Raw genomic sequence first — 144,179 nt, forward strand, 5'->3', positions numbered from 1 at the left:
ACTATTCATTTTAGCAGTTATTTTTAGTTTGAGCAAGGTTTACAAACTGAACTCTTGGACCCAATTCAGCCTACAGATGTGTTTTGTGTGGCATACGAAGTTATTTGTTTGTATGTAACAGTATTTTACAATTAGGACTTCATCCATAACAATGCTTTAAAACTATTTACCTTCCCTTGATCTACTGACATGCTTAACTTTCTTCACTAAACAAAAAATTTAAAAGCACTGACACATTTGACTCTCTATATTTGTTACTGTATTGTTAATTGATTACTCAATGAAATCCAGAGCAGAAATAATGTGAGAAAAGAAAGAGCAATGCTGTTTTTAAAAAATCTATGAACTCAATGAAACACAAAATGACATTGATAGTAAAAGAAAATACTTTCATGGAACTCTACTCAACGTTATGTGTCAGCCTGGATGGGAGCAGAGTTTGGGGATAATGGATACATGTTTATATGTGGCTGAGTCCCTTCCCTGTTCACCTGAATCTACTATAACATTGTTGATCGGCTATACCCGAATACCAGATAAAAAGTTTAAGCTTTGAGAAAAATGCTGAAAGGAAATAAATAAATACAAATACTAAATATGGAAAATGAAATCCATGCATTGAGATTGATGACATCTTTAATTGACAAAATATGCTCCCATTTTAATAACTATTTAAGAGAATAATACATTAACATTTTCTATGATCTTGTGGTAGATTGCCATATTAATGCCCCCTTGAATCCCTTGGGGATCCTTGTGGCTCCCCTTTGAAATCCACTCTGGATTTGGCCATGTGTCAGCACTGGCCCATGGGGACATCAGTAAACAAGACAGAAACAGATGCTTATATGTGTTTGTATACTGAGGCTTTTGATAACCAAATGGCCCAATTACCTTGAAATGTCACAAATATCTCTAACTGCCAAGTCAGGATAATAACAATAATCACTAAGAGAACCTGCATGTTTGTATCTAGATGTTTGGCTATAAGGAAAATTAGAAGTTTAGCAACACTTAATGGAGTATGTGTGTTCCAAGTTAACGTAGTTGACCAACCATGCCTGGGCATTCATGCTCTCAGACCTGGCCTTGCCACTTAGCATTCATAGAGTGCTACTGTGGTCACTTGAGGGGTCCCATTTAGTTTCCTTTAAGGTGAAAGACCACACATGAAGAGAAGCCAGCCACCTCAGCCTCTGAGCCCTGCGGACTCATAGACTGCACGTGTGAACCCAGAAACCAAAAGATTTCTTCTGTCTTCTTGTTCTCTCTCATTTGTAAGTTAACTAAGTTACATATAAGAAACAAACCTGCAAATTAAAGCATTCTTAATAAACTTACATGGAACAAACCTATAAATTAAAATATTCATATTAAACAAAACATTGCTGGATTCTGTATTCTAAAATATAAGCATGATTATATGTATTAAAATTGTTTGAATGCCCAGAGAGTGTGGAGAGTAAGGATAAAATAAATGAATAATGCTAAAGCCAAAATGTAGTCCATTACATCCAAGATTTTTTTTAAACAAGAAGCTAAACAGTGCTGATTCATGATAAAAGCAATTTTCAAATTGCAGGGTATGTTAATAGATTAAGAACCCAGAGTATGAAAGCTGGAACCTAAAAAAGAGATATATGAAGATGATTACACATGTTCTTTCTTTTTTAACTTAAAATCAATTTCTTTCAGATTTTTTAGATTTAAAGTTTCTAATCGATTTTACAAAATGGAAACAAACAACATCTACAAACATTATTTTGGTTAGATAAAACATATATATTTTGCATGTAAAAGATTCCACCACTATAAATACCAACAATATCTTTCTGCAGATTTGGAAAATATCAATTTCATGAAATATCATATATTGATACTTCGCTTTTGGTTTTCTTAAAAGACATTCTCTTAGAGAACAGGCTGAGGTCAAATGTTAGAGAAGTAAACTGACTTGCCCAAAATTGCAGTTGGGTAGTGGCTTAAATAAGATGAAAGTGAAATTTTCTAATCACTGGTCTAATACAGTCTTTCCATTTTACCAAATCTGCTATTTTCTTTTTTTCTGTTTATGAGTTAAAGCTTTATGCTATTTTCACAGGAGTTTAGGGTTTCAATCTTAGATGAAAAAAAATGAGGGATGACTGCTACCTAGTGCCAAAACGATAACCTTCATTTGTTCATTTGATAAATATTCAGTAGCCACTGTTCTAGGTTCTAGGAATATAGTAGTGAACAAATTGGGCAGTTATTCCTATTGTTGTGGAGAAGTTTAGAGGCAAACATGAAAAACTAAACAAGTAGAATCTACAGTATTTCAGGTGGTGATACTGTGGAGGAAAATGAAGCAGGGCAGGCAAATAGGCAGTGTGGGAGTTGGGGTGAGCCTTGGGCACTTGGTGACCCATTTAAAATACAATGTTCAGAAAAGGCAGTACCAAGAAAAGAACCACTGAAGAAAGAGTTAAAGGAAACGAGAGTCATAAATGCAAAGACTTGGTCAGCTCTGATTTCTCCTCGACCTGGAATCATGTGTTTCTTTTTTTTTTATTTTAAATATTTATTCATTTGGCTGTACCAGGTCTTAGTCGCAGCACGCAGGATCTTTTAGTTGATCATGCGGGCTTACCTGGTGTCTCAGAGGGTAAAGCGTCTGCCTGCAATACAGGCAATCTGGGTTCAATCCCTGGGTCGGGAAGATCCCCTAGAGAAGGAAATGGCAACCCACTCCAGTATTCTTGCCTGGAGAATCCCATGGATGGAGGAGCCTGGTAGGCTACAGTCCACAGGGTCGCAAAGAGTTGGACACAACTGAACGATTTCACTTTCTTTCTTTCTACGGGATCTTTCAGTTGAGGCATGTGGGATCTAGTTTCCTGACCAGAGACTGAACCCAGGCCCCCTGCATTGGGAGCTCTGAGTCTTAGCCACAGGACCACCAAGGAAGTTCTCTAGAATCACATATTTCTGTTTCAGTGGTGAATAATGCATGACCCAGAAACTGAGTTAACAGATGTGTTATCAAAAGTTTGTGAATTTCCTATAAACTGAGCATTCTGTGCTATCCCCATGCATGTATACTAAGTTGCTTCAGTTATGTCCAACTCTTTGCAACTCTATGGGCTGTAGTCTGTCCAACTCTTTGCAACTCTATGGACTGTAGTTCGCCAGGTTCCTCTGTCCAAGGGATTCTCCAGGCAAGAATACTGGAGTGGGTTGCCATGCCCTCCTCCAGAGGATATTCCCAACCCAGGGACTGAACCCAGGTCTCTTATATCTCCTGCATTGGCAGCCAGGTTCTTTGCCACTAGTGCCACCTGGGAAGCCAATCTTACCCCATAATAAACTTTTACTTACGGTTCATTTTATTTATTTATTTAAAGTAATAAAAGCAATACAAAAATTTTCCCCTAGAATGCTTGTGTGTGTGTGTGTGTGTGTGTGTGTGTACACATCTGTGTGTGGTGAGGGATGCATGTGTGTGTGTGAAAGAGAGATTGGGGGTTGGTGGCAGGTTGAAAGCAAACTCAAAAAATTCTGCAGTATATGCAGGTGCCTGCTGTGGTGCCAGCTGTGGGCAGAAACTGCCCACAGGGTGGAGTAGGTGGAAGCGCTGCTGTTGGGTTGGTACAGATGGTTCAGTCATCTGCCAGCTGAACCATGACTGAGGACAGAGGCCCTTGACAGACCCAAAGGAAAGTTGTGAGCTGAATTGTTTAGGTTGATTCCCATGTTATGTTAACAGTACACAGAAAGGGAAAACCACACACAGTATCCATTCACTAGGGATAAGTACTGTGAGTGATACCAAAGCCTGGAGAAGCTTTACTCAACTCTGGAAACTAATGGCTGTTTTCAGTGACAGAGATTGTGGAATCAGGAATGATCACTCCTTCAGAAGTGAAAAAACAACACCTGGGAAGCAAGAGCCAAGAGTTCTAGTCCTAGTTTTGTTATTTCCCGGATTTTAACCCAGGGCAAACCACCAAGCTGGTCTAGGCTTCAATCCTCTGCCTGCAAAATGAAGACAAAGAAATTGGGCAGCCTATTTTTAAAACTGGCATGAGGATTAAATGAAACCGTTTAAGTGAAATACCTTGGAAACTTGTAACATTATTTACAAATATAAAATATGATCATCTTTTGTTTCTCTTGCTATTTCCTTCAGGAAGTTAGGACAGATTGCTATTATTACTATTATTACACTTTGGTATAGGTTATTGATGTGATCATATAATAAGATGTATTTCTTTCCCAAACAACTACCCTTCAGAATTCTAAATTACCAGCTATTAAATACCTAAACTTTTAAATTCCTATTTCAGAGAATAAAAATCAATTTCATCAATTTCACTCACTAATATCAAGGTACTATGCTCTATTTCCCTCTTGAATTACTATTCCTCTTTCCATCTCCTTCCATCTTTAAAAGTCAGTTCAGCTCAGTTCATTCAGTTCAGTCGCTCAGTCGTGTCCAACTCTTTGCGACCCCATGGCCTGCAGCACGCCAGGCCTCCCTGTCCATCACCAACTCGGAGAGTTTACTCAAACTCATGTCCATTGAGTCGGTGATGCCATCCAACCATCTCATCCTTTGCCTTCCCCTTCTCCTCCCTCCTTCAATCTTTCCCAGCATCGGGGTCTTTTCAAATGAGTCAGCTCTTCGCATCAGGATTGGAGTTTCAGCTTCAACATCAGTTCTTCCAATGAATATTCAGGACTGATCTCTTTTAGGATGGACTGGTTGGATCTCCTTGCAGCCCAAGGGACTCTCAAGAGTCTTCGCCAACACCACAGTTCAAGATGATCTATTTTCTGTAAGATAACCTATGTCGTCAAAACCAACATTATCATTTGACCAACACCTGCTTTTTCTTCTTCCTGTCTCTCCTGCAGAGTTGATGCAAAAGGCACCACTTAGGATTCTCAGCCTGACTTTTGTTTAGAGAAATGGGCCCTTGCTCCTCCATTCTTCGGCCCTGAGGCATCTGTGGCAGGACCAGTCCTGCAACCTTTCCCTTAAAGAAGGGAGCGAGCCTCTGACAGCTGCTGTCGCCCTCCTGGATGACCATGGCGCAAGTGCCACCTGAATCAGACCAGCGGGGACACATGGTTGTGCAAGAGGCTGTGGGTGGGTAATTTATCCTCGCCCCAGAAGAGCACTTTGCCACCTCAGGGTGCTCCGAGTGAGTCATGTCCTTCCGAAGCTTTGAAATAAAAACCAACGATATGAAAACATTAGGACATTGTTCCTAACAAAATGATATGCATTCAATTGTGTAAGAAGAACTATATTAGAAATACATATTAGAATAAAATAGAATAAATATGTTTAATGAGAACAAAATACTGTATTAAAGTTTTTTCTTAACTGATCAAAAGTCTTGAGCTAGTTTATGTATTCAGATAAGTTAATTCAAGCCCCTCATGGAGATATAATTAGAAGATAATTTTAAATAGAATAAATAAATAAATTAGAAAAGACTTTAGCCATTGCATGTCTTATACTTAATCCTCAGAAATTATTTTAGGATTTCAGAATACTGCTCCCTTTAAAGTGTTGAATTTTGTCTTTATTCTTATTTTTATTTAAGACATATTGATATATTTTGCATATTTATACAGGAGAAAACAATGTGTTCATGTTTAGTTTCTTTCATTTTCACTTTCAATAATATTAACTTTTTTTATTAACTTTTAAAAAGTTTTTAAATTTTTATATTGGAGTATAGTTGGTTTACAATGTTGTGTTAGCTTTCAGGTGTACAGAAAAGTGATACAGAGTATGGTTTATTATGCTTATCATCTTGGCACAGTGTTATGAAGTTAATTGCCCATGTTTTAGTTAAATGTCTTCTAGGATTCATGTTGATGGTTTTTTTTGAAATTATTCATCCTAAATAGGTAACCAGTCCCTTAGCGTCTCCTTGCTTCAGAGGCAAGATGTGGCAAGACCCTGAGAGGAGCTGGCCTCTTTCTGAGGTCTCTTAGAAGCCTGTCTTTTCTGCACAGTTACTATCAGACCTGCTGACAATTCCAGGGCCCCGCACATGGACAAAAGCAGCAGAGCAAATGACTGATGAGAGGTGCCCTCCAGAATCTTAGTGATAATCAAGACACAAGGTTCAGTCTTGTGTGGGTGGGGCCCCAACTATTATTAATTTCTTTCCAGGCTTTAAGAAAGGCGCATGGCAAGAGGGAGGGGACATATGTGTATTTATAGCTGATTCACGATGTTGTAGGGCAGAAACCAACAAAACAGTGTAAAGCAATTATCCTTCAATTAAAAAAAAAAAAATATATATATATATATATAAACCATGAGGAAAAAAAAGACAGGCGTGTGGAGTTGGATTTCAAGTGATTTAGAGATTACAAACAAATATAATTCTTGACTTTTAAATTTGTGACCTGGGCTTCTGCTAGTCCTTTGTTTTGACTTTTAACATACACATTCACAAACTGAACCAGGAATTGAAGAGAATTAGCTATGACTTCTTGGTTTGATCAAGAGATTATTGTGCTGACAATCTTAGCCTGTCAGGCTCTCAGATATATAATAGCAATCTTCAATTTTATTCATTATCTTCTCATTGTGAAAATAAAGTAAAAGGCTACATTTTATTTAGAAAAGTGTATAGTTGATTTACAATGCTGTGTTAATTTCTGCTGTATAGTAAGTGACTTAGTTAAACATATATATATATATTCTTTTTCATATTCTTTTCCATTATGGTTTATCACAGGCTATTGATTATCCTTCTCTGGGCTTTACAGTAGGACCTTGTTGTTTATCCATCCTGTGTATAATGGTTTGCATCAGCTAATCTCAAACTGCCAATTCTACCCTGCCCCCTTTGGAAACCACAAGTCAACTATTTTAATGCTGTGCATGTATATCCTTCCAGTCAATATACTTATATATTAACAACAAACCTGTGTGCCCAGTTTGAGGAGTAACATGGAAGAATTTCAGGCAGAATTGTTTAAAGTCAACTTCCTTCCTATGCAGCGACTGGCTTCTGTGTTCCCTCTGAAAGTGAAAGTGTTAGTCACTCAGTAGTGTCTGACTCTTTGCAAACCCATGGACTGTAGCCCACCATGCTCCTCTGTCCATGGGATTCTTAATACAAGAATACTGGAGTGGGTTGCCATTTCCTCCTCCACGGGATCTTCCCAAGCCAGGGATTGAACCTACATCTCCTGCAATGGCAGGGATTCTTTACCATCTGAGCCACCCTCTGTGTTCCCTCTGGTGGCCTTTAAATTCCTCTTGCTGACACCTCGTGGCTTCTGTTGCTGCTGGCTGGCTTTATTGGCAAGGATGTGGGAGGTGGCTTTATGTGACTGGAAGATTTGTCTCTGCTAAGTTGATTTGAAGATTTTCTTCTGCATCAGTGTAGAAAACCTGTGGGCAACAGAAGCAGACTCAGCCTGTGAGGGCCCGTCTGGGAATTGCAAGTCTATTTTCCTGGGGCCTGAAGAGCCTATGGGAAAGAGTGGGAGCTTGATCTCCGGCCTGGCCTGTAGGCATGCTTGTACATGCTAGTCGCTCAGTTGTGTCCAACTCTTGGTGACCCCATGCACTGTAGTCCGCCAGGCTCCTCTGTCCATGGGATTTTCCCAGGCAAGAATACTAGAGTGAGTTGCCATTTCCTCCTCCATGAGATCTTCCCAACTCAAGGACTGAACCTGTGTCTCCTGCACTGGCAGATGGATTCTTCGTCACTGTGCCACCTGGGAAGCCCCAGGACTGTAAGCATTTGGGGTAAATTATGAGATAGTCAGACATAAGTCAAATTGAAGTAGGGCTATAGAGTCTTCAGCAAGAGAAGTCATCAAAGAGCAGAAGGAGGGAAGCCTAATCATCAGAGGAGAAAGATCGTTAGTATGTATAGCTTTGTGACTGTTACAGCTGTTCCCAACCCAGTCCCCTAATTTATATCTGGGTCCAAGTGAAGGTTATAAGTAAAAGCTGAAAGATCATGTACTGAACACTTCATAAAACATAAGGTACACACACTCACACTGCATTGTTCTTGACCCTTCATATTGAAAGTTACAAAGGACAGACAGATAACCCTAATTTGCCACCGATCTCCAAGCTTTAGTGCTGCAAACTTTTAAGAGCCTCACAGAGCATGGCAAAGTCCTTTGTGCTCAGTGAAGTAACCACAGATTTGCTAAAGAACGAGGAGTTGGAGGCACAGGATCTTGGAGAGCAATGGGGACCCCTAATGGAGAAATGCAGTCCCCAGTGAGGCTAGATTTGTTCCTGATCACAAAGAAGGCCACCCCTGTGACTTTCAGAAACAACGAAGGGAACACCTCAGGGGCTGAGGACCAGCATTATACAGCTAGGGGTGATAAGTTCTGGAATCGGAGTCTTTTTTTTTCCCCCAAGACAAGTTTTATTTGGAAAGCGTTTCTAATTGTAAAAGTTGCAAGCAAGTTACTTTCACAGTTACAGTTCTATGGATCTAGTATTTTCAGAGATCCCAGTGTTCAAAAGTATATCTCAAAGTTAATAATAAAGCCACACCCACACCAAAAGGAAAGCGCTTTTAGACTGGTTTGAAATGTACAGCCATGGATTCCAACTGTTCTGAGAAATGGGCCCAGCACTTCCTTGGGAACCAGGTGGGATGAGGGCACCGCCTGCAGAGGTCAATGTTTCTAAGTAAGTTAGCTATGTGGACAAGATGACCCAGTCCTTGGGAAAAACAGAGGAAGCAGCAAGTCTCTGCCGGTGGGGTATGTGATACAGCTCACTTATCAGGGCACTCACGGGATCCCAGGGCCAGCAGCCGCTGGGACACGCTGCACATGGTGAAAGCTGTCAGGGAAGGGCGAGTACTGAAGGGCAGGGGAGGTCTCTCCCAGTACCACTCAGCCTTCAATTTACTACAGCAGAGGCCATGTTCTGGGGTATCTTCGGGAAAACACTTGAAACAGTTAAAGAGAGACGATCCAGGATGCAGCCACCTGCTGATGAGTTCCTTTGAGAGCTAGACACAGGCTCACATACCCACAGATGACAGATGCTGCTATAGAGAACTACTATCTGTTCCGAATGGTTTAGCCTCTGGTTTGTAATGGTGCCCCTGGACTTGTTATCCTCTTTCATTTTTATTCAGCACATATTTATTATGTGTACGTAATAAGTACATCCTCAATGTGTGAAGGTATAGTAGTGAGCAGGACATATTTTTTATTAATTTTTATTGGAGTCTGGTTGCTTTTCAATGTTGTTTTAGTGTACTCTGTACAGCAAAGTGAATCAGTTATATGTACACACATATCCTCATTTTTGGATTTCCTTCCCATGTAGGTCACCACAGAGAATTGAGTAGAGTTCCCTGTACTCAACAGTAGGGTAAGACTTATTTTGGTAAATTCTTAAAGACCTCATAGCCTGTCAAGCAAGAGGCATAAACAAGTTTATCCATTTATTCATTCAACAATTTCTAATAACTACCTACAATACACTAGATGCTGTTCAATGTTTTTGGCATAACACTGGATAAGAAAACAAGGAAGGATCTTAATCTCACGGTGCTTACTTGGTAGGAGAAGACAGATGATAAACACAAAGATAAATAATTGAACAAGATAACTACAGATAGTGATGAGTACTGTAAAAAGATAAAGCATGGTGATGGGATGGAGAAAAACCGCAAGGCCTCATTGAAGAGATAACTATTTGAACAGGAACCTGCAAGATGGACAGGAGCCAACCGCTGAAGAACTGTAGGTGTGTGTTCTAGGCAAAAGCAACAATACTAAATAGAGCCCTTACACAGGAAATAATTTGGTGTGTTCAAGAACTGAGAAGAAAGTACGCTAGAGCTTAGTGGGAGAGAAGAAAGAGTGAGATGAGATGCTCACAGAAAATCAGAAAGGGCCAACCCATGCAGGACCTTAGAGATGTTGGGAAGGGGCACCACTTCCCAAAGATCCTATAAAGCCAGGGATGTTATAAGTAGGGGATTGCTGTGATCTGAGAAGTTGCAATAACATGTATGAGATATTTCATTTCTACTTTCTAACAGCACTCTCCCCCAGTATCTAAGGAACTTAAACTCTTTTATGTTTATTCTTTGGCCACAACTCGTGTCATGTGGGATCTTAGTTTTCCAACCAGGGACTGAACCTGTGCTTCCTGCATGACAAGCACTGCGAAGAGTCTTAACCACTGGACCAGCAGGGAGTCTGCAAGAAACTTAAATTCTTTAGAGCTGGTTCTGGTGGGTCACTAGTAACCCTAATTCCACCAGAAAGCTCACTCTTTATCCTAACATGTGATGCCTCTGCTTTGACTCTTATCTCAGTTCCTATTCATGCCAGAGACCATAAGATGGGACACCCTGTAAGACACTGGTGGTGGAGGGCTTTGGTTTCCTCTTCTTTGCTGGAGATTTCCATGTCAAGACTATCTAGCAACTGCCTCTCCCAGGAGATTCATGAGTATTAAGACTTCTACTAGCCTTTCACATGAGAACAGCCCTATGTTGAGGAATTTGGCACACATACACATACAACCCCCAGTTTAATAGAGTCTCAGTAATAGTCACGCAACAGGGAAAAATGACAGAGATGTCTGCAAACCAAAGAGGACTGTGAGAAGGGTGGTTTAAACACACAAAGGAAGACAATTATATCCTATATAGTAGCTACATGTTCTTGTACATGAACACATCTGAAAAACTCAAGGGACTCTCAGAAATGTTGGCTGCTGCTGCTGCTAAGTCGCTTCAGTCGTGTCCAACCCCTTGTGACCCCATAGACAGCAGCCCACCAAGCTCCCCCGTCCCTGGGATTCTCCAGGCAAGAACACTGGAGTGGGTTGCCATTTCCTTCTCCAATGCATGAGACTGAAAAGTGAAAGTGAAGTTGCTCAGTCGTGTCCAACTCTTCTTGACTCCATGTACTGTAGCCTATCAGGCTCCTCTGTCCATGGAATTTCCCAGGCAAGAGTACTGGAGTGGGTTGCCATTTCCTTCTCCGATAAATGTTGGAGGAATGTGCATTTTTCAAAGAAATGGTAGGTTGTACTAGGCAGTTAGGGAAGAGTGAGTCACAAACAGGCTAAAATATGGAATAGCACATTCATCTTCAAGAGCCTCAAATATTTTTCATATATTTTCTAAATATTTGGGGCTTCTGGATAAGATGAATCATTTGGGTTTATTTTGTTTTTATCCATTCACCACCATTAAAGTTACTTTAATCATCACCCACATATATATATATACTTACATTGTTTTATATATATATAGTAATATAAATTATAAATAATTATAATATCTATGTATAACCATATTAGTCACTATGTATACTGGCATATATATCTGAGTCACTGTATATATATTACAATTATTATGGGCTGAATGTGTCTCCCCAAAATTCATATGTCCCCCCAATATGATGTGCTCTTATAAGAAGAGAAGAGGCATCCAGAGATCTTTCTCTCATTTTCCCCACCTGTGCACAGAGGAAGGACCATCTGAGGACTCACTGAGAAAGTGAGAAAGTGCCATCTGCAAGCCCAGGAGAGAGGCCTGCCCAGAAAACAAACCCCGCTGACACCTTGATCTCTGACTTCCAGCCTTCGGAACTGTGGGAAAATAAATTTCTGTTGTTTAAGTCACTCAGTTGATGGTATTTTGTTATGACAGCCCAAGAAGATTAATTCAGATTTTAGTACCATGAAGTAGGACGCTGATGAAGCAAATACCTAAAAATGCAGAAATGGCTTTGGTGGGTCAAGGCTAGAAGAGTTTTGTGGTACATGCTAGAAAAATCCCACATTGCCTGTTGGTAGAAATATGGATGGGGCTTCCTTGTTGGTGCAGTGGTGAAAAAAAACATAAACCAGCCAATGCAGGAGACAAGCGTTTGATCTCTAGGTTGAAAGGATCCCCTGGAGAAGGAAATGGCAACTCACTCCAGTATTCTTGCCTGGGAAATCCCATGGACAGACAAACCTGGTGGGCTACAGTCCACACGGTCACAGAGTCTGACACGACTAAGCAACTAAACAACAACAGAAATATGGATTTTATGGGAATTCCTTGATGGTCCAGTAGTTAGGGTTCCATGCTTTCATCGTTAAGGACCGGGATTCAATCCCCGGTCAGGAAACTGGGATCCCACAGGCTGTGCCACCTGACAAAAAATAAAAAGTAAAAGACAAACAAACAAACAAAAAAAAAAGAAATACGGATGTTAAAGGTGATTGTAGAGAGAGCTCAAAAAGCAAAGAGGAAACAAACAGACTGAAAGAGGTGAAGGTACAAACACCTTGGTTTGTTTTTTATTTTCCTTATTGCTTACAGTTAAATACAAGAGGAGATATGAACTGAAGGAACTATAATGGCTAGAGGAAGCTTTTATTATCACAAGGAACAGAATGTTGGTAGAAAAAAGAACATGAGAGGTGTTTCTGGTGAAATCTCAGACAGAAATGAGGAACATATGATTGGAAATTAAAGGGTAAATGATCCTTGTTATAAAATGATGAGGAACTTGGCTGAATTGTGTTCTAGTGCCTTGTGAAAGGTAGTACTTGCAAGGGATGGCGTTGGATACTTAGCAGAGGTTATTTCTACACAAATTTTGAAGGTGAAGATGCACCAGGGTTTCTCCTCATTGCTTATAATAAAATGCAAGAGGAGAGAGATACCTTGAAGGAATTGCTTGTGTTTTTTTTAAATTATTTTTTATTTAACCTTTGGGGATTTTTTTTTTATTCATCTGCTGCTTTTCATTTTTTCTTTCTTTGAAAATATTTTTTTAAATACATTTTAAATTCTTTTATATTCTACTTTTACTTTCCTGAGGGAATTGTTAAGAAATTCCATACTGCAAAAATGAGAAAGTGTGTCCTGAAGGAGTGCCAGTTCCTGTCCTGTATCTGGACAGGATCTCCATGTGAAGATTACTCACAGATTTAATCATCATGTCAGTTGAAGTCAGCAATAAGAATGAGATTATATCAATATTGTCAAAATGGCTATACTACCCAAAGCAATCTATAGATTCAGTGCAATCCCTATCAAGCTACCAACGGTATTTTTCACAGAACTAGAACAAATAATTTCACAATTTGTATGGAAATACAAAAAACCGAGAGTAGCCAAAGTAATCTTGAGAAAGAAGAATGGAACTGGAGCAATCAACCTGCCTGATTTCAGACTATACTACAAAGCCACAGTCATCAAGACTGTATGGTACTGGCACAAAGACAGAAATATAGATCAATGGAACAGAATAAAAAGCCCTGAGATAAATCCATGAACCTATGGACACCTTATCTTTGACAAAGGAGGCAAGGATATACAATGGAAAAAAGACAACCTCTTTAACAAGTGGTGTTGGGAAAACTGGTTAACCACTTGTAAAAGGATGAAGCTAGAACAATTTCTAACACCATACACAAAAATAAACTCAACTCAAAATGGATTAAAGATCTAAATGTAAGACCAGAAACTATAAAACTCCTAGAGGAGAACATAGGCAAAACACTCGCTCACATAAATCACAGCAGGATCCTCTATGACCCACCTCCCAGAATATTGGAAATAAAAGCAAAAATAAACAAATAGGACCTAATGAAACTTAAAAGCTTTTGCACAACAAAGGAAACTATAAGCAAGGTGAAAAGACAGCCCTCAGATTGGGAGAAAATAATAGCAAATGAAGGAACAAAGGATTAATCTCAAAAATATATAAGCAACTCCTGCAGCTCAATTCCAGAAAAATAAATGACCCAATCAAAAAATGAGCCAAAGAACTAAACAGACATTTCTCCAAAGAAGACATACAGATGGTTAACAAACACATGAAAAGATGCTCAACATCACTCATTATCAGAGAAATGCAAATCAAAACCACAATGAGGTACCATTACACGCCAGTCAGGATGGCTGCTATCCAAAAGTCTACAAGCAATAAATGCTGGAGAGGGTGTGGAGAAAAGGGAACCCTCTTACACTGTTGGTGGGAATGCATACTAGTACAGCCGCTATGGAGAACAGTGTGGAGATTTCTTAAAAAACTGGAATTAGAACTGCCATATGACCCAGCAATCCCACTTCTGGGCATACACACTGAGGAAACCAGATCTGAAAGAGACATGTGCACCCCAATGTTCATCGCAGCACTGTTTATAATAGCCAGGACATGGAAGCAACCTAGATGCCCATCAGCAGACGAATGGATAAGGAAGCTGTGGTACATATACACCATGGAATATTACTCAGCCATTAAAAAGAATTCATTTGAATCAGTTCTAATGAGATGGATGAAACTGGAGCCCATTATACAGAGTGAAGTAATCCAGAAAGATAAAGACCAATACAGTATACTAATGCATATATATGGAATTTAGAAAGATGGTAACGATAACCCTATATGCAAAACAGAAAAAGTGACACAGATGTACAGAACAGAATTTTGGACTCTGTGGGAGAAGGCGAGGGTGGGACGTTTCGAGAGAACAGCATCGAAACATGTATATTATCTAGGTTGAAACAGATCACCAGCCCAGGCTGGATGCATAAGACAAGTGCTCGGGCCTGGTGCACTGGGAAGACCCAGAGGAATTGGGTGGAGAGGGAGGTGGGAGGGGGGATCGGGATGGGGAATACATGTAAATCCATGGCTGATTCATGTCAATGTATGACAAAAGCCACTACAATATTGTAAAGTAATTAGACTCCAACTAATAAAAATAAATGGAAAAAAAAATGAGATTATACCAGCAGAAGCGCTGCCAACTGAAGCAGAGACAGAGAAAATGGGATAGAATGAAGGAAGACTGGCAGACTTCCACAGGACAGGTGTACTCACTTCTGACAAGTTCCCGCTCTGGATCCATATTTGAGAACATTTTCAAAATATATCTTAGATCAGTGGTCAAAGACCTAAATGATCAGAGAGCTCAATAACTGAAAACGCTTACATCTGTTTTCATAGACCTCTACCAAGTTAGGTCTTTCTAGTTCTGCACTTAGCAGTGTTGCCATGGTATATCATTTTACATTTTTTATTTTTATCCTACTTGTTTCTTCATATTTAAAGTCAGTTTATTGTAGGCTTTGCTTCTTTATTCAGTATGAAAATCTCTATCCTTTCCAGGGGGTGTTTGGATCATGTATTAGTTCAGTTCAGTTCAGTCGCTCAGTTGTATCTGACTCTTTGCGACCCCATGAACCGCAGCACGCCAGGCCTCCCTGTCCATCACCAACTCCTGGAGTTTACTCAAACTCATGTCCATTGAGTTGGTGATGCCATCCAACCATCTCATCCTCTATCATCCCCTTTTCCTCCTGCCTTCAATCTTTCCCAGCATCAGAGTATTTTCCAATGAGTCAGTTCTTCGCATCAGGTGGCCAAAGTATTGGAGTTTCAGATTCAGCATCAAGTATACCTAATCAAGCATAACTAATAAATCATGTATATACCTAATATGTACCTAATCTATAATAATAAATAATAATCTATTATAACCTATAATAATGATTATACCTAATCATGTACACCTAATACATGTATACCTAATATGATTATTGATAGAGTTGATTTAATTCTATTTTCTTTTTTTAGTCTTTTTTCCCTGAATTCTGCTTCATTTTTTATTAATTTAATATTTTGATTTTTCCTCTTCTGTTCACTGTTTAGCCATAAATTTTTTTATTTTACTTGTCTGCTTATTTAGTTTTACTTGGTTTTCAGTGTTTTACTGAATTCAGAGGTTTTTTTTCATACTGTTTTTACTGCTTTAGAGTTTTTAACAACACTATCTGAGATAAAATGTGAGCCACATATATAATTTATAATTTTTCTAATAGCTGTATTAAGCAGTTAAAAGGAACAGGTGAAATTAATTTTAATACTTTAAAAATCTAATTCAATATATTCAGATTATCATTTCAACCCATAATAGTATTAAACTATTAATGAGAAATTTTAAATTATTTTTTCCACTATGGTTTTGAAATCTGATGTGCATTTTACACTTGTAGGCTATTTCCTTTTAGATTAGTCACATTTCAAGTGGTCAAGAACTATTTGTAGCTAAAAGCTATAGTAGTAGTCTGTGGAGGTTTATAGAATGCATTCTTAACTTCTCACAAGTGACAGTATACCATTTGACATAAAGTAGAAAAACCTTAAACAAAAACACCTTCCCTCCCCCCGGCCTTAGCGCATTTAGTGTCATTTGTTTTCCTTTTGTATAAACCTAACAACATGTTGTTATTGTTATTATTTTTACGCTTTGTATACTTTAAAAAGATTTTTAAAGTAAGAAAAATGTCTTTTATATGTACTCATATTTACCATCTTCAGTGTTTTTGGGTTTTTATGTAGATTCAGAATTTTTTCGGTCTGAAGGACTTCTTTTAATAGCTCTTATACAAATCTACTGGTACTAATGCTTTCAACTTTCAGATGTCTGAAAACATCTTTATTTTTCCTTCACAGTGAAAAATATATTCGTAGCCTATACAGCTGTAGGTTGACAATCTTCTCTCGTCAGTACAGGCATACATTTTATAGTGCTTCACAGATACTGCTTTTTTTTTTTTTTTTAAAGCAAATTGAAGGTATGTGGCAACCCTGTATCGAGAAAGTCTATTGACACTATTTTTCCAATAGAATTTGCTTGCTTCAAACTTGTCTGTCACATTTTGATAATTCTTGCAATATTTTAAACTTTTTCATTACTGTGTGTTATGGTGATCTGTGATCAGTGATCTCTGATGTTACTATTGTACTAGTTTTGGGGTGCCATGAACCACATCTACATAAGATAGTAAAATTAATTGATAAATCTGTGTTCTGGCCACTCTCCCAACCAGCAGCTCCCCCATCTCTCTTGTGGGATCTCCATATTCCCTGAGACACAACGATATTGAAATTAGGACAATTAGTAACTCTACAGTGGCCTCTGAGTATTCAAGTGAAAGGACAAATTTCTTGGCTCTCACTTTAAATCAAAAGTGAGGAGTGGCTAAACTTAGTGAAAAGGGCATGTTAAAAGCAGAGATAGGCAACCAAAGCTAGGCCTCTGACACCAAGAGTTAGCCAAGTGTGAATACAAAGGAAAAGTTCTTGAAGGAAATTAAGTATGCTGCTCTAGTGAACATGAATGATAAGAAAGAAAAACAGTCTTACTGCTTTAAACAGTCTCACTGCTTTTTCTCTAAAGAGAAAGTGGTCTGGGTAGACTATCAAACCAGCCTCAACATTCCCTTAAGCCAAAGCCTAATCCAGAACAAGGCCCTAATTATTTCAAGTCTGTGAAGGTTGAGAGAAGTTAGGAACCTGTAGAAAAAAAAAAAAATTAAAGCTAGCAGAGGGGGGTTCATGAAGTTTAAGGAAAGACACTTGTCTCCATGATATCACAATACAAACTGAAGCAGCAAATGCTTATGTAGAAGCTGCAGCAAGTTATCCAGAAGATCTAGCTAAGATGATGAATAAAGGTGGCTACATTAAAAAAACAGATGTTCAATGTAAATGAAACAGCATGCTATTGGAAAAAGATGCCATAGGAATTTCATAGCTAGAAAGGAAAAGTCAATGTCTCTTCAATGCTTCAAAGCAAAGGCTGACTCTCCTGTTAGGGGCTGATGCAGCTGGTGACTCTAAATTGAAGCCAGTGCTTACTTGCCATTCTGAAAATCCTAGGGCTGTTAAGAATCATGCTAAATCTACTCTGCCTGTGCTCTGTATATGGAACAGCAAAGCCTGGATGATAGCACATCTGTTTATAACATGGTTTACTAAATATCTTTAACTTACTGTTGAGATCTACTGCTCAGAAAAAAAAAAAAAAGATTCTTTTCAAAATTTTACTGCTCATTGACAATGAACCTGGTCACCCAAGAGCTCTGACAGAGATGTGAAAATAGCTTACTGTTGTTTTCATGCCTGCTAACACAACATCCATTCTGCAGCCCGTGAATCAAGGAGTTATTTTGACTTTCAAATCTTATTTTCAGAAGTCTCAGGCACAGAAGGTCTGTGGGTAAGAAATACACTTCATAAGGCTGTAGTTGCCATAGAGAATGACTCCTCTGATGGATCTGGGCAAAGTAAATTGAAAACCTTCTGAAAAGGACTCATCATTGTAGATGCCATGAAGAACATTCATGATTCAGGAAAGAGGTCAGAATATTAACATTAACAGCAGTTTGGAAGTGATTCCAACTCTCATGGATGACTTTGACAGACTCATGGCTTCAGTGAAAGATATAACTATGGATGTGGTAGAAATAATAAGAGAACAAGAATTAGAAGTGGAGTATGAAGATGTGGCAGAATTGCTGCAATTTCAAGATAAAATTTGGGACAAAACTAGCTTCATAAGCATGAGTAAATAAAGTGGTTTCTTGAAATGGCATCTACTTCTGGTTAAGATGTTACTAAAGATGGTTGAAATGACAAGTGTTTATTTTTAAAAGAAGCCCCACACTCATTAGCACCCTATTTATTTATTTATTTAGCTGCACTGGATTGTAGTGGCAAGCAGGCTCTTTAGTTGCAGCTTGTGAACTCTTAGTTGCAGCATGTGGGATCCAGTTCCCTGATCAGGGATTGAACCTGGGCCCCCTGCATTGGGAGCATGGAGTCTTAGCCACTGGACCACCAGGGAAGTCCTGACAACAGTGTTACATCAGCTTATTTGAAACAGCAGTTGCAGGACTTGAGAAAACCGACCTCAATTTTCAAAGAAGTACTGTGGGTAAAATGTTAACAAACAGCATTGCATGCAGATAATGCAGAGAACAGAGAAACCATTCACTCAAGCGAGAGTCAATTGATTTAGCAAACTTCCCTCTCTTATTTTAATAAATTGCCATAGTCATCCCAATCTTCAGCAAACCCCTAAACAGCCAGCAGCCGCAACACCAAGGCCAGACCCTCAACCAGCAAAAAGGTTATGATTTTTTGAAGGCTCAGATGATTGTTAGTACTTTTAGCAATGAAGTATTTTAATTAAGGGATGTACATATTTTAGACATAATGTTATTCCACTTTTAATAGTTTATATGTGTTTTGTATGCACTGAGAATAAAAAAATTATGTGATTCACTTTATTGCAATATTTGCTTTATTGCAGCAGTGTGGAGTCAAATCTGCCATGTATCTCAGGTTTGTTTGAACTTAAAGATATTGCTCCATTGTCTCTGGGCTTATGTTGTTTTTGATAAGGAGTCTTCTGTTAGCTTTATCATTCTTCTTTTGTATGTGTCTTTTCTCTCTGGTTGTTTTTTAAGACTGCCACTAGTTTTGAGTAATTTAATCATGTGCCTACATGCAACTTTTATTAAGTTTCTTGTGCTTGGGATTTGTTGAGCTTCTTCGATCTGCTGGTTTATAGCCTTTACCATATTTGAACAATTTTGGGCCATAGTGCCTTCAAATATATTCTTAAGTTCTCCCTCCTTTCCTTTGAAAATTCCAAATGTTAAGAATTTTATTTTGGAGAAATTTTTGATTACACAGAAGTTGTAAAGGTAGTGCAGAGAATTGATGTACACGCCTCTCTCCATTTCTCTTTTAAGATCTTATATACTGTTGTACCTTTGTCAAAATTAAGAAACCAACGCTGGCACATTACTATTACCTAAACCTTAGTTACTTACTATTAACTAAACCTTAGTTACTTATTACTTGAATTCCATCAGTTTTTCCATTCATGTCCACTTTTGTTCCAGTATCCAATCCATAACACCACTTTGCTTTTATCTGGCAAATCTTCTTAGTGTCCTCTGGTCTGTGACTGGGGATATTAATTTTAACAATATATTTTAAGACAATATATCAAATTATCATTTCAAACTGTGATCAATATTTTTAAAATTATCTATTATTTTACATTATTTTTTCATACTAAATCTTCAAAATCTAGTGTGTATACTCAAAGCACAAATTAAACTCTCTTTGGAAGTACTTCATTTGAATTGAGAGCTCACAAAATTTATAGTTGAAAAAAAAAGTAGACTGACGTTCTCTGGTTGTTCCAATACACTTAAAATTCTTCTGATAATTGTACTATGTTTTTAAATTAAAATTAATTAATTAAGAAATTTAGTTCCTCAGTTCCAATAGCCATATTTCAAGGGCTCAATTGCCCTATGTGGCTAATGGCTACTATACTAAACAGTGCAGCTCTAGACCGTTGTAAGGACTTTTGACATTTATTCTGAGCTCTGAAGTGGAAGTGTTAGTCACCCAGTTGTGTCCGACTCTTTGCAATCCCATGGACTGTAGCCCACCAGGCTCCACTGTTCATGGAATTCTCCAGGCAAGAATAATGGAGTGGGTAGCCATGCTCTCCTCCAGGGGATCTTCCTGACCCACAGATCAAATCTGGGTGTCTGCATTGCAGACAGATTCTTTACCGTCTGAGCCACCGGGGAAGCCCAGCAAAGGAGTGACGTGATTTCACTGAAGTTGACTGTTCTGCAGGAGAACAAACTGAAGTGAGGGCAGAAGCAAGGAGACCAGCCAGGAAGCTACTACCATAACCAAGTGAGTGGTGAAGGTGCCTCAGACTAGGGCAATAGTAGTGGAGGTGGAGAAAAGTGGTAGGATTCCAACATTACGTTGTTAGACCTGACACAATCTGCTTATGGATTAGATGTGGGATTAGGAATGACACCAGTTTTGGGCTTAAAAAAAAAATTATGAATGTCTTTTACAGAGAAGATTTTGTAAGAAGCAGATTGAGAGTGGGAGATCAGGGGCTATTTTGAATATTTGAGTTTTAAAATATCTATAATATCTACTTTACATGGACATGTTAGGTAGGCAGTGGATATGAGCCTGGGGTTCAGGGGAGAGAGGTCTGCTGGAGCAATATATTTGGGAGTCATTAATGTGTAGATGGTATTTTAAAATGTAAGAGTGGAGGCTATCGCTGTAAAGTGTTAGCAGTAGTATTTTCAGAAAAATGCAAGTTTTGGGATTGCGCCCATCAGCTCAACAGAAATTCGTGGCTCAGTGGTAAAGAATCTCCCTGCCAAGCAGGAGGTAGGATGTCTGGGTTGGGAAGATTCCCCTGGAGAAGGAAACTGCAACCCACTCCATTATTCTTGCCTGGGAAATCCCATGGACAGAGGAGCCTTGCGGGCTACAGTCTGTGGGGTCGCAAAAGAATACGACACGACTTAGGGACTAAACAAGTTATCTTGTCTATGCTCACTCTGCTCGCTTTACAACAGGCCAATGAATTGCAGAGGAGGGGGATGAGACAAGGAATACAACTTTATTCTGAGAGCTGACTGACAGAGAAGATGGCATGCTAATGTCTCAAAATAACCGCTTGTTGGGGTTTGGATGCCAGGTTCTTTTATTGATCAGAGATGGGGGGGGGGGGGCGGTGAGGAAACAAAATACAAAGGCCATTAATCTTGCAGCTATCTCCTAAAATGGCAGGGTATATGTTCCTCCTTCCCGCCATCTAGAGGTGGACAGGTATCTGAACAAAGGCACTTTAACATGCAGAAGGGCACGATTCTCTGAGGTAAGCCATTATGTATGATTATAATAACAAAAGCAAGGAAAAGCAAGTCAAAGAAACCGTTCCAACAGACTGGCTTTTCCCTGCAACAGCAGCAGCAGCAAAAGCAGGTGCCGGACTCAACAATGCAAAGGCAGGCATGAGCCAACCATATACAGTAAATCATTTTGCTCTGATGAAACAAAAATACAGAGCCAGACGGTATTAAAAAACGTACTGGGTAAGGAAGGGCTTTCAGGCTGGCCGGGTGGCTAGTCAAGAGCTGGGAACGCGAGGGTTCAAAAGACAAGCTTTGGAGTTAACAAGGGACAGCTGCAGTTTCGTTTCCTACACGTACACAAAACCGACCACCTTCTACCACAGAGCATATGTCATTCTGCTGGTACAACAGGCGTCTCGTTTCCAAAGAGAGACAGCATAGCCTCCTACCGCAAAGACACTTAGCAGCCAAGCCAGCCCTCGCGGAGATGACAAGGGAGGTGGCCTTTCCCGGAGGGCACTTGAGCTCTAAAGTGGGACAGGCTTGGAGGGAGGAAGGGAGGCTGATAAGGCGAGTTCAAGCGTAGAATCTCGATGGGCGTGTGTGTTCTGCGCTGAATTCTGACAAAATGGGAGGACCTCCGCTTAAAGACAAGGCAAAGCGTCATTTAAGGACAGTGGAAGGTCTAAGGTTGGGGGAAACTCAAGGACAAAAAGCACTGAGACTTTTGAGCTGGCGGCAGGGCTGAAGGCACTGCAAACAACCCTCCCCTACCACATCCTCCGGCACCGAGGACCCTGAAGGGGCAATAAGTGAGGCGGCGGAGGGGGCGGAAAAAGGCCGACTCACCAGGCACCTTTAAGGTCCTGATGCTGAGAGCAACGTCGGCGCGCGCCTATCTCCCTCTCACCGGCTAACTTGGCCCGGGAGTGGCTCCTCTCGGAGAAAAACCTGCCCTGGTTTTTAAACCGGAAGGTGCCGGAAAGCTGGTCTATCGGTGCCTCGAACTTCCGGGTCGCGGAAACGGTGGAATCAGAACGGAAGACCCCCGCCGCGAGGGACGATCCGGTCGCAGAAAAAGGGGCGGTGCCGGCGAGCACCAACCAATCACAGCAGACGCTTCCACGTGGCCAGCACTGGCCAATAGGCGACCGCGTCGGTAGCGGCGGGGAAATTCAAACGTGTGTGCGGAGAGGGGCTGGAGTACCCATCTTTTCTTCTCAGCTCCGCTTTTTCGCGGAGAGTCCTGCCTTGGCGGCGAACGGAGGGGCGGAGGCGGCCGGGGTGTTTTGGCCCTTGAGCCGAGCCGCGCGGGCCGGTGAGCGGTGAGGACGAGGCGGGAGGTCCCCGAGCCTGGCAGAGGGCGTGGGGTGCGGCTCACAGGCCGGAGGGGGAGGGGCGGGCCCACTGCCCCCGCAGGCCCTCCTGTTAGTGCCGGGGGTTTATTTGTCGAGGACCCGGGAGGCGAGAGGTAGGTGTCTGGACTTGGCTGGGAGAAGGGGCCTGCCAGGGCCTCTGCGGGAGACTCCTCCTCTTCTGTGGTGTTTTAGAACCGGGAGAGGTGGCCGTGGTTCTGACAGTTACCTTTGGAACCTGGCTTCAAGGGGTGATACCAGGCACCCGCTTTGTCGCTCCTTTTCATTAACTATACTCGAGGTCGGGGGCGGCATTGATATCAGTGACCCTGGTTTATTGGATTGATGGGTGTGAGAATCATCACAAAGATGACATTGATGGGAAGAAAGACTGCGGACCCTTTGTGGACTAAACAAACATCAACACCGTGGAGAAGGAACAAGTACTCAGTACTGTACAAATACCGTAGATTCTTGGTATGGGAATGATTAAGGTAGCACATCGCCCTTCTGCCAGATATACAGAAGAATAAGCCTGCTGATATCCCATTTGTGAATAAAGGGCTGTGATGTATGTATTCTGCTTTGTAACCACTTGCAACGTGCAGGTTTACTGACATAAAGCAGGTGAATAAAGGAATGGTTTTTATCATTATCGAAAGGATTTTTTTATGCCAATGTGTTTCTACCAGAATCCAAGCAAATACACTTCACATTAAAAAAAAAAAGACTGAATTTGCAAATGGCCCAGAGAAAATTATAATTCTGGAACAAGAGTGAAAGGAAGGCATAGAAGAAAGTTTGAAAGGGGGCAGCAACTTCCCTTTTGTGCAATGCCTTTTTGAAGTTCTTGTGGAAAGAAGGAGTGTACTGAATACTTACCTGTCGGAAACCATGCTGGACAGATGACAAAGACATGCAATTGTTTTTGTGCACATAGCTTCACAAGTACCACCCTGATAATATCTGTCTTGAGATGTGTTCATATAACTAATGTTTTAGTCTCCTGGGTTCTAAAAGGCTAGTTGCAACATTTTTTTTTTTTCCTTTAATGCTAGTAAAAGGAGGAATTATGAATAGCTCGTTTTATTTTTTTTCTTAGAAATGGAGGCTGAGGAGTTAAGTGGCAGAGAGTTGACAATTGATTCCATAATGAACAAAGTGAGAGATATTAAAAATAAATTTAAAAATGAAGATCTTACTGACGAGCTAAGCTTGAATAAGGCCTCCACTGACACTACAGGTGAGTTGTGTTGTTTTGAGTGCCCTCTGAGGTAGAGGAAGGAAATGTTAACTGACTGATGCTCACCAGTGAGAGCACAAACATTTTATGTTTTAATCCTTTTGTGTGAAAATAGTTCCACAATTTTCCACTTTCTTAAAAAAGGAAACTTAATGCTATTACAGTGTGCTGAAAGGTGGTTTTCTTAACTTCCATTATTGGCAGCTGTCATTTCTGCTGATATGCTTGGTAGGTACTCCTCCCTCCCCCGCTCCGCCCCCCCCCCCCCCCCAAATTTTGTGCAATCTGAGAAAGCCTCACTAATCTTAATAAAACGGTGTATAAATTTAAGGCTAACCACACAATATATGATTTGAAGAACCTTTCTGTTACTCTCCCAGCCTTTCTTTTTTTTTTTTTTTTTTTTCCAGCCTTTCTTTCCTGTTCTTTGCTCATTCTGTTTCAGCCGTAGCAACTTCCCTGCTGTGTCTGCTGTGTGTCAGACCAACCCCTACCCCAGTATCTTTGTTCTTACTCTCTGCCCACTCATACCTTCTTCAGGTTTTTGCTCAAATGTCTTTTCAGCAGGGCCCTCTCTAATCCATTTATTTAATTAAACTTTTTATTTTGAATTGAGGTATAGCCGATTAACAATGTTGTGATAGTTTCAGGTGGACAGCAAACGGGCTTAGCCACACATATACATGTATCCATTCTCTCCCAAACTCCCCTCCCATCCAGGCTGCAGAATTGAGCAAAGAATTCCCTATGCTATACAGTAGGTCCTAACCTACCTATTTAAAATAGCAACCTGCTGTATTGTTTTTCTCCACGGCAGTAATCATCTCATATCTCCTTTGTTGTTGTTCGGTCACCAAGTCACGTTCAATTCTTCACTACCCTGTGGACTGCAGCATGCCAGGCTTGCCTGTCCCTCACCATCTCCTGGAGTTTGCCCAAGTTCATGTCATATCTCCTTTACTCAGGTGTTTGTTGTCTGTCTACTCCCCTAGGATGTGAGTTCCATGAGGGCATGGTTTTTATCTGTGGTGCTCTATCTACAGAACTAAGAATGGTTCCTGGCAAGTAGTGGGTACTTAAATATTTTTTGAATGATGAATGAATGAAAATACCCAGAGATTAATGTCCTAGTTTTATGAAAAGTATTAGCTCAGAAGCTGAACTCTTGTGGTTGTTGAAAAAGTTGCCTTTAGATAAGTTTTATCTATACTAACCATTCAATGGATGAGGGATTGGAAAGCAAAGGGAAGAATTTATCCATATAAATAGCCATGATGGCAGGTCATATTCCTTGAAACAACTAGAAACATCATTTTGGTGTTAAGCAAATTTTTTAATGGTGATAGAATAAACACATACTTTATTTTGTATATTTAAGTAGCACCAATGAAAGTTATGGCTTCCCTGGTGACTCAGTGGTAAAGAATCCACCTGTTCTGATAAAGATCAGAACAGATTATGGGTAAAAACAAAGTTCTGAATCTGTTATGTTTTAGTGAAAAGCAAAAGCAGTGATTTTGTTTGTAAAAGCAAATATTTAGCCCTTGTTGAAGGTAAGTGAAACTAATAGAAGGGATGATAGTTTCTCTTAAAAATCTAAATTTAATAATGTTTAGTAATGACTAAAGTAACCTGAACATGTTGTCAGGTTGTCATGTGGTCATTAAATTATGTTGTCTTTTAAAATCTATTAACACCAAAGAAAAAAATAAATTACAGTGTGAAAATTATGGAGAAATGTGGGTAACTTGGAGGGAGAAGAAAATGACCATATGAGTTGCTTATCTTTTATAAACTGGTTTTGTTTGATTGATTGAAAAGTAAATTGAGGAATATGGAGATAATATTGGATGGATAAAGTTGTAAAGAAGGTTATGTTAGGACTAGGACCATAGGTTTCTAAATGTTTAATAAGTCATGGATGAAGAATTTTCCAGGCAAGTTGGTACTGGTAGTGGTGGGAGAGGCTTAGATTTTCTTTGACTTGTTAGGATGCTAAAATAAAATTATGCTGCTATAGGATACAGTTTTCTTAGATTGCATATGGTATTTTAAAGCTACTCATAAACATTTCCAAATTCTCTTTTCTTCAAAATATGCAGCTTTTTACAGTAAAATATTCCCTCTTAAAAGATATATATGCAGTAAATAAATTGTTTATATTTACATGAATTGGTAAAGTTTTAAAAGATATTTTAAGGAGTTTGTGTGCATTTGTACTGAGAGTATAAATGATTACATGTAATTTGAAAGAAAAGTGTAATTTGGTATTTGTTTTATGACTTTCTTTTTTTTTTGCTATATTTTTCCCCTTATTCAGATAACTCAGGAACTGTTAACCAAATTATGATGATGGCAAACAACCCAGAGGACTGGTTGAATTTGTTGCTCAAACTGGAGAAAAACAGTGTCCCTTTAAATGATGCCCTTTTAAATAAATTGATTGGTCGTTACAACCAAGCAATTGAAGCACTTCCTCCAGATAAATATGGACAAAATGAGAGTTTTGCTAGGATTCAAGTGAGATTTGCTGAACTAAAAGCGTAAGTATTAGCATTTTAATTGTATTTAGCTAACTACATTACATAACACATAACTACATCACCAAAAGGTAAAATGAAAACATGTCAGAACTACTTGTAAGAAGTTTTTTTTTTTAACCAAGTCTTTTTGTTTATAATTAACAAGTGCATTTGTAAACTTTCTTTACAATGTACATATTTCCACAAAAATTACATACTCTAGACTCCACCTAAAAATTTTTTTAAATTAACTTATTCAATTTTACAGACAGAAAACAGTATTTTGTGTCTTCTGGAAAATAGAATGAGGAGTTATCAAACAGGCAACTGTGTTCTTTTTCTTAAAACTTGACTCTGAAATCTTTATTTCAGTATTCAAGAGCCAGATGATGCACGTGACTACTTCCAAATGGCCAGAGCAAACTGCAAGAAATTTGCTTTTGTGCATATATCTTTTGCACAGTTTGAACTATCACAAGGTAATCTGAAAATGTCAAGTCCAAATTTTAAGTAAAAGATAACTTCCTATTGTAACTTAAATCATGTGTGTGAAATAGAAATAATGAGGCAAAAGGCATGAAAGTTGATCAGATGAAAATTCAGGGAAGGATGCTACCTGAGTGTAAGTGTACGAAATATTTGTTATACCAGCCCTTTCACTTGCATATTACACAAGTTAAACTGTTTGATATTAATTGTTATCATAAGTGAGAAATTGCTTATTTGCTTATAAATAAAATGTGTGAGCCTTGGAATAAATATTTTTGCCTGAGACTTTAAAACTTTTTTCCTAGGTTCTGAAGTATATGCATCTGGGGAGTAAAGGTTGCTGCATTAAAATCACTGTTATTTTTTACTTTGTTAGGTAATTTCAAAAAAAGTAAGCAACTTCTTCATAAAGCTGTGGAATGTGGAGCAGTGCCACTAGAAATGTTGGAAATTGCCATTCGGAATTTAAACCTTCAGAAAAAGCAGCTGCTTTCAGAGGAGGAAAGGAAGAGCTTATCTGGTAAATATGTTTGTGTGTGCTAATACTTTTCTGTGGTGTTTAGTCCTGCAAAAAAGGGATTCAGGATAATATTTTATAGAAAAATATTGTTTATTTAGAATGATCAAAATCTAAGATTAAGTTTTAGATGCAAAGGCAGTGAAACTTGGAAAAGTAGCAAAGTCATTACTCTCTTCTTGGCATTTTTTTTTTTTTCCTAGTCAAACTCTAATTAGTAACACATTACACAACTCAGTAAAAACAGTAAGGTCCTGGGACTCCCCTGGTGGTCTGGAGATTGAGACTTCTGCTTCCACTGCAGGGATACAGGTTCAATTCCTGGTAGGGGATCTAGGATCCCATATGCCACAAAGCACGGCCAAAAAATAAATAAATAAAAATAAAATTGACATATACAAAAAAAAAATTACACTTTAATATAAAACAATATGGTCCCAATGTATAGCACAGGGAACTATATTCAATATCTGCAATAAACTGTAATGGAAAAGAACATGAAAAGGTATATACATATATATATATGTGTGTGTGTGTGTGTATGTGTATAATTGAATTACTTTGCTGTGCACCAGAAACTGACACAACATTGTAAATCAACTGTATTTCAATTAAAAAAACAAACAGGGACTCCCCTGGTGGTCCAGTGGTTAAAAATCTGCCCTGCATTGCAGGGGACCCAGGTTCCATCCCTGGTTAGGAAGTTAAGATCCACATACTGTGGGGCAATTAAGCCTGCAAGCAACAAGTACTCAGCCTTGTGCGCTCTGGAGCCCGCGCACCGCAAGGGAAGATCCTGCATGATGCAGTGAGGATCCTGCATGCCATAATGAAGACCCAAGGCAGCCAAATAAATAACAAACTAAGCAAACTTGAGCTAGGCAAGTGAATCACTTTTTGCTATTAGAAATGAGGAATGTGACTTTACTCTGGGTAAACGGTTCTGTAATTATGAAACAATTATGAAGTACAGTTGGAGAATTAGCATCACAACATCTTCATATCTGAATGTCTTATTTAGGGACAAATATTTACTATGAATTGACTTTTAAAGTATTATTTATGAGATTTTTTATGTGTGTGTATTCCTTATATCTTTACAAATTTAATTATAGTTTCAAAATGTTTACAGCATCTACAATATCAAGTGCACAAGAACCATTTCCCAATACACTTGGACATTTACAGAATAGGAACATTAGTTGTGATTCTAAAGGACAGACTACTAAAGCCCGGTTCTTATATGGGTAAGGAAACCAAATTCATTTTTTAAATATTCATCATACATTTATATTATTTATACATCTGCATATATGTTTTCATATTATAATAGTGTTTAGCAGTTGATGAAATGCTTGTATCAATATTATCCTTTTAAAAATCGGTTTTTCTTTCTTTCTCTTTAGAGAGAACATTCCCCCTCAAGATGCAGAGATAGGCTATCGAAATCCCTTGAAACAAACAAACAAGGCTAAACGGGTAAGTTATGTTTTACTTTGATTAAAGCAGTAGTGGTGAGGTCTATGCTTATTTCCTAGTTAGTTACTTAATCTTCTAAAACATTTTTAGTCATGCCCATTTGGAAGAGTCCCAGTTAACCTTCTAAGTAGCCCGGATTCCCATGAGAAGACGGATGTTTCAGTTGCACCACATTTTACTAAAAGGTATGTTTGAGTTTTAACTTTTGTTTTCAAAGCTTGAAGACTGATGGCAAAATGATCATAAAGTCTCTTACTACATAAAAGTGGTTATAAGTACATTTTTATTTAGAATGAGGAACGAGTAGGGAATACGACTTTATTTTGCTTTTTCTCTCATTAAAAATATTCATTAAAGCAATTGTTAAAAAGTTAGGAAACATAGAAGAAAAAGTATTAAGTTAATATGAAGCTTACAGGACTATGCACAGACTGAAGTGAAGTCGCTCAGTCGTGTCCGACTCTTTGTGACCCCGTGGACCCACCAGGCTCCTCCGTCCATGGGATTCTCCGGGCAAGAATACTGGAGTGGGTTGCCATTTCCTTCTCCAATGCACAGACTAGCCCAGTAGTAAAAACTCATGACGTTTGAATCGCTTATGGTAGCCTCTCTGGTGAGACACTCTAGTGTGTGTGTAAGTGTCCATTGTGGATGGGAAGTCTGAAAACAATTTTCTTTGAGGCTAGTTCAAGGAAAAAGCAGCTATTAGTAGGAAAAATGATTTAACTCACTCATTTGCTTCTGAATCTAGGGCTTCAAGAAGTGGGGCAGGGTAGGTAGAGATGAAATATTGTCCACCACATCTGAAGTGTTCTCCTTCCTTCACTTTGAAAAATGAGAATCTCGTAATCCAGTTTAGCTAAGGGTCTTCGTTTTTCTGGTGAATTTTAACTAACCACTGTTCATAACATTATTTCTAATGGAAACGACTCCTGGATTCCACAGAATCATTTTGCCAGTAAACTTTAGAGAGAAAACGTTTTTAGCTGGTGTCTTCTCTACTTAAATGCTTATTATACTTAAGGTTTGACTGAATATTGATATTAAAGAGCATTATGGATGTCAAGGTTAAGCTCTAAAAGTCATATGAGGTGACTATTTTCTGGTTATCTTCACTTCAACTACTAGCTCAAGAATAAAGGAGACTTTCTCCACTCCAAAAAAATAAGAACAAAAACAGACCAGCCATTTTCTTGGTGCTTGTACTGATACACTGAGGTAGGCACTGTGGAGGCCCATAGGAGGGTCTACACCCTCGTTCTTACCCTTAAAGCTATTTACAGCCCGAAGTGTAGTTTAATCTACACATTGCTGTTTCCTTATTCTTTCCCACATTCATGCCTTGACTCCAGCTGTTACTTATTATGGAACAGGGGAGGCAGTCACCTGCTTACCACTCATCTCTGTTACTTTTGTCACTGCCCAGCACCTAATTTAGTCACATTTGTATTGGAATCTTGTTATTGTTAAAAACACCTTTTCAAGTGATTTTTCCAGTTAACAGATGTACATATTTAAAAACCTAGCTTTAAAATGAAAAAGATAAAATGACTTTGCTAATTCTAAAAAATAATAATAATAATAATAAGTAAAATAAAATGAAAAAGATAATACCCTGAATACCCTGAAATGATTGATTTCAAATTAAACAATTCTTTTGTTTCATGGTAACAGACATATCTCTGGGTCAGAGTGCCGAGATACAATCACGCCTGGATCTAAATCAAGTGGAAATGATTCCAACGAATTGAGACATTTAAAGGTTTTTCCATTTTTAAATCTTTATCTGGAGCAAGAGTTCCTGACCCAGGGTTCATGGAGCTTTTTCTGGGGAAGGGATCCATGGTTTATGTATCTCCCAGTGTTCTTGAAACCCCAGGAGAGGTCGGGCCACTAATGGGAAGTGACACAGAAGTCCTAAACTGTATCTCCTCAGTGGAAGTGGGAGGGCAAGGAACGACCATCTACTGTTGAAGTAGTGTTTATTATATAGTGTTTAAGCAGGTTAGTTGGCCTGGTTTTGGGAATAATGGGGCAAGCATTGTCCCGCAACTTTTGTTTCTTGATGTGTTGAATCATATGATCTGACAGAGGAAATTAGACAAAAATGAGAGGGTGTCTTTTTGGTGCGGCAGAGGTGAGGGCTTAGATAGTCAATCCTGACGTGCTGATACGGCAGACACGTGAACGTGCAAGGCAGGAAGTAGCTTTAGTCCCTGATGCACTGATTTTTAGGGGTTATACTGTTCTTACTGAAGTTGAGTTAGACCCCTGGCATCATAATGTGGGTCTTTTCAGTTTTTACATTCTTTGTAATTCCTCTCTCTTTCATGATGTATCCTTTTAAATAATGAGTTTATCTAATTTACAGCTATCTCAGGGAATAGCATATGGTTGTGTCAGGAGTTTACTTTTGGGATTTAGAATAAGTTCTGTCTTAGACTTCTACAAATCTTAATTTTGACCAATGCTATTATTTTTGGTGATAATATAGTAACAAAATAGTGAAGCATGTTTTATGTTGAATTTAAGCTTTCTAACCTCTCTTTTTAAGTGAATATGTCTTATCATTTGATAATATGTCTACTGAAAGCAAATTGGCCAAATCTATCATTATGGCCATTCCCATTGCTCTAGTCAATAATTCAAGAAGTTATTTTTGCTGGAATTTTGTGAGTCTACATATAATTATGATAACTTTCCTAGCAATCTTTTCATATAGATGAGACTGTAGTATATTGAACACTAAAATTAGTACTACTTCTGTTTTTAAGACTTTGTCTTATATCAAATCGAAATAAAATCTTACTCTATGTAGTCTGTTCAAAATATTCGTTCCAAGGAACCTGTGATGTCAGATGAGAAGAGTTCTGAACTTATTACTGATTCAGTAACCCTGAAGAATAAAAGTGAATCAAGTTTTCTAACAAAATTAGAAGGTAAGAGTGACAAAATAGACTACCTCTTTAATTAAGAGAACCACTTTGTTACTTACGAAAGTTGACCAGCCCCCTAACAATTGCCATGGAAGAGTAGGTCCCTTTATCTTGTGTTTCAGTTAAATTGTATACAGTATATGAAAAGTATTAAATTCTATAGCAGAGGATTCACCTAAAAGGTGTGTAAGAGGAAAATAGAGGGAAAATTCAATGGCATTGAGTCAATTTTCTCAGTTGGCTTGAGAAATATTTGGGAAAGCATATGAAAGTGTATTTATATGACAATTCTGTTTCCCCTTTTGTCAGACATTTGCTTTTCCACTATATGTGTACTATGGTGAATATTCTAAGACCATATAAATGAATGAGACAGGTTTTAGCCCTGAGAGTCCCATGTCTCAGGAAACCCTGAAAACTGGGATGCCGTTATTTTGATTGGGACCATCAGCATTCCTTGATACCCACAGGGAATTGTTTCCAGGATCCCCCATGGATTCTCAGATCATAGAATGCTCAAGTCCTTTATATAAAATGATGTAGTATAGTTAGTTCTGTGGAACCTGTGGATATAAAGGGCCAGCTATAGATTCCTTTTCCTGATATTTGGGGGAAATGATTTTATATTTTCATGGCATCTATTACAAACTGATATGATTGAAAAACCATCTTTACCAAATGCTTGTTTATAGTACTGATCTGGCACCTAATTTAATGCTAAGTGAATGCTTACTGAGTGCCCACACTATGTTAATGGTATTTTATTATGTAGTAAAATTTGCAGTCAGAAAACTACCCAAAGCATAAGAATACAACCCAGTGAAATATCACTTTTTTCACATGCATTTCTGTCAGGTATATTCAGGGTGGGGTGGTCAGGTACACAGGATGTGTATACAATCAGCTCATCGATAGTACCAAGCAGTTTTCCAAAGTGTTGTGTTTGACCAGCACTTATATTAGCTCTTACTCCATATTCTTCCCAATCATTTTGTTGTTGGTTTTCAATGTTACACATTCTGATTTTGCTAAGTAATAGTTCATTGTGGTTTTAATTTGCATTTTCCTGTTGTCTAATTATGTTGAATGCCTCTTTGTGTTTATTGGCCATTTGGGTATCTTCTCAAGTGCTTGTTCAAGTATCCCCAATTTTTCTATTGAGTGTCCTTTTTTTTTCTCAATAATTTTTTGGTCTAGATACAGTTCCTTTGTTGGGTACATGTGTTACAAGTAACTTCTCCCATTATGTGGCGGAGATTTGATTAAATTTTAAATTATCATGCATTTTAATTTATCAGTCTTTTCCTTTGTGGTGGGTATTTTCTGTGTCTTTAAACAAATCTTCCTACTCCAAGATCATAAAGATATTTCCATATGTTTTGGAAGGTATCATTTTACCTTTCACATTTAGACCTATATTCTACTTGAATTTAATATTTATGTATGGTTAAGATGAAGTGTCAGGATTCATTTTTTTCTTCTCCATGTAGATATCTAGTAGACTCCAGCAGCATTTATTGAAAAGATGCTTTTTTCCCCTCAGTGAATTGTTATAAATTAGATGAGTCTGTTTGTGATGTCTGGTTTTTGGATACTTCTCTGTTCCATAGTACATTTATGACTTTGTGCTAATTCTGTCTGAAGTCAGTCTTCATATCTGTCAGTGTAAATCTTCCAACTTGTTTCTCTGTTAGAGACTATTTTAGTTTTTCTAAGCCTTTTGAATTTCCATATAAATGTTAGAATCCATAAGTTTCCTTTTTCTGTTTTTTTTTTAATGGTATTTTGTTTGAGTTCTAGTGGGACAAGTTGACATCTTAACAAATAAATTTTCTAGTCCACTAACCTGGCATACCCCTTCATTCATATAAGTAGTCTTTAAAACATTATTGAAAAAATTGTTTTCTGTGTAGAGATTTTGCATTTCTTTTGCTAGAGATATATCTAGACATTTGATATTTTTGATAATATAATGATGGGATCTTTAAAACAAAATTTATCCTTTGCTTCTTTGTTGCTAGTATATAAAACTACAACTGATTTTTAACTATTGTTCTCGTTTATAGAGATTGCTAAAATCACTGTTTACATCTAATATTTGCCTACGAATTCTTTCATGTTGTTTGAAAATAATATAACATTTTTTTTCTTCCATTCCTTTTACTTTAATTTCTTTGCTGTGTTGCACTTATAACCTCTAGAATAACAGTGAATAGAAAGATTGATAGGTGGCATTTTTGTTCATTCCTTAGAGAGACACTTTCACTGTTTTACCCTTGTATAATAACTGGCTTAGAGTCTTAAAGCTGTTCTTTATCATATATCAAAACAGATTGAGGTTAACAGTTCTTTTGTGACTGGGTGTTAAATTTTATGAGATACCTTTTCTGTGTTTATTGAGTCGGTCACGTACTTTTTTTTCTTTATTATTATGCCAAATTAACTTTCAGTGTTAGGCAAACTTTACATTTAGAAATAAATACAACTTGGTCATAATTTATTGTACCTTTTGTATATCACTTGCAAATATTTTGTTTAGAATTTTTGTGTTTGTCATGATAGGGATAGAATAGTGACGCTCATAAAATAGTCAATATTGTTGAGTTTCTTTTGTTCAGAGACCCTTAAGATAGTAAATTACAGGCTAGTTTAAGGTAAAATTTTTATTAAAAAAAACTAGGTCTATGAAAAATGGTGAACTGGCTTTTATTAATGAGACTTTATGATATATGTTTTTGGACTTTTGCATATTTCTTTCTTTGTTTTCTGGTAAAAAACAGAAGTATTTAAACTGAGAATAGTCTCTGATAAAGCTCTAGATAACAACCTAGGAAAATGGCTGTTGCAGCTTTGTAAAATTGACTTGCTAAAAGCAAATTGTCAGTAGCTGGTTAAAGCTTTTAATTTCTGTTTTTAAGAGCAAAATGCGAATACAGTTTGTAACATGTTCTGTTGTTTAGGTTTAATTTTGTTATTATCCAATATTCTTGCCCATTAATGACAACAATAAATGCAATTGCAGAAACTAAAGAACATCAAGAACTAAAGGTTCCAGAAAGTGATCTGAAACAATGGCAATCAAAGAGAAAGTCTGAGTGTGCAAACCAGAATCCTGCTGCATCTTCCAGTCAGTGGCAGATTCCAGAGGTAATCCCTAAAGTTGATACAGAGGTAACTTGCTTTTCCACATCAAGTTTTTCATAATGTGATGATCATGCTAAATGTTTTCTTCTTGTATTAATTTCTTTAGTGGAGTAGTTTTCTTTTTGCTCAAAAGTGTGTGTGTGTGTTTTAAATTCACAAAAGAATGATCTAAACAATCATAGGTTTAGTTTAGTAACAGTATATATCAAGCTGAATTCTTTTTCTGCTTTCAGTAGTATTTCTAGATTGCTGGTAGACTGGTGCAGAGGTCAGCAAACTACAGCCTAGGAGCCAAATCTCGTTCCCAACCTGAATGTAAACAACAATTTTTGGGAACAGAGCTATGTCCATTTATTTACTTACTGTCTTTGCCTATTTTTGAACTATAAGAGCAGAACTAAGTAATTGCAACAGAAACCTCGTGGATAAAATAGAAAAATACAGACTAGATAATGTGAATTCATAACAAGTTGAATGATCATTCCCCTTGGCTGGGGTCTATTTCAGAAGAAAGGATCTGTTAGAGAGGTACATATGAATATAGTTCTTGGTCATACTCTCCTTACAATTAATTTTCAATTGTAGTCTCACTCAGCAGTTCTCAAATATTTCAGTTTTGGGATCCTCTCTTATATTCTTAATTATTGAAGCCCATAGAGAACTTTGGTTTATGTAGGCTATGTTGATCTCTATTTGCTATATTAGAAAGTAAAACCAATAAATTTTTAAACTATTTGCTACTTTATTAAAAATATCAATAATAAGCATATTACATGTAAATAATACTTTTATGAAAAAAGTGTTTTGTTTTATTGAGGTATAATTGATATATAACATATTTGTTTTAGGTGTATGACATAATGATTCGATGTTTGTATATACAGTTGACCCTTGCATGACATGGGTTTGAACTGTGTGGGTCCACTTATATATGGATTTTTTTTCAGTACGTATGTATTATGGTACTACATGATTTTCTGTTGGTTGACTCTGAGGATGTAGAGCAGTGGATACAGAGCTCCAGCTGTAAAATTATATGTGGATTTTTGACTTTGTGGGTAGTCAGTGCCCCTAACCTCTGAGCTGTTCAAGAATCAACTCTATTGCTAAATAATCACCATATTAAGTCTAGTTAGCATTCATCACCATACCTAATTACACATTTTTTCTTCTGATGAGAATTTTTAAGATCTACTCACTTAGCAACTTGCAAGTGTGCAATATAGTATTATTAATTATAGTCACCACATTGTGCATTACGTCCCAATGATTGATTTATTTTGTAACTGGAAGCTTTTACCTTTGATCCTCTTCACCCATCTCCACTCCTGCCACCCACACCCCTTGGCAAGCCCCAAACTATCCGTGAGCTTGGTCTTTTGCTTTTTTTCCCCTCTAGATTTTACATATAAGTGATACAATGCAGTAGTTGTCTTTCTCTGGCTATTTCACTTAGTGTGATGTCCTCAAGATCCATCTGTGTTGTCACAGATGGCAAGATTTCATACCTTTTATGGCTGAATAATAGTCCATTGTATATATGTACCACATTTTCTTTATCCCTTCAGCCATCAGTGAATATTTAGATTGTTTCTGTTTCTTGGCTATCATAAATACTGCTGCTATGAACACAAGAATACAGACATCTTTTCAAGTTAGTGTTTTCCTTTTCTTTGGATAAATACCTAGAAGTAGAATTGCTAGGTCATATGGCAGTTCTGTTTTTAATTTTTTGAGGATCTTCCATACTGTTTTGCACAGTGGCTAAACTAATATACATTTTCACCAACCCTGCACAAGACTTCCATTTTCTCCACATCCTTGGCAACACTTGTTATTTCTTATGGTTATGATAATAGACATTCTGACGGGTATGAGGTGATCCATCATTGTGGTTTTGATTTACATTTCCCTGATGATTGGTGATGTTGAACTTCTTTTCATATCCATTGGATATTTATTTATATGTCATCTATGGAGAAATATCTAGTCAGGTCTTTTGTCCATTTTTAAGTTGGTTATTTGATTTTTGGTATTGAGTTAAAGTTCCTTGTGTATTTTGGATATTAATCTGTTAATGGATATGTGGTTTACAAATATTTTCTCCCATTTCATAGATTGTCTTTTTTATTTCATTGATGGTTTCCTTTGCTGTGCAGCTTTCTAGTTTGATGTAGTCCTATTTGTTTATCTTTGCTTTTGTCTTTACATTTGGTGTCTGATCCAAAAATTCATTGCCAAGACCCATGTTAAGGAGCTTACCACCCGAGTTTTCTTCTAGAAGGTTTATGTTTTAAGGTCTTACATTCAAGTCTTTAATTCATTTTGAGTTAATTTTTGTGTGTAATGTGAGAAAGTAGTCCAGTTTCATTGTTTTCCGAGTGGCTGTCCAGTTTTCTGAAGACCATTGATCTATGTCTGTTTCTTGCAAATATCATATTGTCTTGAATACTGTAGCTTTGTAATATGGTTTGAAATTAGGGAGTGTGGTGCCTCCAGCTTTGTTCTTCTTTCTCAAGATTGCTTTGGGTATTCCAAACTTTTGTGATTCTATACAAATTTTAAGATTGTTCTATTTCTGTGAAAAATGCCATAGGAATTTTGATAGGGATTGCATTATATCTATAGATTGCTTTGGGTAATGTGGTCATTTTAACAATATTCTTCCAATCAGTGAGCACAAAATATCTTTCCATTTACTTGTGTCTTCTTCAGTTTAAGAAGAAGACATCAGTGTCTCACAGTTTTCAGTATACTAGTGTTTCACTTACTTGGTTAAATTTATTCCTAGGTAGTTTATTATTTTTGATGTGATTGTTTTCTTAATTTCCCTTTCTGATAGTTTGTTATCAATGTATAGAAATGTAACAGATTTTTGTATATTGATTTTGTTTCCTGCAACTTTACTGAATTTGTTAATTTTTTCTAACAGGTTTTTTTTTTGTGTGTGTGTGTGTCATCTTTAGGGATTTCTACATATAATATGTTATCTGCAAATAGTGACAGTTTTACTCTTTCCTTTTCAATTCTGATACCTTTTATTTCAGCTTCTTGTCTACTTGCTGTGGCTAGAATTTCCAATACCATTTTAAGTAACAGTGGCAGGAGTAGGCATTCTTGTCTTGTTCCTGATTTCAGAAGAAAAATTTTCATCTTTTCACCATTGAGTATGATGTCAGCTGTGTGCTTGTCATACGTGGCTTTGTTATGTTGAGATGTGTTTCTTCTGAAAAATAAGTATTTTTCAAAACAAACTAATTACAGTGAGGGGTGTGACATTTGTTTTACAGTCTTTACAATTTTTTTAAATGGTTGGCATTAGAGGGCTAGATTTCTTATATCTGCTTTTGCATCCAGTCTGTCTCACTAATCACATGCCTTGGGAAAACTTTAGTTTATATTCATGAAAGAATGAAAGTGAAAAAGGCAAATAATGTCTTAGTATGATTATGAAAATAGTTTTAACCTTTCAGACTCCCTGCAAGTATATCCTGGGGAAACCCCCGAACTTTCTGCTATTTCTGGGTCGCTGGTTGAGAACTGTTTATCTAAGTAATGGAGTGGGTAACAAATGTTAAATGAGAAGAATCCTGACAGGTTGAATTATGGACAGTCAGCATCTCCTGTATTTTTCTTTTTAAAAGTTATAAGCTAATAGAATGGTGAAAGGACTTAAAACAATTTATTTGTCATTAGGGAGATTCAGACTAAAACCACAATGAGGTTTGTGGTTTGAAATGTGCCATTTCACCCACAAGATGGCTGTAGTTAAAAAGAGACAGTAATAAGTGTTGGTGAAAATGTGGATAAATTGGAACCCTCATACATTGTTGCTGAGTAGCTAAACTGATACAGTCTCTTGAAAAATGGTATGGCAGTTCCTCAGAAGGTGTAGCAAACAGTTACTATATAATTCAACAATTCTATTCCTAGGTATATACTCAAGAAAATATGTATCTGCAAAAAAGCTTGTATGTGAATGTTCATAGCAGCATTAATCATAATTGTTAAAAAATAGAAGTAACCCAAATAGCCATCAACTGGTGAGTGAGTAAACAAAATGTGGTATTCTGATTTTATTTCATTTTATTATTCAACAGTAAAAAACTAGTGAACTTTGGGAAGGTCATGTATACACTGCTATATGTAAAATGGATAACCAACAAAGACCTATTGTATGGCACATAGAACTCTGCTCAACATTATGTGTCATCCTGGATGGAATGGGGGTTTGGGGGAGAACGGATACATGTATGTATATGACTGAGTCCCTTCGCTGTTCATCTGAAACTACCACAACATTGCTAATCAGCTATACCCCAATGCAAAATGTTTTTGGTTTTAAAAGAAAAAAATTTTTAAAAAAGTAGTGAAGTGTTGATAAATGCTACTGCATGGTAAGTAATAAAAACCTGTCACAAAAGGCCATATATTTTGTGATCTCTTTTATAAGAAATGCCTGGAATCAGCAAATCCACAGAGACAAAAATTAGACAGATGGCTGCCAGAGTCCAGGAGTAGTGGAGATTGGGGGTGATGGCTAATGCAGAATTTCTTCTTAGAATAATGAAAATGTTCTGTAATTAAATCGTGGTGATGATTGCATACTCATGAATATATTAAAAACCACAGAATAGTACACTTAGGTGAAAAAGAAAAGACTAGGCAGTTTTTTGTAAAGAATCCGCCTGCAATGCAGGAGGCCCCGGTTCAATTCCTGGGTCGGGAAAATCCCCTGGAGAAGAGATAGGCTACCCACTCCAGTATTCTTGGGCTTCCCTGGTGGCTCAGCTGACAAAGAATCTGCCTACAATGCGGGAGACCTGGGTTCGATCCCTGGGTTGGGAAGATCCCCTGGAGAAGGAAATGGTTACCCACACCAGTATTCTGGCCTGGAGAATTTGATGAACTATATAGTCCATGGGGTCCCATAGCTGGACACGACTGAGCCACTTTCACTTTGCTTCACTTACTTTATAGCTATAAGCTCCCCCTAGCTATGTCCAGAGCATTTCTTTTCTTGTAAAAACCCAGTCCTTTTCTTTTGGGGGCATGTGCTGCATGCAAGATTTTAATTTCCTGACCTGGGATCAAGCCTGTGCCCCGTGCAGTGGAAGCGTGGAGTCTTAGCCACTGGGCCACTGGGGAAGTCCCAAAACCCTACCCTTCTGAGGTGCCTACTTTTGGGATGTGCTATCCTGCAGTTGCTTGTTGCCATCATCTCTGAACATCCCCGTGACTCCGCATCATTCTCTGAAAATATTAGGCTCTGGATCACTTCTTTCAACTTCAGCCCAACAACTGTCATCATTTTTTGTTAGCTTCTGTACCCCTATGTATCACTAGTCCTATACCTGGCCTCCAAATTCATGACTTCTTCCTCTTTCATGCCTACTTTCTTAATTTCACCTCAGCTACCCATTCCTGTGTCCTCAATTCCGAGCTCCAAAATCTCAAATGCAAACATCTAAATCTATGGTCTATGAGTATAACCTTTCCACTTTCCTTACTAAATACTCTTGCTGCCATAGTTTCTCAATACCGTTCTGGCTACTCATCCAAATGTGTGTGTGTGTGTGTGTGTGTGTGTATACACGTATATGTATACACACATGTATATACACATATATACATGTATATATATAAGGAAATCTTAAATGGAAAATTTATCTGGGAAAAGAGGTATAGTGGCCAAATACACAAAAGACTGAAAAGTAGAAAATAGTTTAGATTTATCCATTGTGGATCTCCAGAGTATAATGTGGACCCAGTGGGTTGAAATTATAGAAGCTGATTTAATCTAGATGTCAGTTAATACTTACTAATAACTAAAGCTCTCCTCAAATTAGAGGTAGTGAATGATCAGTTACTAATAGTGTTCAAGCAAAATGTGATTTGCAGGAGTTGGCAAGATTTTCTGTAAGACCTTTGTGAGGCAGATGGTCACTATTTTATCTTTTAACTCTGCCATTATTACATGAAAACAACCACAGACATGTAGACAAATGGTCTTTGCTGTGTTCCAATAAAACTTTATTTACAAAAACAAACAACAGACCAGATTCAACCTACAGGTTGTACTTTGCCAGTCTCTGCTGTAGAGGAAGTTCATTCATCATTGCTTTGGAATTTGTATGAGATAAATTCTGTAAGCTGTATGTCTTTTACAAGGGAGAAGAACACTAGATAGGTATTTGCCATTTCAAACGTTGCTAAATAATTAATACTTGATCATTTTCCCTTCGAATGTAAAGGTAGGGGATGATTCTATTTGTAAAGACTAGTTTTCTGAAGCACAGAATACTTATTAATATCTAGATTATACAAGTCCAATTCTAGTGACAGTAGCCCTAAAGAGAAAGGATATTTAGATCCTGTTTTGTTCAACACTGCTGTGTGCCTTCCATCTAATTGCAATCTCTTTGAGGAAAGTATAACAAGCTTCAAAATTTAGAGTAAAAGAGCTTTAACTAAAAAGTTATTGAAAGCCTATAATACATACATCTACTTATTATAGCATGTTTTCATATTTCATATTTTCTTTTAGAAATTTAATATTTGTGAAATTGTTGAACAGGTGACTAATTAAAAAGCCCAAAATCATGATGTTTTTTATTTTGGTCTAGCAGAAACACACCACTTTTGAGCAACCTGCCTTTTTGGTTTCCAAGCAGTCACCACCAATATCAACACCTAAATGGATTGACCCAAAATCTATTTGTAAGACACCCAGCAACAGTGCCTTGGATGATTACATGAGCTGGTAATTCCTTTTGGTTCTTAGCTTGGTACAACATGTGCTTTGGGGCAAACAGATCTGGAGGTGAATCCTGCTCTCTTACCTGAAAGACTTTCTAAATTCGTGTTATTTTTCTCAGCATCAGTTTTTTCATCTGTAAAGGAAGGGAAGGTAGCAACAATATATTTTTAAGGATTGTTATGAAAGTCTCTGTCATTATAATCTGTACCTACTCTATGTATATGCTTTTTATACCTATAGGTCTATAGGCAGTACCTTTAAATACTTTAAGTATGCAAAACTTCTTGTTAATCAAGCACTGCCACTTGTATATCTCTGTAATTGAGAGACTTTAAAGATTAGCATTCTTACAGTAAATAAAGGGTGGATGCATATTATAGCAAAGGAGGTGTTAATTAGAGTGTGAGAGAGGTTGGTGGCATAACTCACATAGTTCTGGGCTTGTTCAAGATCTGAGTCGCTGCCAGTGAGGAATGAGTGAAGAAGCTGATCAGTGCTGATTGACAGAAAACATAAGGGATGTTGAAAAGCAAATCAATGGCATTTCTAAGAAAGGAAAGAGGGGATATGGCATGTGATATCCTTCAAGTAGTGGCTATATTTTTAACATAGTTTTAATGTCTTAGAGGCTAACTGAAGCTCATGTCTTTTGCTTTTCATTTTCACAATGTGATCTTGAATCCTAATAAGAACTGGCCTTGGAGTTTTATAACCGATTCTATTAAATAAGTAAGCTATTTAATACAATTTTGCTATTTATTGCCTCATTTTATTACACTTAGAATACTTTAAAGAATGACCGCTAACTAAAATAGGATATGGTTATTTCTTATGAAGTTATTTATTTTCAACAAATATTTGTAGAATTCCTTTGTGTCAAGCACTATTCTTGGTGTTGAAGATACAGTAGTGAAAATAAGAGAAGCAAAGCACAAACGTGAGCTGAACAGCTTTGTGTTCAAAGGTCAGACTCTCATGTAATTGGCTTTCAGATATTTCTAGTAGGTTGTCATAGAACATTATTGTTAAAAAACACTCAAAATCTATGATAGACTGAGCTTTGTCTTGGCTAACTTTTATAAAATAACTCTTAACTGTATTTTTTAATGACATTATTTTTATTTTAGTAAGGACTTCTCGTCTGGGGACAAAAATTACTTTCAGAAATAATTCCCCCAAAGTGAAGTTTCTGGTGATGGTGAATCTAAAGTAAATATTTCAGATGTATTAGGAAAACTGACTTGGGTTCTATTTGATATAACACATTTATATTCACCACACAAAATCTGAGTCAGAATCTTGTTTTTAAAGCTTTAATGTTTTAAATTTTAAAAAATATATCTTTCCCAGTTTTAGAACTCCAGTGGTAAAGAATGACTTTCCAGCTGCTTGTCAGTTGTCAACACCATATAGCCAGCTTGCCTATTTTCAGCAGCAACAGCAGCAAATACCTGTTACTCCACTTCAGAATTTACAGGTTTGATAAGCTTTATTTATGATGGTACATGATACGGTATGATCAAAGATTTTATTTTTGCAGGATTTATTTGTTAAGAACAGTGTTAAAAACTTATTCAATCTTAGTCCCATTAGGCCAAACTCTTTTCTGATATTCTCATAAGGGTGCCTCGTGACTTTGATAGGTTAGTTACTGAAGAAACTAATGAAGTATTTTTCATTAACTTGCACAAAGTATCTAGTCTGAATAGCTAGATAAAATTTCTTTTGTAATCTAGGTTATTTTTCATTCCACTTAACTATTTAAACCAATTGTTAGTGGGCAGCTTCATTTTATCAGCTGATTAATATACAAGTATATATACTAATATATATACAAGTAATATATAAGTTTTTAAGAATATCAGAATAGCAATATGAGATGCTACTAGAATATATTATTAAAAAAAACCTTTTTTTGCTGGTGAGGCGATTATATTGCCTCAAAACTTTTTTTGCTGGTAAGGCGATTGTATTGCCATCCAGGAAGATAATTATTTAGATACTCTGTTGACATCAATACTAAGATTAATTTTTAATAACTATCTGCTTCTCAGAAGCAGAGAAGCAGCTTAATATTGGTAGAAAGTATAGGCTTTGGTGAGAGTTTGCCTGGCCATGACTCTTGGCCTCACTACTTACCAACTATGTGACCTTTTTGCAAGTTAATTAAATTCTCTATTTCCTCATCTGTAAAATAGGGATAATAAAGCTCTCTACACCATAGGATGACTGTGAAGATTAACTTAGTTAATATATATGTAACTCTTACAACAGAAACTGGTGCTTGGTAAAGAATAAAAGTTGGTAGCAATTGTTTAAGAAAAACAGCAAAAAAAAAAAAAAAGTAATGAACTAAACAAATCAAGAGATTAAAAAATTAGCTGACAGAAAATAAAAGGTAACCAGAGGCTATAGGAAGAGGAATGGAGGGTTATCTCTGAGGGGTGTAGGGTTTCAGTATGAGATGAGGAGAGGCCTGGAGATGAATGGTGGTAATGTTGGCACAGCAATGTGAATGTACTCAATGCCACTGGAGAGAACACTTAAAAACGGTTAAGATGGTACATGTTATGGTATGTAAATTTTACCACAATTTAAAAAGCAATGGAACAAGAAGTTTAGCTGACAGTAGGTTATACTAAAAGATATAATAGTGTTTTGAGGGTTGACTCAACAGTATAATAAACTACAAAAAAGAGAAAGAAAGATAGCCTGGTTTGCCCATCATGTTAATTCAAAGAAAATTCATTGAGGAGTTGCTTATGTCAGGCCTTGTTTGAGCTGAACTCTGAAAGGCAAGCCAGACGTGACCAAGTGAGGGAGCGAGGATCCTTCTAGAGGAGCCTGGTGTCAGGAGGAAACCTAAGGAGGCCAGAGTGTGACTATAGTTCACCAAGGGGCAGGGCGATCCTCAGGGTTCTGCTGGACTCTACGTTTCGCTCCGAGGGAATTAGGAAGCTGTGGAACAAGCTGGAGTAGGGGAGTGAAGCAATCTTACTTGTATTTTGAAGAAATCTACTCTGGTCATGGGTGAGGAGGGTGTATTGAGCGGGTTACAGGATGTCCTGTTCAGTGTAGGACACTGAACTTCACACTGGTGTTGAATCAGACATAGGTCAGAGTTACTGTATTCTAAAAACAGTCAGCAGCTGGGAGGAAAGGATATTGGACTGCTTCCTTTGCTCTCAGAAATTTTTGTAGGAGAGGAAGCCCCAGAAGGAAGAGTGGGGAACGGCAGTAAAGGGCAACTCAGTGAAAAATAAGGTGTCCATATGTCAAAGCCTAACAATTTCTTACAGAAAACATACTTCATGGCCCAACAGCGTCTTTTTAACCCTAAAAGTGAAAGAAGTTACAGTCCTTATCTTTTATATCAGGGCTTCCCTGATGGCTCAGCAGGTAAAGAATCTGCCTGCAACGCAGGAGACACAGGAGACCCGGGTTCAATCCCTGGGTTGGGAAGCTCCTCTGGAGGAGGAAATGGCAACCCATCCCAGTATTCTGCCTGAGAAATCCCATGGACAGAGGAGCCTGGTGGGCTACAGTCCAGAGGTTGCAAAGGGTCGGATATGACTGAGCATGCGCACTGGGTACCAGTTACACTATGTAAGAGAGCACCCGAGAAAGAGTCTACCATTTGGGATCTAAAGCATGACTTAGTTGAACTGAGGTTTATTTAGACCTTGTTTCAACTTGGTTAGTCAGCTGACCGGGTGGTCTCTGTGTCCAGCTTCCTGCTCAGCTCAGAGTAAGTCCTCCTGCTCTCCATCTATTCAGAGCATTTATAGGTCCACAGAGGGCTCTCATGTCAGGGAAGGGAAGGCATGCAAGTTGAATATGGTACATCAATTGAGAGTTTGCTGAGGAAGATGCTCAAGTTCAAACTAAGCAATTCGTTGAATATTATCCAGCATAAAGGGGACATTGCTGAAATCTGCCTTTGTCTGATTGACTCTGGAACACTTAGCACCTTAGCATGCTGCTTCCTTTATAGTGTTAGGCTAAATGAGAAAAAAGAATATGATAAAGTTGTGTGTTTGATTATGTATGTATGTATGTATGTAAGTTAAGAGGTTTGTGTAAGAAAGAATAGATGAGAAAGATGAAAAGTGACTGCTTGTGAATTTGTCTGTTGGACATTAAGTGGGGTTTTTTCCCCCTTAAATTTTCTGTTTCTTAAGTTGAGATAAATTAGACGAGGAGACTTTGAACTATTGCCTATATATTAATTTAATAAATTTATTTCTTTGACTAAAGTATGTAAATTGCTTCTGTAAAATATTGAAATGTTGTGACATATCTGATTGCTTGAGATTTCAGATAACTTCAAAATTGGAAATGTTTCACTGTATTAAATGCAAGTTAGTTTCTCAGGCATGGTCTATGAATGTTTGAAGCTTTATCTTATTTTAATTATTTAGATTTCAGCATCCTCTTCAACAAATGAATGCATTTCAGTTAAAGGAAAAATATATTCCATATTGAAGCAGATAGGAAGTGGAGGTTCAAGTAAGGTAAGTTTCTTAAATTTTTGAGAAATGAATAAAAATATTTCAAACTTTCTTCTGTTTGTGTACCTTTTGGGGCCTTTTTTCTTAATTTCTAGGGGCCCATATTTCCCTTGAGCCAAAAAATCCTTATCCCTTTCTCCCATCCCCTCGCCTTAACACATGGCATATTTCTTTCAATCTCAATTCCCTGCTCTTCCCCTCCAGTGGCCTATGATTCCGTATTTCTTCTCTAAATAACATTAACATTGACTGGGGGATGGCAAACGACAGCTTTGTGACGTCCCCAAAGAGTCTTTCTGAAAGTGAGGCCGATGGTGATTAAGTAGTTAGTGTGCTGAGTATGATTGAGCAAGGTTTCTGATTAATGGGTCTTGTTTTGAGTTTTTCTTTTCAAAAAACAGAGTTTAGCAGCAAATGATTCTCTAGAATTGGAGTAGATCATTTCTGAAATTTCTCTGAGTTCTAAATCCATCCGGTTCTAGTTCTCTGGATAGATGGCATCTCAAAAGAGCTTCCGACTTCAGTACTTCTCATTCTGTTCTCTTCAATCCACTTAAAACAGTTTTGTTTTTACCTTCTTTGCTCTTCAAAACAGTTGTTATCAAAATCACTAGGACTTCCCTGAGAGTCCAGTGGTTAAGAGTGCATGTTTCATTTGACAGAAAACAACAAAATTCTGTAAATCCTTCAATTAAAAAATAAATTTAAAAAAGACAAAGAGTGTACACTTCTACTTTGGGAGGCTTGGTTTTGATCCTTGATTGGGGAACTAAGATGCTGCTTGCCACACAGTGTGGCCAAAAAAAAAAAAAAAAAATCACTAATGACCTCCATAGTTTTACCAAAACTAATTCTTGCCTTTGATTCTGGGCTACACAGCAGATGGGACAGTTGATCATTCTTTGCTTGCCGAAGCTCTCTTTCCTTCGTGGCCTCTCAGTGTTTTTCTCCAGTGGCCGTTCTGTTTTCCTCATAGCACTAACCTCAGCGGGGCAAGGCCCGTGAGCTCAGTTTTGACCTCTTTTCTTCTGTCTCCAGACTCGCTCACTCCCTTGGTGCTCTCATCCAGTCTCATGGTTTTATACACCGTGTATATGCTGACAGTTCCCAAATTTATATTTCCAGTTCAAACTTCTCCCTTGAATTCCAGCCTTGTGTATCCAGTTTGACTGCTCAGCATTTCTTCTTGGGTGTCTGTAGATATTTAAAACTTCATATGCCCCCAGCATAACTCTTGTTTCATAGTCTCCCATTTCAGTAAATGGCAGCTTCTTTCTTCCAATCACTGGACCAAACACCTTGGGTCGGCACTGACTCTGCTTACATCACATTCATCCAGCTAATCAACAGGTTCCACCTCAAAGTCCGTCCAGAATCTGACTCTTCTTCATCACCTCCACTGTTGTCCCTTTGGCCAAAGTAGCTTCGTCTTTTCACCTGAATTTTTAAAATTGCCTCCTAACTTGTCTCACGGACTCCTGCTCTCCTTGTCTACTTTAGCATAAGGGTAGTTTCCTCCAGATACCCTCACATCTTTGTTCAGGTATCTTCTAGATCAGGCCTTCCTTGACTACATTCTAAAACCATCGCTCTTGCCTTCCAGTCCCCAGCACACTATATTCTCTCCTGCTGTATTTTTCTCCTTAGCTCATCTAATATGCTCTGTAATTTACTTACTTGGTTTTGTTTTTTGTGTCCCCTTCCACTTGAATGTGAGTTCCATCAACGTAGGGATGTTTGCTCCATTATCTAGAACGGTGCCTGGAACAGAACAGTGACTGAGTTGTTTGTTAAATGAATAAGCTGACCCTCCTCAGCTGTTTCGCTGCTTTAAGTTGTTATGGATGAAATATGCAATAAACCATATTGGGTTCATTTTAATCTTAACAGTGTTTTAAACATTGTTTTCCTTGGAAGATAATAATGATGTAAGTTTACTTAAGTCAAGGGCCAAACGATAAAGTTATGACCAGCCTGTATTTTCTTAGTGCAATTAAATTAATTATTATGATGGCCTTGCCAAATTCAGCATGCCTCAGGGAAAAGGGTAACATGCTTTATGAACCTAACATTGTTCATGCTCTGTCTGCTGGAGTTTAGACAGTGACCAACTTAGACTGTATTAAGAACATTTTAGAAGATTCATGGGGCTAGTAGAAACGGTCAAGACATTGACCTTTCTAGTTCTTTCATTAACTTTGCATGAAACTGAAAAATTATAACTCTGACACTGTCTCTAACTGGAAGTAAATGTTCCCTAATCCTTTTCATCAGTTATTGCCAGAGCAGGGACATTAGGGGAGGACAAGCACATACATGGAAAAAGCTGATTTAGAAGTTGCACTTGCTCAAAAATTTTGAGATCTTTGTTTTAATATCCTGCAGATCTTTTTTTCTGATATACCTGACAACAGTAATATGTTTTGAAATGTCCACTTTATTCTGTCCTAATTGCCTCTAATAATGGTAGCTAATGTTTGCTACACACAAACATGTCATCTCAGCATCCTTCCAGCCCTGTGCAGAAGGTGCTCCTAACATTCTAATTGTATTGAAACAGAATAGTAGATACACTAAATTCTCTGAGAGGTGTAAGGCTGTTTGGTGGTGTTTAGTTGCTAAGTTGTGTCTGACTCTTTTGGACCTCATGGACTTTAGCCCCGCAGGCCCCTCTATCCATGGGATTTCCCAGGCCAGAATACTGGAGTGGGTTGCCATTTCCTTCTTCAGGGGCTCTTCCCAGCTCAGGGATCGAACCTGCTTTTCCTGCATTAGCAGGCAGATTCTTCACAACTGAGCTACCAGGGAAGCCCATAAGGCTGTTTACCTCATGCCAAATAGCTTTGTGCTGTTTTAAAATTGCTTTTCTTTCCTTCCTTGCTGTTGTCTGCTGCCTCTTGCCCTATCACTGTTTTATGTTCCTCCCCCTCTAATTTGCTTTCTGTGCAAGTAAATCAACAATACTTTGTTAGAGTTTTGTATTTAAAGTACAGGTTATTGGCTGTAGCCGACAACTTGATAGACACTGCTTTCAGTGCAGTTTCAATACATGAATCTCATTTACTCTTGGGCTCTTTTCTCATTTCTTGCCACTATCTGCTGGATCAGTTCAGATCAGTTCAGTTCAGTTCAGTCACTCAGTTGTGTCCAACTCTTTGCAACCTCATGGACTGCAGCACGCCAGGCCTCCCTGTCCATCACCAACTCCCGGAGTTTACTCAAACTCATGTCCATTGAGTCAATGATGCCATCCAACCATCTCATCCTCCGTCATCCCCTTCTCCTCCTGCCTTCAATCTTTCCCAGCATCAGGGTCTTTTCAAATGAGTCAGTTCTTCGCATGAGGTGGCCAAAGTATTGGAGTTTCAGCTTCAGCATCAGTCCTTCCAATGAACACCCAGGACTGATCTCCTTTAGGATGAAATGGTTGGATCTCCTTGCAGTCCAAGGGACTCTCAAAAGTCTTCTCCAACACCACAGTTCAAAAGCATCAATTCTTTGGCACTCAGTTTTCTTTATAGTTCAATTCTCACATTTATACATGACCACTGGAAAAACCATAGCTTTGACTGGATGGACCTTTGTTGGCAAAGTAATGTCTCTGATTTTTAATATGCTGTCTAGGTTGGTCATAACTTTTCTTCCAAGCAAGCATCTTTTAATTTCATGGCTGTAGTCACCATCTGCAGTGATTTTGGAGGCCCCCAAAATAGTCTGTCACTGTTTCCATTGTTTCCTCATCTATTTGCCATGAAGTGATGGGACCATATGCCATGAGCTTAGTTTTCTGAATGTTGAGTTTTAAGCCAATTTTTTCACTCTCCTCTTTCACTTTCATCAAGAGGCTCTTTAGTTCTTCTTCGCTTTCTGCCATTAGGGTGGTGTCATTTGCATATCGGGAGACGGAAATGGCAACCCACTCCAGTATTCTTGCCTAGAGAATCCCGTGGACAGAGGAGCCTGGTGGGCTGCTGTCCATGGGGTCGCACAGAGTTGGACACGGCTGAAGCGACTTAGCAGCAGCAGCATCTGCATATCTGAGGTTATTGATATTTCTCCCGGCAAGCTTGATTCCAGCTTGTGCTTCATCCATCCAAGAATTTCTCATGATGTACTCTGCATATAAGTTAAATAAGCAGGGTGACAATATACAGCCTTGATGTACTCCTTTCCTGATTAGGAACCAGTCTTTTGTTCCATGTCCAGTTCTAACTTGCGGTTAGTCAAGATTAAACAGCTTTTGAATAAATGATGTTTTCTTTAATGTTAAAAGAGATAAGTTAATATTTATTGCTTACACTGGTATTCTGTATCTGAATTTATACATTTTAGAAGCCCCATCCCAGTTGCACATTGCTGAAAGTTAGACACATTACCAGTGTTTTTCCAAATGTATTAATATTGTCTGCCTTATCAGCATTGATTAGAAATCGACTGTCACTGTAGCCAGAGCGGTTTGGCCTGCAGCTCACCATGCGTATAGCAGCATTTTGTTCTTGTCAACTTGATTTTGAAAATTGAAACTCAGTCTACTTTTCACAACCAAATACATTGATAGCTTACAATTAGCACTTATTTTTAAATATTGTCTACCACATGGATGAAATTGTCAACTTCAGTCATAGTGGAATCAACACCATCTGTGAAATGAATTACTTTTTATTTCCTTATTCAGCCCTTAGTGTTCCTTGGCATTTTTTAATGTCTTTTTCTTCAGATTATTTCCCTGGTTATGACATCTAACAGAGTGTTATGAATGTATATGAAATTTAAACTACCTTATATGTTGATAGATGTTTTTTTAAATTTATGCATTGGAGTAATTGAATACCCATTGTCATAGGTAGTTGAGAATGTACTGTTACGCTCCTAACACTTTTTTTCCCTTTTATACTCAAAATAAGGCCAAATATTTTAAATTATTCACATCAATAATCCTTAAGTGTCTGTCTAATGTAGAAGTATTGTGACAATATATAAATAGTGTATTCTAAACTTTTTCCTTTGTTTTGCTGTATAGGTATTTCAGGTGTTGAATGAAAAGAAACAAATACATGCTATAAAGTATGTGAACTTAGAAGAAGCAGATAGCCAAACAGTTGATAGTTACCGGAATGAAATTGCTTATCTGAATAAACTACAACAACATAGCGATAAGATCATCCGACTTTATGATTAGTAAGAATTTTTCAGTTTAAAAGAAAACTTTTTTTTTTGCTTTAATTTTTATGATAAACACTTAAATCTTGGTAGTATAACCTAACCATTTATTGTTTTGTTTTCGTTTATTTTTAATGGCAGTGAAATCACAGATCAGTACATCTACATGGTAATGGAGTGCGGAAATATTGATCTGAATACTTGGCTTAAAAAGAAGAAATCCATCAGTCCATGGGAACGGAAGAGTTACTGGAAAAATATGTTGGAGGCAGTTTACACAATTCATCAACACGGTATTTTAAAATCTCTTCACAAAAAAAAAATTAAAATAAAATCTCCTTTTAAGGCTGACACAGTGCCTTAAGAGGCTAACACAGGAGGGTAAAGGAAGTCTCCAAAAAACCCAGAGAAGAGATTTTTAGAACTCCTCTCTGGATCCTGTCTGGAGTCACAACTGAACCGGAAGATTTTAAGTCTTAGCACTTACTAGTATGTGTATAGTTCAAACCAAAGTCATTAAATTTAAACTTGAAAAAAAAAAAAAAATAAAATAAAATCTCTTCACATATAATGTTAAAATATTCATTAGCAGTGCCAGCTTAGAGAAACACACTTATAATTTTAAGGTACTGGTTATTGGCAGCTTTAGGCTAAATAAACTAAATATTTGGCAGTTTAATAAAGATGAAGCGACAAAACCATTTCTTTAAAATACTGTTAACAAAAGAATACAGGGCATGAACTCAAATCCCCACATTCATGAAGCACCCATAACACAAAATGTTTCATTATCAGTAATAACATAGTCCATAGTCCTGGGTCTCCAAATATTTGAATTACAGCAGATCTGAGACTATGGTTCAGGCACCCTAAAAGTCTTAGATGTTTATTTACTCATTCTAATTGTTTTGTATTGTGCACCTTGTGTGAGAGTTTTTTTTTTTTAACTACTAGCTCTATATTCTGGGTTGGCTTTTTACTTGGACTTGGTTCTATTTTGTTTGTTTTGCTTTTTTGTTTTATTTAAAACTCTTTAATTCTATCATGGCCTTATATACTGTACAGAGCAGTTGTCTCTTGTTTTTGCATCCCAGCCTCTACCCGGGACCCCTAATCCATTTCTCCTTCCTCATAGAATCCTGAATTTCCTTCCAACTTTTCAACAGTTTAGACTTGGTTCTTTTTAGTGCTTCTTTGCCTTTTCCTTGTTTTAAATAATTGATAATGTAGGTAATTGTAAATTATCTCCTTATGTCTCTCTTCCTATAAGTTAGAAGGTAATTCACCAGTGATCAAGATCAGGCTTATGGGTGGGTATGTGAGGGGCATTGGAGTCTTACCACATAGCAGCGTAGCTTACAGTGCTGTCTTGTGGTCAGAGAAGCACAGTGGTAGTTAAGAGCATAAACTCTGAGGTCAGACTGCCTGGTTCTACTCATGACCCTGTTCCTTAGGCTGTGTAGCCTTGAACAGATTGCTTAAACTCTGCCTTAGCTTCTGCAACTAAAAATGGGGATGATAATAGTACTTGCCTCAGCATTGGTATGAGGGTTGAATGGTTCAATACAAGCTGCAAACTTAAAATAGTGCCTAGCACATAGCAATTTTCTGTATGTACACAGAGTATATTAAAAATGAATATTTAATTTGACTAAAGGAATCAACTCATGAGTAGACTGTGCAATTTCTTTGTACTTAGAGTGCTTGACATTGTCTGATGTTATACTGGATTTTTATTTTGAAGGTATTGTTCACAGTGACCTGAAACCTGCTAACTTTCTGATAGTTGATGGAATGCTAAAGCTAATCGATTTTGGAATTGCAAACCAAATGCAACCAGATACAACAAGTATTGTTAAAGACTCCCAGGTAATGAATGGCTGGTTACTACACAGTAGAGGTCAATTCCTTTTCATCTTTGAAGTATTAGTTTGCTAATGAGGATTTTATTTTTCCCTACTTCATTTTTCAAAGGATTTGAAACCTTTTTTTATAAGAATAGATATTATAACCATAAAAAAATAAATCAGTCACACAATTAATACAATTTAGTATAGAAAGTCAAGACCCAATAGACATGTATCCAGCAATTTTGAATGATTTTCATATAGCTGAGGTAGAGAAGCAGTAATACCTGCCTTGAAATCATTTTGGTTATTATCTAAAACTCACCTAAAACTTTGTCTCAAGTTTCCTGGTAGTAGCCAAAGAGAATTGCAGTTTTATGTTTTTCATTGTCCTTTAAGAGATAAGATTATTTCATTCTTCCAGAGAAGTAAAGCTTTCCCTATCATTTATATTTGAGAAAAATTCTTAAGTGAGCCTTCATATTGGAAACAACATGACAAATATTGTACTCAACCACATTTTTATAATAAGATATGCAACAGCAATCTTCATAAACTTGTTCCCATAAAAACCAAGGCGATAACAATCAAAGAACGACTAAAAATAATCCTGCTTAGAGCCAGGACAGTGTGCTCCATGTATGCAGATCTTTGATGTGGATCTGCCTTAATCCTAGGAATAAAACTGGATTTTTTTTTTTTAGGAGTAGCTGGGCAGCATGCCCTTCAAACAGTTCTGTTTGACACTCACTTCTTTTTATATAAAAAATACAGCTGAACATTTAGTTGTAAATCAGTTTGACGATAACTTCTATGGCAAGGCTCTAAAGTATAGGCATTCTATATTTGAAAGCAGAATTATTTTAGAATAAAACAAATGCAGTGTAAGGTTGGCATAATCCTGCTGCGGAAACTCTTGCATGATGTAGACACCCATCCTGTCTCTATTTGGACGTGGGTCCGGGGAACACTTAGAGACAAACTAGATTTTTCGTTGATTGGTTAGTTTATATTGAAAAGTGTTCCGGGTCTATTCCAGCACAGAAATGAGTGACTGATCAATTCCTTCAAAGTTTATGGCCATTAATAAATTTCATCCTGTGAAATGTTATGGTCCCTGCCCACCATAATCATAGAAATAGCTCAGCATTCTGAAAGGAGGCAATTTTTTTATTATGAATCTAATTTATTTTGCTGGAAATGTGAAGAAATTTGTTTTAATGTTTTTGTCAGTTATTTGAGTTTCACAAATATATTGTTGAAATCTGTAATTATTCAAGTTGTCAAGAATTTGGCATTCATGTTTTTAAAAATCTCAAGCAGACTGAATGAAGTATTTTCATTGATTTCTCTGTTTTCTGTGATTTGGCAAGTAGGTTGGGACAGTTAATTATATGCCACCAGAAGCAATCAAAGATATGTCTACTTCAAGAGAAAATGGGAAGTCCAAATCGAAGGTACTTTAAGATTATTTATATCCCATTTATTTGGCACAAACAGGAAATGGGCTAGTCTCTGACCAAATTAACAGATAACTGAAAATTTATTTCTTTAAGTTCTAAAATTAGGCCGTTATAGAGACCTTGCCTCATTAAGCAGACTGTCCTGGGATTCAATTTTACCCTTCTTTATTGATTTGAGATTGCTCTTTTAATATTGTGCTTTTAATGTGGTAATGCCTTATAGTGTGCTCCTATAAGAAATGCACATTGGATATGTTTTTAGTTTTAAAAATAAGACTAAATTAACTCTGATATGGACATCTTAATTAACACTGAACTGATAACCTTAGAAGTCTTTTTTGTTTGTTTCCTCTCTGACACTTAACGTTTTATTTCTTACCGTTTCTTCATTTGTAAATTTTACATTTCCAAGTACAACTCTAGCAAGTAATTTTTTCCAGGCACTTTCTCACTTCCCTTATTTCACTGCCTCTCTGAGCGCTCATGTCAGTCTCACTGACATGAGACTGAGTCGGCTTTGCCTGCCGTGGTGCCTCTGGCTCCAGACCCATCCTCCTTCCTCTGCAGCCGGGCAGTCTGATGGACACCAGCATGCATCGCTGTGTGGTCCCTGTGTTCAAGTGACACATCTGCTTCGCTGTCAGCTGTCTTTGTGACTCGACCATGTCTGTCAGTTTCTTTGTCTGTCAGTTAGGCTTATGAATAGTACCTATTTTAAAAGTAATTGAGGATTGAATGAGAAGGAATATAAAGCATTTAGTACATTGTTCAGCTGAAAACAGTTGCTTAATAAATATGCTTTCACTTGCTAAATTATATTTTCCTCCCTAGAAAATTGTGACTTCTAAATATCTTTCCAAATAACTGACATATAATTATGCCTAACAGTTTCTTTTATAAAAATTCTTCTTAAATCTCTTTAGCTTCTCCTTTTCTTTTAACACTTAGACTTGACTGCTCTTTTTTCTTGATTAGATTTGCCATGGTTTTGTTAATCTTCAAGAGTCAGGTCTTGGGGAGAGGTGGGAGGGAAGCCCTAGAAGGAGAGCATGTGTGTGTAGTTATAGCCGATTCACGTTGTTGTACAGAAAAACCTAACACAGTATTGTAAAGTAATTATCTTCCAATTAAAAATAAATTAAAAAAATAAAGAACCAGGTCTAGATTTCACTTACTATATTTTCATTTGCTCTCTAATTAATTTCTGCTCTTATCTTTGTCATTTGTATTCCCTTTAGGTTTTTTTCCCCTTGCTTCCATATTTAAATAATTGCTATTTTAATTTTAGTAGCCTTCCGTATAAAGTTGTACTCAAGTAAAACTTTGAGTTTTACTGTTGCTGCACCTTATAAGTTTTACTGTAGTGTTTCTTATTTTCATTTAATTCACTTAATTTCCAAAATTCCTGATTTCAGTTTTAAAATTTTTATTTTTTCTTTTCTTTAAAATAAAATTGGGTTTGAGCTGTATGTAATGTTCAGATCTTTTTCAGTTGTCAACTCAGTACTTTAATATGTAATATTGGGAAATATCAATTCCATTGCATCACCTGCTCTGCAGTGGCCTTAGGGATTCTGCATAGAAGATAATTTTATTCCAATATGTAAGCTCACCATTGCTGTAGAAGAGCTCAAGGCCCCTCCCAGACTAGCTCTGTTCAGGAACTGCTTACCAATGAGCAGCTAATGACCACTTGGGGCTTCTGTTCTGAGGTCTGTCAGGCACACTGATTACTTCTCTCTGCGTCAGATGCCTCTACCATGCAGGACCTGTGGCTGTTGGTGGTTTGTCTCCATTCACATTCAGGTTTTACTGTAAATATTTTCCTTATGTTTATGTTTGCTACCAGGCAGCTCTGTCTAACTTATCTGGGGATTTGGAGAGTTTGAAAAACTGTGCTGCCATAACACTGCCATTTTCCCAGAATCTGAAATTCTTTTTAATCTATGATTTAGGTTTAGAAATGGACTTAAATTTCCAAGTGATTAAATTGGAGGAAAAGCTTATTTATTATTATTATTATTCATTTGCAGTTTTCTTTGTGTTCAGATAACAGGATCTATTTTCTCTCTCATGTTCTGAAGGGCATGTTAAAATCTGCCCCCACTTCAAAGAATTTAATATAGTTGCTTAACATAGTTCTATTAAATGTGATTTCAGTGCATAAAAATTCATAACATGTCTTAGTTGATTATACCTTTTATCACAATGAAATGGCTTTCTTCCGTTAGGAGCATTTTGCTGTGTTCTCTTTTTCTAATATTAATATTGTTGTCTCTTCTTTCCCTTTTTATGCATTTGGTTATATGTGTCCATTTTTTTCCCCCTCTAGCTTTCTGTTATTTGGTTTAGATTAATCCTTTGTATAGAACATATGGTTACTTTTGTTATACTGTATATTGAGTATGTATCTTTTAAAAGAGGAGTTTAGCCATTCTTATTTACTGTACTCACTGCTGTGGTTGGTCTTAATCATGTTTTTTTAAAGTCAACAGTAGAATTATGTTGTAATATTGCATTACTTATAATGAGGTTATTTAGTGCAAAGAACATTTAATAATAAATAATATTTACTGAGAACCAGAAACTATTCTCTATGTTTACACATATCTCATGGTTATTTAATGTCCATGACAGTGTCCTTTTATTATTTCTGTTTTGGAAGTTAGGAAACAGATAAGGAGAACTACCAGCTAGTACTAAGGCAGGGACTCAAGCCCAGCCCAGTCTGGCTCTATAGTTTATGTTCTTAGTTTTAGGTTAGCTCAGCTTAACCTTTTTTTAAATCTATATGTATTTACATATTATGAATTTATTTTAAAAAATGTGTTTTAATCCAGTAATTTTTGGAAAAACAAGTAAATTTCATACTTGCAGTTATGATTTTTAGTTTTGTGTTTTCACAGATTGACAAGAATATAATATTTTGTTTCAGTAGATCTATTTTAATTATGAGTTTGTTGAAAGATTTAAAGTGGATTTTATTTTGATAAAATAGCCAGATGTAATAAAAACTAGAAAAGGATGTTTAGTAACGAACATTATTTAATACTCGAGACATGTAATGAGGTTTAATTAAGATTTTAAATATGAGGGTAAATGTGTGTGTGTGTATAATATTTTAATTTTATGGTAAAATAACAGTAACTTCTTTTTTTTTTTTTTTTTTTTTAACTTAGATAAGCCCAAAAAGTGATGTTTGGTCCTTAGGTTGCATTTTGTACTATATGACTTACGGGAAAACACCATTTCAGCATATAATTAATCAGATTTCTAAATTACATGCCATAATTGACCCTAATCATGAAATTGAATTTCCTGATATTCCAGAGAAAGATCTTCAAGATGTATTAAAGGTAACATTAATAGTATATAAATATAGAAGAATTATATTTCATATAGTACTTAACTGTTTACTAAAAGAAATAGCTGAGGGGATTCTCTAGTAGTCTAGTGGTTAAGACTCAGCAGTTTCACTGCTGTGGCCTAGCTTCAATTGATGGCCAGGGAACTAAGATCCTGCAAGCCGCATGGCATGGCCAGAAAATGAAAGAAAGAGAAATAGCTGAAATGATTGGAATTATATATCTGGAGTAGATGAAGCTTGTCTATTGAAAGTTCATTTTGAAGGGTTTTAAAACATATGAATACTTGGAGATTTGAAGAAATGATGTGTAAAATCATCTTGTCATTTCTGAGTAGGCACTCTAGAAACAGCTTCTGTAATATGATGCAATCGGGAAAAATACTTTATCAATATTGCATAAGGAAACTTGCTTTGCTTTTGTTTTAAAAACTTAACCTTTATGTTTATAGCATTGTTTAATAAGGGATCCTAAACAGAGGATATCCATTCCTGAGCTTCTGGCACATCCGTATGTTCAGCTTCAAACTCATCCAGGTACTTCTTTAAAAATAAACTTATTACCCGATTGGTAATATCAACAACCTTCTGACTACTCTTTTCCTGCATGCCTCCTTCCTTAAAGAAGTTCCTTAATGCTGAATACTAAAATAAATGAGATTGGCTTCCTTTACTTGCCAGCATTCATTTTTACTTATCCTAGGAAAGGGACTATGATCAGTGATAAATTATAAGAATGTAGTTATTGTGCTTTTAAGTAGAATACACATTTATATATAAACTTCTATTTTTCTTACTTGATACCAGTGTGCTATTAATTCTATATATTATTTTACACCTGGGCTTCATAGGTGGCTCAGTGGTAAAGAATCTGCCTGCCAAGCAGGAGATATGGGTTCAACCCCTAGGTTGGAAAAATCCTCTGGAGGGAGAAATGGCAACCCACTCCAGTATTCTGGTGTGGGAGATCCCATGAAAGAGGAGCCTGGTGGGCTAGAGTCAATGAGGTCAGACATGAGTCAGACACAACCTAGCAACTAAACAACAAAACCAAATTATTTTATAGGTAACCAGACGGCTAAGGGAACTGCTGAAGAAATGAAATATGTTCTGGGCCAACTTGTTGGCCTGAATTCTCCTAATTCCATTTTGAAAGCTGCTAAAGTGAGTATGTCTATGCTCTGTCTACACTAATTTTAATTGTTTTGTATAGTTTAGTGAGTTAGGCACTTAAACAGGTAAACCAAAGGAAAATTGGCCCAGTCATTAGATCAGCTATGAAGTGTGTTTCTGTATTTAGATACTTAATATGTGTTTTTTAACAAATACAGATTTATTTGATTTACGCTTTTATTGGCCAGACAAGACAGCACAATTGAAAATGGATTGTCATGGGGAGGGATGTGGGGGGGGATCGGGATGGGGAACACATGTAAATCCATGGCTGATTCATGTCAATGTGTGGCAGAAACCACTACAATATTGTAAAGTAATTAGCCTCCAACTAATAAAAATAAATGAAAAAAAAAGAAAATGGATTGTCATATAAGGTGCATTGAAAAGATTGCTTTCAAGTAGGTCTCAACCAGAATAAATTTAGTAAAGAATCTTTTAAATCAACCCCACTTTTAACACAGCTTTTGAATTTATTTCTTATAGCCAGTTTTATTTTTAAACCATCTTAGACAAATCACAGTATTTGTCACGTATAATGACTTCTGTGTAACTGTATATGGCAGTCAGTACTTTTCTCAAAGCAAATGTCTCAAACCTATTAGTCTCCCAGTGCCTGTTTATACCATAATTTTTTGGATCTCACTGACATTAAACACCTAATCATTTTTAGAACACTATACTTAATTGACTTTATTTACTAATTTTATATTTCAGTTATAATATTATTGTAAAACTACAGTAACTTAAACTAAAAAACACTGTTAGCTCTCTGGATAGGGATAACACCAATCTAAGATGTTTAGAACTTGAATACATTTCTCGAAGAATTTACTACATATTTACCATTATATTTGCATTTATATAAGGTAAATTTTTTTCTTAAATTTTCTCGAGTGCTGACAGCTAAATCAATGGCTTTAGGAATTGAAATTGGACCAAAATTTATTATGTAATTTTTCTCTATAATTTCATTTCTCTAATTCTACCAGTGTATTGTTTAAAGCCTTTTATGAATAAAATTAGGTGGATTACCTTTATCACTAAGGTTATGTGTTCCTTGATGGCAAAGATATCTTCTATCTTCATAAATTAGATGTTGGCTTAGCCTTAAATCTTTTACCAAATATGTAGATTTTAGTATATTAATTAGACTTATTTATATAGCAGTTGTATTTTTTAATGTCTTCCATTCTTTAGTTTAAGTATCAACTGAAAGTATATTTCCTGTTGATTTTATTTTACAGTATAGGACTTTATCTAAGACTGGCTTTATTTAAGAAAAAATAAGGTATCTTGTAATAACATAATGAAAAAGAATATATAGAGGAACAGACAGATACAAATATATCTGAATCACTTTGCTATACGCCAGAAACTAACACAATATTATAAATCAACTTTATAATACTTCAGTTAAAAAGTTTTGCTATGTAATACTATACATCAGCTATAAAAGAAAAAGTAAGGGAGATTAAGGCGACCTTGAAGATGCATCCATACACTTAAAAATAACTGTGTTACATTTTTCTTCCAGAAAGATTGAGCTGCATCTCATGATAGCTGATTCTTAGGCCAAGCTAGGTGTTTAAAACCTTTAATTATCTCCAGTAGTGTATAAAATAATTTGTAATTATAAGAACAACAGAGAAATGTCTTATGTATTAGAAGATGTGAAGTTAATTAAACCTTTGTTAATCTGATATATGTTGAATTTTAAATATTACAAATCAGATGTGTGTTTTTAATTTCAGACTTTATATGAGCAATACAGTGGTGGTGAAAGTCATGATTCCTCTTCATCATCCAAGACTTTGGCAAAAAAATGGGAAAGAAAATGATTTGTGGCTACTCGTGAACTGTCAGGCATCACCTGTAAAACATCGGGACTGTTAAACTCTTGGTTCTCTGTGGAAATCTCTTGAAGACAGCTTCACTCTGAAATGTTACTGACAGAAAAATTTAGTGGATTATCCTCAAAAGAAAACTGTAAAAACCCGCTAATGGCACTGTATGTATTAAATTGTAGAATTGTTTTCCTTTTTATGCTTCCCTATAAATCTAATCTATTTGATATCATTTTCACACTTGGGATAGTAGATGGAAAATGGAAATATATTCTGAAGAACTATGTAAATAGGCTTTGTATAGTATAAAATGACACTAAATTTTCAAAGTTATAGAATTGTTTTCTTTAAGCAAATATACTGTTGGTGAGGCAACAGATTTCTTAATAAAAATGGATTAAGGGAAAACATGAGAGTAGACCTTAGTAATTAACTTTGGGGGAAAAAATTCCAAAGGTTTCAAATTCTAAAAGAGATTTCCAGTTGTTTTATGGCACTGGAAATACTGCATCATTTTAAAGCTGTACTTGCCTTTTTTAATTTTCTTTGATTCTTCATAATATCTTTGTTTTGGGTGTTCACAGAATCATGCTGGATTCCTAGACATAGGCAGTGTAGAGCATGACCTCATTGTATGACTTGCTTAATGATGAGCAATTACAAATGTGGTCCCGGAATTTCTGAGTCTAAACCTAACAGGTTACTTAAAGATATTATCATATAGTATTCTTTTCCCCAATATTTTCTATTTTGATAGACTTTTTTTTTTATTAAGACTTTATTTTTAAAATAGTTTTGGATTCACAGCAAAATTGAGGGGAAGGTGCAGAGATTTCCCATTTAACTCCTGAGCCCACACATGCATGGCCTGCCTCCCTATCAGCATCCACCACCAGAGTGGTGCTGTTGTTACATTTAATAAGCCTACATTGGCACACTAGTAATCACCCAGAGTCCATAATATATATTACAGTTCACTCCGTGCTGCATGTTCTAAGGATTCAATAAGAGTATAAAAACATCCATCATTATGCTCTTTTAAGAGTATTTTCACTGCCTGAAAAATTCTCTGCGCTCTACCTGTTTATCTCTCTCCTACTTCTAACCCCTGGCAACCACTGATCTTTTCACTGCCTCTATAATTTTGCCCTTTCTAGAATGCTCCCATATAGTTGGGATTATACAGTGTTTAGCCTTTCAGATGAGCTTCTTTCACTTAGCAATATGCATCCACCTTCCTGTCTTTTCATGGCTTGAGAGCTCATTTCTTTTTAGTGCCTAATAGTATTCCATTGTGTGGATGTACCATGGTTTATCCATTCATGTACTGTAGGCCACCTTGATTGCTTTCAAATTTTGGCAATTATGAATAAAACTGCTCTAAACATCTGTAAGTAGGTTTTTGTGTGGTATTCAGCTTCAAAGAGTTGAATACCAAGGAGCATGATTGATGTATTATATGGTTAAAGTATATTCAGTTTTATAAGAAACTGCCAAGCTGTCTTTCATAGTGACTGTACTAGTTTGCATTTTCTTCAGCAGTGAATGAGAGTTTCTGTTGCTCCATATCCTTGTCAGCATTTGATGTTCATGTTCCAGATTTTGGCCTCTCTAGTAGATTTGTTGTGATATCTCATTGTTCTTTTTATTTGCATTTCCCTGTTGACATTATATTGTGTAGAGAATCTTTTCATATACTTACATCTGATAGCTTCTTTAGAGAGATCTTTTCTCCTTTTTCAAAGATCTGTTAACTGTATTTATGGGTGGTCTATTTCTGGGCTGTCTGTTTGGTTCCAATAATCAATTTAGCTTTTCCTTCATCAATACATGCTGTCTTGATTACTGTCACTTTATAGTAAGTCTTGAAGTCAGGCAGTGTCAGTCTTCCAACTTTCTTCTTCTCCTTCAGTATTGTGTTGACTCTCCTGGGTTTTCTGCCAATTCATGTAAACTTTAGAATCTCTTTGTTAATATCCATAAGGAAACTTGCTAGAGTTTTGATTGGGATTGCATTGAATCTGTAGATCAAATTGGGAAGAACTGACATCTTGACAATATTGAGTCTTCCTATTCCAAGAACATTTATTTTCCATTTATTTAGCTCTTCCTTGATTTAATTATTCAGAGTTTTTTCAGTTTTCCTCATATAGACCTTGTACATATGTTGTTAGATTTATACATTAGCATTTCATTTTGGGCGGGGGGTGGCTGATGTAAATGGTTGGAGGAGGAAATGGCAACCCACTCCAGTACTCTTGCCTAGGAAACCCCATGGACAGAGGAGCCTGGCAGGCTACAGTCCATGGAGTCTCAAGAGTCGGACACCACTAAGCAAGTAAACCACCACCGATGTAAATGGTATTGTGTTTTTAATTTCAAATTCCACTTGTTCTTTGCGGTTATATAGGAAAACAATCAATATTTATATATCAGTGTAGCTATTGTTGGTTATTTGTTTCAGAAGTGTTTTTTATTGATTTTTTTTTTAAATTTTCTGCATACATGATAAGTTTCTCACTATTAGGTATGCTGTTTGCTGTATGATTTTTTATGGCTATTCTTTATCAAAATGAGAAATCTCTTTCTAGATTGCTGAAAGTTTTTATCATGAATGGGTATTTGATTTTATCAAACGCTTTTTCTGTATCTATTGATATTAATAATGATTACGTGATTTTTCTTTTTTTAGCCTGTTGATGTAATGGATACCTGTATGGCTGTTAGTGTAGCTGGCATCATCCCGGCCCCTTCCGGTTTCCCCTGTCCTCCTGCTGACCTTAAGCAGGATTGCACTGTGTCTTACTTTCAAGCCCCTGCCCTGCCCTGAGGTAGCTGTCAGCTTGTCCCGGTGGCCCCTCTGTGCAGGGCCGCTGTCCGTGCTTCTGCCCAGGCCCACCCTGGGATTAACTTACCCTAGCAGTTTTTATTGGTCTGTTTTCAAAAAAAATCAGCTGTTGGTTTTGTTGAGTTTCTCTTTTTGATTTCTTGTTTCCGATTTCAGTGATTTCTGCTCTAATTTTTATTAATTTTTTTCTTCTGTTTACTTTGGATTTAATTTGCTTTTTTTTTATTTTCTAAAGTACAAACTTAAATCATTGATTATAGATGTCTCTTGTATTTTTATTTAACTTAGCTGTAAATTTTATTTTATGTACTACTTTTACTGAATCCCATAAATTTTGATATATTCTATTTTCATTTCTATTAATTGAAATATTTTAAAATTTCTCTCCAGGGTGTGAATACTAGGAAGCAGAGATGGGTTACCTTTGAGACTCACTACCAGCAAATGTTAGCTCTCTTTATGATTTTTTTTTCCCCTATTTCATACAGATTTTAAAGTTTATCCTTAAAGAGTGTTGGCCTAAATTACCTTTTCCCTTTTTAAACTTTTACATATGTATATATTCTTAATCAATATACTGATATCTCCTTAATTTGTTCTTGAAAAATCTTCTATGTAAAAATAACATTTCATAGAATAGTAAAACACCCTTAAACAAGGGACAAGCTATCAAGTTAGGGTTACAGTGTTTAAAATAACATTTTCTGATTGCTAAATTATGTCCAGTTTTGCCCTGTGTATTTTGAGGCTATTTCACTAGAGGCATACAAACTTGGAATTTTTTTATCTTCCTGGTAAGTGTAATGGTCACCATTTCATAGGGATTCTCTTAATTTCTAAATATATATTTGTCTTGGCCTTTCCATGTTTCTTTGGTTAATAGTTGCCTCGTACACATATATATTCTTTAATTTCTGTGTCCTTTTAGGAATATCCCGTGTAAATAACATGCCTGAATTTTACCTTATATTGTCACTGGCGATTTCCTTCTTACCTAATAGATTAACTTAATCTATTAATATTCATTATGATTATATTAAATGTGTTCCTACGAGCATATGCTTGTATTTCTATTTAATACTTGTTCTATGCTTCCTTTTTTTTTAAGTCACCCCTCCCATCTTTTTTCCTAGTTTTGTGTTTCTTTGCCTATTTCATAATTTCCCCATTGATGGCTTAGAATTTTATTTTACTTTTTTTTGTCTTCTGTTGTTAGTCTTAAATTTTACCATGCTTATTTAACTTATCAAAGATTTAAGTTAAACATCTCGACTTCCTGCCAAAGAATTCAATGACTTTAATGTACTTTAACTACATTAACACAACTTCTGTGGCATTGTGGTGTAATGGTTTTATCCTACTATAACCCTATAGACTATTAAAATTTTATACAAACAATATTTATTTAAGATTCACATAAACATTATTTTTTTCAGGTCTGAATTCTGAACTGATAGTTATTTTCTCTTTGCACATTGAGGTTATTATTGTACATTGTTATTATTGTATATTGTTTCTGTTATTGCTATTAGAAACTCTTCTATCTATCTCATTATTATTTCAAAATAAGTGATCTGCCTTTCTCTTTGGCTGATTTTAAGATCGTTCTACCTTTTGTAATCTGCTCTTTCACTAAAATATGGCTAGTCTTTTTCTTTTAATTGTTCAGTACATATTATGCTTGCCAAGTGTTTGGAATCACATATCTTCTTGATTCAACATTTCTGAGCCATGATATCTTCATACTTTTTCATTTTTAAGAATTCCATTTGGTTATTTTTCTAATATGCCCATTTTTCCTTGATGATTTCTTGCTTCTTCCTCAAATGTGTGATTCTTTAATCATTTTACATTATTATTCTTTAATCATTTTACATGGAACAATTTTACATTTCATACCTACGATTCCAATGATATTTCTGCATTGAAATCTTTTTTTTTTCCCCTAACTCTGATGGTGATTTTTTTTTACTGAATTGGAGATTTCTAAGACCACTCCCAAGTTTGATGATTTGCTCAGAGAACTCAGAGGATTCAGCATATGGTTATGGCTTATTCTAGTGAAAGGGTATAATTAGCAAAGGAAAAGGTGGAGCAAAATCCACAGGAAACATGACATTAGGTCCGAGGGTCCTCTCCCAGTGGTTGCACATGGGGTGCACTTAATTTGCTAGCAACAATTCCCTTCTTGTGAGTTTTGTTGTTCTTTGTGATGTATTTGCTTGATCTCAATGGTTGGAAATCCTTAAGGAAGCTGGTGTTTGCTGTTAAACCAGTATTAGTATCAATCAGAGTAGGTTATTGTCATGGTAACAAGCAACCCTAAAAGTTATCAATAGTTGTAAGCAATGAAGTTCTGTTTCCTGCTAATATCTGTGGGGGAGGAAGGAGTATACTGCTCTGGGTTGTCCTTACACTCTCAGAACCAGATTTTGGGTTGCCATAGCAGACAGAAAGGGAAAGTGTGATAAATTTTACTCTGTCTCTTAAAATTACTCCTTTTAAGTGACATCCTTAACTTCCATACATAATTCATTGGCTAAAGAAGTTACATGGCTTAATGTAATAACCATGTGTTCAAAAAAGAAAAAGCTAAAAATATGTGATGAACATCACTAATTAAAATTCAACAGAAGATATAGCAGTACCCTTTCTTATTTTGCTTCACGTAGGGGTTCCTACCCTGTAGTTCAGGGCTTCCCAGGACTGCTGGGTATGGAGTGACCCAAAGAGAGGTGAAGTATTCTTTTTTTTTTTTTTGGCTGTGTTGAGTCTTCATTTCTGCTCAGCTCTTCTTGTTCTCTAGCTGCAGTGCCGGCTTCTCATTGCGGTGGTTTCCCTGGAGCAGGGGCCGTAGGGCATGTGGGCCTCAGTGGCTGTGGCACACGGGCTTAGTTGTCCATGGCGTGTGGGATCTTCCCAGATGAGGGATTGAACCCGTATCTCCTGCACTGGCAGGCTGATTCTTTACCACCGAACTACCAGGGAAGCCCAGAATAGAAGTTTTCTCTTGTGTCACTCTGGTGGGTTTTTATCTTATGCGCCTTTCCCAAAGAGCAAATTTGGGCTGCTCTCCATGGTGTTCTCCTTTGTCTTTCTTCTTTTCTTTCTTTCTTCCTCTCTGTTCTACTTCTCCACTTTTACCTCCATAGAGAAAGTCTATCGTACTGAAGAGGAAAATGTATTTGTAATGACACTACTTAATTGCTTAATAGTTAAAGTAAGAAATAACTTTTATTGGGTTACAATGTTTGTAGAGCCATAATTGTGTGTGTGTGTGTGTGTGTGTGTAAAATGTATATATATATGTATAGATACTGAGTTAGTCAGAAAATACATTTGAGTTTTTCCATAAAGAACTTTTTGGGCAACCCTATATATATAAAACCAATTTGTATACTGTTATTAGAAATGTACTAAATTAATGCATTTGAGAGAATAAGATCAGAAAGGTCCCCGTAGCCACAGATAGGGTAAGGAGGAGGTGATTGTGGATGGTTGTTTTATATTCTGGCTACAACTTCACCAGTGAGGTAAAGCAAGAACACAGTTGGTACTCAAGCAGGTAGAGCAGAGGGTCCAGCCCACTCTGTAACAAAGTCTTCACTTAGTTCAGGGATATTATAATGTCCTTATAGGATACATAATATGTGTATGTGTATATATACATATATACATATAAGGCAGAGAAGGCAATGGCACCCCACTCCAGTACTCTTGCCTGGAAAATCCCATGGACGGAGGAGCCTGGTAGGCTGCAGTCCATGGGGTTGCGAAGAGTCAGACATGACTGAGCAACTTCACTTTCACTTTTCGCCTTTATGCATTGGAGAAGGAAATGGCAACCCACTCCAGTGTTCTTGCCTGGAGAATCCCAGGGATGGGGTCACACAGAGTCGGACACGACTGAAGTGACTTAGCAGCATATATATATATAAGGAGGTATAATATACTTTTTTTAAAAGCATGTGCAAGTGAAGAACAGTGATAACTAGTCATGGAGCAATGGTGGACTAGCTAACTCTACTTGGGAGAAAAGTCTAATGGAGTTTGTGGTGGTGGTGGGGTCAGGGTGGTGTGTTTTGCAGGCAGATAGTGGAGGAGTGGAGATGGGTTGGAGAAGGGTTGGGAACCACACTGGGAAGGCATACTGGGGGAGATTGAGTATGCTGCCTTTCTTCCCTTTGGTGGGGCAGATCAGGCTGACTACACCTGGTGAATTGCCTCTTCCATCTCATCTCTTGGGATAAATATAAACTAATCACGTGTTGTGTTAATTGCTCAGTTGTGTCCGACTGTTTGCAACCTCATGAACTGTAGCCCAGCAGACTCCTCTGTCCATGGGATTCTCCAAGCAAAATGAAGTCATTTCCTTTTGAATATGTGATTTAGTGCTTTTTGTTTGTTTTGTTGGAGTATAGTTGATTTACACTGTTGTTTTAGTTTCAGGTGTACAACAAAGTGATTTAGTTATATGCATACATATATCTGTTCTTTTTCAGATTCTCTTCCCCTATAGGTTATTACAGATTATTGAGTAGTTCCCCGTGCTATACAATAGGTCCTTGTTGATTATCTATTTTATTCATTTAGTGTTTTTTTATTACAAAAGGAAAATAGTCTCATCTTAATCTACCTGAGGAGTATAATAGAAGCATAAATAATGCTTAATCCCATCACCCTGAGTTAGTTACTGGTAACAGTTGGCATATTTGCACAATTGAGATAATATATTAATAAATTTATACTCCTGTTTTTTCACCTACCTTTCTCATAAGCATCTTCCTAAATCATTTAAACCTTTCATAAATATAATTTTGATTCCTATGAAATATCATGTGAATGTAAAAAACAATTCTTTTTTTTAAATTTTGTTAAATAATTCAGAATAAACCACAACAAAGCTGTTTTTGCTTTTAAGGAATGGAAGTTAATTGTTTGTCCCTAAAACATAACTAATAACATAAATCCATAAATAAATAAAGGTTGTGACACTGTCATGGATTTTTTTTTTTTAAACTATCAGCAATTTGATATTAGATTTGGAAACTGAGATTTGATTTTACGTTTAAACCATTCATGATGTGTAGTGGCCAACCTAGTACCTTTGTAAGTAGATTCAATTGAACAATATTTTAGGGAGAAGAAAAGGCTATCTAACCAGAAAATCCTGTTGGTTCCACTTTCAAGGTATATCTGTAATTCGAAGTCGTCACCCGCTCCACCTGTATCACCTTGAATCATTGCAGTAACTTCCTACCTGTTCTCTCTGCTGCTACTTGCGTTGCTTTCTACTGTGCTCTTCACAGAACATGCAGCCCAAGTTGCTCCTCTGCTCAATACCCTCCACCTGTGTATGCACGCTCAGTCTTGTCTGACTTTGCGACCCCATGGACGGTAGCCTGCCAGGCTCCTCTGTCCATGGGGATTCTCAGACAAGGGTACTAGAGTGAGTTGCCATTTCCTACTGCAGGGAATCTTCCTGACCCAGGGATCAAAACTGCGTCTCTGCGTCTCCTATACTGGCAGGCGGATTCTTCACTACTGCGACACCTAGGAAGCCCTACCCTCCACCTGAGTCACATCCAATTTAAAATAAATGGCCAGTGTCTTGAAGGCGGGGTTTCTGTATGCAGTCATATCTGGCGAAGGCCCTAGGGCCTTTGTCCTTGCTGTTGCCTTTCCTAGAATGCTTTTCCCCCGGTAGTCACTATGCTTATTCCCTCATCTCTTTGTGTTTGTCCAAATGTTATTTTCTTAATAAGGCCTTGCTTAAACAGCATATTTAAAATCATAACCCCCTTCCTGTGCTGCATAATCTCTTTACCTGCTTTATTACTTTTAATATTATTTATCTTCCTGAGTGAAAACTGAGTGATAGTCGCTCAGTCGTATCCAACTCTTTGCGACCCCATGGACTGTAGCCTGCCAGGCTCCTCTGTCTGTGGGGATTCTCCAGGCCAGAATACTGTAGTCGGTAGCTGTTTCCTTCCCCAGGGGATCTTCCCAGCCCAAGGATTGAACCCAGGTCTCCCGCATTGCAGGCGGATTCTTTACCAGCTGAGCCACCGTTCTCACATTCTATAACGTGAACATTCTCTAACATCCTCCTAACATTCTCTATAATGGATTTAATTTTTTACTGTTCACCTCCCTCCATTGTAATAACAGGCTCATAAAGCAAACCTCTTTTATTAGTTTTCTTCATTACTGTATCCCCAGTGCCTAATGCAGTGCCTGGCCGGCTAATTGCCACTTGATACATATTAGTTGAAAACATGAATAAAAGCTTTTCTTCCTGGAAAGGAAGAATTAGAACACATTTCTTGTGGAGATACAATAGGAGCCATGTTTGCCTGTTCCCACCCCAGGCTGAGGCTCCCCTGGTCCCACATGCTTGGCTGGCTGAGAGGGCCCCCTGGTGGTAAGGGTGGGAGGTACAGAGGGTGCCATTCATCCCAGAAGTTTGGAAGGCGGTGGCTTAGTGAGTCAAGGTTCACAACCCCCAGGTTGGGTGTGGAGCAGCAGCAACAACATTTGTGGTTCTGGTCCTCAGCAGGAATTTCTGGTTTGGGTGTGAGTCTGCACCAATGACTGACTTGAAACTCTGCTGTAGGGCTCAGTCAGGGACCGGCTTGCTAAGTGGGTCAGGTCAGGTTGAAAGACTCTGACGATTGCTAGTTACCCAAGTCTATCCGGTCACTGCCCAGAGAACTTTCCTTGCATTTTTGCAGATCATTACATTCGTTTTGTCCTCAGCAACTGGTCCTTGGTGCTTAACCTTCTATGACTGGGGGCAACTTGGAACAAGTCAAGAAGGGTTCAGCTCAAGCAGCAACTCCTTATGATGAAGAATGATTTTTGTTTCTTTTTTTTGACAAAGACTGATTTTTTATCTTCTGATTATCAAGATGGCTCTACGTCCAACATTCTCCTTTTTTTTTTTTTGCTGTGCCATACAGCATGTAGGCTCTTAGTTCCTCTACCAGGGATCAAACCCATGCCCTCTGCAGTGGAAGTGAGGAGTCTTAACCACTGGACCACCAGGGAAGTCCCCCACTTTCTCTGTCTTTTTTTTTTTTTTTTAAACTTAAGTCTTTATTGAATTTGTTACAATACTGCTTATGTGGTTTATGTCCTGGTTTCTTGGCCATGGGGCATATATGGGATCCCTGCTCCCCGATCAGGGATCGAACCTGCATCCTCTGCATTGGAAGGCAAAGTGTTAACCACTGGACCAGCAGGGAAGTCCCATCTCTGTCTTTTTTTCTTGCCACTTCGGGTCACAAATTTGAACTCTGAACAATTTTGTCTCCCTTTCCCCCTGCTTTTTCTGTACCTATCCCAACCACACACCAAATTCTTAAATGATTCCCTCCCATTCTTTCACTCTCGTCTCTAAAACCACCTCCTTGTTCTGGCACTCCTGTGTCCTCCAGTCCATCCTGTACAATGGTGGTTTCCAAAGTGTGGTTCCTTGAGTAGCAGCATCAATATTGTTTACCTGAAAATTGGGTTTTCCTCTTAGTGGGTGTCGAGCCAAAAGATGCAACCAAGTCAGGAGAAGGAAGGATTTATTACTTGCAGTATCTAAGGAGAACACGAGGGATCTTTCCCGAAGCAGTATCTCCCGGAACAGCAAAATTGGGGAAGTTTTAATTTAAGGGTACATGCATATTCATGACAGTGCTTGAGCAGAGGAGAATTCAGCATAGAATTGGGGCAAGGGTTGGCAGAGTCCAAGCTTTAGTCGACTGAAGTCAGGAAGGTAACACCATCATCTGTCCTCCAACTGGGTGGGGGCCTTACTTCGTGCAGAGCTCAAAGACATGTATCAGATTTTTCTGTATATCTGGAGGAGGATCTAGGGCTCTGTTTTATTGCTGAACTATTATTTTTAATTAATTTATTTTTAATTGAAGGATAATTGATTTACAATATCATGTTGGTTTCTGCCATGCATCAACATGATTTAGCCATAGCTATACATATGTCCTCCTCCCTCTTGAACCTCCCTCCCATTTCCTACCCCATGAACTATTGTTTCTTGACTTGCTTTTCCTTTCTTCCTGCATTCTTTCCATTCCCTTAAGATCATTAATTATCGAGGCCTGTTCAAGGGCAATGAATGTGGCCAGGCTTAGATCACAAAATGGTTTGGGCAAAAATGGCTTCTCTTGTGTCAAGAAAGCCATGCCTGGTTTTCTTTATCCATGGACTCCCTACCCTATCTGCTTACAGTATTGCTTGGGAACTTGTTAGAAACGAAGTTTTGGGGGCTTCTTGCCAGACCTCCTGGATCTTAGGGGTGGGGTTTAGCTTTGGGCTTTAATATGCCCTCCAATGAGAACCCCTGAGCTGCTAATGAACCTTGTAACCAGATTCACCTGCTAAAAACATTGTTGCATCATTTCCTTCTTCAGCTCAAGTATCTCCAATGACTCCCTGTTCCTTACAGGTGTGAGTTTGAATGTATCAACTCCCATCCTGCATTTCCTTTGCTCTGTCAGACTCCCTGCTCTCCCACACGTTTCTGCCATTCTCCACCCCATGCCCTCCATACTTACACATCATCTTCTGAGTCTCCAGCAGCAGAACCCAAGTCTTAATCCTGAGCCCAGCCCAGAGCTCTCTTCTCCCTCTGAACTTATCCTGGTCTTGTATGGTCTAATGCACACATTTGCCTCTTGTTTATCTCACCTTGCATTGACAACCATTGCTTTCTGTATATGGCTTTGGATTCCTCAAATAGATGATAAGCTTCTATCTATGACTGTGCTGGGTCTCCATTGCTGCACACTGGATTTTCTCTAGTTTTGACCAGCAGAAACTACTCTCTAGTTGCAGTACTCGGGCTTCTCCTTGCAGTGGCTTCCCTGGTTACAGAGCATGGGCTCTGGGCCCGCGGGCTTCAGTAGTTCTGGTTCATGGCTCTAGGGCACAGGCTAAGTAACAGTGTCACATAGGCTAGTTGCTCTGCGGCACGTGGGATCCTCCCTGACCGGGGATCCAGCCCATGTCCCTTGCACTGGCAGGCGGATTCGTTCCCACTGAGCCACCAGGGAAGCCCGAGATGGCTTTTTGATTGAAAGAAACAAAGAGGAAGGTGGGAGGCTTCATTAGACACACCCTGTAAACACGTGATAAATACTTGTTGAATGCCCGAGTCTGGAAAGGGAGCTGAGAAGACATCAAGGAAGGTGAATGGGGGTGTCAGATACCAGAAGATACCAACAAGAGGAAAGAGGAGTGGCAGGAGACCAGTGCAAGTGGACAGTTTGATTTAAATAACACCCTATTTCTCCTGAGAGGAGCGTGTCGCCTTCATGCTAATTGGTGACTAGGAATTCAGGTTGTAAGGTGAACACATGAGTAGAAATCAGGGGAGATGATGATAAAATAAAAAAAACATTTTTGTCTCGCCTCATTTTGTGAGCTGAATGATTCTGAGACTCAGGACCCAAGGAATTGCTTCCTTCCTGAGTTGTAATTGTAGAAATGCCTAAAAGGGCAGTCTTCTTAGAATATGTCACTCAGTAGATGAAGAAACAGCTATGAAAATTAGCAAGTTGCCCAAGGATGCACTGCTGTTTCTTTTCAGAGTAGAAACTAGGATCCAGATCTTCTGACTGACCATCCTAGACCTCTTATTTTTTCTTGAAATCTCTTTAGTTTTTTTTTTTTAAACAAAAAACAACTATGTTAATTTTTAAGAGTCTGTATCTTATGAATCTTTATTTATATAGGTGAGAATAATTAATACCTAACTTGATTCCAGATTTTCAGAAGTGAGACCTAATTCTAAAAAAGGTTTAATAACTGAGATGAACTTAAATTATGAGGTAAAAGCAACTGTCAGAGTGACTGGCATAGGCTTGGCTTTTAATGCCTATCTGTTTTTCTAATCTTTGAATTATAATTCAGATCCTCACCTGAAAGTTTCTCCTCATCCTTTGTTTGTATAATTAAGGGCATTGTCTTTGGAGTTATTCAGATATAAATTTGGGTCCTGGCTCTGTCATGCTCTATGTAATTTTTTCATAATTGCTTAATCTCTCCAAGCCTTGCTTTCTCTGCTACAAAATGAAACTGACAATACCTTACAAGTTTTATCAAGAGAACACACTCGTCATAGCAAACACCCTATTCCAACAACACAAGAGATGACTATACACATCGACATCAGATGGTCAATCCTGAAATCAGATTGATTTATTCCTGCAGCCAAAGATGAAGAAGCTCTATATAGTCAGCAAAACCAAGACCTGGAGCTGACAGCGGCTCAGATCATGAGCTCCCTATTGCAAAATTCAGTCTTAAATTGAAGAAAGTAGGCAAAACCACTAGGACATTCAGGTATGACCTAAATCAATTCCCTTACGATTATACAGTGGAGGCGATGAATAGATAAGGGTTTAAACCTGGTAGAGACTCAAGTGCCTGAAGAACCATGGACAAAGGTTGGTAACATTGTGCAGGAGGCAGTGGCCAAAGCCATCCCAAAGAAAAATGCAAGAAGGCAAAGTGGTTGTCTGAGGAGGCTTTACAAATAACTGAGAAAAGAAGAGAAGCAAAAGGCAAGGAAGAAAGGGAAAGATAAACCCAACTGAATGCAGAGTCCAAAGAAAGGCAAGGAGAGAGAAGAAGTCTTGAAAAATGCAAAGAAATAGAGAAGAACAATAGAATGGAGAAGACTAGAGATCTCTTCAAGAAAATTGGAGATACCATGGGAACATTTCATGCAAAGATGGGCAATGATGAGGGACAGAAACAGTAAGGACCTAACAGAAATAGAAGAGTTTAAGAAGAGGTGGCAAGAATACACAGAACTAACTATACAAAAAAATCTTAATGACCTGGATAACCACAATGGTGAGGTCATTCACCTAGAGCCAGATATCCTAGCGTGTGAAGACACGCTACCTCAAGTGGGCCTTAGAAAGCATTACTACGAACAAAGCTAGTGGAGTTGATGGAATTCTAGCTGAGTTATTTCAAATCCTAAAAGATGATGCTGTGAAAGTGCTGTACAAAATATGCCAGCAAATTTGGAAAACTCAGCAATGGCCACAGTGGAAGAGGTCAGTTTTCATTTCAATCCCAAAGAAGGACAGTGCCAAAGAATGTTCAAACTACCATACAATTGTACTTACTTCACATGCTGGTAAGGTTACATTCAAAATCCTTCAAGCTAGACTTCAGCAGTATTTGAACTGAGAACTTCCAGATGTACAAGCTGGTTTTAGAAAAGGTTGAGGAACCAGAGGTCAAATTGCCAGCATTCATTGGCTCATAGAGAAAGTAAGGGAATTCCAGAAAAATATCTACTTCTGCTTCATTGACCATGCTAAATCCTTTGTGTAGATCACAGTAAACTGTAGGAAATTCTTAAAGATATGGGACTTCCAGACCACCTTATCTGTCTTCTGAGAAACATCTATGTTGGTCAAGAAGCAACAGAATCAGACATGGAACAACTGACTGGTTCAAAATTGAGAAAGGAGAATGAGAAGGCTGTGTGTTGTCACCCAGTTTATTTAACTTATGTGCAGAGTACATTTTGGGAAATGCTGGGCTAGATCACTCACAAGCTAGAATCAAGATTGCTGGGAGAAACATCACCAACCTCAAATATGCAGGTGATACCACTCTAATGGCAGAAAGTGAAGAGGAACTAAAGAGCCTCTTGATGAAAGTGAAAGAGGAGAGTGAAAAAAGTAACATTCAAAAAACTAAGATCATGGCATGCAGTCCTATTACTTCATGGCAAATAGAAGGGGAAAAAGCAGAAGCAGTGACAGATTTTAGTTTCTTGGGCTCCAAAATCACTTCACATGGTGACTGCAGCCATGAAATTAAAAGATGCTCCCTCCTTGGAAGGAAAGCTGTGACAAACCTAGACAGTGTATTTATAAAGCAGAGACATCACTTTACTGACAAAGGTTCGTATAGTGAAAGCATTTCCAGTAGTCATGTATGGATGTGACAGCTGGACTATAAAGAAGGCTGAGCATTGAAGAATTGATGCTTTCACATTGTGCTTGAGAAGACTGTTGAGAGTCTCATGGACTTCAAGAAGATCAAACCAGTCAATGCTAAAGGAAATCAACCCTAAATATTCATTGGAAGGACTGACGCTGAAGCTCCAATACTTTAGCTGTCTGATTCAAAGAGCCGATTCATTGGAAAAGACCCTGATGCTGGGAAAGATTGAGTCCAGGAGAAGAAGGGAGCGGCAGAGGCTGAGATAGTCAGAAACATCACCAACTCAATGGACACGAGCCTGAGCAAACTCCAGGAGATAGTGAAGGACAGGGGTGCTTGGCTTGCTGCAGTCCATGGGGTTGCAGACACAACTTGGCAACTGAATAACAACAGCAGTACTTTGCATGATCACTCTGAAGAGTGAATGTCAGGATGCTTCAGAGTGCTTAGCACAGTACTAGACACTTGCTGCTGCTGCTAAGTCGCTTCAGTCGTGTCCGACTCTACACGACCCATAGACGGCAGCCCACTAGGCTCCGCTGTCCCTGGGATTCTCCAGGCAAGAACACTGCAGTGGGTTGCCATTTCCTTCTCCAATGCATGAAAGTGAAAAGTGAAAGTGAAGTCGCTCAGTTGTTTCCAACTCTTAGCGACCCCATGGTCTGCAGCCCACCAGGCTCCTCCGTCCATGGGATTTTCCAGGCAAGAGTACTGGAGTGGGGTGCCATTGCCTTCTCCGACTAGACACTTAATAAGTACTTAATATATATGGCTTATTTTTTTTTTTTATTATTGATATGCAATGAAACTTTAGTCCAATCTGTACCTTCTCATTATGAGACAGTAATGGAAGGAGAGTGTGGTTTGAGGCAACTACCTGAGGTTGAATTTTGACCCCACTGCTTACTACTTGTGTGATCTTGGAGACGTTACTTAACTCTTGCAGGCCTCCGTTATTGTCCCCATTTTATAGATGAAGACCCTATTCCTAATTTGCAGGGTCACAGTGGGCAATGAATGAATCAGTATATGAAAAGTGTTTAGATAAGTGCTTGGCACAGCAGAAGTAACCCAATAAATATTAGGATTAATGTATTTCTTTCAGTACCTATTGGCTTGAGATTTTTCTGACTTTGAAGAGATCCCTTCCTCTTGGCAAGGCTGAACCTGAAAAACTCCTTGCCATCCTTCTATTCTATGTCTCTGTTTACAGCTGATGGCCTACACCTCCCATATCTTTTATTCCCTACCCTTCTGCCTATTGAAGTTGGAGGAACCCTTTGCTCCATGATCAGAAAATAACCAATTATGGTTGAAAGAAATGGTCAGCTGTAAAGGAACAAGAAGACTGCTGATAATGTTAGAGGTTTAAAGTAATTTTAAAAAACTAGAGAACTTACCTGATGTTCCAGTGGTTAAAACTCCATGCTCTCACTCACTGCTGGGGGCACCGGGATAATCCTGCATGCCGTGAGGCATAGCCCACACCACTCCCCCCCAAAATAAGGAAAATTTGAGGATGTTAAAAAGGAAATTAATGATCTAGACAGAATAGAAACTATGCTAGATTATTTCCTGTTTAGTTGGCATGTGAAGGAAATAATACATCTTTCTGCTTGCCCAAAGACACATTCTTTAATTCATTCCTGTCTTCTGTATTTTCAACAAGTAGCCTGAGAATTCTCATTCTGGTCTGCTTAGCTGCTGATCCAATCTTCTGCCCATCCAGTATTTCATGACACCCTTGCTGGTCGGCTTCTAGAGGGTAACCACCTCCTTATCCTGTGTGTATACAGCAACCACACTAACTGCCTGCTCACAGCTCTTCCCTCTTTCTGCCTGGAAGCAGGGCTTAGGTTCCACAGAGGTGTCCAGACCCCCCTCCAAGGGACTCGGAGAAGACTGGCTCTGTCCCTGGCTCTAGGAGTCGATCTTGTTTGGTCGAAGCCCAACTTGGTAGTCTCATTGTTCTGCCAGAGACAAGTTCAGCCCTAGGCACGTATCTTAATTCTGGCAAATGAAATACGAAGTCAAGGAGCTCTTGGAAGTATATCCTAGTGGTAAAAATAAACTCATAGAAAGAAGCAGTACATAGTCTTCTGGATGTCGTTATGTCTGCATTGATCTTAAACTACAGCTGCTCACCTGCAACTATGAAGGGGATTAGAAGGAGGAGGGCAGATCAGAATGGTGGGAAAAAAGCATGGATCCTTGGGGATGTACTGGAGCATGAGGTTAGTCCTGAAGCCATCTCACTGTGGGAGTTCTTGTTTTATAGGATAATAACTTTTCCTTAATGATTAAGCCAAGTTGGGGTGGTCTAATGGCTAAGACTCCATGCTCCCCACACAGGGGCCCTGGGTTCGATCCCAGGTCAGGGAACTAGATCACAACTCAGGGTTTGCATGCCACAACTAAAGATCCTGTGTGCTGCCTCTAAGACCTGGCACAACCAAATAAGTAAGTAAACAAATAAATAGTTTTAAAAGTAGTCATAATTAAGCCAAGCTGCATGTCGTCTGTTATATGTAGTTGAAAGCATCCTAAATAGTACACATACCGTTGTTCTGCTTGGATGCAGACATTTTCTCTAGGCTTTTTCATGTCTACTGCCTCAGTGAATATCCCAGCCCAGAATAACAAGCCTCTCCTTTGAGCTCCTTTATCCACTCTCCATCTTTATCTCTTGCTGTAAATGCAAGACCCTGACACACCTTTTTGGTTCCCAATGTGCAGCACACTGCCTGAAAAGCAGACATGTAATTGCCAGTGGTACTTAGGATGGAAAGAGAACAACTCTGGCCTTTATCATCTGCATGTTGGTTGGCGCTCATTCGCATGGTCAGCAGTATGTTTTAACGGAAAGAGGGTAGACTTAGGGGTTGATGGACTTGAGTCCCAGCTTCATCACTTGCTAACTGCGGGTTCTTATGCCACTTCCATAACCTCTCTCAATTCCTTTTCCCCCTTATGTACGATACGGTTAACAGTACCTTACCACATTATTTTGAGAATGAGGTGGAGCAAGGAATATGGCTGCGCTGGGTCTTCTTTGCTGCACGTGGGCTTTCTCTAGTTACTGCCAGCAGTGGCTACTCTCTAGTTGCAGTGCTCAGGCTTCTCATTATATTGACTTCTGGTTGCTGAACACGGCCCCTAGGGAGTGCTGGTTTTAGTAGTTGTGGCACAGATGCTTGGTTGCCCTGAGGCATGTGCAGTCTTCCCTGACGAGGAATCAAACCCATGTCCCCTGCACAGGCAGGCAGATTCTTAACCACTGAACCACCAGGGAAGTCCTCTTGGGTGCATTTTAATGTACACAAATGAGCTTCTTGCCCCAGATTAAGATACATTTACTCCTCAACTTTGTCCCTTCTTCTTGCATTGAGGCTCAGGTCGGGTGACAGAGAAAAGGATGTCAACATGAAATACTTTCGAGACCAGGCTAAGTGAAACTGGGTAAGAAAGAATCTGCTACGGGATCTACAAAAAGAATCATTGCATCCTTCCTGAGAGACATGATATGAAAATTGGTAATGTGAAATAAAAAAGCAAGTAGTAAGGGGAATCATCTCTATTCCAATTTTGATACCAGGAGAGATGTTTTAACTGCAACAGTTTGATTAATCTTATTTCCCTCATCTATAGATGCTTTTGCTCTCTAAAGCAACTTCTCTCCTTGTTATTTGAAAGATCACAGTAAAGGGGAGCGGAAGAGAGTGGAGAGCAAGGAAATTAAGAACATGGGACACCTTGACACCTTGGTCCCCATGAAGTCATTCAGTCATTTATTGCTAGCAGCCCACAGGAGTTGCTCAAACTCTCACACTCTTGACATTTGCTCAGAGGAACACTCAGGCCTCTTTTGCAATCCAGGGTTAGAAGGCTTTGTAGAAAAAGTGATGCTTAGATTTTGGTTCTGCTCTTGGCCTGTATGTTTAACATAGCAGATGGCTCTGGTCAAGGGGTCTGAATGTGTTTCCAAACTCAGAGGCCATGACATAAACATTCTGTCCTGAGGCCAGTCATTACTAGGATGGGGAGGGGAAAGAAAGCCCAAGTAGGTCTTGGGTTCTCACAGCAGAAGCAGGGGAGTCTTGGCTGTTAATGTACCTGGTTACAAGGGAAAGATAATGGCGGTTGCATGAGTGAGTCATGATACATGATTACATGGGTGAGCCTAGAGCATGATGTAATGAATATAAAGTATTTCTACTTTAAGAAATCCATTTCAGAAGTCAATCACAGATCTTGCCAATCTTTCTCTTCTTCCCACAACACAGCAGAAATATTAAAAGGGAAATGGATATGTACCATTCAGCCAATTGTTCCATACTTTTTCTTGTGTTGAAAAAGAATAAAACTTATATTGATTATTCATCGGTTGTCTTCCTACTTTAAAATGTAATTTTTTTCATTTTAAATTCAATTATTTAAATTCTTTTACTTCTTCCTTTTTTTCCTGACTCCCTACTTCTTGTCAAAGATTAGTAGAGACCACACTTCAACTATTTTATTGCAGTGACAGTTTCTCATTTAAATTGCTAGAATTTAAAAAAAAAAAAAAATGTATTCATTTTTGGCTGTACCAGGTCTTAGTTGCAGCATGTGGGATCTAGTTCCCTGACCAGGGATCAAACCTGGGCCCCCTGCGTTGGGAGCTCAGAGTCTTAACCACTGGGCAAGCAGGGAAGTCCAAATTGTTAGAATTTTTAAAGCTTGTGAGACTAAACAAATATTCACAGAGAAGCATTCAAGGATGTTTCTGACAACACATTTGTGGGCAAGAAATTGGAGGCAATCTGTCTGTCTTGGGAGAAATGGGGAAATCAATGGGGGAAATGCCAGTAGCTGTATACTAGTTGTCCATGAGCCCCCATGCATAAATCTCGAAAATAGTGCTGAGAAAGTGAGAAACAGAAACAGGAGCATTTAATTAAATAAGTGCACAGAGACATCCCTGGTGGTCTGGTGATTAAGACTTCATGCTTCTAATGCAGGAAGCCCAGGTTCAATCCCTGATCAGAGAATTAGGTCCTGAGAACCTAGTTGCAGAGAACATGCTGCAACTAAGACCTGATGCAACCAAATAAATATTTAAAATATAATAATAAAATAAGTACACACAGAAAAATATTTTTATAAAGAAATATATAACTTAAATGATGAAAAAGTGAAAGTTACTCAGTCATGTCCAACTCTTTGCAACCCCATGGACTATACAGTCTGTGGGATTCTCCAGGCCAGAATACTGGAGTGGGTAGTCATTCCCTTCTCCAGGGGATCTTCCCAACCCAGAAATTGAACCCAGGTCTCCCATACTGCGGACAGATTCTTTACCAGCTGAACTACAAGCGAAGCCCCAACTTAAATGGTATATGTCAAAAATTAAAATAGGTATTTATTTGGGGGGAAGGTAATGCTAGAGAAGGAGGGAAAAAAATAAATTGATGGCAAAATTTAGAGAAGATATTTACATCTATTAGCAATGAGCATGTGCCATAAATGGCACAGGAATAGTATGAGTATAGATTAACTCAGCCGTGCACTGGAGGGTCCAAATAAATCTATAAGTAAACAGAAGAGAAGGGCTTATCTATAGTGGAAGAGCTGAGAGATGTTTTTGAATGCTGTTTCCATAGAGGCAGACTTGATGTGTCCCAGGAATTGTATCATCTAAGGCCAGGCAAATGATAGCTATCTGTAGGATAGCTAGAGTGTGTTTACCTGGTGAGCTGATGTGACTTAACGTGAGTACCCTACTGGCAGGGATGACTGCTGAGAGCCATGGACTCAGTCTTGTTGCCAACAGACCACAGAAACGTTGAAGGTCCTTTTCTCAGCGTTAGAAACGCTAATCGGAGAAGGCAATGGCACCCCACTCTAGTACTCTTGCCTGGAAAATCCCATGGACGGAGGAGCCTGGTGGGCTGCTGTCCATGGGGTCGCTGAGAGTAGGACATGACTGAGCGATGTCACTTTCACTTTTCACTTTCATGCATTGGAGAAGGAAATGGCAACCCACTCCAGTGTTCTTGCCTGGAGAATCCCAGGGATGGGGGAGCCTGGTGGGCTGCCGTCTATAGGGTCACACAGAGTCGGACACGACTGACGTGACTTAGCAGCAGCAGCAGCAGAAACGATAACACCTTCCACGTGTATGACATTTCACATTATTCAAGGCACTTCTGTGTCTACAGATTCATCTGATTGTCCTGAGAGAGGCTAAGTGAGATATTATCATGCATTTCACAGATGAGGACCCTGACACAGTGTGTCTTCAGTTACTGTTCCAAGGCCACACAAGCTGGTAGAAGACCTGGGTCTAGAAGACATGTCTCCTGAGCAACTGATGTGCTTCAGTTCTTTCTCCTGGTGAGAACAGACAATTGAATGGGACATACCCTTTTTGCTTTGGTTCCCAGGAAGCTCTTCTGAAAGAATTATATCTGGGCTTTTTTTGTAATATTTATTTATTTATTTGCCTGTACCGGGTCTTAGTGCAGCACACAGGATCTTCAATCTTCACTGCAGCATGCAGGATCTTTCATTGCAGCCTGTGAAGTTCAGTTGCAGCATGTAAGATCTAGTTGCCTGACCAGGGATCGGCCCTGCGCCCCCTGCATTGGGAGTGTGGTGTCTTAGCCACTGGTCTGCCAGGGAAGTCCTGTATCTGTTCTTATCATCTGCACATTTATTCTTTTTCTCCTGGTTTTGAACTTCCCTTTTTTTCCCCCTATTTTCCTGGTCATAGTTCTTTATTCCTACCTAAGTTTTACCCTTATTCTGTGGCCACTACAGACTCTATGAACTCATTTGTACAAGAGGTAGTATAAATAAACGCATGAAAGTAAAAATATGGGGTCCACAGCTTTACATAAAAGTAAAAAGTTTCCACAGCGGGAAGATAAAAAGCATGTTTTCCTAGGATGGTCAAATAGCTAGCTCTAATAAAGCTGTATTAGAAAACCACATTTAGAAAATCATAAATGCTTGGATTGTACATGGTTTGATTAGTGTTTTGAAAACCATGGCAAAGAAGAGGACAACTTCTCTAACACTAAATTAAGACCGTGATGTAGATTTGGAAACTTAACAAGTCAAAATGACCCTCAGTAGTCCCTGTTGCTTCATGGGTAAGGAGCTGTCCTTCATGGAATCCCCCTCTCTGGAGTGGTCTGGCTTCAGAGCATCAGACTGGCATTCTGGGTTTGCAGCTCTTGTCGGCTTTTGATGTGGATCATTTTTACAGTCTTTGTCGAATTTGTTGCTCTGTTGTTTGTTTTATGTATTGGTTTTTGGGCTGCAAGGCATGTGGGATCTTAGCTTCCTGACCAGGGAGTAAGCCTGCACCACCTGGGTTGGAAGGGGAAGTCTTAACCACTGACCCGCCAAGGAAGTCCCTTCCATTTATTATTTAGATTGCCCTTCACACTGATCACTGACCTCAGCCAACCTGTCCAGCTTCCTTTCCATCCCTTCCCCTGAATTTCCACTGGCACCTACATTGCCATGGATTCACCATCTCCCTTGCCAATATGCGCACTGGGTCCTGTGATGGATCTCCCTTCAAGGCCCTGTTCATATCACTTCCCTTGAGAAACTGGTTTGGGCTCCTCAGTGGTCCTGTCACTCAGACAGAAGCTCCTTCCTGGAGTCAGAGCATTTTGAATATGCTGCCATAGTTAGTAGCTAATTCATACCTTTATCTCTTCTGCTAGATTTTGAGCTCGTTCAGTCAAGACCTGTTTTACATCACACCCGCCTTCTTCTGACCTAGCATAGCACTTGTCATGTAGGAGGTACTCAGTTGATGTACTTGATGATGTGATCTACAGGTGGCTGAAATGGTGTCCAATGAGTTGTTACATGCATGGGTCAGCCAGACACTCTGCCAGGTCACAGCTGCAAAGGGTCAGGTGTGCACTCCTTAGGCCTGATTCTTGGGCTCCAGTCGCAGCAACTCCATGCCTTTCTTTTTCATCTTTCTGTGGTCCTCTTTACCCTCTATTTTCCTAATGACGAAGCTAATCTTAAAAGCCTAGATGCCTGCTTTAAAAGTTAATTTTTAATTATCGTGATTTAATTTGGAAAAATCTCATTTTTTTTAATCTGGCAAAAAATATAAATATCAACATGTTTATTATGCTAAGAGATATGTAGGTTTTTAGGAAATAAGAATATTTACAGTCTATGAAATACATCTCTGTGTATACATATATATTAAAATACACATATATATGTGCACGCATGCATGCTCAGTCATGTCCGACTTTTTACAACCTCATGGATTGTAACCCACCAGGCTCCTCTGTCCATGGGATTTTCCAGGCAAGAATGCTAGGGTGGGTTGCCATTTCCTCCTCCAGGGGATCTCCCCAACCCAGGGATTGAGCCCTAGTCTCCTACATTGGCAGGCAGATTCTTTACCACTGAACCACCTGGGAAGCCCTATGTATATGTACTTACATACTTTAAATGTGGTTTCTACAGTCGATTTTTGTGTCCAAATTGAGTTTATAGCTGAAATTTGAAGTTTCACTTTTACAGCCTGAAAGCAGATTTGAACCATTCAGAGAAAATCTAGAGCTGAAAACTTTTGTCTTGCTTTTTAAGTTTGTGCTTGTTATTATGCATGCAGGCATCCCTCCCTTCTGTAGATATTTACTGAATCTAGGGCTGGGGCCATAAAAGTACGTAAGACAATCAGTTCAGTTCAGTTGCTCAGGCGTGTCCGACTCTTGCGACCCCGTGGACTGTCGCACACCAGGCTTCCCTGTCCATCACCAACTCCCAGAGTTTCTATCCCAAAAAGCTGGTAGGGGTGTAGCAGGAGCTGGAATGGGGAGTAAGGGGCAAATGTGAGGAACTTGTAGACCACAGGAAGGAGTTACTTCTTTTCCTGCCACCTGCTGGGAACCACTTAAAGCTTTAAAGCAGGACTGAGCTACAGTTCTGTCTCTACTTGTACTTTAAAATGTTTCTCATTCTTTGAGAAAAATGGAGTAGTGGGAACATAAGCAAATAAGATTATTGCTAAAGGCTATGGCAATCATCAGTGAGACAGTGAGGGCTACAACTATGGCAGTGAATTAGGGTGGAAAGAGGAGGAATTCAGTAAATAAAAGGTCAAAGCAATAATACAGGGGACTTCCCTGGTGGTCCAGGGGCTAAGACACTTCTTCCAATGCAGGCGGCCTGGGTTCAATCCCTGGTCAGGGAACTAGATCCCACATGCCCCAACTAAGAGTCTGCATGCCCCAACTGAAGATCTCACATGCTGCAATGAAGATCAAAGATCTCATGTACCTCAACTAACACCCTGCACATCCACATAAAATATTTCTTTTAAAGCAATAAAGTGAAAGTTGCTCAGTCGTGTCCGACTCTTGCGACCCCATGGTCTATACTGTCCATGGATTTCTCTAGGCCAGAATACTAGAGTGGGTAGCCTTTCCCTTCTCCAGGGGATCTTCCCAACCCAGGAATCGAACTGGGGTCTCCTGCACTGCAGGTGGATTCTTTACCAGCTGAGCCACCAGGGAAGCCCAAGAATACTGGAGTTGGTAGCCTATGCCTTCTCCAGTGGATCTTTCCGACCCAGAAATTGAACTGGGGTCTCCTGCACTGCAGGAGGATTTGGTCACTTTAACTGGGGAAGGTGACGAACAAGGGCAATAGTAGCTATTTGGCTTTTGCAGTGTGGGGCTGCTGTTTATGGGAATTAGGAACACAGAAGACCAAAATAAACTAAGAATCCAGTATATAACTACTTCTCGGAAATAGCTACATTTCAAAGTAAAGTCACTTGAATGACTCTTTAAAGGTCAAAATCCTGAAAGCAACACTTTACACTATACTTCCGAGGGGACTGCAGGAGAGGGTATCGGGTTTCTTTGGTCAGTCTGTGTTCTTCCCCTCTAGATCCTCAGATGCAACTACACTGCTTGAGTGAGAAGCTAAGACTGACCAATGCCTTGGGTCCAGTTGCTCTGAATCTCAACGTGTTATACTACCTGGGAGTCTGTGCTGGATCCCATATACTGACCACCTGGGGCTGGTCACACATCAAACTACTGAAAACATTACTAGTTAATTGGGAGCGATAAAATTTATCTCCCCAAGTCTAATGTTTTAAATCCCTGGCTCCTGTTCCTCATCAACCATTTTGCAAATATATGTCACATAGAAAGTCCAAGTTAACTAAGTATGCATGATCAGTATAGAAAGAAAAACTCAACATATGTTGGGCCACAAGTAAATGTTAAGCACAATTAGTAACAGAACTAGGTTATTTATAAGCAGGGGCTTCCCAAGTGGCCCTGGTGGTAAAGAATCCATCTGCTAGTACAGGAGTCATAAGAGACATGGACTCGATCTCTGGGTCAGGAAGATCCCCTGGAGAAGGAAATGGCACCCCACTCTAGTATTCTTGCCTGGAGAATCCTATGGACAGAGGAGCCTGACGGGCTATAGTCCACGGCATCGCAAACAGTCTGACACCGCTGAGTGTCTGATCACAGCACAGCATTTATAAGAATTCAACATTCATTCTGTAATTCTCAAATCCATTCTGTAATTCTCAAATCGCTGAGTCACAGCATTAAAAAACTTGAAAGAAACTGCTTCATTACAACCAGTTTACTTAATATTTGTGCACTTTGGGAAGAGTTTGTCCTTCACTGAAGATTAAAGTGTTACTTTTAAAGGTTGTGGACCTGTTAGGAGAAACACACTGACTGAAACCACCCACGCTGATCAGAAACCATAATAACCATTTTTGTGAGTTATTTCCAGACAGGAGGTCCTGATAAGGAATGCAGAACTAACGACACCACCAACCAGAAGAATTCGGGAAAGGTCAAAAGAAGACACCACGAGTCCTACCAACTCCCAGAATCCTCGTTGCATCCATCTTGGCTGAGCAACGTAAGCAACACCAGGGAGGACCCTGAGCCAGGATGATTGGCCAAAGACAACCTGGAAACTAATCCCATCATCATAAAACCGAGACTGTGAGCCACTTGGCAGAGCAGTCCTCCTGGGTTCCCTTATCCTCCTGCTCTCTGCCCAGGCTCCCCTTCCTAAAACGTCTCTTGCTTTGTCAGCATGTGTGTCTCCTTGAACAATTCATCTCCAAGTGTTAGACAAGAACCCCCTTTCCGGTCCTGGAAAGGGATCCCTCTTCCTGCAACAGACCTGTTGCTTTCTCGCCACTCATGCTGGGGACCAGGAAGAAGTCATAGTTGGGAGTTCCCATCAGCTACCATGAATACCCATGAATCATGCCTTTGCATCATGAAAAGGGCTCTCAGACCCTTCCCCTGAAATCTAATTTTTGGCTCACATGACCTCCCTTGGAACCACACTGGGCATGAAGTATCATTAGAGTGGCCAGAGGTCATGGTTTGTCAAAGATCTCCCTGCTAAGTGGCCCTAGAAGCGTTAGAATCTGGGAAGCATCTCAGTGCTGGTTGATGGTTCAGACCTGAGCAAGCCTGGCCAGTTGAGGTCCCTTGCACTATAGCCTGGTCAGACCTTAGCATCCAGATGAGCCAAATCCTGGGGAAATGTCAGGAAGTGTATCTCTCCCTGGAGCCTTGCTTTCAGTTTACTTTTTTCAGCACCACGGTCCTCTAAGCTTGCTTATCCTTTCTAGTTTCTGAGGCTCTCGCTCCATGTAAGGTCTGAGACCATCATTGATATCTCCAAAGTCATTCATAACAGCATGTTCGTGCTCCCAGGTTTTGGCATTGACTTTTTAGTCTCAGTTCTTAAAGACCTTTCAGGAAATTAGGACAGGTGTGGCAAGTCATTTAGTGAAGGTAGCCATGCCCCTGTAGTAGCACTACAGAATCATCAGAGCAGACAGGCATGCACATCTTGTTTTCCATGGCTCCTCCCTTTCATTTCTTTTTTTTTTTTTTTCCCTTTCATTTCTTTATCCAGGGGACATTCCCATTTCTGCTTGTTGTTGTTCAGTCGTTCAGTTGTGTCTGACTCTGTGACCCCATGGATTTCTGCACACCAAGCTTCCCTGTCCTTCACTATCTCCTGGAGTTTGCTTAAACTCATGTCCATCGAGTCATTGAGGCCATCCAAACATCTCATCCTCTGTTGCCCCCTCCTGCCATCAATCTTTCCCATCCTCAGGGTCTTTCCAATGAGTCAGCTCTTCTTGTCAGTTGGCCAAAGTATTGGAGCTTCAGCATCAATCCTTCCAGTGAATATTCAGAGTTGATTTCCTTTAGGATTGACTGGCTTGATCTTGCTGTCCAAGGGACTCTCAAGAGTCTTCTCCAGCATCACAGTTTGAAAGCATCAATTCTTTGGCTGTCAGACTTCTTTATGGTCCACCTCTCACATCTGTCCATGACTATGGAAAACCATAGCCTTGACTATATGGACCTTTGTCGGCAAAGTGATGTCTCTGCTTTTTAATACGGTGCCTACGTTTGTCATAACTTTTCTTCCAAGGAGCAAGTGTCTTAATTTCATGGCTGCAGTCACCGTCTGCAATGATTCCTGCTTACTGTGCACTTGACCTGCCCTTGTTGGTTAACTATGGGCCAAAATAGGCCACTCTCAGCTTTAAGAGAGAGAATCAATGAGAGTTTTAAAGAATTGTTTTCAAACAAAAGTATAACTTTTCCTGTGAATGCTAAAAACAAAAACAAACCAAGGAAAAGAAAACAAAGCATAAGACACCAAGACCCCTTATTTTTTAAGCAACAAGACGAAATTAAATGCACACAGGTTGATTTACTCTTGAAGGTCTAGAATTGAGGAGTCTCTTACATGGGCAAAGGCTTTTCATGTTTCTAGTGTTGTCTGGGTATTCCGTTAGAGCTATAGTTACTTCCTTGCCCTCCTATTCTCAGAACTGATATTTTTCAGGCAGAGGCAGAAGTACAGGACAAATATTCCAGAATTCCTAAGAGAGTACAACCAAAGAGACTGACCAGATAGTGATGTGGAAGTGGGTTCAGGGGAGTAAAATTAAGGGAAGTTTGGGTAAGGATCAAGAGCTTGTGAATTCCAGCTATTGGGGTGCAGGTGGCTTGGCATTTGAAATGTACTTTTGTAACGAAGATGATGATAAACAAGGGGTGTCAGAAAATAATTGAAATTAAATGAGTAAAACTCTAAAGTAGGTGCAGTACTTGAAGGGATTTTAATCTTAATTACATGAGTTGCTTCCAGTTATAGTCAAGAATGGTATATGATTATGCAGCTTGATAATCTTCTGTATGTAACAGGTTAACCTGGTGGCTTCTTGTGATTAGATCAGTGCATTCTATTTGTGTGTGCTCTCTGTGAATTTTTATTTTTATAGCATGACCCTTTGTTCACCACTTGAAGTAGCAGAGCAGAGATTCCTCAGAATTAATTTTAATCACAATATATCTGTAATGCTGGACATTGTCTTGAACATTTTGCAAGTATTAGCTCATTGAATTCTGACAACAATCCTTTGAGGTCCTGTTATTAAGCCCATTATTCGGACTGACATATATACACTACCACACGTTAAATACACAGCTAGTGGGAACTTGGCATAAAGTTCAGGGAGCTAGCATGGTGCTCTGTGCTGACCTAGATGGGTGAGATGGGAGGTGGGGTGAGAGGGAAGTCCATGTGGGTGGGGATATATGCAGACACATCGCTGATTTGCTTCGTTGTACAGTAGAAACTTAAATAGTTTCTATTTAGTAGAAACTATTAAATGATAGCTTAATATTTGGTACTATTAAATAGCACAACATTGTAAAGCAGTCATACTCCAATTAAAAAAAAAGAAAATGAGGCATAGAGAGGTTAAGCAACATAGCCAAGGTGAAGCAATGTAAATGATGGCAGAGGTTGCATTTGCACCCAGGCCTTTTGTCTCCGATGCATGCTCCGCTCTCAGATATGGAGGTGCAGTGCCTCCGGGGAGAACTGCCTTGTGCTTCCTTGGTTCTCAGTGGAGTAGGAGCAGCATTAGAAGAGAGGTTGCTCTAGCGTTGACCCCATGAGAGCTTGTGGCTTCACAGGAAGAGAAGAGGCAAAAACAATACAATAAAAAGAAAACAGACTTCACAAAAGTGAAGTACCCTGGGATCATTGGTGAATGTTGCTTTTGTAGAAAGAGTTAAGTCCCATTGGGAAATTGAGAGTGTTGTTTTGGATTTGCAAAGTCATTTCTAAGGGAAGAGGCTTGAAATTCTATTAAGTCAGTCAATCTACACTATCACTCAGCCGGCTTTAGTCCGGGAAAGCTTTATGCACAGGAGAGCCCAATAATAACCAGGCAGGATGATGACCCTGACTCAATGAGAAACCCCCTCAATCCACACAAATGACTCACATATACAACTTCATAAGGCAGAGATGTGTGTGACCCACTTTAAAACATTTCCATGAATTGAAATGAGATGCATCCTTGGTTAAATAACCTATATGTGACATTTCTTAACTCCCTGATTCTTTCTAAATGACCTTTAGAATGGTAATTTTGTATAATGTATAGTGTCTTGGTCTAGATACATCACCTGTACCAATCCATTCAACTTCAAAACAATTATCAACATTCGAGTCACTCTGTTATCATCTGTATCACCTCCATCCACCCCCCACCCCTTATTGATTATTATTATTAGAGTTTGTTTTATGTAAAATGTGTATTGTTGTTGTTTAGTTGCTAAATCATGTCCAACTGTTTTGAGACCCCCTGGACTGTAGTCTGCCAGTCCCTTCTGTCCATGGGATTCTCCGGGCAAGAATACTGTAATGGGTTGCCATTCCCTTCTCCATAAGAGGATCTTTCCAACCCAGGACTCGAACTCATGTCTCCTGCTTGGCTGGCATATTCTTTACCACCTAGCCACCTGAGAAACCCTTGATTGAAATGTACAAATCTTAGCTGTACAGTTTGATAAATGTATATACATGTGCAACCCATATATTTATCATACTGTAGAACATTTCCATTTCACCAGAAAGTTCCTTCTTAATCAATCCCCAACACATTATGGTAGCTAGCTTCTAAGATGGGCCACAGAGACGTCTACCATCCGCCCTCATAGTTTCCTCCCACACTGAGTTAAGGTATCTCAGGTAACTGTAGGATACTGTGGAAATGATGGAGTATATTTCTAAAGACGTTGTAGATTTCATCTTCTCTCTTGGATGGCCTGCTCTGGGCGAAGCCAGCTGCCATGCTGTGAGAACACTCCACTAGACCTATGGAAAGATCCATTGGCAAGGGACCAAGGCCTGCTGCCCACAGTCAGTGGGGTGAGCAGCTTTCTGCCAGCTGCCATGTATGTGAGTGAAAGGTGAATTAGCCAACCCTGCTCAAAGCTTCAGATGGCTGCGTGCCTGGTCAATGTCCCGATTTCAGCCTCACAAGGGACCCTGACCGAGAACCACTGGGCTATGGCACTCTCAAATTTCTGACCCGTAGAAACTGTTTGATAATAAATGTCTGTTATTCTGTGCTGATAAATTTAGGGTCATCTGTTACACAGCAATAGACACTACTATACCCCCACTATCTCTTGATTTTTTATCTTATTAATAATTTTGCTGAGTTTACAACATCATATAAATGGAATCGGGCTTCCCAGGAGGTGCAGTGGTAAAGAATCTGCCTGCCATTGCAGGAGACACGAGACATGGGCTCAATCCCTGGGTCAGGAAGATCCCCTGGAAAAGAAAATGGCAACCCATGCCGGTATTCTTGCCTGGGAAACCCCGTGGACCAAGGATCCTGGCAGGCTACAGTCCATGGGGTTGCAAAGAGTTGGACATGACTTAGTGACTAAACAAAAACAACATAAATGGAATCATACTGTGTGTCATTAATAATTGATTTTAAAATCTAATTTTATCTTTAGTAGCTTGAGCTATTCCCTGAAAAATTTCTAAAGAATTTTTTGCTCACGGGATTAGAGAGGCACCTCTTAATTGCCTTAGCAATTTCTTATTTGTGTGTGTGTATTTCATTATTTAGCCTTTTCATCACATTTTTTCTTTAATAAAAATAGTTATTTCATCCATAGGCATGATCCTTATGAGGTGTCTCATATAACCTGGTGTCCCACTAGGACCTACCTAGCTCAGGGCCTTGAACCCAGGAAGTATTCAGTAGATACACAGTAACTGCACAACTAAATCAGTATTATTGCCAACCATTCCAATGACCTGAGTGATTTAAAAAAAATTTGGTATGTGATCCTTCCTCTCAGAGCTGCACTTTGTCATTCATGATTTCTGACCTGTAATCTGTATCATATCCCAAACCATTCAGAAATAGGTGTTTGAGGGGGCTGTCTGAGCTTTCCAGAGCAACCAAAAGCACCTGGAATAGCGTCTTGCATCACTGTGTACCTGAAGTATGTATTCCTCTTACCACCTGCAGACTTTGGCTGGAAACTCTGACCTCAGGAATGTCACAAAGAGGGACAGGACACAGTCTCTCTTTACTGAATACAAGTTTAACCAGCTTCTCTGAGTCATTCTGTATTTGTTTCGGAGAACACATACATTGTTTAATTCCAAAGATGTCAAGATAGAAAAAAATCTAGGTCTGTTTTATTTGCAACCACTTAGGAGGTGTGAAAATGGTAGTCTCTAATGGAAACTTTGAAAGGAGACTCTAGGTTGTTACTTAAGGAGATAGATGGGAAATTGTCCAATTCTGGCTTTAGTAACAACAATCTCAGTAGTCCCTGGGTCTTCTTCTCACACCATTGGGAGACCAGTTCAAATCTAAATCTTTGCATCCAGTTACAAGTGAATCATGAATTCAAAACATTGTGAAGATAGTCTCTCATGGACATTCTTAAAAAGCTGAGTTCACCTTGTGTTGACTTTTTTGCATTTTTAAAAAATTATATTCCTCTCATTATAATTATTTTATTTATGCATGTCTAGGACTGGTCCCGGAGAAGGCAATGGCACCCCACTCCAGTACTCTTGCCTGGAAGATCCCATGGACGGAGGAGCCTGGTAGGCTGCAGTCCATGGGGTCGCTAAGAGTCGGACACAACTGAGTGTCTTCACTTTCACTTTTCACTTTCATGCACTGGAGAAGGAAATGGCAACCCACTCCAGTGTTCTTGCCTGGAGAATCCCAGGGATGGGGGAGACTGGTGGGCTGCCGTCTATGGGGTCGCACAGAGTCGGACACAACTGAAGCGACTTAGCAGCAGCAGGACCGGTGCACATTTCTTCAACCCCAGTCACTAGGGAAGAGTCATGCAGAAAGCAGCTAATCAGAATGCAAACTCTCCAGCCTCAAAACATGACAAGGACATGTCAAAAAAGACAAGAGCCAAGTTGAACGGACTCACATTAGCTAAACTGGAGACAGCTAAAGCAACACAATTATTGATGGTGTAATGAATTATAATCCATGTGAATAAAATAAGAATCCATGGATCCAATAAATAATATATATATAAATGTTGAATAAATAATTAAATGAAGGACAAGGAAAAGCTAGTTATTAAAGTAGAATTCTAAGTAAAATGTATAGAAAGAATGATGAAAATAGAAAAATTGCATTTTTCAGAAACCACAGTAATCACTGCCTTAGGCAAGTAGCATCAAGTGATGCTAAAATTAGCTCATGAAAGTATTTACATAGTTTACAATATCTTCCCACAAGATCCTTTAGATACAAAGAGAAAAATAGTAACATCGTGATGCAGAAACTTGGCAGACACTTTAATCAAGTGATCAACAGTTAGCCTCCAAAGTTGATATGCTTTGTGATCACTTCCATGAGGGGGACACAATATCATTTCCGTGAAGTCCTTGCCCACAAAAATGTATAACTTGAACAAGCATGATTAACATTTGTTAATCATGAACAAGCACTGATCAAACCCAAATGGAAGGATTTCCTACAAAATGATAGGCTTATACTCTCCAAAAGTGTTAAGGTCTTAAAAGACAAAGATGAGTACATTGCCTCGATCAGTGTCCTAGAACTTCAGCACACATCATAAACCCGTGGGAGGGCTTGCTAAGGCACAGATTGGTGCCTCCTTAGTTTCTGATTCCTAAGTCTAGGAAAGGGTCCCCAAATTTGCATGTTGGTTTTTTCCCATGATATACATGCTGATGGTCTGGGGACCACTTTGAGACCCATTGGTCCAGAATGAGCAAGCTATAAGCTATCAGTCTAGTCAGGTGCTGGCTTTTTAATAAAGTTATAATAGAATACAGCCACACCCACTTGTTTGTGTCTTGTCTAAGGCTACTTTTGCCCAGGTTGATAGCTGTAATAGAGACCATCTGGCCTGTGCAACAGAGAATAGTTACTATCTGACCCTTTTCAGAACATATTTGCCAACCTCTGGCATAGAATCTAGGTTAAGTAGGTTAAGTGACAGTACAGTTTGCCACCGCTGTCCAAAAGTAGGGCATCCCTATGACACCTTCTGTAAGTGGAAATGGTGCAAAGGGAAGAACAATTACCCATGAGCATATCTTGATAGAAAGTGAAGAGGAACTGAAGACCCTTTTGGAGAAGGTGAAAGAGGAGAGTGAGAAAGCTGACTTTAAAACTCAGCATTCAAAAAACAGATCAGGGCATCCAGTCCCATCACTAAATGGCAAATAGATGGGGAACAAGTGGAAACTGGCAGATTTTATTTTCTTGGGCTCCAGAATCACTGCGGGAAAATCACTGTGGATAGCTGAAGTTTCAGCTTCAGTCATGAAATTAAAGGACGCTTGTTCCTTGGAAGAAAAGCTATGACAAACCTAGACAGCATATTAAAAAGCAGAGACATCACTTTGCCGATAAAAGGCCATATTGTCAAAGCTACGGTTTTTCCAATAGATTAGTTGCTCTGTGGCATGTGGGACCTTCCCAGACCAGAGACTGAACCTGTGTCCCCTACACTGGCAGGCAGATTCTTAACCCCTGGACTACCAGGGAAGTCCAGTCTTCTCTATTATTATTGTTACTATTACTGTGCTTGACTTTGTTGCAGTGAAATTCCCAGCCTGCGCCATGGTGTCTTTGTCAGGCCCAAAGAGGTGCTGTTGGGACAACCTCAGGCTGCGCCCAGCTCCGGGACTGGAGGTTCAGGGGTGGGGAATGTCTTCAGCTTGGAGGGCACCCCTTCCCCGTGTACCTCACTATACCCTGTGACTGGGTTCCTCTCTCATCTCTCCCTACAGATGGCAAGAAGGGACTCATTCCAATTTTCTTTTCCTCCCTACCCCAAGCCTTGTGAAGCCATCACAGATTCTTTCTGGGAACAAAACAGTTCAATGATTTAACCATATTAAGCCAACAGCTTCAATGATTTCGAATCTTACACAAATTGACAAATAATGAAATATATATTTTTTTCTAGAAACAGGGTGAGGTGCAGGTGCTTGTCCCACAACTTTTCCCTTTCAGTTTGCCCTTGAGATTTTTGCCATTGATGTCTCAGGGCCAGGCTCTTGGGCCATCTTAAGCACTGAGATCAGAGAAACACTCAGCCTGTGAAGATGAGGCCCCCAGCCTGAGGTCCCCTGCTCCCATCTCTTGATTGTGCTTTCTGGGTGACCCAGGCCTAAACTTCTGCCCTCCTGAAATGTTATGACCAACCATATACAGGAGGAGAAGTAAACCAGAGTCAGGCCCTCTCCCCAACTGGATCACAGGGATAAGCTGGGAGCCGGGTGAAGCGCATTCCACCCAAACTGACCTCGTCCTTAGAGGATGGCTTCTAGCAGGTCCCCTCTGCATACATTTTCTCGAGTCTTTGCTGTGCTGACACCAGTGAGAGGTGGCTTCTCTCCTCACTGTCAGCTCAGGAAACCGAAGCTTAGGAATCAAGGACTCGCCCAGGACTACACGGCTTGTAAATCACAGCTCTTCCATCCTCAGCTCAGTTTTGTTTGTTTCCTTTTTGTTTCATTGTGGCCACGCAGCATTCCTGATCCTAGTTCCCTGACCAGGAATCAATGCCGGATCCTAGTTCCCCCACCAAGAATCAATGCCAGATTCTAGTTCCCCCACCAGGAATCAAAAACTGGAAGCACGGAGTCTTAACCATCTTAACCTCAGGAGGAGCAGGGATGTCCCTCTCTCTTTCTTTCTATTTTTGTTTCTTTTTATCAAAGGTTATAGGTCATAGGCTAGGAGATATGTTCAGTTCAGTTCAGTTGCTTAGTTGTGTCTGACTCTTTGCCACCCCATGGACTGCAGCACACCAGGCTTCCCTGTCCATCACCAACTCCTGGAGCCTACCCAAACTCATGTCCATTGAGTCGATGACGCCATCCAACCTCTGTGACAGACGTCATCCTCTGTCGTCCCCTTCTCTTCCACCTTCAACCTTTCCCAGCAACAGGGTCTTTTGTAGTGAGGCAGTTCTTCACATCAGGTGGCCAAAGTATTGGAATTTTAGCTTCAACATCAGTCCTTCCAATGAATCTTTAGGACTGATTCTTTAGAATAGACTGGTTGAATCTCCTTGCAGTCCAAGGGACTCTCAAGAGTCTTCTCCAACACCACAGTTCAAAAGCATCAATTCTTTGGTACTCAGTATCCTTTATAGTCCAACTCTCACATTCATACATAACTACTGGAAAAACCAAAGCTTTGACTAGATGGACCTTTGTTGGCAAAGTAATGTCTCTGCTTTTGAATATGATGTCTAGGTTGATCATAGCTTTCCTTGAAATGAGGAAACGTCTTTTAATTTCATGGCTGAAGTCACCATCTGTAGTGATTTTGGAGCCCCCAAAATTAAAGTCTCTCAGTGTTTCCATTGTTTTCCCATCTATTTGCCATGAAGTGATGGGCCCAGATGCCATGATCTTAGTTTTCTGAATGTTGAGTTTTAAGCCAACTTTTTCACTCTCCTCTTTCACATTCATCAAGAGGGTCTTAGTTCTTCTTCGATTTATGCCATAAGGGTGGTGTCATCTGTGTATTTGAGGTTATTGATATTTCTCCTGGAAATCTTGATTTTAGCTTGTGCTTCTTCCAGCCCAGCGTTTCTCATGATGTACTCTGCATATAAGTTAAATAAGCAGGGTGACAATATACAGCCTTGACGTACTCCTTTTCGTATTTGGAACCAGTCTGTTGTTCCATGTCCAGTTCTAACTGTTGCTTCCTGACCTGCATACAGGTTTCTCAAGAGGCAGGTTAGGTGGTCTGGTATTCCCCTCTCTTTAATAATTTTCCACAGTTTGTTGTGATACATAAAGTCAAAGGCTTTGGCACAGTCAATAAAGCAGAAGTAAATGTTTTTCTGGAACTTTCTTGCTTTTTCAATGATCCAACAGATGTTGGCAATTCAATCTCTGGTTCCTCTGCCTTTTCTAAATCCAGCTTGAACATCTGGAACTTCACGGTTCACATATTGTTGAAGCCGGGCTTGAAGAATTTTGAGTATTATTTTGCTAGCATGTGAAATGAGTGCAATTGTGTGGTAGTTTGAGAATTCTTTGGGATTGCCTTTCTTAGGGATTGGAATGAAAAATGACCTTTTTCAGTCCTGTGGCCACTGCTGAGTTTTCCAAATTTGCTGGCATATTGAGTGCAGCATTTTCATAGCATCATCTTTCAGGATTTGAAATAGCTCAACTGGAATTCCATCACCTCCACTAGCTTTGTTCATAGTGATGCTTCCTAAGGCCCACTTTACTTCACATTCCAGGACGTCTGGCTCTACGTGAGTGATCACACCATCGTGGTTATCTGGATCGTGAAGATCTTTTTTGTATAGTTTTTCTGTATATTCTTGCCACCTCTTCTTAATATCTTCTACTTTTCTTAGGTCCATACCATTTCTGTCCTTTATTGTGCCCGTCTTTGCATGAAATGTTCACTTGGTATCTTTAATTTTCTTGAAGAGATCTCTAGTCTTTCCCATTCTATTGTTTTCCTCTATTTCTTAGCACTGATCACTGAGGAAGGCTTTCTTATCTCTTCTTGCTATCCTTTGGAACTCTGCATTCAAACGGGTATATCTTCCCTTTTCTCTTCTCTTCTTTCACTTCTCTTTTTTTCACAGCTATTTCTAAGGCCTCCTCAGACAACCATTTTGCCTTTTTGCATTTCTTTTTCTTGGAGATGGCCTTGATCCCTGCCTCCCGTACAATGTCACAAACCTCCATCCATAGTTCTTCGGACACTCTGTCTATCAGATCTAATCCCTTGAATCTATTTGTCAGTTCCAATGTATAATCGGTAACTGATTTACTTTATGTCATACCTGAATGTTCTGGTGGTTTTCCCTAGTTTCTTCTATTTAAGTCTGAATTTGGCAATAAGGCTTTCATGATCTGAGCCACAGTCAGCTCCCGGTCTTGTTTTTGCTGACTGTATAGAGAGGGCGTCTCCATCTTTGCCTGCAAAGAATATAATCAGTCTGATTTTGGTATTGGACCCCTGGTGATGTGCATGTGTACAGTTGTCTCTTGTGTTGTTGGAAGAGAGTGTTTGCTATGACCAGTGCATTCTCTTGGCAAAACTCTGTTAGCTATTGACCTGCTTCGTTTTGTACTCCAAGGCCAAATTTGCTACTCCAGGTGTCTCTTGACTTCCTACTTTTGCATTCTAGCCCCTATAATGGAAAGGACATCATTTTTGGGTGTTAGTTCTAGAAGGTCTTGTAGGTCTTCATAGAACTGTTCAACTTCAGCTTCTTCAGCATTACTTGTTGGGGCATAGACTTGGATTACTGTGATATTGAATGGTTTGCGTTGGAAACAAACAGAGATCATTCTGTCGGTTTTGAGATTGCATCCAAGTACTGCATTTCAGACTCTTGTTGACTATGATGGCTACACCATTTCTTCTAAGGGATTCTTGTCCACAGTAGTAGATATAATGGTCATTTGAATTAAATTCACCCATTCCAGTCTATTTTAGTTCATTGATTCCTAAAATGTCAATGTTCACTCTTGCCATCTCCTATTTGACCACTTCTAATTTGTTTTGATTCATGTACCTAACATTCCACGTTCCTATGCAATATTGCTCTTTAAGGCATCGGACTTTACTTCCATCACCAGTCCCATCCACAACTGGGTGTTGTTTTTGCTTTGACTGTGTCTCTTCATTCTTTCTAGAGTTATTTCTCCACTGATCTCCAGAAGCATATTGGGCACCTACTGACCTGGGGAGTTCCTCTCCAGGAGATTTGTAATGGATACCAAACAAGGTCCCCCACTTTCACAGTTTCAATCGGCTGATGGAAGTCTTTCCAATCACCCCCTGCTGTTTTCTGAGTCCATTTCCACACAAATCAACATTTAGAGCAATACATATATACAAACACACACCCTATCGCAACAGACATTTACAACATCAAACACCTATTAACAGTAAGTGACACCAACACAGCTCCTCTGTAATTAGGTTTCTGGACTATCTTCCCTTGAATCTCAGCAGCCCCTTGGAACACACCCCCTTCCTACACACCTTCCCCCATTCAAGCCTCACTTACCTTAAGGGCGTCGTTGGAACAAAAACCTCCTGCCAAATGGCTAAGGGAAGAGGCTTTTGGTGGAGAGGAGCAGAGATAACCTTTCATCCTGGGAGTGGGCGTTTACGTTTGGAAGGAGAACACAGGCTGGCTGTCCTGTGTCCACTGTCACCTGATGATACCACCTGCGAGCCCTGGAGACTATCAGAGACAGCCCACAGTGGTTGTTTGTCCTTCATTGAATCTGAGGGCATCTCAAGATTTCACAAGGGGGTATGGTGCTGTGTTTCAAAAGAATGTCTTCAGCAAAATTAATTTTTCCCTTGATTTTAATTAAAAAAAATCACTGTAAGAATTTAAAAAGTTGTGTGACAACAGCAATACGGTTATGTAAGAAAATATTAATATTTTTAAAAATTAAAAATAAATGAGGCAAGTGGGCAAAATCTTGATATCTGTTGGATCTGGGTCATGGATAAATGGAAGCTCATTGGGCCATTAGCTCTACTTTTCATTGTGTTCTTGAAATTTTTTGTAATAACAATTTGAAAGAAAATGAAAAGGGATGATCCTTGAAGATGTGTACAGAAGGAGAAAGAAAAGCATCATTTTCAAGCTTCCCCAGATTCCTTTGGAGGTTGTCTTATTTTTTAATTGAATTTAATTTTTAAAAATTAAAAAAATTTTGGCCACACTATGTGGCATGTGGGAGCTTCGTTCCCTGACCAGGGATTGAACCCGTGCCCCCCATATTGGAAGCAATGAGTCTCAGCCACTGGACCAGCAGGCTAGTCGTGGAGGCTGTTTTATACTCAAACCGTGTAGCACCTTGCTGCACCTGTGTGAACTTAGGTAGGTCACCTAATGTCTCTGAAGTTTCGTTTTAGTCATATCGGAGTCTCTTGGTTTTAAAGTCATTGTATTTTTAGGAAGTGGCAAAAAATGTCATAAAATCCAACAAATAAGGGAGAAGAGTTCAATTTTTAAAACACTGGCACTCTCTGCTTGAGTCTCTGCCATATTGCTTAGAGCAGAAATTCAATTCTATCTTTAAAGCATTAAATGAAAAGCTGATTTTTAGGTAAAAACAATGTAAAATAGAAGAAACACTTGTATTTATGTTAAACAAGATATTAACAGTGACATAATATGTCACTGTGACATAATATGTAGTACAATACAATACATAATTTACACGATAAACATAAGAAAGCTGAGCACCAAAGAATTGATGCTTTTGAACTGTGGTGTTGGAGAAGACTCTTGAGAGTCCCTTGGACTGCAAGGGGATCCAACCAGGCCATCCTAAAGGAAATCAGTCCTGAATACTCATTGGAAGGACTGATGTTGACACTGAAACTCTAATACTTTAGCCACCTGATGCAAAGAACTGACTCATTGGAAAAGACCCTGATAGATGGGAAAGATTGAAGGCAGGTGGAGAAGGGATGACAGAGGATGAGATGGTTGGATGGCATCACCGACTTGACGGACGTGAGTTTTAGCAAGCTCTGGGAGTTGGTGATGGACAGGGAAGCCTGGCGTGCCACACTCCATGGCGTCACAAAGAGTTGGACACAACTGAGCGACTGAACTGAACTGAGTATAGTATTGCAATGCCTGCTCAGTTGCTTCAATCCTGTCTGACTCTGTGACCCTATGGACTGTAGCCTGCCAGGATCGTCTGTCTATGGAATTTTCCAGGCAAGAATACTGGGTTGGGTTGCCATTTCCTCTTCCAGGGGATGTTTCTGACCCAGGGATTGGACCTGTATGTTGTATCTCCTGTATCTTCTGTATTGCATGCGAATTCTTTACTGCTGAGCCACTAGGGAAGCCCACAGTATTATAATAACTATTATTATTTGTGTAGATTATGCTGATTAATTAAGAGCAAAAGTGTATGATAGATATTGGTACCCCAACAGTGCTCTGGATACCTCTGTGTATAGCTGAGGAGATAGTAGGAGGCAATGTGACCCCAGCTTTCAGGCAGTGAGTTAGAACAAGCAGTTGTAACATATCCCACTTGCCTAATCAAATTGTCCTCCCCACTCATGTCATGAGATCTTGTGAAACAGACATCTAAACACCTTTGCCAGATTGCCACAGCTGAGAAAGAGAAGACTGGAGGGTTAATTGGTCCAGAAGTAGGATTCATCCCTTTTACATATCAGTCCATGTTCTAGAACTAGTTACAAAGCTCCATCTACCTGGAAAGAGAGTGGGAGAGAGGGGTGTGGCCATTCAGGGGGCAGTGCATTTCCCTGATACAGGTGGATGTATGACAGACATAGCTCCAACCTAGATCTGAAGATCGAAGAAGCACTTCTGCCTATGAAAAGGCTTGGGAAAGAAGCACTGGATCTTCTAGAACATACAGTCTCTGGAGAAGCAGAGTGGGAGTTGCAGATAAAGGAACAGCACAGAATAATAAAATATTGCATGTTTTAGAGATCTATTTTGCTAGAAAAGACAGGCCCCTGAAGAAGTGTGGGAACAGGGAATTTCCTGGTGGCCCTGTGGCCAAGATTCAGTGCTCCCCATCCAGGAGGCCTGGGTTTGATCCTTGGTCAGGGAACTAGATCCCACATGTTGCAGTGAAAACCTGGCACACTCTAATAAATGTTGTTCAGTTGCTAAGTCATTGTCTGACTCTTTGCAACCCCATGGACTATAGCACGCCAGGCTTCCCTGCCCTTTACTATCTCCTGGAGTTTGCTCAAACTCATATCCATTTAGTCAATGATGCCATCCAACCATCTCATCCTCTGTCACCCCCTTCTCCTGCCCTCAGCCTTTCCCAGCATCAGGGTCTTTTCTAGTAAGCTGGCTCTTTGCATTACGTGGCCAATGTAAATAAATAAATTATGTATCTAATTATGACTGATTTGTGCTGTTGTATGGCAGAAACAAATACAACATTGTAAAGCAGTTTTCCTCCAATTAAAAAATAAATTTTAAAATAAAAATAAAATTTTAAATATAGTAATGAAAATGTAAATAAATAAATATAAGAAAAATCTGGGAACATAGTCTGGAAGTCATTAGTCAATTGTATAGAGCCATATATACCATGCTAATGGGCTAATTAGCTAGTGTCTAGACAAATTTACTGAACATTTTGAACTTTGAATGGACGTTATGCAGTAGGAAGAGATAGTCTAACCTTGCCTCACTGTAGAGAAGATGGTCCCACACCCAAGAAGATTAAATGACATGCACACGGTCATATAGCTCATTAGTAAGAGAACCAGGATTAAAGTCCATGTTTTCCTGACTTCCACTTCAGGTTTTGTGTAGCAACCCTATGACCATGGCCTGCTTTGGAAGGCTAATCTGGAAGTGATGCTCGGAACGGATAAGATGGTGGGAAGGCCAGAGATGGGAAAACCAATTTAGAGATGATAGTATTTTCTTAGTGAGGGTGACAGGACCCTGAACTAGGCCAGTAATCAAGAGATAGGAAACAAGTCGTGGTTGGAGGTAGAGTGAGAGAATTAACTCCCCACTGGAGCGTGAGAGAATTTCTTATTCCTTCCACTTCACTTATGGGCACTTCCACTAGGTTTATACACCTACCTCTGCGTAAGGTGAGAAACAGATGAACTCGTGTGGCTCAGTCTCACATTCTCTCTTTTGTTTCTCCTCTGCCATGGGTTAGGGGCAGAAGATATGGGACCGTGGTGGTGAAGTTCTGCAGGGAGCCGGCCTGAATGTACAGGCCCCCTACGGCTCTAAGAGAGATCAAAAGGTCTCTCTTTGTCCTGCCACCCCTTCTTGTTAACGTATAGACTGGCATTTGTCTCCTTCAGGGAAAAAACACACCGGTGACCTTTTTGCCTGTTTTTCTGGTGCTGATAAGCTCATCATGCCTGAAACCTGTTTTCCATCTAATGTTCTATTGATGAAGCCTGTTTTCCATCTAATGTTCTATTGATGAAGCCTGTTTTCTATCTAATGTTCTAATGATCTTAATCATGTTGGGCGCTAGGGTAATTAATGCTTTACTGATCTTAAGTGTGGGAATTTAAAACATCTGTAGCTTTGCACGTATGCAAAAACCCTCGATCTATTCTTAGTAACTCCTGTTAGCATATATATAGGCGTGGTATTCTTCAATAAAGTTGGCGGAGTCAGACGCAAGCAGACTCCGTCTCTCTCAACCCCATCTTTCTCTTTCTGAGTCTTCTTTCTGAGTCTTATTTTTCCTAGGTACTCTGGTAATTGCGTTCTTGACCAGTTGGTTTGCCGGCAGGCTCCGGCAAAGTTCAGCCTTGAGCTTAATTGAATTTAATTCTGTGTTGGGAGGGAGAGTGTTAGCATATTTATGTGGCCATGCGTTCAACTTACATTTTCCAAACTCAACATTATCAGTAAGAACACCCTTCCCTTGGTTACCATTTGTTTTTCTCTAGTGTGTTTTACTGAGGTTGAAACTGAAACTCCACTACTTTGGCCACCTGATGTGAAGAGCTCAGTCATTGGAAAAGACCCTGATGCTGGGAAAGATTGAAGGAGGGAAGACAGAGGATGAGATGGTTGGATGGCATCACTGACTCAATGAACATGGGTTTGAGTAAACTCCAGGAGTTGGTGATGGAAAGGGAGGCCTGGTGTGCTGTGGTCCATGGGGTCACAAAGAGTCGGACACAGCTGAGTGACTGAACTCAACTGGACTGAATGTGTTTTATTTCTTAATTTGTTCTAAACTCAGAGAAAGGTGGTTATTTATTATCCCCACTCAAACTGCAACAGAAGGAATAAAGGCTTTAATAAGAGAGACAGAGACAGAATCATAATTTCGGAATGAAGACTTCAGAAAATTTATGGGTCAACTCTCTCCATTTGTAAGAAAAGGAATTGAGTTCTGAAAAGTTTGGCCTACCAGAGATGACAGGTATGCTCTTGGGTTAAGTTGAATAATAGTTCAGAGATCTTTGTCCTACTTGATTATGGGTAAGATGGTGATGGGAGGAGAGCAAACTATAAACAGACCTAGGAAGCAAGCCAGTAGCATGGAAGGGAGAGAGGTGGAAATATAGGCCTGGGGCTATCGATGTAAGATTCCCGCCCGCCCCCCCCCTCCCCCCCCCCCCCCCCCCCCCCGTGGAAGTTTGATGTTTTGGGTAACCAAGTCTGTCACTGATTTATTGATGCTTTCCACCTTTAGTGGCATGTATTGAAAGTCCTTCCCCATCCTCTATGTTATACAAATGTAACCTAGAAAATACAGGTCAATATAGAACACAGCAGAGTCTTTTCCTGCGAGTCAGAGGAGCTGACTCGCAGGAAAAGACGCTGATGCTGAGAAAGATTGAAGGCAGGAGGAGAAGGGGTGACAGAGGATGAGATGGTTGGATGGCATCATCGACTCAATGGACATGAGTTTGAGCACACCCAGAGAGATAAAGTAAGGGAAGACAGGCGTGCCGCTGCAGTCCACGGGGTCCCAAAGAGTTGGATGCAACTTAGAGACTGAACAATGAGCAACAACAACAGACTTGCGGAAGAGCTACCATTCCAATGACTTCCGAGTGATTGTGGACAGAGGTGAGATCTGTGAGAGACAGAAGTAGCAACCCAAGGACAGGACTGGGATGGATGCTTCCATTCAGAAGGATGAAAGGAGGGAGAGGAACTCCTGAAGGAAGCAACAGAGTGCTAGAAAGGAGAAGTGGCAGGCGGAAAGTGGGAAAAAAAGCTGGTCAGTAGCATCTAATGTTTGCTATCAGTCTAGAGAGATAAGTGCTGGCAAGGGGTCGGTGAATGTCACTTCTTGCTTCCTTACAATGACAGTTTCACTGACGGGTATGTCTTGGCAGAAGCCAACTAGATCTGAGGAAGAGTGTCACGGCGGCGATCCTATTTGCTGGTTCTTATTGACTTACTTCTTTTAGCTAATTGCCTGTGATATCTCGATCTGCTGTGACTACTTGTAAGAAGACAATGTCAATCCAAGGTCAGCAGTCATCAGTTTGAGTCTTCCTGCCTTGTTTAACTAGAGTGGTTTGGTGTCCTATGGTCGGTCTAAATAAACTGCTTTATTTGTTGTTGTTTCCTCGCCAAGTAATGCCAGACTCTTTGTGACCCTGTGGACTGTAGCTCGCCAGGCTCCTCCATCCATGGGATTTCCCAGGGAAGAATGCATCTCCTGCACTGGCAGGCAGGTTCTTTACCCATGAGCCACCAGGGACACCCAAACTATACCTATGTTTTAAAAAGATACATGATTGTAAATATAACTGTGTAACTTTTTGTGTAGAAATGCTTAATATTATTTAAAATGTTAATACCACCAATTTAGCTCCACCATTTCTGAAAGAGTTCGGTTTGCAGCCACCTCACTATTTTTGCCAGAATGTTTCTTTGTTTACTTACCTGTTTTAACTCTGATGGCATCGCCGACTCGATGGACATGGGTTTGAGTTGACTCTGGGAGTTGGTGATGGACAGGGAGGCCTGGCGTACTGCGATTCATGGGGTCGCAAAGAGTCGGACACGACTGAGCGACTGAACTGAACTGAACTGAACTTTAAAGGAAAAGATACCTCCCTAGAAGGAGTCCACCAGCAAGCCTTCTATAGGCTGCTGACACTGCAAAGCCATTGATGGTAACTGATCAGCCCTCATTCACACTTTGATCATCCCATGGGCTCTTTCACCTGTGAGTTAAGGGTACTGAGCATAGAAGTGAGGCTGGAGGATCTGCCATGGTGAGAGAGTCTTTCACGGAATGAGATTTGAGACAAAGTTAAAAATTTATGGAGATGTTTTCAGTATGAGACAGGCTTTAAGAGGGTCGTTGAGTCCTTCTTCAAGAGACGGGAGAATTTTTCCATGACAAGGAGACTTACAGGGTCACTGACTAAAGAAACAATTAAAGATCCCATCTTTTACTGACATGTCTCATGCCCCTTTCCCTTTGGAGTCTATCATATTTCAAACAGTTTCTTCAAACGAGAGGTTAAACCCAGTTAAACAAGGCGGGGAGACACGGAGTTGACTGGCCTTTCGTGTGCTGCCAGATTTTGCAATCTTGGTTTGAAGATCACCATACTCAATCTTTGTTCCCTCTGATATTTTATGTTTTTTTTTTTTTGAACCAAAGAAATCCCCCCTTTGAGTTTATTCGAGCTTGAGGGGATTGTGAAGATGGAAAATAAGCCAGTGGGTTGGGTTGGTGTAGGACCACATTAAGCCTGGCTGGAATCAGTATTGTATCTTAACTCATTTCCCAACTTTAAAGAGTGAAGCTCACACTCCCTGGCATGACATATACAACACTTGTGACCTCAGCCTGTGGACCATTCCAACTTTATGTCTGGCTAAAGGCTGTCATGCTTCCTTTGGCCCATTCCAAGGGACCTGTTCTTACACTCTGCTTTGCCTTTGGTCAAGCTACTGTTTTTCTATGGTGAATGTTCTTTCCCTATATTCACAGCCTTACTCCAGTGACACTCCCCTCCTTGATTCTCTTGGCTAAAAGAAATTCCCCAATATTTCATTTTCAAACTTGTTTTTAAACCACAGTCACCTAATGAACCTGTTAAAAATGTGATGTGAATTCCCTGGCCCTATCCCAGGGGCTACTAACTTGGTAGGTCTGGAGTAGAGTCCAGGACTCCATACTTGACTTACATTCTAGCTGATGATGATACAGTCATCAGGGACCACACTGAGGAACACTGCTGTATTCTTTAAGGATGTTATTACTTTATAGTTTGTTTCACATACTACATGGGTTGCAAAATGGTCTCTGGAATGGCTTAGCTGTATGGTAAGTCCCTTATATACAAATGAGTTTCATTTGGAGAGTGCGTTCGTAAACCCAGTTTGTTTATAAGGCCAACAAAGTTAGCATAGGTACCCAACAAGTACAATCAGCTATATGGTACTGTCGGTTTTCCCAGGTGGCACTAGTGGTAAAAAATCTGCCTACCAATGCAGAAAGATGCCAGAGATGTGGGTTCGATCCCTAGGTTGGGAAGATCTCCTGGAGTAAGAAATGGCAACCCACTCCAGTATTCTTGCCTGGAGAATTCCATAGACAGAGGTTTATAATACTTTTCACACAAATAAAAAATAAACACACACAAAATAAAGGAAACCTTTTCGATCTCACAGTGCAGTACCTTGAAAAGTACAGCAGTACAGTACAATAGCTGGCACACAGGGGCTGGCATCGAGTGAACAGGCAAGATGTGTTACTGGAGGAGGGAGAGGAGGGGAGTGATGGGAGAGCTGAAAGATTGTCAGCAATAGGAGACGGAGGGCAAGCTGCAATTTCATGCACACTGGATGTTGATGGCACAGGTTTTGGTCCCCTCTTGAAAAAACAATGCAGTGATGTCTGGGTAGTACTGTACCAGCTACATCACTGCTGCTTTTACACTTGCGTCTGGACATCCTGGGCTTGAAATGAAGACACTTTACTGCTCCACTCTATACAGTACTGTGCAGTAAAATACAAAACCCACAACCACTTGTAGAGAAAGCACGCATGTGACAATGTACAAGCAACTCATGAGCTAACTCACACGATCGGATATGTCAACGCACATCTGCATCTTTGAAAGCTTGGAACGTGAAGGTTAGTTTTAGGGGACTTACTGTATCTATGCTCAGGCTTCCCAGGTGGGGCTAGTGGTAAAGAACCTTCCTGCCAGTGCAGGAGACATAAGGTTTGAACCCCGGGTGGGGAAGATTCCCCTGGAGAAGGAAATGGCAACCCACTCCAGTATTCTTGCCTGGAAAATCCCATGGACAGAGGAGGCTGGAGGGCTACGGTCCATAGGGTCGCAAAGAGTCAGACATGACTGAAGCAACTTAGCATGTATGCATGCACTGTATCTGTCCTAGCTTACACTCATTTCCAATGAATGGACATCTCTGCACCAAGTTTTTTATGATTGGGAAGGAGGTCGATGTTGCTTGGGAAAAGAGTGGTGACAATACATCTCTCTGTCCTCCCATTCCATGGCCCCAGGACAGGACCTCATGAAGGTCTGGAGTGCTTCTCCTTCAGGAGAACAGATGTTGGGACAGCTCTGGAGCTACAGAGTTAGGTCATGGCATCATCTCAACACGAAAAACTAATATTCAATAAATATTTGTTGAATGAAAAGACAAATGAATAAACATTACTTTGGTCTAGGGAACTTAGCACATGAGCATTCTAAAACCAATTTTGAGATGGGTTTGGAGGGAGCAACTTTGATTAAATGACTTATCCTCATATATTCTGTGCTCCTTCCGTTGTAAATGGAAAATTGTGATGCCTGTTCGCTATATATTACTTACTTTAAAACCACGAAGTATTTTAAAACTCTTGGATATGAGTGTTATGTATATATTTTGCATTATTAACAGTTTTCAATTTAAAATTTTTCATAATATGCCTGTTAAATTTAATACTGTACATTCATATGCAAACTTATGAAGCATAAAAACCTTGGAGATTTCTTCTTATATTTTCCTTGAAAAGAGTTACTTTAGTTATTTCTTGATTCACACTTCTTAAGAGAAAATAAGGACCATGGGAGAGCAGGCAGTAGACATTTTTCAAGGCATTTCTGTCAAACTTTGGTTTGAATTTCATTTTTGCCCTAGCTTCAGTTTTCTCCTCTGTTAAGTAGAGTTAATACCTCAGTTCAGTTGCTCAGTTGTGTCCGACTCTTTGAGACCCCATGGACTGCAGCACGCCAGGCTTTCCTGTCCATCACTAACTCCCGGAGCTTACTCAAACTCATGTCCATCGCATCGGTGATGCCATCCAACCATCTCATCCTCTGTCGTCCCCTTCTCCTCCTGCCTTCAATCTTTCCCAGCATCAGGGTCTTTTCTAATGAGTCAGTTCTTCCCATCAGGTGGCCAAAGTATTGGAGTTTCAGCTTCAGTGTCAGTCCTTCCAATGAACACTCAGGACTGATCTCCGTTAGGATGGACTGGTTGGATCTCCTTGCAGTCCAAGGGACTCTGAAGAGTCTTCTCAAACACCACAGTTCAAAAGCATCAGTTCTTCAGTGCTCAGCTTTCTTTATAGTCCAACTCTCACATCCATACACGACTACTGGGAAACCCATAGCTTTGACTAGACGGACCTTTGTTGGCAAAGTAATGTCTTTGCTTTTTAGCATGCTGTCTAGGTTAGCATGCTGTCTAGGTTAGCACGCTGTCTAGGTAGGAGTTAATACATACCTCCTAGGAGAGATGAAGATAAAATAAAATCATGTCTATAATGTTTGGGATTGGCTTGTCATTACTTGATGGAGGCAAAGGCAGATACACTGAAATGCTAAAATGAGATTGCTGCCAGAAAGTGAAGTAATAAAGGCATTTCAAAATTTGTGTGCTGGGATTTCCCTTGTGGTCCAGTGGCTAAGACTGTGCTCCCAATGCACTGGGCTTGGGTTTGATCCCTTGTTGGGGAACTAAAATCACACATGTCTCAGCATGGGTTCACATGCTGCAACTAAGACCCAGCACAGCCAAATAAATAAAAATATAGGAGGAGGAGCCAAGATGGCGGAGGAGTAGGACGGGGAGACCACTTTCTCTCCTACAAATTCATCAAAAGAATAACTGAACACAGAGCAAACTTCGCAAAACAACTTCTGATCGCTAGCTGAGGTCATCAGGCGCCCAGAAAAGCAGCCCATTGTCTTCGAAAGGAGGTAGGACAAAATATAAAAGATAAAAAGTGAGACAAAAGAGCTAAGGACGGAGATCCGTCCCGGGAAGTCTTAGGCGGCATTGCTTGGGGTAGGGTCCGGGCCTGAGTGCCCTGAGGACAATCGGAGGGAGCTTCTGTGAGTTGCCAACTTGAACTGTGGGAGACCAAAAGAGAGAGAGTAAATTAACCGGCTCGAACACACTGCCGGCCGTTCGCAGAACAAAGAGACCGAGAAAGTCCAGAGAAGAGCTCGCAGGCTGTGGACCGGCCCAGCCCCGCCGGAGGCAGGAGGCAGGGGGGAGGGGAAGGTCGCGGCGAGACACAGGGCGCAGGCACCCGACCGGCGCGGGCGGGGACTGGGGCTGGGGACGCGGAGGGCAGAAGGCGCGCGCACCCGACTGGCGCCAGCGGAAACTGAGACTGGGTCCGCGGAGGGGAGGGGGCACGCCACACCTGGGGAGAGTGTGCCCACCAAGCCCCTGGCTGCCTGGACTGCTCTGACGGGGAAGGCACAGAGAGCAGGCGCAGCTTTCCGTTCCGCGCTTTTGTGGAACACCCGAGGGCTGGAACCTCTCGCAGCGCGGGGCGCGCTCCATATAGAACAGCCGGGAGCCTGAGCAGCGCAGACGGAGAAAGCAGCGCCAGCCCCTTCCCGCAGCGCCAGCCCCTCCCCGCGGCGCAAGCCCGTCCCCGCAGAGCGACGGAACTAGCTACCTGAATAAGAGTCCACCTCCGCCCGCCTGTGTCAGGGCGGAAATGAGGCTCTGAAGAGACCGGCAAACAGAAGCCAAATAAACAAACGCTTCAGAAGGGACTGGTGCAACAGATTATAATCCCTCTAAAAAACACTGACTACACCGGAAGGGGCCTGTAGATATCGAGAAGCGTAAGCTGGAACGAGGAGCTATCTGAAACTGAGCCGAACCCACACTGACCACAACAGCTCCAGAGAAACTCCTAGATATAATTTTACTTTTTTCTGTTTTTTCTTTTTTCTCTTTTATTTTCCTTTAAAATCCCCTATTACTCCCCCATTACTCCTTAACTTTCATTTCCATATTTTTATGATTTTTTTAATTAGGGAAAAAATTTTTTTTTTTCTTTTTCTTTTTTCTCTTTTTCTTTCTTTTTTTTTCTTTTTTCTTCTTTTTTTTCCTTTCCTTTTTCTCTTCTATTTCCTATTTTTCTTTTTCTCTTATTTCTTTTAAAGTCCTCTAGTACTCCTCTACTACTCCTTAATTTTCATTTTTAATACACTATAACCTTACAAAAAAAAAAAAAAAAAAAAGAGAAGCCCTATTTTTAAACCGAAGATTATTCTCTCCCAATCTTGACTCTCTGTTTTCTACCTCAGAACACCTCTATTTCCTCCTTTCCCCTTCTCTTCCCAATCCAATTCTGTGAATCTTTGTAGGTGACTGGGCTACGGAGAACACTCTGGGAACAGACAACTGCATAGATCTGTCTCTCTCCTCTTGAGTCCCCCTTTTTCTCCTCCTGCTCATATCTATCTCCCTCCTCCCTCTCCTCTTCTTCATGTAACTCTGTGAACCTCTCTGGGTGTCCCTAACGGGGGAGAATCTTTTAGCCATTAACCTAGAAGTTTTCTTATCAGGGCTGTATAGTTGGAGAAGTCCTGAGACTACAGGAAGAATAAAACTGAAATCCAGAGGCAGGAGACTTAAGCACAAAACCTGAAAACACCAGAAAACTCCTGACTACATGGAACTTTAAGTAATAAGTGACTGTCCAAAAGCCTTCATACCTACACTGAAACCAACCACCACCCAAGAGCCAATAAGTTTTAGAGCAAGACATACCACGCAAATTCTCCAGCAACGCAGGAACATAGCCCTGAACGTCAACATACAGGATGCCCAAGGTCACACCTAACACATAGACCCATCTCAAAACTCATTACTGGGCACTCCATTGCTCTCCAAAGAGAAGAAATCAAGTTCCACGCACCAGAACACTGACGCAAGCTTCCCTAACTAGGAAACCTTGACAAGCCAGTCGTCTAACCCCACCCACTGGGTAAATCCTCCACAATAAAAAGGAACCACAGACCTCCAGAATACAGAAAGCGCACTCCAGATACAGCAATCTAAACAAGATGAAAAGGCAAAGAAATACCCAACAGGTAAAGGAACATGAAAAATGCCCACCAAGTCAAACAAAAGAGGAGGAGATAGGGAATCTACCTGAAAAAGAATTTAGAATAATGATAATAAAAATGATCCAAAATCTTGAAAACAAAATGGAGTTACAGATAAATAGCCTGGAAACAAAGATTGAAAAGATTCAAGAACTGTTTAATAAAGACCTAGAAGAAATAAAAAAGAGTCAATTAAAAATGAATAATGCAATGAATGAGATCAGAAACACTTTGGAGGGAACCAAGAGTAGAATAACGGAGGCAGAAGATAGGATAAGTGAGGTAGAAGATAAAATGGTGGAAATAAATGAAGCAGAGAGGAAAAAAGAAAAAAGGATAAAAAGAAACGAGGACAACCTCAGGGACCTCTGGGACACTGTGAAACACCCGAACATTCGAATCATAGGAGTTCCAGAAGAAGAAGACAAAAAGAAAAGCCATGAGAAAATACTCGAGGAGATAATAGCTGAAAACTTCCCTAAAATGGGGAAGGAAATAGCCACCCAAGTCCAAGAAACCCAGAGAGTCCCAAACAGGATAAACCCAAGGCGAAACACCCCAAGACACATATTAATCAAATTAACAAAGATCAAACACAAAGAACAAATATTAAAAGCAGCAAGGGAAAAACAACAAATAACACACAAAGGGATTCCCATAAGGATAACAGCTGATCTATCAATAGAAACCCTCCAGGCCAGAAGGGAATGGCAGGACGTACTGAAAGTAATGAAAGAGAATAACCTACAACCTAGATTACTGTATCCAGCAAGGATCTCATTCAGATATGAAGGAGAATTCAAAAGCTTTGCAGATAAGCAAAAGCTGAGAAAATTCAGCACCACCAAACCAGCTCTTCAACAAATGCTAAAGGATCTTCTCTAGACAGGAAATGCAGAAAGGTTGTATAAACGTGAACCCAAAACAACAAAGTAAATGGCAATGGGACCACACCTATCAATAATTACCCTAAATGTAAATGGGTTGAATGCCCCAACCAAAAGACAAAGATTGGCTGAATGGAAACAAAAACAAGACCCCTATATATGCTGTCTACAAGAGACCCACCTCAAAACAAGAGACACATACAGACTAAAAGTGAAGGGCTGGAAAAAAATATTTCATGCAAATGGAGACCAAAAGAAAGCAGGAGTCGCAATACTCATATCAGATAAAATAGACTTTCAAATAAAGGATGTGAAAAGAGACAAAGAAGGACACTACATAATGATCAAAGGATCAATCCAAGAAGAAGATATAACAATTATAAATATATATGCACCCAACATAGGAGCACCGCAATATGTGCGGCAAACACTAACGAGTATGAAAGAGGAAATTAATAGTAACACAATAATAGTGGGAGACTTTAATACCCCACTCACAACTATGGATAGAGCAACTAAACAGAAAATTAACAAGGAAACACAAACCTTAAATGACACAATGGACCAGCTACACCTAATTGATATCTATAGGACATTTCACCCCAAAACAATCAACTTCACCTTTTTCTCAAGTGCACACGGAACCTTCTCCAGAATAGATCACATCCTGGGCCATAAATCTGGTCTTGGAAAATTCAAAAAAATTGAAATCATTCCAGTCATCTTTTCTGACCACAGTGCAGTAAGATTAGATCTCAATTACAGGAAAAAAATTGTTAAAACTTCAAACATATGGAGGCTAAATAACACGCTTCTGAATAACCAACAAATCATAGAAGAAATCAAAAAAGAAATCAAAATATGTATAGAAATGAATGAAAATGACAACACAACAACCCAAAATCTATGGGACACTGTAAAAGCAGTGCTAAGGGGAAGGTTCATAGCATTACAGGCTTACATGAGGAAACAAGAAAAAACCAAATAAATAACCTAACTCTACACCTAAAGGAATTAGAGAAGGAAGAAATGAAGAACCCCAGGGTTAGCAGAAGGAAAGAAATCTTAAAAATCAGGGCAGAAATAAATGCAAAAGAAACTAAAGAGACCATAGCAAAAATCAACAAAGCTAAAAGCTGGTTTTTTGAAGAAATAAACAAAATCGACAAACCATTAGTAAGACTCATTAAGAAACAAAGAGAGAAGAACCAAATTAACAAAATTAGAAATGAAAATGGAGAGATCACAACAGACAACACTGAAATACAAAGGATCATAAGAGACTACTACCAGCAGCTCTCTGCCAATAAAATGGACAACTTGGATGAAATGGACAAATTCTTAGAAAAGTATAACTTTCCAAAACTGAACCAGGAAGAAATAGAAGATCTTAACAGACCCATCACAAGCAAGGAAATCGAACTGTAATCAAAAATCTTCCAGCAAACAAAAGCCCAGGACCAGATGGCTTCACAGCTGAATTCTACCAAAAATTTAGAGAAGAGCTAACACCTATCTTACTCAAACTCTTCCAGAAAATTGCAGATGAAGGTAAGCTTCCAAACTCATTCTATGAGGCCACCATCACCCTAATTCCAAAACCAGACAAAGATGCCACAAAAAAAGAAAACTACAGGCTAATATCAGTGATGAACATAGATGCAAAAATCCTTAACAAAATTCTAGCAAACAGAATCCAACAACATATTAAAAAAATCATACACCATGACCAAGTGGGCTTTATCCCAGGAATGCAAGGATTCTTTAATATCCACAAATCAATCAAGGTAATACACCACATTAACAAATTGAAAGATAAAAACCATATGATTATCTCAATAGATGCAGAGAAAGCCTTTGACAAAATTCAACACTCATTTATGATTAAAACTCTCCAAAAAGCAGGAATAGAAGGAACATACCTCAACATAATAAAAGCTATATATGACAAACCCACAGCAAGCATCACCCTCAATGGTGAAAAATTGAAAGCATTTCCCCTGAAATCAGGAACAAGACAAGGGTGCCCACTCTCACCACTACTATTCAACATAGTGTTGGCAGTTCTGGCCACAGCAATCAGAGCAGAAAAAGAAGTAAAAGGAATCCAGATAGGAAAAGAAGAAGTGAAACTCTCACTGTTTGCAGATGACATGATCCTCTACATACAAAACCCTAAAGACTCTACCAGAAAATTACTAGAGCTAATCAATGAATATAGTAAAGTTGCAGGATATAAAATTAACACACAGAAATCCCTTGCATTCCTATATACTAACAATGAAAAAACAGAAAGAGAAATTAAGGAAACAATACCATTCACCATTGCAACAAAAAGAATAAAATACTTAGGAGTATATCTACCTAAAGAAACAAAAGACCTATACATAGAAAACTATAAAACACTGATGAAAGAAATCAAAGAGGACACAAACAGATGGAGAAACATACCGTGTTCATGGATTGGAAGAATCAATATTGTCAAAATGGCTATTCTACCCAAAGCAGTCTATAGATTCAATGCAATCCCTATCAAGCTACCAACGGTATTTTTCACAGAACTAGACCAAAGAATTTCACAATTTGTATGGAAATACAAAAAACCTCAAATAGCCAAAGTAATCTTGAGAAAGAAGAATGGAACTGGAGGAATCAACCTGCCTGACTTCAGACTCTACTACAAAGCCACAGTCATCAAGACAGTATGGTACTGGCACAAAGACAGAAATATAGATCAATGGAACAGAATAGAAAGCCCAGAGATAAATCCACGAACCTATGGACACCTTATCTTTGACAAAGGAGGCAAGGATATACAATGGACAAAAGACAACCTCTTTAACAAGTGGTGCTGGGAAAACTGGTCAACCACTTGTAAAAGAATGAAACTAGAACACTTTCTAACACCATACACAAAAATAAACTCAAAATGGATTAAAGATCTAAATGTAAGACCAGAAACTATAAAACTCCTAGAGGAGAACATAGGCAAAACACTCTCTGACATAAATCACAGCAAGATCCTCTATGACCCACCTCCCAGAATATTGGAAATAAAAGCAAAACTAAACAAATGGGACCTAATGAAACTTAAAAGCTTTTGCAGAACAAAGGAAACTATAAGTAAGGTGAAAAGACAGCCCTCAGATTGGGAGAAAATAATAGCAAATGAAGAAACAGACAAAGGATTAATCTCAAAAATATACAAGCAACTCCTGAAGCTCAATTCCAGAAAAATAAATGACCCAATCAAAAAATGGGCCAAAGAACTAAACAGACATTTCTCCAAAGAAGACATACAGATGGCTAACAAGCACATGAAAAGATGCTCAACATCACTCATTATTAGAGAAATGCAAATCAAAACCACAATGAGGTACCATTACACGCCAGTCAGGATGGCTGCTATCCAAAAGTCTACAAGCAATAAATGCTGGAGAGGGTGTGGAGAAAAGGGAACCCTCTTACACTGTTGGTGGGAATGCAAACTAGTACAGCCGCTATGGAGAACAGTGTGGAGATTTCTTAAAAAACTGGAAATAGAACTGCCATATGACCCAGCAATCCCACTTCTGGGCATACACACGGAGGAAACCAGATCTGAAAGAGACACGTGCACCCCAATGTTCATCGCAGCACTGTTTATAATAGCCAGGACATGGAAGCAACCTAGATGCCCATCAGCAGATGAATGGATAAGGAAGCTGTGGTACATATACACCATGGAATATTACTCAGCCATTAAAAAGAATTCATTTGAACCAGTCCTAATGAGATGGATGAAGCTGGAGCCCCTTATACAGAGTGAAGTAAGCCAGAAAGATAAAGAACATTACAGCATACTAACACATATATATGGAATTTAGAAAGATGGTAACGATAACCCTATATGCAAAACAGAAAAAGAGACACAGAAATACAGAACAGACTTTTGAACTCTCTGGGAGAAGGCGAGGGTGGGATGTTTCGAGAGGAATCGGGTGGAGAGGGAGGTGGGAGCGGGGATTGGGATGGGGAAGACGTGTAAATCCATGGCTGATTCATATCAATGTATGACAAAACCCACTGAAATGTTGTGAAGTAATTAGCCTCCAACTAATAAAAAAATTAAAAAAAAAAAAAAGACAAAACATTGGATTCACACACACACAGAAAAAAAAAAAAAAAAGAATTCATTTGAACCAGTCCTAATGAGATGGATGAAGCTGGAGCCCCTTATACAGAGTGAAGTAAGCCAGAAAGATAAAGAACATTACAGCATACTAACACATATATATGGAATTTAGGAAGATGGTAACGATAACCCTATATGCAAAACAGAAAAAGAGTCACAAATGTATAGAACAGACTTTTGAACTCTGTGGGAGAATGTGAGGGTGGGATATTTCAAAAGAACAGCATGTATACTATCTATGGTGAAACAGATCACCAGCCCAGGTGGGATGCATGAGAAAAGTGCTCCAGCCTGGTGCACTGGGAGGACCCGGGGGAATCGGGTGGAGAGGGAGGTGGGAGCGGGGATCGGGATGGGGAATACGTGTAAATCCATGGCTGATTCATATCAATGTATGACAAAACCCCCCCCCCCCAAAAAAAAATATATATATATTTAAAAAATTGTGCGTTGACTTAGGAAATTTGAATCACAAATTTTCATGAAAAAATGTAATATGAAAATCTTTGTAATACTTGCATTTTTCTTCTCTACTCCAAAGTGGCAATTTTTATTATCTTCTGCCACCTGGTGCCTTGACCAAGTTACTACATCCCATAAGTGTGAGTAATAATAAAATGCTATTATTAAAATATTATTATTATTAAAATAATTTAGTAAATATTATTTAGATATTTTTCTGGGGTAGTCACTGTATCAAACCTACATAAATTAGCTAATCAATGAATTCAACAACCACTTATTGAGTACAGATATGTATCAGCAACTTTAATGTATTATGTGGTTTTATTATCATGACATCCTTTTAGGTAAGTTTCACATTCTCCCCATGAGACTTAGAAGGAATAAGTGATATACCCTCCAAGGTCATACAGCAGGAGAGGAAGGACCTGGGATTTAAACCAATTATTTTTCTCACTGCCATTATAATATATGGTGGTTAATCTACTCCAGTTTATTGATGTAGCAATTTTTATTTCATGGGATGATGATGACTCCAATATAACAACCTTCTCAATCAAACTTTGTCACCATCTACTTAGACTCAATGTCAATCCACCTCATGCTGATAGTAAGAACAAGTGAATTTGGAATGTTTAGACTTCTGTGTTCCAACTCTGCTGGAGAAATAGATTGCTTGTTTTTAATTTGCTTTCCCTTTTCTCCGTTTCTTTTTTAGAAGATGTAGAGGAATTCAAATTTGTTCTGCAGAAATTCAGAAACATATTAAAATAGACTCATAGTCTGGTTTCACTCTAGTTTGAAGAATTCGGGGGAAGGATTTTCATGGTGAGATGTTTACAGCTGGAGGGACTACACAGGCACCTCCAGGCAGGTTTCTTTTATTCTAAACACAACGTCCACTTTTGGTTGATAGCAGCTCCTTGATTTATGTTTGGGTAATCCTCCTTTTTACTTTGCATACAGTCTTGGTCAATAAGATACCTTTCTCCTCCTTAGTCAACAAACAGCAATCAACTAATCTGGGCTTATCAGAATCTCTCGCTTGAGAACTGAATCTTGAACAAAGTCAGTCAAAGACAGTAATAGTTGGAGTCAATTCATCCTTTAGAGTTTTAATATCCTTGTGAGTCTCTAAATTGCCTCCGATTACCTGGATCTTTGGGGCTACCTTGTTTGATGCTCTTTCTGAGCTGTTTGCTGCTTCCATTTTGGTGGGTTATCCCATATCTTCTGATTACTGTTGTTATTGTTGTTTCATTGCTAAGTCACGTCTGACTCTTTGTGACCCCATGAACTGTAGCCTGCCAGGCTGCTCTCTCCATGGGATTTCCCAGGCAAGAATACTGGAGTGTGTAGCCATTCCCTTCTCCAGAGGATCTTTCCAACTCTGGAACTGAACCTGTGTCTTCTGCAATGGCAGGCAGATTCTTTACCACTGAGCTACCAGGAAAGCCCCCTTCTGATTATAGTTCTGCTTAAATTAGTCAAATAACCCTAACTGATGAAAGAATGAGCAGGGTAAGACAAGGGCTGTTCTTCTCTAGATAGGGAACACAGTGTATGGAGGGCTATATTGAATTTATAGGGTTTGTCTGCATAGTGTGTGGACTGGCCATATCCAACACACTGGGGAGGGGAAGCTTATAAGAAATGCAGATACTATGTGAATCAGCTATATTTCAGAAAAGCTCAGATGCTTTATTCTGTGCTTAATGGATAAGAGTTTCCCATTGTGAGGTCCAGGGAGTCTGAAATTTGAACAAAGTTCTTGGGGATTATTCTGCAAAATATGTTTGAGAAACACAAAAGGGCACAGATTTTGAAATTTGAAAAACATGGATTGGAATGATTTAAGCTGTTTAAGCTGTGGTTGGTCTATTAGCTCTCTGATTCTGTTTTGTCATCTGTAAAATGAGAACAGTTAAGACTTTTATTCATTAAGTTGTTTTAAGAGACTGAAAAGTATATAAAGGACTTTCATATTACCTCAACAGAGGAGAGTTGCATCATTCTTGGGTGCTTAGATTCCCAAATCTAATACGTCCAGGTAAAATTGTGAGTAGGCAATATTATGGATGAAAATCATGTAAATCCACAGTGGCAACAACTGGCTACTTGTATGCATCATGTTGTGAACAAATGTATAGTCTTCCTCTAAGTCGTGACTTAGGGAGAATTTTCCTGAAGAATTAGAATAGGTTGCATGCATGCTCAGTCGAATCTGACTCTTTGAGATACTATGGACTGTAGCCTGCCAGGCCCCTCTGTCCACGGGATTCTCCAGGCAGGAATACTGGAGGAGCTTGCTATTTCCTCCTCCAGAGGGTCTTCCCAACCCAGGGATTGAACTTGTGTTTCCTGCATTGGCAGGCAGATTCTTTACCATTGAGCTACCTGCTGCTGCTGCTAAGTCGCTTCAGTCGTGTCCGACTCTGTGTGACCCCATAGATGGCAGCCCACCAGGCTCCTCCGTCCCTGGGATTCTCAAGGCAAGAACACTGCAGTGGGTTGCCATTTCCTTCTCCAATGCATGAAAGTGAAAAGTGAAAATGAAGTCCACTCAGTTGTGTCTTACTCTTCACAACCCCATGGACTGTAGCCTACCAGGCTTCTCCGTGCATGGGATTTTCCATACAAGAGTACTGGGTATGCATGCAAAATAGTTGGCTTGTACTTAGAAGTCATGTTCTATTATTTCAGAAAACAACCCACACTTTACATTCTCGAATTGTTTCTCATGCTCCATGTCAAACGAGGTGGACGGGGGCAAGTGATGCTCCCGGTAATGTCACTCCAGGAACAGGCTGACAGCTGCTCTAGCATCTGGAACATTGTGAGTTGACGAGGTAGCAGAAGAAAACACGGAGCATTGGCCGCCAGCTCTTAAACTCTTCCACCCAGGAGTGCTCCACACTTGTGCTCAAATTCACTGCCAAAGCAAGTCATGTTGCCGTGCCTAATTTCAGGTGTCCAGAGAAGTGCCATCTGCCTAAATCCTTAGAAGCAGAGGGAAGCGAAATACATGAGAGTATCACTGATGCTTACTCCACAGGGCCTGGGCATGGGTGTGTTCTGAAATCTCCCCGAGGGATTCTAATGTGAAAGTTAAGGACCTGGTCTCAGGCTTGCACGCTTTGACCGGAAGGGAGGTAAAAATAACCTGCTCCACTTAAAGCCTCAAATGAACACGGGCAGGTTCAATGTGCACGTGAAGTGATATGGGTGGACTTCTACATTACTTATGTCTATGGGTGGCTTTACATGACAGGGGGACAAATTACTGAGGGTCATAGGCGGTGATCACTGCTCATCTGCCTCTGCTGTCTCCCCTCCTTTTTCACACTGGTCGCCACCAGGAAAATCTAACAGCCTCATAAAGTCTCTGATGACTCCAGGGGTGCAGTTATTCAAGGTTTTGAAATAATATAAATGGGTAAAAGTCACAACAGGGGACTTCCCTGGTGGCCCAGTGGTTAAGACTTCACCTTCCAATGCAAGGGGTACGGATTCGATCCCTGGTTGGGGATCTAAGATCCCACATGCCTCTTGGCCAAAAAAACAAAACATAAAACAGAAGCAGCACCAACTCAATGGACATGAGTTTGAGCAAACTCCAGGAGATAGTGAAGGACAGGGAAGCCTGGCCTGCTGTAATCCATGAGGTTGCAAACAGTGGGACATGACTTAGTGACTGAACACCACCACCAAACAGAAGCAATATTGTAACCAATTTAATAAAGACTTTAAAAATGGTCCACATAAAAATTTTTTTAAGAAGTCACAACAGAAAATGGAGGGAAGGTAAAATATGGGTCTCAAAACTTTCTTGCAGTCCCTACTCATTCTGTCAACCATAACTAATAAGGCTTTTGGAAACTTGGCAATACTCACAAATTATCCTGGGAATTAAAAAAACTCACTACTGCCAGGTTGGCATGTGTTTTGTTTGTTAGTTTGTTTACAGATAAGTGACCATCTCTGAAACTTGGTTATGCATACAGGCAGGTATTAATATTTGGAGCAGTAATCTGAGGCATCATGTGTATCTAAGTTCTTCCACCTGGCTGATCACAAATGCCAGATATGTCACTTTGAAGGATGCCCTTTCTGCAGTATCTGCTCACCACGTTTCATCCATGCAGGCTGGTTCAGGTTCCTGAAGGACCGATCACAGGGCATCTCATGCCCCTGCAGGAGATAAGAAGCCAGAGAGAAATTGTCTAGATACTTAGGAAGGGTGGACAGAGGGGTAACTCACACGCTGGGTGTACAGGTGGGTTAGATCCAAGGTTTGGCTTAAAGTAAGTTTCATTAAAACACAGGGCCTGGTGCATGGAAGGCTCTCAATACACACTCATGAATAGTAGAATCAGAAAATTAACAACTAGAGAGACCCTAAATGTTAAAGTGTTAATCACTCAGTCATATCTGACTCTTTGTGACCCCATGGACTGTAGCCTGCCAAGCTCCTCTGTCCATGGATTTCTCCAAGGAAGAACACTGGAGTGGGTAGCCATTCCCTTCTTCAGGGGATCTTCTCAACCCAGGGATCGAACCCAGATCTCCTGCATTGCAGACAGACTCTTTACCATTGGAGCCACCAGGGAATGAGGCATAAATGAAATGAAGCATAAATCATGTCATTATTTTAGTCTTTATTCATTAGTATAGTCTGCATAAAGAGACTCCTTTAATGGTGTTCATCCATCCTGTACTTGACGATCTCCAATGATATGGAATTTATTACAGTTGGTTCTCCACATCTGTGAGTTCTGCATCCATGGATGCAACCCAATACAGATCAAAAGTATTTGGGAAAAAAATTCCAAAAAGCAAAACTTGAATTTGCTGTACACCAGCAATTATTTATATAACATTTACCTTGCACTAGGTATTATAAGTAATCTAGAGATGACAAAGTATAAGAGAGGATGTGCATTAATTATATGCAAACACTGTATCATTTTATACGAGGGGCTTGAGCATCCTTGGATTTTGGTATCCTTGAGGGATTCTGGAATCAATCCCAGGGGGATACTGAAAAACAATTGTACTTCCTAAGACAATGAAAAGAGTCTACTTAGTAAGCTGTTTTTATTCAGCTGGCATTTGCTTCTTTTGTTTCTTGTTCTTTCCTCTGAAACTCATTGAACTGAGCGAAGCTTAGTGTAAGCTGTGAAGTTTGTGTGATTACAATGTGTATACGTTCATTGATCATAGCAAATGTACCACTCTAGTGTGAAATATTGATAGTAGGGGAGTCTGCCTTTGTGTGAGTGTGGACTATCAGCAAACTGAGAAAATGCAACTTGATTGTTTTTTATCCTTGCTTTTTGCCCTCTTTTTTAAAAATTAAAATTTGACTATAAACATGTAATTTTATTTTGTTGCCCCCTCCCTTCATTCAAATAAAATAAAAAATACCCTCACTCACAGAAAAATACACAGTATAGTGTGCACATGCACGTGCACACCCACACACACACACACACACCATAAAACAGAAGAGGTGACCATAACAACAACAACAACAACAAAAACAAGATGAAAAATCCCCAAAAAGTTGAATCTGGGAGGCTTGACAGGAATAATGGAGACATAATTCTGGTGCTCTTTTGAGCAGTTTTGAATTCCTGTCTCCGACCCCCTCCCCTGGAATAACTGCTACTTCTTTGAAAGAGACCACTGTGCTGAGTGACTGGAAGTCTCATCACTGGAGGACTCATCTCCACGCTGTCAGAGCTGTTCCTGATGTTGCTGCGGGGGTCCTTGTTTGAGCAGAGGGCTGCTGCCCACTCATGCTTGTCAAGAGACCTGTTGCCAGACTGCTGCTTGTGCTGTGATGCCTCCTTCCAGGACTTCTCCTTGGAGACTCATCTGTGTTGTGTACTATTTGCAATAAGCTGAGTGATCTATGAATGGGGAAAAAAAACATCCCGTCTCTTAACCCCAATCAGAAAACAGACAGCTGGCCCCTCTCTTTGCCTCTCCTTTCCCCATTTCTTCTCTTCTTTGCTGTTGTTCAGTCGCTAAGTTGTGTCCAGACCCCATGAACTGTAGCATGCCAGGCTTCTCTGTCCATTACTATCTCCCTGAGTTTGTTCAAACTCATGTCCATTGGGTCAGTGATGCCATCCAACCACCTCATCCTCTGTCGCCCCCTTCTCCTCTTGCCCTCAATTTTCCCCAGCATCAGGGTCTTTTCCCAATGAGTCAGGTCTTTGCATCAGGTGGCCAAAGTCTCCTTGCAAAACCAAAGATGAGCCGGGAGGTCAGGAATAGCAGAAGGGGAACATCCTTTCCCCTGCTCCTTCCCTTTAATTCTTTCCCTTTCTTCTTCAAATTCTGCTTGGGACCTGTACTTTTCCACTTTCATCGGATGGAAACACTTTCATTCTTCTCTCTACCATATTTTGCTGTAATGCGAAAATTCATCTATAGAGAAGGTATCCTTTTATTTTCATTTTGAAAGTATACTTTGAAACATTTGAATTTTTAAGAGGGAAAATTTACAAAGTTTATTATTTTAAATGTAAATTAAGAAATTTTTAAATTCTCCAGGTCTCTAAGCTAATCAGGTCATTTTCACTGCACCTGGGCAAAAAAGCACCTGAATTGCTATGAAGTGTATTTGCAGGTAAAATAGAAGTTTTACCTCTTTCCCTCGCGTTTAAACCCAGAAAAACAAAATTAATAAAAGAAAATCAATACATACTTAAGCACACAGGGAGAGTTTGAATAAACAACGGAGGCTTACAGCACTGATTCCCGCAGTGTTCTGAAACCCCAAACTAATAACCAAATGCCAATCCACAACCCTTTCCATCTCTTGGAGGATAATTGAGGTAAAGAATGGGAGAGGTAAGAAAGGGTTCCATTTCAAAAGAAAACAGAAATCTTAAGGTGAAGAAGCCATCAGAACCTCACGACGCAGATGACACTGGAAAAAGCAGGAACGCAGGCCGAGTGGGAAATTGGCGGACAGGCGTGCGGGACCCCTGAGTTTGCAGCTGACCCCAGCAAGACTCCACCTCTAGGAACCATCTCATGGGAGCTCACCTGTCAGCTAGCATCCGCCCCAGCCCCCTTTCCGCATGCGCACCACGGGCCAACGCGGCAGGGTCGTCTCGCAGCCCGCCCCACCCCCCGAATTCCGGGTTCTGATTGGTCCTCCTGGCAGGTCCGCCCCTTCGGCCCAGCCAATGGGAAAGCCGCCTCGGCGCTCCGCCCTCCCGGCCGGCAGGGGCGGCCCGGTAGCCTGCAAACCCGGGTGGTGAGCGGGGATGGCGGCGGTGGCGGCGTCCGCGGGCCGGCTACTGCGGCTCCGCGCGGCCGGGGCCGACGGACCCTGGCGTTGGCTGCGTGGCGCGGGGCTGCCGCGGGGCTTCCTGCAGTCCGCCTCGGCCTACGGGGCTGCGGCCCAGAGGCGGCAGGTGGCTCACTTCACTTTCCAGCCGGACCCGGAGCCCGTGGAGTACGGTGAGCGAGGGGCTGCCCTGTCCGCTCCGCTGCAGACCAGTCTCGCAGGCCGGTGGGAGCTCACTGAGGGTGCGCCCTGCCCGTCCTCGGCGGGGGCCGGCAGGCTGACCTCCTTGCACCCCAGCAGAGTCCCTGCCTTGCTCTCGAGAGTCCGCTACCTGTGGGTCTGTGATTTCCTCCTTAGTTCTATGGCCGCGCTTTCTAGAGGCAGCCCCTCGGCACCCTCGAGATGGGTGAGAGGGCGCGCGGGGTGTGCTAGGGCCCCAGAGTGGAGGGGCGGTGCTGGGGAACGCCTCCTTTTCTCCGCTCTCTTATCCTTGCGTTTCCATGTACGTCCCCTCTCCCCCTTCACCCCAGAGTTGTCCCAGCTTGCCCACGGAGGGGCCACAAATTACAGGCAGAGAGGTATGTTTAAAGAAAAAAGCAGTCTCCCCTTCCTTTTTTATTTTTGTTTGTTTTATTAGGTAAGAGAAAACAGAGGGACTAAAGCAACTGAGTTGGTTTTCCCAAGGCCACAGAGCAGCTTCTTCCTAGAGATGCGAAACAGCCATCTTCCTTTCTATCTGAGCCTAGCACTGAGCTTGTGGTGGGCAAGGCTGCCACTTAGCCAAGGAAGGGTAAGCGGTGTGGGTAATGGGCGGAGGAAGCCATGGAATGCTTCCAGCTGCGGCAAAGACTCGCAGACCTCGCCGTATGACAGTTGCATGACTGTTACAGCTGAGTTTTCTGTAACCTCCGAAAGATCCAGTGCCTATCATCGCAACGTTGGGAACAGTAGGAAAACAGTTAACTTTTCCTTGGCTGGCTAATCACTTCTCCCATGCTAGAGCTGACGTTTGGGAAGTGTGTCAGTATTTACTTGTGAGTAATAAAAATGAACATTTATTGAGCGCTAACCTCAGGCAGGCCCTGGACTGAGAAATTTACATTCATTCTCTTATTTGATGGTTAGGACAATCTTAAGAGGTAGGTAATCTTTTTTTTTTTTCCCCCTCAGTTTTTAGGTTGGGTCGCTGAGATCTTGAGATAGTTTGTCCTGGATTACAGAGAGAAGTTAGTGGTGTAGTGTTGCAGAGTGGCAGACCACTGAAGCAACTTAGTATGCACACAGCTTTGGAATCTAATTATTCAGATTCCAGAGCTTCTATTCTAAACAATGTGCTAAACTGCATGTGGAAACTATTTACTAAGAGGTGTTCTGGTTTTGTGAAATAGTAGACACTGTAAAGGTGAACACAATTTTTTTCTCACCAACAAAATGAACCTTGAATTCTGTCTTCAAAGAAACTAGCCCAATACTTGAGAAATAGAGCATAGGTCTTCTTAACCTCCTTCCATAATTATGGAATTACTAAAGCTTGAGTAAAACGATAATAAAATGCTTGTTCTTATAAAAATAACAAAAGAATATTACAGATAATTTGGATAATAGAAAAAACAAGATAATCTCAACACCCACTACTGTAAATATTGCTAATATTTCTGGATGTATCCTTTTAGGGATGTCATTCCAGTTTAGTGGAATTAAAGAATTTCACTAATAAAGTGGGGCTTCCTAGATGGCTCAGCTGGTAAAGAATCTGCCTGCCAATGCAGGAGACATGGGTTGGATTCCTGGGTTGGGAAGATCCCCTGGAGGGGGAAATGGCAACCCACTCCAGTATTCTTGCTGGGATAATCCCAGGGATACAGGAGCCTAGTGGGCTACAGTCCATAGAGTTGTAAAGAGTTGGATACAACTGAGTGACTGAGCACACACACACTAAAATGAATGGAATAAAAATTTCCCATAATTGTAGTTTTAATATAAATACAATCTGCATTATTTAATCAGAAGCCTTTCCCCATAGTTTTATATAGTTTTTTATAGCCTTCTTTAGAAGAAGACATGTTTTGGGAATTCCCTGGCAGTCCAGTGGTTAGGACTCCATGCTTTCACAGTGGAGGTCCTGGGTCCAATCCCTGGTTGAGGGACTAAGATCCTGCAAGCTGTGTGACATAACCACACCCCACCCCCACCCCCCGAAAAAAAAAAACAAACCCCAACCAAACGAAAAAACCTGTTCTGTTGAAGAGAAACACTATATAGGTCAGTGGTTAAAATCTTGGCTATAGAATCAGATTGGCCTAGGTTCCATCTTTATCCTTACCTATAACTTTAATAAACTTATCACTTAACCCTCTGTAAGCCTCAGTTTATGAGGACTTAATATCTACTTTGGAAGGTTTTTATGAGGACTAAATAAGGATAATGTGTGTAATGTACTTAACACAATCTCTGACTGCTAAGAAGCAATCACTCAGAAAGTAAATGGAAACATAATAATTACCTTTATACTTTTGTTGTTACAGTTTTGCAGTGTTATAAATAATGCAGATGGAAACCTTTCTTGTATCTTTTATGTATCTGAGATTATTTCTTTAGGATAAAGAATAAGTCCAGGGGTGAGATTTGGTACTTGAAGATATGAACACTTCATTGGATTTTTAATGCATAATTCAGATTACCAGTTGATACTCTTATTTGCAGTATGAATGTGAGTACTGGGTATCATGCTAAAATCACAGGTGTGCTGTGACCCTGTGATTTGTGGTGAAATACATATCTGGTGTTTGTTCTGTTCCTGGCACAGAACCTTTGAAAATTCCCATGATGAGAGCAATAAAAATGTCTTTAGTTGTATTACTGTTTGGTAAGCCCTAACGTTACTGAAGGGGCTTCCCAGGTGTGCTAGTGGTAAAGAAACCACCTGCCAATGCAAGAGATGTGGGTTTGATCCCTGGGTCAAGAAGATCCCCTGGAAGAGGAATGGCACCCCGCTCTAGCGCTCTTGCCTGGAGAATCCCAGGGACAGAGGCGCCTGGGGGGCTTCTGTCCATGGAGTCACAGAGCTGGACACGACTGAAGCGACTTAGCATACAGCACACAAAGTTACCTAAGGATGCGGATTCTCACCAGATGTGCTTAGCGAGTTGAAACTTGCAGTCCCACCCCGCTCACCTCTGGAAAGGGTAGGGGGACCTCCAGGTCAGCGGATTGCCAATGGCCAGTGATTTAATCAGCCATGCCTATCTAGTGACACCTCCCTGAAACCCCAAAGGACAGGGTTCTGAGAGCTTCCGAAGGAGTGGCACTCTCAGAGACCATCTCACATCTTTCCACACACCTTGCTGTTTGCAGCTCTTCCATCTGGCTGTTCCTGAGTTATATATATTTTGTAATAAACTGGTGATCTAGTAAGTAAAATGTTTCTGAGTTCTGTGAGGTGCTCTAGCAAATTAATTGAACCCAAAGAGGAGTTGTGGGAGCCTCCGATCTTATGTCCATTGGTCAGAAGCAGAGGTGACAACCTGCACGTGGGGTTGGCACCTGAATGAGGGGAGGGGCAGTCTTGTAGGACTGAGCCCTTAACTTGTAGGATCTGACATTATGGGAGATCGTATCAGAATTGAGTTGACACCTGGTTGGAGACTTGCTCGGGGATATGTTAAAACACCCACATTTTGGAATTGGTTGTCAGAATTGTATGTGCTCATGTGCGTGCATGCACGCACACACACTCACACTCACTCTCTCACTCACTCACTATGGGGTATTTTGTGCTAACTGCACTTTTGTTTTAATATGCCTTTATTTCATTTCTATTGAATGTGTTCCCATATATTTGTTTGCTAGATTTCTTTGCACTTGTGTGAATTGAATGTTCCTTGTCTTTGTGTACTTTAGAAGTTTGTACACGGTATACTTTTTTCTGTCAATACTAATGCTACCTACCATTTTTGAGCAGCTGCTCTATTCCAGGTGGTGTTACAGACATCAGTCTATAATCCTCCCAGGAACCTTGTTGAATTAAAGAGCATTATGCTCATTTTATTTTTCTGGGCACCATCACTGCACCATCACTGCAGATGGTGATTGCAGTCATGAAATTAAAAGACGCTTACTCCTTGGAAGAAAAGTTATGACCAACCTAGACAGCATATTAAAAAGCAGAGACATTACTTTGTCAACAAAGGTCCGTCTAGTCAAGGCTATGGTTTTTCCAGTAGTCATGTATGGATGTGAGAGTTGGACTATAAAGAAAGCTGAGTGCTGAAGAATTGATGTGTTTGAACTGTGGTGTTGGAGAAGACTCTTGAGAGTCCCTTGGACTGCAAGGAGATCCAACCAGTTCATCCTAAAGGGAATCAGTCCTGGGTGTTCATTGGAAGGACTGATGTTGAAGCTGAAACTCCAATACTTTGGCCACTTGATGTGAAGAGCTGACTCATTAGAAAAGACCCTGATGCTGGGAAAGATTGAGGGCAGGAGGAGAAGGGGATAACAGAGGATAAGATGGTTGGATGGCATCACTGACTCAATGGATTTGGGTGAACTCCGGGAGTTGGTGATGGACAGGGAGGCCTGGCGTGCTGCGGTTCATGGGGTCTCAAAGAATCAGGCACAAGTGAGCAACTGAACTGAACTGATGCTCATTTTACAGATGAGAGAATTGAGGCTTAGAGATGTTGGTGGCTCGACCAAGTCTGATAAGTAGCAGGACAAGAATTTGAACCCAGACGTGTCTAACTCCAAAGCCTCCTATACAAATGTACTAATGTTTTGTGTGGTAAAGATACTAATGAATATATTTATTCTCTCTCTGTCTTAATATATTGTTATCTCTCTGCTTTTCATTTGTGCTGCAAAGAATTTTTATCTTTTTATTTTGATTATTTTGACACATGAAAGGGCCTCCCTAAATAGAGTAGTGGGCACAGTGGACTCTGAGGAGGTGACATTTAAACTGTACTATAAAAAAAAAGGTAAAGGACTCACTTCTGCAAGGACCAGAGGGCAAGTTTGTTTTTCAGGAAGAAACAAGGGCAAGCAAGGGTGAAGTCCCTGGGGTGGGGTGAGTTTGTGATGTAGGACCCGAGAAAGCCACTGTGGTTGGGATGTTCTGAGCAGGGGATGGTAGGCAGCTCTCAAAGGTCAAGTGTAGAAGGAAGAGTCCTTGTATTGTGGGGATGAGGGTGTTCTTTCCGGCAGAGTAAATCCCCAAGGTACCAATGAGTTCTGTTCCGAGAGCATGTGCGAAGTTCAGTTTGCTGGTAAGTCCGACAAAGTTAGCCTAGGTACCCAACTAACTCAATCTGTGATATAGTACTGTACTGTAATAGGTTTATAATATGTTCACATATTCGAAAGTTCACAACTTGAAGGTTAACATGTAGGGGACTTACTGTATTAGAATTTTTAGTGTCAGGAACAATATAAGTAACAAGAGATTAGAAAGCATGAAGTTTATATGAGGAATAGGAATTAGTTTATTTGGAGGAAAATGGGAAGGGGTAGGAAATAAGTTTGGAAAAGTAAATGGAGGCCTTGAAAACTAGAACAAAAGTTAGGGAGGAGAAAAGATTGAATATCTGCAATGTGCTTTTCACTGCGCTGATGTATTAAGTACAGGTTCAGATAGTGTTCTGTGGGTGATGAAGGGCCATTGACTGTTTGGCAAGAAAGTGGCCCGAGATGTACTCATGTTATATTCTTAGGCAAGTTTATAGAATGGATTGCTGAAGGGAAAGTAAGGAGATCGAGAGGTGAGTCATAGATCGAGAGACAATAATTGTCATGTAGAGGATATAATTGCTTGAACTTGGGGAGTGTCCATGGGAATGGTTGTGCGTTTGGGAGGCATTGACCAAATTTGTTGCTGTTTTGCATGTTGGGGTGTCAGTCAGGGGAAGGTGTAGCCAAGTTGGCTTGACATTTTCAGCATGGGAGCCCAAAAGGATGGTCAAGTGGTGGTCTCACTGATAGAAATGAGGGCTGCCAGAGGAGAGGCATGTTTTTGGAGAGAGAGAGAGATGACTTAAATTTTGGATGTGTTGAGAGGGCTTAGTCCTTTTGGGCTGCTATAGGAAAAATACCAGTAGACTGAGTGGCTTATAAACAACAGAAATTTATTTCTTAGAGTTCTGTAAGTCCAAGGTCGCAGCACTGGTAGATGATTTGGTGTCTGGCGAGGATCTGCTTCTTGGTTCTTAGCCATCTTCTAGCCATGTCCTCACATAGTGGAGGGGGTGAGAGAGCTCTCTGGGGTCTCTTTCATAAGGGCACTAATCCCACTCTTGAGAGCTCAACCCTCATGAGCTAATCGCCACCCACAGGGCCTACCTCCAAATACCATCACATTGGGAATTAAGTTTCAACATCAGCATCTGGGGGGACACAAACGTTGTGTCTCTAGCATTGGCAGTGTGGGCAGAAGACAGCACTATGAGGTGGGTTGGTCTGATTCTAATCTGGCACCAAAACACTGATGTCAAAGGTGGCAACCTTTGGGAGCAGATCGTTCTCTCCGTGTCTCTGCTCATCTTACTCAGGATTGCTCCATTGTGTGTCCTTCCTCATTTCTGCTTCTACTCCATGCTTCCTTTTCTGACTGACATCATTGTTGCTCATCCAAGCCCTTCATGGTACCCCATAGAGTGAAGATCAGGATGAGAGCAGACGCTTGATCAGTGCTCACCATCTGCCAGACACACATGGGTGCCTCACATGTACTGAGTCCTTTAGCCCTTATGTGACTGTAAGAGAGTGTTAGCCCGCACCTTGTAACTTAGCATTGTGACACTGGCCGTGTGCATTAGTCTTAAGCTTTTGTTGCCTTGTCTGTACTGTCTCAGAGGGTCGCTGTGGTCACTCAGTAAGATAATCCCTGCAATTACTGGCCCAATGTGTACCAGGCACCAGTAATTGCATAGATTATCTTATTGAGTGGGGGAGGGAAGGTTAACCAGTGCAGAGTAGATGCTCCATAAATATTGGACATTTGATAGTAGTTATCTCACTGAATTCTCACAGTCGTCCTACATTATTAGATAGTATTATCCATGCTTTGTAGCAAAGGAAGCTGAATGTCAGTAAAGTAGCTTTCCCAAAGTCACACAGGGAGTGACTGGTATACCGTGGTCTCAGGTGCTTTAGCTGTGTGGATTGTCTCTGTCTCCCTTCCGTGCTGCCCTGGGCTACAAAGGGAATAGTTGCTGAGAATAACTGAGGACTGCTCATCAGACTGGTTCTGCAGGATCACCTTCCCTCACTCCCCTTTGCCTGGAATTGTCGTTGATTGTGACATTGGTAGAAGTTTTTTCCCTGCTCCATTCCTCTGTTTTTAAGTGGTTGATGAACAATTTGCTCTGTGTATTTTTTAATTTTTAAGAAACAGCCTCATGAGTTTATTTGCTCAGCCATTCACTCAGCAGATATTCACTGAGCACCTGTTACATGTTAGATACTGTTGTAAGGTCTGAGCACATTGCTCTGATCAAAGGCACTTAAGAACCTCTGCCCTCTTGGAGTTTATGTTCTATTATGTCCCTTACATCCTGCCAGCATGCCACTTTATTTTTACAGCAATGATAATGACCTGGCTTACTTTTTATTTAAAATTAAAATATTTTTTATTCTATTACAGGATATTAAATATAGTTCCCTGTGCTATACAGTCTATTTTATATATAGTAGTTTGATCTGCTAATCTCAAACTCTTGATTTATTGGCTCCTCCTTCTTTGGTAACCATAAGTTTTGTTTTCTATGTCTGTGAGTCTGTTTCTACTTTGTAAATAAGTTCATTTGTAGCATATTTTAGATTCCACATATAACTGATAACATGATATTTGTCTTTTTTTTCTGACTTAATTGGGCTTCCCTGGTGGCTCAGATGGTAAAGATTCTTCCTGCAGTGAGGGAGAACCATGTTCGATCCCTGGGTCAGGAAGATCCCCTATAGAAAGAAATTGCAACCCACTCCAGTATTCTTGCCTGGAAAATCCCATGGACAGAGGAACCTGGCGGGCTACAGTCCATGGGGTTACAAAGAGTCGGACAAGACTGAGCTTTGAACTCTGACTTAATTCACTTAGTATTATAATCTCTAGGTTGATCCATGTTTTTGAAAATGGCATTATTTCATTCCTTTTTTTATGGATGAGTACTATTCCATTGTGTATATGTACTGTATCTTCTTTATCCACTTGTCTGTTGATGGACATTTAGATTGCTTCCATGTCTTGGCTATTGTAAATAGTGCTGCAGTGAACATTGGACTGCAAGTATCTTTTCAAATTAGAGTTTTCTCTGGATATATGACAAGGAATGGGATTGTGGGATCATATGGTAGCTCTAATTTTAGTTTTTTAAGGGACTTGATACTGTTTTCCAGTGTGGGTTACATCCCCACCATCAGTGTTGGTGCGGGGGGTTCCTTTTCTCCACACCCTCTCCTGTGTTTATTTGTAGATGTTTTAATGATGGCCATTCTGACCAGTGTGAGGTAATACCTCATTGTAATTTTGATGTGCATTTCTTTAATAATTAGCAAAACTGATCATCTTTTCTTTTGCCTCTTGGCCAGATGATGACCTGTTTGTTCATGATGTTCTACTGAGGACAGTTTTGAGTAAGCAGCTCTCAGTGAGTGAGTGAAAGTCACTCAGTCATATCCGACTCTGCGACCCCATGGACTATACAGTCCATGGAATTCTCCAGACCAGAATACTGGAATGGGTAGCCTTTCCCTTCTCCAGGGGATCTTCCCAACCCAGGGACAGAACCCAGGTCTCCCGCACTGCAGGCGGATTCTTTACCAGCTGAGCCACAGGGGAGCAGCTCTGATCTAACCGTGACACACCATTTTACCAGAGGATGCCCTTTAGCTTTCATCCTTGGCTTGGGAAACTGCACTGCTGTGTGTATTTAAGTTTGTTTTGAAATAACTTTCTGTCTTAGGAAAGAAGAGTCATCAGTCCAGCTTTGAAATTTTGCAGCCAGTTAATGATACTGGTAATTGTGTGATTTGGCAACTGGATTTAATAATTTTGTAGTGGTGTTCAGAAACCTTTTTCTTTTCTTTTTTTTTTGAAAGTCTTCCCAGTGGCACAGCTCTGATTAGATATGCTCAATGTATGCTTATCTTATCAGGAGGGAAGATTAGGCATACTTTTATCAATAGTTTTTGCTGTCACCTCCAGGAAAATAAGTAATTCTAAGGAAAATAAATATTTAAATGATATTACCTCTGAATAACTTATGATTTCTTCCTGACTCGTCCTGAAATCATACTGCATATTTAAAAAGAATAAAAAGTAAATATTGTTCTATTAAAAATTGTCATTTAAAGCTTTTAAAACCATCTAATAGAATAGTAGTTAATCCAAAACCCCCAAATTCTGATTCTGTTCAGAAAAATAAGTATTCAGGAATGAAAGATTATGTGTTCATATGGAAATATAACCTTTAAATACCCTTACTTGTAAATTGTTTTCATATAAGATGAGCAAATTCTTTGTGGTTATCAAGCAATACTGTCCAGATTCACTCTGTATGATTTTTATTATTAGAGTCTTTACTTTATTCTTGTACTGGAAACTTGCCAAGCTGCAGTTCAATGAGATATCTTAGGAGCATTCAGTATTAATTCAAATGATCAACAGACTTGAAATAAATACTAGCATAGATGTTTAGGCATTTTCATCCTCCTTCGGGTCTTAGCTGTGAAAATCCTCACAGATTTTCATAGATAAAAATCTTACTTTAGGAAATGTTTGAAAGAGGAGAAGGAGTGGGAATGTCATGGTAGTTGAGTACCGGCACCAGTCAACTCTTCCAAGAATTTTTCTAAAATGGAGAAAAGGATTTAAACAAAGTACCTATTAAATGATATAGGCTTAGCCTGAAGAAAAATAAATTGTGAGGTAATTATGGACATGGAGTGTGATGGTGATATGACAACAATTTCTTGAATAAATTCCTATTCTCCACACCAGAAATATGAGTAGAAACAGGCTTTATTATGGGTTCAGAAGGCAGCAGGGCAGATCTGATTGAATATTTGTTGTTCAGTCGCTAAGTTGTGTCCGACTCTTCATGACCCCGTGGACTGCAGCACACCAGGCTTCCCTGTCCTTCACTATCTCTTGGAGGTTGCTCAAACTTATGTGCATTGAGCCGGTGATGATACAGACTGTCATTCAGCAGTGGTGGAAGGGATCAGAAAGACATGTGAGCCCAGAGCTGGACAGAGAATCAGAAGGCTGGGTGTCGATGGAAGATGGCAGATTGGAGGTATCCTGAGTCAGAGCCTGCTGTGGAGCCGGGCTGTTCTGGGTATGGGTCTCCAGGAAAAGGACAGGTGACCACGGACTCATGGCTGCAGGTTGAAGGCAACAGCAGATCCAACCTGGGAATTAGACCTTGGCTTTGAGGATACACAGGCAGCTGAGGTTTACAGAGTTTAGGTGGGCCAGTGGTAGGGGAATAAGCAGCAGGCATTGGAGGGATTTGATAGCTGCATGGCTATGGGTAAAGGTGCATGGATCAGGTGCTGACATGAAGACAGTGGTGGTTTAATTGCTAAGTTGTGTCCGACCCTTGCGACCCCGTGGGCTGTAGCCTGCCAGGCTCCTTCCTCTGTACATGGGGATTCTCTAGGCAAGAATACTGGAGTGGGTTGCCATTTCCTTCTCCAGGGGATCTTCCTGACCCAGGAATTGAAACTGGGTCTCCTTCATTGCAGGCAGATTATTTACCAACTGAGCTACAGAGACAGAGCCTGAACATCAGAGAAGACACAGGCAGAAAGGAGCCTTTTTCTGCTCTGAGTTGTGTTTTCACAGATGATTTGACCCTAAATTTCTTGGAAGACCATGGGCACTGGGCAGCACTGAGGCTTAAATCAAAGCCCTAAAATCATGATTATTTCTGAATTCTGACATTTGGAACTTTATCAAATAAAGCTTCGTACCATTCAGAATAATGCCGAGGTCAAGATGAAGGACACAGACACAGTCCAGAGTCTAACAAAAATTAGCTAATATTTATTCAGCGCTCACTGGTCATGCACTCTTCACTGTTCTGTGCATTTATTGTTCCATTTAATCCTCTTAACAGCCCATTTCAGGAGATAGAGATTGGCTGGCAGAGAGTCTACTTAAGCAATAAGATAATAGAAAGGACCAAGCTGTTGTGTTAAGGCATGGGATTGTGGAGTTCTCCAAACACTAGCGGGCTCAGCTGGTAAAGAATCTGCCTGCAAAGCGGGAGACCTGGGTTCAGTCCCTGGGTTGGGAAGATCCCCTGGAGAAGGGAAAGGCTACCCACTCCAGTATTCTGGCCCAGAGAATTCCATGGACTGTATAGTACATGGGGTCGTAAAGAGTCAGACACGACTGAGTGACTTTCACTTTGCAAACACTAGCAGTTCTCTGCACTGAAGTTCTTTTAGCCTTTCTCATTGTTTATGGCCCATGGCTATTTGCTCTTATTGGCACATTTAACACATGCCATTGGTCATGTGTGTTTGTTATGAGCTATGTTCCTAAAACCCATCCAGGGCATCTTCCCAGACCCCTCCCACTCTGCTTGCTTCTCTTTACTGACTTTCTATAGCTTTTATTTATATGGACACATATTTGTTCAACTTCACTGAATTCTTTCTTCCTTTTTTTTTTTTAAATAGTTGTTTTTAAATTGTTTAATATGTTTCAATTTTGCCTCCTCAACAAGCATCTTAAAGTTGTATTGCTTTTATATCTTCCACAGAGACCTTACCATGGTAAATAATCCAGTAAATTTGTGTAATATATTCCATGCTTTCCTTTCTACCTTGGCTTTAATCAAAGTTTAATTGACTATTAAAAAACTGATTGTAATATGTGATTCGTTATGTAATTCGTTATAATACATAATTTTTTTTGTTTTAATTTTCACAGGGCAAACTCAGAAAATGAATCTCTTCCAGGCAGTAACAAGTGCCTTAGATAACTCATTGGCCAAAGATCCTACGGCAGGTAAACTTTCTTTGTGCTTGACTGTGGTTGTTGTTGTTTAGTTGCTAAGTCATGTCCAGCTGTTTTGCAACCTATGGACTGTAGCCCACCAGACTCCCCTGTCCATGGGATTTTCCAGTGAAGAATACTGGTGTGGGTTGCCATCTCTTTCTCCAGGGGATCTTTCCAACCCAGGGATCGAACCCTCGTCTCCTGCATTGGCAGGCAGATTGGTTACTGCTGAGCCACCAGGGCAGCCTCGCTTGACTGTGGTAGTTGTGTTAATTCAGAATCGAAGATTTGCTGGAAATATTTGTCTGGAGCTCAATGAATAGCATTATATCTACTTGAAATTTTTACAAGATCTGAACAGATGCTTAAGGCTAAATAATCAAATCATGATATTAAACACATTTTTATCCTCTTATTATGAATTAGTTCTCATGTATATCTGACACTGACATCATTAAATTAACTTTCCTCCATGGTATGTGTGGTCCTGATAATACATTAACATAACACCTTTTACAATATGTGCTACTGTTTCTCTAGCATATAGAAAAAATGGAAAATATCACTTTGTTCAGCTATTTATTTATTGATACAAAATGAGAGTTTAGTTCTGTGCTTTCATTTGGGATACATTATCATTCAGCTTGTAAGATTTTTTTGGAAAATAACTTTAATATTGATAATTAACTTTATAAGTACCTTATCTTATTATATTGAATTATTGATATAAAAAGGGTTGTATTGCTGTGCATTTTCTAAATTAGATTGACTTGACTTTATACGTATATTTAGTATACCTTGGGTTTCCCCTTGAGAATCTCTGGTTTAAAGGTCAAGAGGAAAGCAGGTTAGTTTTTAGGAGAAGTGAGAGCTGGACTTGCTTTGTTTTGAAAGAGAATGACTGATATAGTCACGTAGATAAGGGTGAGTTATTTTCTCGAGGTCTTTGAAGCTGGTGAGGTGCATTAATGGGACTAGAATTCAGCTTTGTGAACATCCCCTTAGTCAGTTTAATTTGCCTTGCCTATGTAGCACCCCTGAGTTTTCACCAGAACTATTCTTTGCCTTGCTCTTTACATTCCATTATACTTGCTGTCTATGTCACTCTCCTACTTGTGACTATTCTGTCAGCTTGAAATGCTGTTCCTTCTGCTTCTTCAAATTGCTGACTCTCACTGTATATTGTATATTAAAAAAAAAAAAAAAAAAAAGAAAATCAGGGGACTTCCCTGGTGGTCCAGTGGTTAAGACTTCGCCTTTCGATGCAGGGGGTGTGGGTTAGATCCCCGATTGGAGAGCCGAGATCCCACATGCCTTGCAACCAAAGAACCAGAAACATAAAAACAGAAGCAATATTGTAACAAATTCAATTAAAGACTTTAAAAAGGATCCACAGGATTCCTTAAAAAAGGGAGGAATCATTAACGCCCCCCACCCCCAAGCCAACAGAAACACCCCTCAAAAGCCACTGCCCGAGGGACACATATGCCTAGAGTGTGAGTCACAGCTCTGCCTCTTGCTTTCTGGCTTGTTAAGTTACTTGACTACTTTTCGAGGTTCCAGATTAGTGTTTCTTTCTCAACGGAGGCTCCTCCCCTTACATGTCACACTGTCTGGAGACCCCGTCGGCTGTTACCGCTTGTGTGGTCAGCAGCCCACCCACTGGACGAAGACCAGGCATGTCGCTCTGTGTCTGCAACACATAGGACAGAAGAATCATCCAGTCCAAAGTGCCACTCGTGTCGAAATTGGGAAACCTTGATTTAGATCTCGGAGTCCATTTCTGTTTTCTACTTTCATATGTAGACATTTACATTACTTATTTCTCACTGTTAGAATCATTTACGAATGATTAGATACAACGTGTTCTTTATTTTTTTCAGTAATATTTGGTGAAGACGTTGCCTTTGGTGGAGTCTTTAGGTGTACTGTTGGCTTGCGAGACAAGTATGGTAAGTTAGTATCTTTATACATGAACAGTGTTCCTGTAGAGTTTATACGTCTTGGCAGTACAAAGTATGCCTGTTAAGATGTTTGCCGTGTCCTTATTGCATCATCAGATTCCTTTTGTTTCCACAGCCACCCCCAGACTGCTTTGGCCTAGATTTCACTAAATGTGTTCTAACTGTAGCTTCCCTCTGATCTAGTTCATATTATACATATTATAGATTCCAAAGTATTCTTCATTAAATGTATTGTTCGTCATGTCATTCCTACATCTGGGGATCTTCAGTCTCTTTTTGCTGCCCTGCTTTTACCAATTTCAATCCCATTCAAGGTTCTGCCCTATTGGTCACTGTTCATCTTTTATTATCTGCATTAGGATTCTCCAGAGAAATCCAACTATTAGGATATACCTATGTGTGAGTAGATGTATGTGTGTGTATAAAATATACCTGTATATGTATATGTTTTTATAACTATATGTGCTGTAGTATGCTTAGTCACTTCAGTCATGTCCAACTCTGTGACCTCATGGACCTTAGCCCGCCAGGCTCCTCTGTCCATGGGATTTTCAGAGCAAGAATATTGGAGTGGGTTTCCGTGCCTTCCTCCAGGGGACCTTCAGGACTCAGAGATCAAACCAGCATCTCCTGTATCTTCTGCAATGCAGGTGGATTTTTTTTTTTTTTTGCCTCTGAGCCTCTGGGGATGCCCCATCTATATCTATGTTTATACCTGTATATACTTCCCAGATGGTGCTAGTGGTAAAGAACCCGCCTGCCAATGCAGGAGACATGAGAGATACGGGTTCGATCCCTGGGTTGGGAAGATGCCCTGGAGGAGGAAATGGCAACCCATTCCAGTATTTTTGCCTGGAGAATCCCATGGACAGAAGAGTTGCGGGTTACAGTCCATAGGGTCTCAAAGAGTCAGACATGACTGAGGTGACTTAGCATAATACAATCTGTGTTGAGAGAGCAAGAATCAGAGATTTATATTTTAAGGAATTGGCTCCCACCATTGAGGGGCTCACAAGTCGGAAATCTGTAGGGCAAGCCAGCCGACTAGAAAACCAGGCAGTCTTCAGGACAAATTTCTTCTGGTTTGGGAAACCTTAGTCTTTCCCTTTGGAGAAGGCAATGGCAACCCACTCCAGGGTTCTTGCCTGGAGAACCCCCTGGATGGAGGAGCCTGGTGGGCTGCGGCCCATGGGGTCGCACAGAGTCGGACACGACTGAAGCGACTTAGCAGCAGCAGCAGCAGCAGTCTTTCCCTTTAAGGCCTTCAAGTGATTGGATGAAGCCCATCCACATTAAGAAGGATAATCTGCTTTACTTAGATGTTAATCACATCTAAAAATACCTTCTCAGAGTATCTAGACTGGTATCTGACAGCCGGGCCACATCACCTAGCCAATTGGGCACCTGTCATTAACCATCACAGCATCCTTCCATGTTTCATCCCCGCCGATCGGTGCCTTCTGCCTGGCACGTGATCCATTTCTGCCCATTGCTATCACTTGCTTCATTCAGCTCAGACTTAAAGCCATCAGAGGAAACATGCTGGCCCATTCCAGCATCCTCACTATGGATTTGCTCTGTAAGGAATGTGTCCCACTGCCTTGCTGGTGCACTGCCTTCCTTGGAGGTGCTTTGACCTTTCATTTGTTTCCTCAGCCTTATCTAATCTGGAAATCAAAGCAGTTGAGTTTGGATAGGAGTTGACACTTGCCTTTCCTTCTGGCCTTTACCACTGGCCTTTACCACTTTCCTTCTGGCCTTTACCACTGGCCTTTACCACTGCTCATGTGGGTGGAAAAAGCAGTGAGGGGCCTTAAGAATTTTTTTTTTCCTCCCATTTGTTCCTTCTTGGTCCTCTCTTCCTCTGATGTTATACTTGCATCTGAAACCCTAGCTGAGTCCAGGAAATCACGTGTTCCCTCCCACTTGTCAGGAGCGCTCAGGTTGTTCTTCCCCCTTCCCTTTTGCAGCAGTTTCATTTGGGTCCTGTCCATCTGCTTTCTCCTCACTGTCTGTTTTAACAGAGGCGAGATTGTTGGCTCCATCTCAGCCATCTCAAACTATCTCAGTTAGCCCTAGCTTATTCTGACTCCTAGAGACTTTAGATCTTCAAAAAGAAATCAAAGGGGCTTTCCTGCTGGTCCAGTGGTTGGAAATTTGCCTCCCACTCAGGGGATGTGGGTTCTGTCCCTGGTTGGGGAGCTAAGAGTCCACAGGCTGTGGGGCAACTCAGCCCTGTGCCCTGCGACTGCTGAAGCCTGCAAGCTCTAGAGTCTGTGCTCTGCAACAGGGGAAACCTGTGTCCTGCAACTAGAGGAATGAAGACCCAGTGCAATGAAGACCCAGTGCAGCCAAAAAAAAAAAAATTAGAAACCTCTATGCATTTGATTTCTAAATGCGTATGCATTGTGGAACATTTGGAAGATGTAGAAAGGCATAAAGAGGAAAATAAAAATTGCCCAAGCCAGCAGAGATAAACTTGAGAAAACCACTAGCCATATCTTGATATTATATACACTTCAAGGTCATATTTGAATATATTTATATGTATTAATATTTAAAACATAGAATTAGACTTTTTTTTTTCCTTTAGGATTTTTATCTCTGTTTACATTGCCCATTTGTTGTTGCCTGGTGTCTATTTTGTCCAGTAGAGACCTTAGCATTTTAATCACGTGTGTGTGTGTGCCTGCTCAGTCGCGACTCTTTGCAACCCTGTGGACTGTAGCCCTCCAGGTTTTTCTGTCCGTGGGATTCTCCAGGCAAGAATACTGGAGTGGGTTGCCATTTTCTTCTCCAGGGGATTTTCCAGACCCAGGGATTGAACTGGCGTCTCCTGTATCTCCTGCATTGCAGGCGGATTCTTTGCTGCTGCGCCATCAGGGAAGCCTAGCATGTTAACCATAGTTGTTTTAAATTCCCAGTCTGATAATTCCCGCATCCTTGCCACATCTGGTTCTGATGCTTGCGCTGTCTCTTCAAATTGTGCTTTTTGCCTTTTGGTGTGCCTTGTTACTCTTTCCTTGTTAGCCAGACGTGATGCATTGGGTAAAAGGAACTGCTGTGTAAGTAGGCCTTTCGGAATGTGGTGGTGAGGTGTTTGTGGGGTAAGGGACAGTGTTCTATGATCCTCTGAGTTGGTCTGTCTTTTAAGTGAGCCTGTGCCCCTGGACCATGAACGTCCCAAATGTTTCTCAGCTTTTTCTCTCCACCTCCGTTAGAACTGGGTGGCTAGAGAGAGCTTGAGTTGGGTCTTTTCCTGTCCCGAGGTCAGCGGGGTTCCGATGCTACACAGGAGGCTGGGCTCTGGTTAGCTAGCGGGTTTTCCTTGAGGAGGGAGTGCTCAGCTTGTTTCAGAATGGTTCCTCATTTACTTCCCTTGTTGGAGGCAAGAGGGGATTTTCTCTGACACTTACTGTGGAAACCTGATTGAGCTCCCGAAGGGAAACTTCACAAAACGGTATGGGGGGCCCCTATGACTGGGTCTTCTGAGTTTTTAACTCTCAGACTTGTCCTCACGGAAGCTCCAACTATTCCTCAGCTACAGCCCAGGTTTCCTGCCCCGCTTCTGGTCTCTGCTATGCACAGCCGAGAGACCCTGCGTTCTCCCGTCTGCTTCTCCATTCTCGGGGTTGGCTGTTTGCTCTGTGGCCTTGCTTCTCTAGTGGGTCCGAGAAAAGTTGTTGATTTTACAGTGTGCCCCACTTTTTACTTCTTGTGAGGACGGCTTGGCGACTTCCAAGCTTCTTCCCAATTTCCATCACCAGTCTGGACCTTGGGCCTGAGTGTCCCCTCTGTGTCCTGCCCCTCAGCTCACTGCAGTCTTCACCGTGGTGTTCCCGTCACTTCAGGCTCAGCATTTCCATGCTCATGTTTTCAAACTCGGCTGAATTTATTATGTTCTCCCAGAAAATCCACGCCTCCTCCTACATTTCTTAGTGAATATACCATCGTCTACTTGATTACTCAGGCCGGAAGACTGAGGAGGTCCTAGTCTCTTCCCTCTGTCTCATTCGCCACATTCATTAGGTCCTCTGATTTTATCTGCAGAGTTTGTCTTTACTGTGGCCTCTCCTTTCCATCCTCACTGCCCTGGAGGCTCGCTTTGTATCTGAATTGTCTCTGCTTGGATAGTTGCCTTGCTTTTCTTAGTAATCACCCTCCCTCCTGTCCCAACCTTGATGTCAGAGTGATCAAGCTAAAATGTGCATTTCTTTGCAGAATATGCAGGAGATTTTGAGATCTGCCCTCTTCCCACTCACCTGGCCTCATTTCCTTTATTAAAACTGAATTATTTCCCCTTAAGTCTGTGTGTTTTTCATCTCTCTTCCTTTGCACTTGTGGTTTGGATCTCCCCCACCCTCCCAGTTCCCTGGGGAAACTCCTCTTTTACCTTCACAGGTCTTCTTTTTAAGGCTCTTCCTAAAACAAAACAACCTAATCAAAAAATGGGCAAAAGACTTCAACAGACATTTCTCCAAGGAAGACATACAAGTGGCCAAACGGTACATGGAAATATGCTCAACGTCACTAATTCTTAGAGAAATGCAAATCAAAACTACACTGAAATATCACCCACCTCACATGGTCCAAATGGCCAACATCAAAAAGTCTACGAATAATAAATGCTGAAGTGAGTGGGGAGAAAAGGGAACCCTCCTACACTACTGGTGGGAATGTAAACTGGTACAGTTACTATGGAGAATAGGAAGTTTCCTTAAACAACTAAAAAGTATTTTTTACTTTGATCACTGGTATTTCCCCGGTGATTCAGTGGTTAAGAATCTGCCTGCCAATGCAGGGGACATGGGTTCAATCCCTGGTCTGGGAACTAAGATCCCAAATGCCGCGGGGCAGCTAAGCCTGTGGGCCACAACTACTGAGCCTGTGCTCATGCACAACTAGAGAAAGCCTGTATGCCGTAACTCCTGAAGCTCACGCGCCCTG

At 39.9% G+C, this 144,179-nt stretch overlaps 2 protein-coding genes and 1 non-coding gene across 8 annotated transcripts in view; all 3 read left to right on the plus strand.

Annotated features, from left to right (window-relative positions):
- Positions 1-22,679: 22,679 nt before the first annotated feature.
- Positions 22,680-68,856, plus strand: TTK (TTK protein kinase). 6 transcript variants are annotated; one of them, XM_061131987.1, is made up of 22 exons: positions 22,680-22,843; positions 23,976-24,116; positions 26,437-26,659; positions 27,011-27,117; positions 27,504-27,647; positions 28,777-28,891; positions 29,051-29,123; positions 29,214-29,308; positions 30,798-30,885; positions 31,942-32,062; positions 35,082-35,230; positions 41,830-41,966; positions 43,314-43,440; positions 46,385-46,477; positions 51,495-51,652; positions 51,776-51,927; positions 53,379-53,503; positions 54,858-54,938; positions 58,124-58,300; positions 58,761-58,845; positions 59,375-59,472; positions 61,236-68,856. In XM_061131987.1, the coding sequence occupies exons 2-22, from the start codon at positions 23,978-23,980 to the stop codon at positions 61,320-61,322; spliced, it is 2,574 nt and encodes an 857-aa protein (XP_060987970.1). In that variant the 5' UTR covers positions 22,680-22,843; positions 23,976-23,977; the 3' UTR covers positions 61,323-68,856. The 6 variants fall into 6 exon arrangements, with proteins under 6 accessions (XP_060987970.1, XP_060987969.1, XP_060987972.1 ...); XM_061131986.1 differs by having other exon boundaries at positions 22,680-22,836; XM_061131989.1 differs by having other exon boundaries at positions 22,680-22,836; positions 41,833-41,966.
- On the plus strand, positions 51,968-52,090 carry LOC133048373 (small nucleolar RNA SNORA26). The gene has a single exon (XR_009691029.1). It is a non-coding gene; the product is annotated as a small nucleolar RNA SNORA26 (small nucleolar RNA).
- Positions 68,857-125,240: 56,384 nt separating the features above from the next.
- Positions 125,241-144,179, plus strand: part of BCKDHB (branched chain keto acid dehydrogenase E1 subunit beta) — a 267,647-nt gene continuing 248,708 nt past the window's right edge. The window contains exons 1-3 of the mRNA XM_061131661.1: positions 125,241-125,437; positions 137,200-137,277; positions 139,152-139,220. Of these exons, the coding sequence (XP_060987644.1) occupies positions 125,242-125,437; positions 137,200-137,277; positions 139,152-139,220 (343 nt within the window). The 5' untranslated portion in view covers position 125,241. The remainder of the gene's footprint in view (positions 125,438-137,199; positions 137,278-139,151; positions 139,221-144,179) is intronic.

This window comes from Dama dama, chromosome 28 (genome assembly GCF_033118175.1).
Source record: "Dama dama isolate Ldn47 chromosome 28, ASM3311817v1, whole genome shotgun sequence".
Lineage (NCBI taxonomy): Eukaryota > Metazoa > Chordata > Mammalia > Artiodactyla > Cervidae > Dama > Dama dama.

Bases quoted from the DNA above. Each gene is read 5' to 3' on its own strand.
- TTK (XM_061131987.1), top strand. From the start codon at position 23,978: ATGGAGGCTGAGGAGTTAAGTGGCAGAGAGTTGACAATTGATTCCATA. The intron at 27,118-27,503 runs GTAATCTGAAAA...TTACTTTGTTAG, and splicing joins ACAGTTTGAACTATCACAAG to GTAATTTCAAAAAAAGTAAG. The intron at 43,441-46,384 runs GTTTGATAAGCT...TTAATTATTTAG, and splicing joins CTCCACTTCAGAATTTACAG to ATTTCAGCATCCTCTTCAAC.